Below are 121896 nucleotides of genomic sequence, written 5' to 3'. Positions count from 1 at the left end.
ATGTCATATATCCTCGGAAATAAGAAGCACAAGCTAATAAACGCCGAAACTGTACCCGATGTCCATTATAGGTGAAGGGTCCACTATAAGTTAACTTACCGTAGTTCTTTTTGTGATTAAAGGAGATAACCGAGCACTTGCGCGTAGGCGAATGTCCCCGGTTATGAAACAGGTTTTGTTTTTTGGCCATAGCGTTTGATCAGATCATCCAATTTTAAATCCTTTTGATGCATTGGAAAGTTTAAACGTAGGATACCTATCTTTTTGCCAAAGGAAGTATATGGGTTTTGTTTAAAACACAAAAGTTATAGCGAAATTTCAAAACATGGTTTTTTGTGGCTAAAAAAAGTGTCCCCGATTGTGAAACACCTCGCAAAATCGTTAGAAAAGAAAAGAAAATATAGAAATATCGTAGGAAAATCAAAAATTAAAATCATTTATTCATGTAAAATACCAAAAAGACAAAATCAATGACCAATTTCTTCGTTTAATCGTCTAAATCTGAATCGCAATAAATATATAAAAAAGCAACCAGTCATATTGGCACATTTGAAATGCGCTGGCCTGATACATGTGTTACAAGGAATTGAGTTTTTGCTAAACCTAAATGAATCCTGTTGCCTTAAAGACTCATAATGCCCCAATTGAAGTTATGTATGTTCATATGAAGTATAAAATAATTGATTTTCTAGATGTTGCACAACCGGAGAGCTTAACTGCTTCATAACCGGCGTAGAGGCCATATTGCAAAAAAAATTATATAATAATTTTTGAATCTATTATTTTACCTAAAATTTGTCTCTGTGCTGAAATAGAGGTCCAAAACTAAACTTATATGATTTTACCTGACCTTTTTTATTCCATTTGGTACACAGAATAATCAATTGCAAAACACGCGAAAAATTTTTTTTGGGTGTTTTTTCAAACACGTTTCCTACAAAGCTTTGTAAATATTGAAGTTTGATGGTTGTTTGCTCAAAAGTTATATTACTGTGAGACTAGACGTTGGTAGTAATTTGACAGCACTAGGATAATAAAATAAAAAAAACTATGGGTGTTTCACAACAGGAGACAATCCCCAACAGGAGAGTTCATTCCGTCGACACCAGTCCCCAATGATATCGCAGAGCTCTTGCGATTTACGGCAATCTTCAAACGTTTCAACAAGTACGAAAATATTCAGTGTAGAGCAATCTGCATGCTGTGGGAAGCACAACGTCCAAATATGTAAAATAGTAGAGGTCCAAGATGGCTTCCTTGTGGCACGACAGATTGATTGCAAAATTCACTAGAAGATGCGGTAGAGATTAACCAACTATGAATTCAGCCAGCTCACCACGCTTAGCACTACCCAAGTAACCGCTATGCTCTGAATTAAGCTTGAAAGCTGCTCTATATTTGCAGGTTACATGCTGCCAGATATAATTCAGCATTGTCAATGCATAGCAGCTTTAAAATAGCATTCTCAATGCTGAATTAAAATTTACTTGAAGCACTTCGAAAAGCTGATTAGGTGCTCTAAGCAAGCTTTATTGTCGTTACCGTCATCATAAGAGATTTTGAACACTGCTCACACTTGCAGGAAGTCTCCTAGCGAACGTACGTGTGATAAAAGAACAAATGCTTCCCGAGCTGCAAAATGCAAATGCTAAAAAACCGCGTTAATTCGATAAATGTCGACCAACATTTGAAAGGGGCGGATAAGCCAACTGTCAAACAGAACGAGTGAGAGTTCATTTTCCTATGCTGCTCCCAAAGTAAATTGATATATACCAGGTATATGACAATGCGAGCTGTCATATACACTTTGCACTAACACATCTACACTAATTCTGAGATTTCGAGCATTTTGTATGGAAAATTAGTTAATTTTTTAAAAAAATCGTTGGATACGCAAGATTTGTCTTTTTTTTTCTTACAGCTTTTATGTTTATGCTTAAAACATTATTTCTAGTATGTATTTTCATGAATACAATGAAGTACAACATTCCAAATTGCAAGCGGAAATTTTTTCGTCAAAGCGGTATCAAGATATCTCAAAGAAATGTCCTTATATCGCTTTCCTACAAGTAGTAAAACAAAAAAGAACTTCTTTAAAATGCTCGGACATGATTGTTCAATAAGCAGCATGAGCAACATTGTAATCCGCCCGCGATATTTTTCGTCTGATTTCTGGTAAGCTTTTAAAGTGTTAATTATCATCTAAGACTGTTTTGTAGCAATCTAAGATTGCTTTTTATGGTTTTCTACGTAGTGTTGAGACAAGAGCATATATATCAAACAACGTGAGCGGGCAAATTTATGATAAAAAGGTATCATCTTGGAATAGTGACTTCAACTTAAGGATTTTCAAGCAGTAGCACAAGCATCTATTCGAATAAAACTATTTTTTAAAAGAAGACATCAGAGGCAGATATTCAAGAGCATCATGCAAGCAAAATGTTGGACGGAACGTGTTTTAATTTAAGCAACCGTATACCGTATTGATCGTGAAGTATTAAAAACATTAATTCATTTTTCAATTGTACATCGAAATAGTTAGTCACCCATGTTCTCAAATTTTTTACGCATAATTAAAGAAGGCTACAAGTGCAAATGACTTAAAAATATATTCCTTACATTTCATTGTAAATATTCAAATATTTCTCTGGAATAATATAGCTGCATTCATTAATTACAATTAATTTAGTTTTAATTTTCATGCAAGTTCCACCATATTTCAGAACTATTTCTTCTTCTTTCTACACACACTAATGCAACCCTCGATGGTCACATACCTGGTATATATCAATTTACTTTGTGCTGCTCCAGCAAAAAATAACTCTCGCTCGGTCTGTTTGACAGTTGGCTTATCCGCCCCTTTCAAATGTTGGTCGACAAATGTTGTAAAAAACCGTGTTAATTCAACAATCGTCATAAAAAACCATTTTAATTCAAAAATCGTCATAAAAAAAGCGCGGTAATTCAGAAATCGTAAAAATAAACCGTGTAAAAAAGGTTTGAGTGTATCTACATTTAAATGTAGTAAAATCGCAAATTACATTACAACTATAGCAGCTTTCCTTCCACTGTGCTTTGCGCCTTGTCTGACGCGCTGCCTGTCTCAATGGAAATTTCTCCCTACTGCTAAATTACGCATAATGCAGCACATCCATCGCTAGCGTAACAACCGGTCCGGTGGTGACCCGACGGCTGAAGCCCCTCGGTAGTTATCGCTTCTCGGCCTAAAGGCTAAGATCAAAGTGTAGTATCTGTTCTTATCAGCTTAACATCTGATAGATCTCCCATAGGGAGACAACAAATGTTAAACTGATTTTTGGAAAAGGGTGGAACGGTTAGGGGCTTGCTCCACTTCCTCCACGGGTTGGCCCGGTATTGCAGTACCGCCGGGATCGGCCCACATTATCACATCAAAAAACAAAAAAATAAAAGGAGGAGGAAAGTTGAGCGTGAGAGAACTCCCCTCATATCCTAGCGATTGAGTTGAGGGAGGAGATGTTTAGTTCAGCTTTTTGTCCTTCCCTTCTTAACGTTCTGCGGCTGAGGTCCTGAGGTACCCTAATGCTGATGTGGTGGTCTGCTGGACGATACCTAAACTTAACCTAATATTTATTACTGAATTATGTATATTCAGGTTTTAATTATTTTAGAATTGAGAACATATACAGTCAGTCCACAATTAAGGGTCACACACAATTGTGGGTCATTTTAGCTTTATCTACTGATTTCCGTTTAAATATCACCTAATGATTGATCAAATTGTTAATGCTACTTATAACTAACAATTTTATCAATCAATCAGTATAATATACATACTAATATTTATTCACACACTAATTGGCAGAACAAGCTAAAATGACAGGAATTTTTGCGTAACTCAAAAACTAATCGAACTCGAGAAATTTTAGACTCTTTCATAAAACATTAGTCAATAACAAGACCACAAGAAACTATCAATAGTAACATTAGATGATTCAGGGCGAGACGGACACAGGCCGCAGGTGTTGCCGGCGACCTGCCGTCGGAAGCGCCGACCACTGCGGGGAGGGCAGCCCCCCGTAGAGATCACGTCTATCTAGGTTTATTTATTTTCCTAGATGGTCCTAGCGTTATGGTCAACCGAGAATTGGTGTTCCGCAAAATGGTATTCGGCGAAATGGTTTGTAATGATGGCGAATATTTAAATGCTATCCGCTTTATTTTAACAAGCCAAGCAATGGGGGGAGTTGTTTTCTATTTTACTGTGACAAAAATTTGTATATTAAAACACCCATGAACTGCTCAGAAACTTGCAAAACTCGAGATTGTGATAAAGGTCATCCGAGATTCATTTATGTACAACGCAGTTTAATTTGTGGCAATACGAAGTTTGTCGGGTCAGCTAGTTTACATATATATGTATTTTGATGATATCTGAAAAAAGGTAATGTTAAAATGGCTTGGCTCTGCTGCAGGTTGAGAAATCTAAATTTTGCAAGCCGACAATTTTTTTATGCATCACTTTATTCATTTTCATGATCGAAAACTACCTACTGTATAAGTTGAAGTTGTTTGCAAAATGTTTTGTACCTTACTGCCTTATATTGAATTGACAGTCAAATAAACATTGGCATCATTAAGAATCCCTCCTGCTTTGTCTTGTCCATCATTTTCGAAAGTAATTAATCTGAATGTAATAGTTGACTATTGAAAATCTGTAAAAAATTGCAGGCAACTAACGACGCAAAGCAGCAAATTAAATTATTCAAAACTATTCTCGGATAAGAGAGTCGCTGATTTTCCTCGCTTTAACAATTGCTGCGGTACGTCACATGCACAAATATCTCTTCAGCCCTGTTTCCGGGTAAAACAACAGTTCCGAATAAATTCTTGCAGTACAGTCAACTTTCGTTCATTAGGCTATCTTTAAGTGGGCTACGTTCTAATCGGGCTTCCGTTAATTGGGCTATAGCCCATCTAAAACGAAATCAATCGTCATTTCTGACAATGTATTTTTTCTTCCGTGGGGCTCTTGAATGCATTATTTCAAATGCAGAAAATCATTTATTTAGAAAATATTATAATTAATTAAATGGAACACAGTTGCATCATATCGTTATCTGATAACTTTTAAGCTTGACCGTGCCAATCATTAGCGAAACAGTTAAAAATGCCAATATATGTTAACATTGTCGTATGAAATTCTACTTTTTACTTGTAAAACAATCTAGAAATAAATTTCTACAACGAAAAGATTAAGTTTAATTTTGATTCCATGTTTAAGAAGGGTATATATTTTTTAAAACCTTTCTGCGACGATTTCGACAAAAACAATCGATGTAGCCCTCGGTTTCGACAGCTCAGCCCAATTAACGAAAGTCTTTCACTAAGTGGGCTAAGAGTTTAGTGCAATTAGCGAAAGTTGACTGTACCTATATGGATACAATCTGGCAAAAGGGCAAGATTACTTTTCTATGACGTTTCACTTTCAGAACTTCAATTTGAACTAGATTCAATGTTTAAAGATAAACTTGGTTGAAGCAAAGGGGTGGTTTTATATTTTAACAAAATTGTTTACTTTCAGAACATCAAATAGGGCTAGGTCAAATGTTCAAACGATTACATCGGTTGAAGAAGAGGGCTGGGATTTTCCTTCCCAAGTACAGATATCAAATTTCATCAAATTATAGTTTAAAACTTCATAAAGAATCTTCGACCTGTTGGGACGGGAAATTTTTGTCACCTTTTTTGCGAAAAACACGTTCACACTTTGATGACGTCTTTTCCAACCAATCAGGATGTGCAAGGATTTCCAGTTGAACAATGCTTCATTATTTTCAGTTTTTCAATAGTGTACACTTACGAATTAATAACATTCTTCATTTGAGGCAACGCGTAGAAAATGTTCCGATCGATTGGTGCAAAAATATTGAAAATCGGTCGGGAAACCGCTTAGCTAGCTTAGCTTAGCGTTCAATATCTGCCCACTTTTCGAGAAAGATTTTTTGGAATGACACCCTATCCGGCCAAACCTTGTCGTAAGACGTAGTCCTGCGTCAAAAGATGGGCAAACTAATCAGAGCAGAACCAGTTCATTCGTGACTCATGTTGACGGTTGACTTTGACGCCTTGATGGCATTAAACGATATCTTGCGCACGAATGTTGTTTGATCATCGAATGATTAACGGACATCTCTACTTTCAACTATTGTCGAAAAAATTGACGAGAGCGAATGATTGATTATTATTTTCTGTTTAACTAAAAGTTGTGCATCCAATGTAATACTCTATCGAGTAGCCAAGCTAGAAGGTGCGATGCTGCGTGGTTCCCAGATGCCTGATCTCAAAACTGAGATTTTGAGCAGACGGCTGAACCACAAGTACTTATTTGTCGGAAGATTTGACCACTGCAACCATTATTTTGATCTATTGTGGTAACCACAAGGACTTGGTAGCAGGTAAGCCTAATATGTTATTTTAATTATTTGTTTCGATTTAGCTCATCAAGCACCTCCTACTGTACAGTGAGAACTTTGGCCGTAACAAGTTTGAATAATACACACAAATATCAGAAGGAAAAATAAAAATAATAAAAATTTGAACAAGCAACTTTGCATACTTCGTTTTTCCCAAATTGATCTAGACTAACTTTTTTTCTTCTGAATACATGAAATCTGCAGAGCAAATAGTTTTCGAGAGATTGATTTTTGTCTTGAATTTTTGCTTTTTCGACCATAATGCAATCGCTGGCTGACTGGTACCTACCGTTGTTAAAGGCTAAATTTATGATAGCTGCTTTTTACCGAAAAGCAATGTAATAACAATACTTTCTTAGCTTGGGTTACACCAACTTCCTTACTTTTACTCAAATAAACTAAGAGTCGTACTATTTATGTTAATCATTTTGAAAAAATACCATCCAATTCGAAACAGCGATCAGCCCTTGTATATTAAGATCACTCTTTTTCCACGCTGGTCAGATGTGTTCGGTGACGTCGAGACACCATAAACGCTGAAATCTTTAATCGATAGAAGCGACGCTGCGCATGTCGGTGAAACTTGTTCGCTGCCGGCGCTTGTTTTTGGCGGAAATAAAAAAATCCTTCTAGTCCGGGGTATGTACCATGTACGCGAAAGCCTGTACCATTTGTAATTCCTCTCCGGTGGTAGTAACAGATGAAAAGCAGCATGCAAGAGTCGCGCTATATACTTTTCCACCCCCTGCTCAGCGCTTGTTACAGCTTCATGTCGGCCAGTAGATTTCCTGTTCGTTCCGGCATGAGTTTGCCTGCTTCCACGTGATACCACGGACAGATCGGATGAGGATAATGGAGGAATCGTCTGTTTATGCTGGCGCACGTGTTTGTATTTTTATGACTGCTATAGTTCCATTGTCAGCGATTTTGTTTGCCTCTGCCAAAGCATAGAACTATTTGACGTATTATTTATGGAGCATACAACAATGGTCTACGGATGTATATAGAAGCTTTCAGGCTTTCAACTACTATTTCCTGCTCGTGAGTGGGACTCAGCTTCTATAGAGACCTATTTTTAGACACTTTCTTCTCCGCGAATTTAGCCGTGAAGGTTTCAACGAGCGTTAAAATTCATCTCATTCGTTTGTCCTCATTTTATACGTGGAACATTACTTTGCTTGCCAAAAGCCATCTGCCTTGGGGTCTGCTGGAATGTCCTTTGTAATGTATGTATGTAAATGTGTCTGTGTTCCTAACAGGGATGGCTTTTAATGGGCTAATTAAGAAAACAAGTGAGTTATACAATTGATGGAGCAGTACGCAGCAGTGCTTTGTTTCGTTTTACAATAGCCAAAGTTCCTGAAGTACAAACAATTGTACATTCATTGGAACATACTTATTTGAATTGCAGAAAATATAATTTCTAATATCGACTTAAACTGCATCAACTCTTTAATGCATGAATAATTCTTTTACGGAAAATTTACTATAAAAATTCACACGTCAATTCAGTATCTTTTAGTTTCAAACTCCGGACACTTCAGCATGAAGTGCTCGTTAACACCGCGAAGCTCCTTATAGAGAATCAGTAGGTGCCAGATGCTAGAAAAAAGTGAAAACTCAGATTTTCACTTGATTTGCTTACTCTTAAAGTTTTTCGTAAAAGTTGTAAGAGCACTTTTTGCTACCAACAGGGTAGTATCCCCATAGCGTCGTAAATACAAAAGATAAAACTGTGCTTACTTCAACAATATTGTATTGTAATAATTAACTCTACAATTGCCTTTTACACTACGGAATTCTGTTTCGCTAAGGCGCTGTAGTCAAATGAGGATCTACTGAGCAAAAAACCGAAAATGAAGTCTACACATAAGTACGGATAATAAGCATTTCATTTGCTCAATATGATGATACTGCAGAGAATAACGATTTGGAGGATATAGACAAAGAGACTCTACTCCGCGTTTTTGTCTTGACGTATAATAAAGCCAATAATTTGTAAAGTGCCAGTCTTTCTAATTGATGAAAAGAATAGTCGAAGAAAGTAGTGAAACAAACTTGTTTTATACGGATCTGGTACCGATTCAGGCGATTTGTGTTTTGGTCATTCGTAGGTAATCAATTTTTTTAGGTTAACTGACTAGTAAGAGTAATCGCTCATACCCAACTTTTGAGCAGCTCGAAGGCCACGATTTTCTATAACATTCGGCCATTCGTGATTTGGCCATTTAAGTTTCGGCCTTTCGTAGGTAGTCCGTTTTATAGATATAAAGGGAAGAAGAGCGTAAAATTAAATAAGGGAGGGTCTTAGAAGCGGCACTTACTAGGTTCGTAGTCAGCTGTTTTTTACCAAACTGAGAGATATGTGAATTGAACCAAGTTATAATGCGTGTCAATTACGAGGTTTGTTCAGGAAGTATCGTGAATTTCATGGTTTTTCAAGAATCATTTATTTATTCATGAATATCAATTTTGTCCCCTTCAAAGTCATCCCCATCAGACATTATACATCTGTGATAACGTTTTTTCCAATTCTCGAAGCATTTTGAAAAATCATTTTTTGTGATCTTGTTCAGCTTCTCCTTCGATGCTGTGTTTATTTCCTCAATCGTGGCGTAGCGTCATCCTTTCATGGGCCGCTTCAGTTTCGGGAACAAGTAAAAGTCGCAGAGGGCCAAGGTGGGAAATAAGGTGGGTGAGGCATTATTGAAGTGTTGTTTTTGGCCAAAAAGTCGCGCACAAGATGCATGAGCAGCGGTGTTACAATGGTGCAAAAGCCAATTTTTGTCACATCTTTTTGACCCTCTGAGAACATTTTGTACCACCGATAAACGTTGCTTCTGTCCAAGGTAGTCCAATGAGGGTAATGAGTATCAACCTAACGCCACAAAAAGATCAAAAATCAAACATACGTAGCCCGCGAAAACTCAAAATTCGCGATACTTTTTTGAACAATCCTCGTATAATCGGATTCGAATCCAACTTTCCTCCCAGGACCAGGACCCCATGCTTCGCCTATATTGCGTAAGGGGAAGATATCCTCGAACTCTTTAGGTTTTAAGATAAAACTCAGTAAATACCGTATATATTACATCTATTTTTCATTTAATGTGGAGACAACAAATATTATAATAAAAAAATATGCCTGGTAAACGGCTGGGTAATGCGTACCATCGGTGCCATCGGTGCTGGGCATAAAATAGACCCCACAGTGGCCCACAACCTCTTAACCAGTAACTCCTACCCCTACCTCCTCGTGGCACTAGCCGGGATACGAGCAACCTCGGTGGAGATCGAGTGACCAACCCCGGTGGAAACCAAGGTCGTATTCTGACAGGGGACGAGGGTTCCTTCGCGCTACGTTGGCCGTCCGGCGATATTGTGGGGTTGGTTGCGGGCTTTGTAAGCCTGAATCACTAAAAAAATCAAAGCAATGGACTCCGTAAGTAATAATAACTCTAGTCGGAACAATCGACAAAGACCCAGGCGACGAAAACGGACTAACGATCGGAAATTAGGAACATGGAACGGTCGGTGTCTATATTTCCTCGGAAGTACCCACATGTTTTCTATAGAAGTGAAGAACCGCAAGTTCGACATCGTAGCGCTACAGGTATGCTGGAAAGGAACGATGCTACGGACGTATAGAGGTAGTCATACCATCTACTAGAGCTGCGGCAATACACACGAGCTGGATACCGTATTTATAGTGATGGGCGAGATGCAGAAGCGGGTAGTCGGGTGGTGGCCGATCACCCCCGAATGTGCAGATTAAGAGTCAAGTCAAATCGACCACGTTCCGAAAGATGGTAGGCACTTTTCAGACATTATCGACGTCAGAACCTATCCGTAGCTATTGTTCCACTCTTTCTGAATAATTTTATCAATGTTTGCTTTTGCGAAACCTTAGTGTCCGAACTTGGAGGCGGTCCCTCTAGCTCTATAACCACAAAGAAGTAGTTGGAGTGAATGGAAAAATAATCGGTAACAAGTTTCAACAAAAATTACAAAAACTACTTTTTTAGATTGTACGAACTTGTATTAGATACTTTTTGTCATTTTTGCGGTGGATTTTCTGGTTAAAAACAAACTAGATACCTAGTTTTTGCAATCATCTTTTGAAATTTATTTTTTAATTACCAAAAAAGTGTTAGTGAGATAAATGGTTATCGGATGATGTAAAATCATATGTTTATGTTGTCCAACCCAAACTTCCTCAATCATTGACGCGTCATCGAATATGTGTGTATCAGTCTGGCATTGTTCTAATGGAAGGCTAAAACTTTTCTGCTGATCAAATCTGGACATTTTTTCCAGCTACTTACTTCAATTGTAGTATTTTTTCGAATAATATAAAATTGACCGGTGAATGGAAGTTCACTTGATAGCACTTGATAGCAGATTGTTGAAAACTAATTTACCTAAACCGACATTCGTAAAATAAAATTCCCAGAGTTATCATAAGCTTAATGAAACGGCGAAATGTTACCACACCCTCTTCATGCCAAATGTCTTGTTTTAAGCTATCCAAATAATCTTTTAGTAATCACCCCATTAATATACCCGAACTGAAATTCACCTGTTCAATAACTTTATGCTTCATATTAAGATTATCTCTACAATGAAAATCAGAGTAAATTCCAGCTTTTAAACTATATTACTCTTGCTCAGATTCCAACAATTTAGACCGGCTTGCATTTCGCCACATAGCAAAGAGCACATACTGTCCTAACAAAACCAAAAAAAGCAATTTCAATAGCCGTACTATCCTATTTTGCCTCAACTGCAAGTCGCTTTGTTCTGTAGAATACATCTCGTTACTCCTTTCTCTGTTCCGCCACGCATACTACTGCTATGACAAGAGGGAAATCCGTACCCCGGGATGGGAAGCAAACAGCAGCCAGCATCCTCGACCGGTGCCCGGTGGTGGTGGGTCCTGATTCAACAGCATACAGAACAAAGCTGCTCGGTTTTTGTTTAATGAGACATAGATCCTTCGTCGACTGACGTCATTGGATTTCTCACCTCCCGCCTTTTTTCTCATTGCCAAGTGCCGACCACGTCGGCCGACCATAAAAAGCTCATGCTGCCACCGCCAGAGAGAGCGGTTTCACCCCACAGCGGTAGCTTCGGTTTGCCACTCGGAGGAAAATCGAGTTCCTCTCTTCAAAAACCAGTTTATTTTTTTGGGCACTTGAAATCAGCTCTCCGCGGGTTTCTCTCTCATCAAACTGCGTACCATGTGCTTTTCCACCCTTTCGCGACTAGTGACGGCATCACTTACTGCAGGGCGGTGGGTAGTACTAGAATTGTCTAGTGTTGTGCAAAATAAAGCAAAATTTTGATTGGTAAACTTTTTTTTTATTTTTTTATATTAAATATTTTTTTATAAATTTTAAAAAGATCAACTTTTCCTAACAGCTAAAGTTTTAACAACTGTTTTTGATTTGCCTTTTTACGTTCATTGCTATCGACCATCAGCTGCTAATGCAAATATGATAATAATATTTAGATGTAAACATAATAGGCTAAGCCTAAAATACGAAAGAAAACGAATAAACTAATCGCCCTAGAAGCTCATTTCTCACACTCACACCAACAATTCCCCATTCACTAGAACACATTGACAATAGACAATTCTACTTGCGTCTTTAGATCAAACTTGAACGTGAACAGTGTTGATAACATCTTTTTTACCTAACCATTATCTTCGCATTAATTTATTCACCATTTTTGGCTCCAAACCGGAATGACCAAACAAATCACTATCCTTGCTATAATTCCTGTAGTATATAGAAGCTTCTCACACTCTATATAGGCTTCGTTCTAACACAACCAATTCGATCATTTGCTGGTTAAATTAAATTAAAAGGACCACACTTTCCACCCATCTGATTTTACGCGTGATCAATATTAGAAATTGTTAAGCAAAAACCATAGCAGCATCCTGCGTGGCGCCTATGTTTATGGGTTTGATTAAAAAAGGTTGCCACCGTTCGAAGCAGTAACTGGTAACTTAAAGCGGCGGTTGTCGCAGGGAGGGGGGTGGGAATCGGGGGTGATAAGGTCTTGTGCTGATCCCGGCAACGCCGCAGTGTTTGAGCAAGGTGTTGTTACAGTAGCACTTAGGATTCCAGATTCTCGATACCGCGATCGATTTCCTCGATTGCGCTGTCCTCCGTTCCCGAACCGGTCAGATCGGACAGTTCGTCCAAGCACTTCTGCCGTTTACGTACGTTCCAGTGGAGACACTCGGCCAATGAATCGAACCAATCGGCGATCTGATCCTGAGCGCATATACTTGGCACTGGGTAAATTGAAGTGGTCACGTGCAGGCTGTAACGGAAACAAAAATGATTGTTTAGATTAACGACGGTGGTCAAACGGAGGTATTAATTTTATTCAATATGAATTTGGGAGAAATGAAAATTTATATTCTAAAACGTGATCCAATTATCCAGAGGAATTGATAACAGAAAGTATAGGGGTCACGCTAAAAATGATTGAGAAAAAGTTCTAACGTGTAATCAACCTTCACAGATTTGAACCAAGTTTTGCTAGGTTATTCGTTTTTGGTGCCGGTTGGACCTCCCTCGATTAATGGGACTACTCCATTTTTAAAGAAGATAACCTGATGAGCAAAGTTTCTTCAATTTATTCGGTGGTGGGCTACCGCGTTTCAATTCCTTGGACACCGTGTACTCTCCGCAAAATTTCGCTCCATCTGGAAGTTCTTCAATAAAATCATCATCAACGTGCACAGGCCTTACCTCAGAACTACACCGATGATAACAAGGAGGAATTCTACACGCAGTTCGAGCGTAAATACGACCGCTGCCCAAAACATGATATTACGATCGTCATCGAGTATTTCAATGCTCCGACCGCCTCGGTTAACCTTTACGTCCCCGACATCAAAAATGTAGGTACTTTCAGTTACACTTTTGGCTCTATCTTCACTGATTTTCAATCTATTTTTATGCAACTAGTCTTAAAAGAACCACATTAGATTAGCCTTTAAGGAAAAAATATGCTAGTAAATTATGGTTCCATTTTACCGGAGATATTCCAGATCGTGGTGGGATTTTTTTTGACGTCATAAGTAACAGATGAAATAAAATTAGAAATTGGTGTGATACGAGCTGTCGTTCAGATCGGTCGCATATTTTACTAGCTCCTGGTTTACCCAGGGTTTAAAATTATTTCTTTTGCGGTGCCTGTTGGTTAGGTTACCTATAAATTCACCACGTGTGTAATCAGTCTTTCTAAAGGCTACCGAAAGGCTAAAGATTTTTAGTGTATCCATTTTTGAAAAACTATTTTATTTCTTCTAAATGTCAGGTCGAAGTAAGAAAGCTCGCCTCGGGAAGAGAAAGAGGGATATACCCTCTCTAAATTCTAGCGTTGCTAGTGAAAATCAATTTTCCGTTCTCTCCGAGCAAGAAGCCGGAGATACTAATATTATTAATGAAAAAACTATCGTTAACAAAAGGGGTAAAATTCCACCTATTGTGGTATATGTTACCGAATTTCAAAATTTTCGGAAGGAACTTTCTTTGCGAGTTCCTACCGCTAAGGTCAATTATCAAATCGGCCGTAGAGGCGAGTGTCGCGTGCTGGCCGAAACGGAAGACTCATTTAATTTGCTTATTCAGTATTTAACTGAAAAGTTGTATAAGTTTTATACATTCGACAGCCGGAATGAAAGACCATTCAAGGCTGTTTTAAAAGGTCTCTCAACCGATCAATCCGTTGATGAGGTCAAATTTGAATTAACGGAATTACTTGGCGTTTCCCCTATCCAAGTAATTCAAATGAAGAAAAAACGTCAAATTCGGGAAACCGGGGGCATTTCACAGCAATTTTACCTGGTTCATTTTAACCGAAATCAGGTAAATAGTTTAAATATTTTAGAAAAGGCACGTGTTTTATTTCACGTGCGTGTAAAGTGGGAACTATACAAAAAGTTTGGAGGAAATATTCCTCATTTAACTCAGTGTCGCTCATGTCAAAAATATGGTCACGGCACAAAAAATTGTCACTTGGACTCCAAGTGCATGATTTGCAGCAGTCCTTCACACAAAAAGGACGATTGTCCAGTGAAGGAGCAAAACCAATTTAAATGCGCAAATTGTGGTAATAATCATAAAAGTAATTCTTTTGATTGCCCTGTTAGAATCGCTATTTTACAGCGAAGAAATCAGGGTAAACAAAATCCTAAGCGTGAGCAAATTCCACCGGTAGTTAGTGCAGAACCTGTGAATTACCTACCCGTACAAGCTAGGTCAGGTAAATCATATGCTTCGGTCTTAGCCGGAAACTTGGACATACCTGTTATTCCAGGCAGTTCCAAAACAACCATTAATCCTGGGCCACCTAGGGACGATGCCATTAATGACGACCTAGGTATGATTACCCAGGATAAACTTTTATTTTTGCAACAAGCAATGTCTACTCTAATGACTTCTTTGTTGCAAGCAAGTTCCATGACCGAAGCTATTCGAATTGGAACAAATTATACATATGAAATTGTAATGAAGTTGAAGTTCAGCAATGACTTTAAATAATTCTATAAAATTTCTAAATTGGAACGCTCGTTCATTAAAAGCGAACGAAGATGAGTTTTACAATTTTTTAACTGTCAATAGAGTGCACATTGCAGTTATTACCGAAACTTTTTTAAAGCCAAATATCAAACTAAAATATAACCCCAACTACGTGGTACATAGGTTCGATAGAATTCAAAGTTCTGGCGGTGGAGTTGCTATTGTTATCCACCGTCAAATTAAACATCGCACTCTTCCTCATCTTGAAACAAAAGTTATTGAAGCTTTGGGGATTGAAGTTCAAACGGAACTTGGAATATTATTCGTTGCGGCTGCGTATCTCCCTTACCAGTGTACAAACGAACAAATAAATTTTCTGAAAGGCGACTTGCAAAAACTTACAAGGAATCGCTCAAAATTTCTAATTATCGGTGACTTTAATGCTAAACACCGATCATGGAATAATGCTCAATGTAATTCTAACGGAAAAATTATTTTTAATGATTGCTCATCTGGATACTATTCCATTTTATGTCCAAATGGGCCTACATGTTTTTCTTCTACAAGAAATCCTTCTACAATTGATTTGGTTCTAACCGACCAAAGTCATGCGTGCAGCGAGTTAATTACTCATGCTGATTTTGATTCGGATCATCTCCCAATCACTTTTTGTTTATCACATGAGACAATTTTAAACCCTATTAAATCTGTGTTTAATTATCACAAGGCCAATTGGGAAAGATACAGGTCTCATATTGAGAATCATTTGAATCATGAAGTAAGTTTGCAAAGTAAAACCAATATTGATTCAGCTTTGGAAGCTTTGAGAAGTGCTATTATTGAAGCCAGGGACAATTCTGTTCCAAAGGTCCAAATGAAATTAGATACTCCAATTGTTGATGACAATCTTCAATTGCTTATTAGGCTGAAAAATGTACGTAGGCGTCAATATCAACGAACTCGAGACCCTGCTATGAAAATTATTTATAAAGAATTACAAAAAGAGATAAAACAAAAATTTACTGCTTTGAGGAATGAACAGTTTGCGAATAAGATTGAGCAGTTGAAGCCTTATTCAAAACCTTTCTGGAAATTGTCAAAAATTCTGAAGAAACCATCAAAACCTATTCCAGCAATTAAAGATGGCGATCATATTCTATTAACAAATGAACAAAAGGCTCAAAGACTTGCTCAGCAGTTTGAAAATGTTCATAATTTAAATTTGAACGTGGTGAGCTCAGTTGAAAACGATGTCTCTCAAAAATATGATCAAATTTCTACTTATAACGTCTCACCTAATGAAGTATTTGAAACTGACTTGGATGAGGTTCGTTCAATTATCAAGAAATTCAAGAATATGAAAGCTCCTGGTGACGATGGGATATTTTACATTTTAATTAAAAAACTCCCTGAAATCGCTCATCAACTTTTGGTTAAAATATTTAATAACTGTTTTAAATTAGCATATTTTCCTAACTTATGGAAAACTGCTAAGATTACACCTATTTTGAAACCAGATAAAAATCCAGCGGAGGCTTCAAGCTATAGGCCAATTAGTTTACTTCCATCCATAAGTAAATTATTTGAGAGAATAATTCTTAACCGAATGATGTCACATATTACTGAACATTCCATTTTTGCAGATGAACAATTTGGTTTTCGACATGGGCATTCCACTACTCATCAATTGCTCAGAGTTACTAATATGATACGAGCTAATAAAGCCGACGGCTATTCTACTGGAGTTGCTCTTCTAGACATAGAAAAAGCATTCGACAGTGTGTGGCATAAAGGTTTAATCACGAAATTGCTAAATTTTAACTTTCCAATTTACATTGTAAAAATTTTACAAAATTATTTAACTGATCGATTTTTACAGGTTGTCTATCAGAATTCTAAATCTGATAAATTTCCTGTTAAAGCAGGTGTGCCTCAAGGCTCGATCTTGGGCCCAATCCTGTATAACATATACACATCTGATCTTCCTGAATTACCGGCTGGCTGCACAAAGTCGTTATTCTGCGACGATACAAGCATTTCCGTAAAAGGAAAAAGTCTTCGTGTCTTATGTAGTCGACTGCAGAAAAGCTTGGATATTTTCTCCAAATACTTGCAAAAGTGGAAAATTTCTCCCAATGCTTGTAAAACTCAATTAATTATTTTTCCTCATAAGCCTAGAGCTTCTTCCCTTAAGCCAAATAGCAATCACATTATCAAGATGAATGGAGTTGCTTTGAGTTGGTCTGACCAAGTTAAATATTTGGGATTAATTTATGATAAAAAACTTACTTTTAAAGACCACATCGAAAGTATTCAAACAAAATGTAATAAATATATGAAATGTTTATATCCTCTTATTAACAGAAATTCTAGACTTTGTCTAAAAAATAAACTATTGATTTACAAACAAATTTTTAGACCGGCGATGTTATATGCCGTTCCGATTTGGTCAAGTTGTTGTATTACAAGGAAGAAGAGTCTTCAGAGGATTCAAAATAAAATTTTGAAAATGATTTTGAAGCGTCCTCCTTGGTTTAGTACATTAGAATTACATAGACTTACTGGTGTTGAAACCCTAGAAACTATGTCAAACAAAATTATTTCAAATTTCCGTCAAAAATCGTTGCAATCCTCTATTGCTATGATTAGGTCTCTTTATAGATCATAAGTTAGCTAGGTTAGATATTAGGTTAAGATTTATATTTTTTTCCCTTACATTTAGGTTGTAATCCCTACTGCTAAATAATCTTAAGTGTCGTAACAAATCATAAGAAATCAGAATAATAGTATATATTGCAATTCTAATAGTGTTGAAAAGTCACCACTTGTGATTGAACACACAATATGATATAGGATAGTTACTCTTAAGTATTTTATGTAATCGAATATTTGCCCCAATAAAAAAAAAAAAAAAAAAAAAAAAAAAAAATTAGAAATCTGTTTAATTGAAAGCGCAAAAGTTATCCATTTTATTTGTAGTCACTAATAATGACTTTTACACTATCCCGTAGAGCGCTGGCTTACGCCTCACTCTCCGAAACATTCGTTGTCGGTTCAACCGGAACTCAAAAGTGGTCATTTAGTATTCTCTTCGAAAATATGGCAAATAACAGGATTTTTTAACACGAGCTCTGTAGTGCATATTTGGAAGTATTTTGAGTCGATCTGGACATTCCGGAACATCCGGCATCGGTTCTACCGGGCCTCAAAAGTGGTCATTTGGAATTCTCTTCAAAAACTGCAAATTATAATTTTGCTTTGTATTGTTTTATGCGCCTCGTGAAATTTTATTTTTCATCAATTTACAAATTTAACGAATTGAACCTGCCAAATTGAGAAGTCGTTTACGATGCAATATGCTGTGTAGAATTGAACTGTATACTGTGTAATTACATGATATTTTAGTAAATGGGATAGCATCCTGATGAATTTTCATATAATTATTGTTAAAGGAAAAATGCCTCTTCGTTGCGCAATGTCCGAATGAGATGTAACGTTTATTGTACTAGTTTGGAGGCATATAATTCAAAAATATCTCTTAAACAACATGATGCAACATCATGTGTCATTATTGTTTACCAATAACATAATAATAACACGATGTTGCGATAAAGTTTCATGTTACTAGATACACACTAATATTTAGGATGTGCCTACGAGTAACTAAAAAGCAACGTATCAATAACATAAAGTTGCTCATTTGTTTTGTATTTCAATATTGCAGCAGGCGAAGTTTTTGCAAATTAAAGATGATTTTATTGCAACTTAGAAGATGTTACAAGTGCTGCTTGGGTTGTTTATCAATGACTTTATAATCAGAGCTGCCATAAATACAGATATTTGTGCATGCATAAATTTGGGACCCTGCCGTGTTCTCCGGAGTACTTTATTTTCTCGGTCAAATCTTTCTCGGTCAAATAACATAAACAGTTTATGGAGTACTTCAAAATCCAGGAACATTAGTAGAGTAAATCACTGCAACTAAAATAATTGTTGGGTCTCAAATTTATGCATCCACAAATATTTGTATTTATGGCAGTTCTATTTATAATAACACAATGTTGCGATGAAGTTTCATGTTACTAGATATGCACTTCTATATTGGTGGCACCCAGGATAGGTGTTGGATAATCTGAACCCACCGTTTTATTAATAACATAAATTTACTCATTTGTTATGTATTTCAATACTATAACCGGCGAAGTTTTTTTTGCAATTTAAAGAAGATTCAATAGCAACATGCAAGATATTGCAAGTGCTGCTTGGGCTAAGAAGCTAATCAAAGTGATTCAATTTATGATACACAGTGCAGTCGATTAAGGTTCAAACACGAATCGCTGATTTCTAAGATGTCAATATTTTGCCAAAATTCCAATTTGCATTTTATTTGCCATGTTTGCTCTCTATCTCTCTCTCTCTCTCTCTCTCTCTCTCTCTCTCTCTCTCTCTCTCTCTCTCTCTCTCTCTCTCTCTCTCTCTCTCTCTCTCTCTCTCTCTCTCTCTCTCTCTCTCTCTCTCTCTATCTCTCTCTCTCTCTCTATCTCTCTCTCTCTCTCTATCTCTCTCTCTCTCTCTCTCTCTCTATCTCTCTCTCTCTCCCTCCCTCTTTCGCTCTCTCTCCCTCACTCTCTCTATCTCTCTCTCTCCCTCTCTCGCTCACTCTCTCCCTCTCTCGCTCTCTCTCCCTTCCTCTCTCTCTCCCTCTCTCGTCTTTCACTCACTATCTCTCTGCTTAATCTTTCCCATTCACTAGCAATAGGACACCGAGAAAAACAAAGCTCTTTTTACTTATTTGTACCTTACCCTCGCCCTCTGTTTTTGTCAACGTTTTGTTATTTTAATGGCTGGCAAAGGGTGAACATGAGCATTCCATAACCTCTGTTCATTAACTGCTATTCCTACCTCCACGAGGTGCCGGCTGGAGTACGCAAATTCGGTTATCGTATGCTAACAGAAAAGGGGGCACAGTGGCTCCCGCCCACATTAAGATGGCAGCCCCATCAGCGGGATAAGAACCTTAGGTTAACAGCCTACTGTACCGGAACACAAAAAAGTTACCGAAAATGAAAGAAGAAATCTCTCTGGATTACTGGCAACGACCTTCAGCATGAAAACACGGACACGAATAGGAACATGGAATATACTGACCCTTGCCCAGCAGGGCAAGCTGGCTCAAATTGCAAGGGAAGCTAGTCGCCTGAAGCTTGAAATCCCAGGGCTGAGCGAGGTCCGCTGGCCGGGTACTGGCCAACACAGGACATCATCCGGGCAAGTCTTGCTCTACTCTGACATACGAGGTGAAAATGCTACTCGAGAAAGAGGAGTTGGATTCCTCCTGAGCCCAGGGGCACATGCGGCCCTGATAAAGTGGGAACCGATAAATGAGCGAATAATCGTTGCCAGATTCAGAACACGGGTTAGGAACCTTACAGCAATCCAGTGCTATGCGCTAACGGATGCTGCCGACCTGCAGGAGAAAGAGAGTTCTTACAGCCAGCTGAACAGCGTAGTTAAGAAAATCCCGAAGGGGGATATCCAAATCCACATGGGCGACTTCAACGCGAAGATTGACTCAAACAACGCGGACCTTGAAAGCGTCATGGGACGCCATGGCCTAGGAGAGATGAGCGAAAACGGGGAGCTGTTTACAGAATTCTGTGGTAATAACAACATGGTCATTGGTGGATCGCTTTTCCCCCATAGACCAGTACATAAAGTCACGTGTCAAATCGACCACATCTGCATCAGCCGGAAATGGGGAAGGAGCCTTCTTAATGTACGCAACAAACGCAGCGCTGATATTACATCCGACCATCATCTTGTTATCGCTGAGATACGTCTGCGCGTCGCACGTGTCCAACGACGGGAGGAGAAAGTTGGGTGCCGCTACGACGTCCGCCGATTGGAGAATCCTGAGGTAAAAAGGGCCTTTGTCGAAAAACTTGAATCTCGAGCCTCGGAGCTGCCACCTGGTGGAAGTCAAGAACGCCTTCATCACGGCCAGTGATGAAACCCTCGGCAAAGCGCGCAGCGGGCGGAGGGAGTGAATTTCGGATGAAACTTGGAGGAAGATCGACGAGCGGAGAGAGGCGAAAGCCGGCATTGAGCGAGCGCGGACCAGATCGGCTAAGACAGCTGCCCGTCAACGATACGCCGAACTGGAGAGGGCTGTTAAACGTGCTTGCAGGCGGGACAAGAGAGCCTGGACCAACTCCCTAGCCGAACAAGGAGAAACCGCCGCCGCCAATGGTGATATCCGTTTGTTGTACGATATTTCTCGCCGCCTTAGAGGTGCCAGGATGAATACAAAGATGTCGCAAAAAACGGAGCTGATCAGCTATTGACTGACCGTACAGAACCGCTTAAGCGATGGACTAAACATTTTGAACAACTCTTCCGAGTTTCAAATGTCAGAAACCAACAAAACCAGCAGCGTGTGACGCCTACAGTTCGTCGAATCAATCGCGTGAACTCGGAGGCGTCATCGCTGGATGAAAGTGTAACAGCCATCAAGAGCAGGGCTTGAAAAGGGATCGCAAGTTGAATGTGACTGCCGTGAATGCGAACTTTCCGCATTCAAACTCCGCTTTTTGAACGATCATTTGACTGTTTTTTTGAATTCAGTCAAGCTGCCGCTTGCGCTGCTGCCGTCTTACAATTCATGCGGCATCTCTGCAAAAGCAAACAGTCGATCTCCCGTTTTGCTTTGCGCTTTGAGAATATAAACTGCAAACTGACTGGAAGCATACGGTGACGTATTTTTTCGTTTCTCTTTTTGTCTCCAAATCGGCTGCTCACAGTAATAGTTTGTCACCCGGACGTCGGTCCGACGCAAGCAAAATATTCGTTTGTATTGGACGGAGTCCGACCGACTTCTTCCATGCACATGTAGTGGTTGTTTTTTTTGTAGTATTGAATCATACGATTGTGCGGTTGCTTTTCGTAAGCGTGGTGACTGCCAGTCATTTGACTGTTTTGCAGTCATTCGCTGCTCCAAACGGTAAAGGCAACTTGATCGAAACGAAAATGTTAAAAAGCTTTAGAATCCGTTCATACTAGGTACTGCGTGCCATCGGCGTTTGACTGAGCAAACTGCCAGTTGTGTTATGCATAGCGTTCGTATTCCATCACTAAACGGACGGTGTGAACTTGAATGCGCGTTGGTGGGACTGCGGTAGAAAAAAAGGATCGGTCGAAGCCCTGATCAAGAGTATGACGTTGCTCTGTATTACTCTCAAAGTACTCTGTAAGGTAATCCTCAACCGGATCCAGGAGTAGATCGACGCTACTCTCCGGCGGCAGTAAGCTGGATTCCGTGCTGGCCGATCATGTGTAGACCATATCACAACGCTCCGCATTATATTGAAGCAGATCAACGAATTCCAGGACGCTCTTCTGCTGGTGTTCGTTGACTTCGAAAAGGCGTTCGATCGACTCAACCTCGAAAACATCTGGGGCGCACTTAGGCGTAGAGGAGTTCCAGATAAGCTAGTCCATCTCATCGAGGCTCAGTACGAGGCACGTCGACGTCTTGTCCGACCCCATAAGGGTTACTGCTGGCGTGAGACAGGGCTGCATTTAATCACCGCTTTTGTTTCTCATCGTTATGGATGAGATATTAGTTGGAGCAATTGACAGTAGACCAAATCGAGGATTGCCTTGGAATCCTCTGACGATGGAGCAGCTAAATGACCTCGACCTAACCGACGACATTATCTTGCTCGCACAATGCCGAAACGATACGCAGAGCAAATTAGATGACCTCTCCGAGAGCTCCCAGGCAGCAGGTCTCAAAGTCAATGTAGCGAAAACTAAGTCTATGGTGAACACTGACAATTCCACCAACTTCACAGTAGCGGGACAACAAGTTGAACAGATAGGCGCCTTTCAATATCTTGGTAGCCAGAAAACGCCCGATGGTGGTACCAAGACTGATATAGCGACACGGATCAGGAAGGTCTGCGAAACATTTGGCGCTCAAACCAGATCACTCTACGTAGGAAAACCCGAATCTTTAATACAAACGTTAAATCTGTACTGCTGTATGCCTGAGAAACGTGGTGCGTCTCAGCGGAGACAACGCAAAAACTGCAGGTATTCATTAACCGTTGCCTGCGAAACATCATTCGTGCCTGGTGGCCTGATAATTGGATATCCAATGAGGAACTCCATCGTCGGTGTCATCAACGGCCGATAGCCACAAAAATTCGTGAACGTATGTGGAAGTGGATCGGACACACCTTGAGGAAAGGAGCGAACGAGGTTTGCAGAGAAGCACTCGACTGGAATCCACAAGGACAACGTAGAAGAGGCAGACCCAGAGGCTCATGGCGACGGAGTTTAGCCAACGACATCCGGGCTGTAGACGAGAACCTGTCCTGGCGACAAGTAAAAGCCATGGCGGGTAACCGTCAGCAGTGGAGATCTCTGATTTCATCCCTTTGTTCTGCCGGACTGGCGGACATGGACACATAAGTAAGTAAGTAAGTAAGTAAGTAAGTAAGTAATGCATAAATGCTAATTTATCCTAAAGTTAAATAAAGTTATATGCATTATTTAGCAGTAAATCTAAAAATAGTAGGGAATTAAGAAATTAAACTGCACAGTTTAAAATGACATGTTTGGTCACCTGATGTCATGTAAACCGCATAGTTAAAGCGAAGTAAATTTGATAACTTTTTTCTCCTTTTGCTTCAAAAGAAAAAAAAACAAATTTCTTATGAGGCTTTGATGCTTTACAAGCGGTAAAGGTTTAAAATTAGGCAGTGGAATGAAATTCCTGCGTGCACCTAATACAGTAAACCTCAAATGGACTTTATCCCATTTTTATATTTCATAAGGACTTACAATAGTGCGACATGATTCAAAATCAAAAATTAAACTTTTAAATCTTAAAGGCAAAACTTAAAGGCGATCGCCAAATTTAATTATGAGATTGAACCCAAAATCGAGAATTGAGATGTACAAATTAACTATTAATTTGAAAAACATTATTGCGTTATTACAGCATTTAAAATTTGAAGGTCAAATTCTGAAAACGGAATGTTGCCTCTAGGCTTCACTAGTTTAGACTTCTTGAATCGGCGAAAGTTAACTGTCCAGATCTAACACAAGCTATGCGATAGTTTGCAATTTTGCATATTTCATGATGATTTCTAATAGAATATTTGTCAATTAAGAAGATTATCTATTGTATCACAACTAGGCTCAAAACAACCGAACATATCGTGACATATGCTTACAATAACATAAGCCGAGGTTAACCAAGTGGAATTATAAAAATATCTCACCTGTCACCATGCAGCAATTCTTGACGGTTCCTGCCGTCAAACGATACCCACGAACTGTTCCGACTGTCCGGCGAAAGGGCGATCTAAAAATCAAACACGGTTAAGTTTTTTTTGCTCGAAAACACATACATTCCAAATCACATGCCTTCAGTTCCACACCAGCCGGTAATACGATCGGTCGAAAACTGAGCGAATGGGGACAAATAGGCGTCACCAGTATGGCCGGCACCGAGGGATGAATCATGGAAGCTCCTGCAGCTGCCGAATAGGCCGTACTTCCGGTCGGGGTGGAAACAATCAGCCCATCGCCCTGCACTGAGGTAATGTGCTTTCCATCCAAAAACAGGTCAATATTGCTCAGGTACGATGAAAGACCGCGATCAATCACCACTTCGTTGAGAACCTAGTGGATAAAGCAAACGATTATTAATTTTAAAGCTTAATTTGGTACAATGAATGGAAATTACCAAAATGTTAGTCGTCGGGTCCTGCGACGATCTGAAGGTCGATATCTCTTGTTCGGTCTTGTCTTTCCGAACGATAATACACCTCAACCGGCTGCGCAACGTAAGAGCGGCATGACCTTCGAGCACATTGGTGACCTGTTCCTGAAAATTATCGAACTGGAACGGTGTCAGAAAACCCAACGAACCCAAATGGAATGCCATCACCGGTGGAACCGACTTCTGAAACAGCAATGACGCATACAGTAACGTTCCATCTCCGCCAAGACAGATAATGAAATCAATCTTGTCCGTTAGATCGTCGCGGCCGTCCCTGTGATAAACAATCAAAAGAATTAATATCAAAAGCTAAGAAAAAATGTTTCGAACTCACTTAAAAGTAATCAATTTATCCTGGATCTTGGTGAAACGTTTGTCCCCCGTCAGCAGCGGGTCGTCCAAAATGGCACCCTCCACCCAAACGACCATGTGCTTCTCCTGGATGAGCCACTCGACCAGCTCGACGAACGGTTGCAGCACCTTCGAGTCACGAACCTTTTTTATCACCAGCACCGCCAGTGGAGGCTTGTACCAGGTCAGCCGTTGGCTGGCGGGATCCTGAATTTGCCTGTAAGCGATCACAAATGGGATAGAGTGTAACACTATTGGGTTCCGTCATCCGGGAGACGCAGTTTATGTCTACTTACATCACCATGGCAGAGTTTTTCATAATCCGACCACATGGTCCAAACTGTTGGAATGGCGACGGTGCGTTCAAACTTCGCGTTCGCCTGGAAGGGAGAAAAGAATGGATTGATTAGACATGATGAAAATAGAGGAAATTACGAAATTATCTTGATTTTATAATAATATATAATATGACCGTCATTATAGCAAAATTTTGCGTTAGGTTTATTATGATTGGGCATACAGTTTTTTGGTTTCTAAATTTGTAATTGACCAATTTACATTTCGACAAACTTATTAGTCCGACATGTTTTAGCATTGAATTCATAGTGTGACTTTAGAGTTTTTGTAAGGCAATTATCAATCATATTACTAACAAATTTTAGTCGGCGTTGTTAACAAATATTTTAATGTTCAGTATCCAAGTTATTTTAATGTCACTGCTGGTTCGAAGTTGTGTCCATGACCATACCTATTAGTCATACGCAATTAACGTACTATCGCGTGTTTCAAGTTGAACAACTCTTGGCGTGTCATCTTTTCTATGTCAACATCGGTACCGATGTTTAACTTGTTTATGGGTAATGTGGAGCAGTAGTAGTTTAATCTATAATCGATAACATGATACACATGTGACTAAAAAGTACTTTAATATATACAATTGAAATTTATAAAGCCATAACATACCCGGATTCTTATGGTATAATTTCGCATGAACTTAGTGAAAAATGCACGCTAAATGTTTTTAAATTAAATTCCCAAAACATAGTTTTACTTGTCATTAATCAGTGATTAATGCATTATAAAATTATGAATTTTGTTGTTATAGTTTCGTTAAAAAAATAAAAATATTCGGCTCAATTACACTACGTATTATATAGAGAAATGAGGACTAAAGTATTGAAGAAGTAGAGAATTGATGTTGCAGTCTGTTTGACTAATTTCAATTATGTCTAAACGAATTGTGTTACGTGGAGGGAACACTAGTTGCGTGACAGTGTTACGGCAAGAAACACGATTCAAACTGGACGTCGTCAAACTGTTATCCGTAATATGACATGCGAGCGTAAATTGTATAGCTGTATTAATTACCTTTAGTGGCAATTAATCAATCAATCGTTTTGAAAGACATTTATTGATTGTAAATAGTTGTAAATAACGACAATAACTTTCCTGGTCATTCACTCAATAAATACCTATTAAAGAGACATAAACATCACAAAAATGTAAAATGAAAAATGAGCCATTACTAAATTGAACACATTCCTTTATCGAATAATTACCGCCCACCTCTGCTCCCAGAAAGGGCACAGCAGGTGATACAAAAATTATTATTAAATTGTGCAAAAATACATTGTACCTATGCGTTAACTATAAATATTTCAGTTGAATTGTGAGAGTTCGGCAATTCCTGTCTCTCACGAATTCGGAGGGATCAATATGACGAAGTACATGCTCATGAGCAAATAACATAACGTATACGCATTTACAATTATCAGAAAATAAATTGTGCGTGGATCATACAACCCCTTCTACCGTATGTTCTTGATATGTTGAAGCGAATATAATATGCTAAAGTGCCTGAAACGCACAACTGAGAAAACTGAAAATCCCATCTGCTGCAATAAGCGTATCTTCAAACATTGACAACATGAGACAACATTGTTCATTTTTTAATAGTTTGTAAAATAAGAATTCTAAGTAACAGTTTGTATAATAAGAATTGATGAAAAGACCATCCACAATTATACATGCTGCTTGCATATAGGGTAGATGATCCATTAGTTGCGCCACTAGGCACAATATACCTTCATTTTGCTTGTTTATTGAGGTATATGCTTCAATTAATGCCTGTGGGATATAAATTTATCAAATACAAGGTATTTGTCAAAAGGCAAGACAATTGCTTTCGTTGTACGAGAAGCTTTATAAAGAAAAAATGAATTTTCCGATTCAATTATATTGTACCAACAGTTGCGCTAATGTTTCCTTAATTAAGTTTGATGTTCCTTTAATTGTGTTATTCCATATACATTGCTAGGTTGCTAAGTGAAAAAACATCGTAGCAAAACTATAAATGAGCGCCTATAGTTGTGCGCTCCAACTGCGCGTTAGATTTTGGAAAATTGGCATTTTAGCAAATAATGCTTTAATTTTAAATGGTGTAGTCTAACTACCAATACTTCTAAAAACCTATTTTATATAATGAATGTAATTGTTTTATCTAAAATGCTACGGTGACGAAAATATGCATTAATAATGAATAGTAGCGCAACTATTGGTACTACCACAACTACTGGATCAACTACCCTATTAATTTTCAAATCCTAATAAAGATTCAAAGCTAGCGAAAAATTAAAACGATTCGAAATTGAGAGTAGAAAAGAATTGTTGCATTAGTAGAATAAACTTATTTTCCAGACTCCGTCAAGCTACTTCTCATTCATTCAGACAATTTAATAACAACGTTTGACATTCACTTATCTTATATGTACCTAACAGAACAGCACGGTAACGATTTACAAGCCCATGCAAGCAGCAACAAGCCGGCCAAATCGACAAGCCGTTATTAGGTGGAGTTATAATTGTGGAAAAAATGGAAAGGATCCGAAACTAGCATTTATCGCCGTTCCGCAATTTGACAAGGTTTCACTAGACCTTTTCCTTTGAATTTTGCACGTATACAATACTTCCTTGTTGTTAGCAAATATAGTATGTACTCCTATTGCAAACTGTTAGGACTTGCATAGTGAAGCAGAAGTCAACTTTTGCGCTATTTGTTCTGATTAAAAAGAGAAAATAATTGTTCACAATTCAATCGTTTGCTTTGGGAACCCCACAAGTCTATCAAATGAATAACAACAAATTTGACAAAAATTTAAGGCAAATGCTTATATTTTTGGTATGATGCTCTATAACAATATCAAAAATATTTCTATATTTTGATCAAAACAATGATTCAAGCTCAAAATACAATGCTTTAAGTTGATGGACAAATTTCATAAAAATGGTGTTTGTGGGTGTAAATAGAAGGAGAAAGATCGTTAATTGAATGAAAAGATTATATTAATCCTAAAACATTCAGATGTCAAATTGTACGGAGTTTAATCTTATTTTATAACAATTCTGATAAACACTCAATGACTGATTTATCAAATAGCTCTTTGAACTTCAAATTCAGCATCATTGTCAAGCAAACTGCACACAGTAAGGTGATTCATTTATTTTGAACGGGGGTACTTTACACTTTCATTTGGACACTTTCATTTTATTTTGCCGTAAATGTCCAAAATAGAGTATGCGTAACGCCTGTTCAAAATATGTACTACCGCTACTCGCATAACAATCTCATTTATATAGGAAACTCCTTAGAAAATGGGACTGTTATGCGAGTAGCAGCAGTGTAGATAAATAACCTTCGAGATTTACTCTGTTCTGAAAACACAATTTTACATAAACTTTGCTCCCTTATTGTACATAAACAACTGCCAACTTTCCAAGATATTGGTTTCAGATGCATTTCCCATTGATCGGTCGGTGTTAAGTCAGTCCGAACCCAGTGACAAAACTCTGATTTCGAGAAAAACGCGTTCAAAGTTTGCTGTTCTGTATGCTGTTTATGGCTAACAATCGTTCGAAATCATCTCTTAACGCTGGTTGTTTGCAATATTTATGAAGTCTGATTAGATTAGAGTAGAAGGTAGCTTAGAAAATTCTTGATCGTTTGCTGGCTCAAGGAAAATGATTGGAGAACTCTCATCTGCGATTCCAGCGGGCTCAGCATTATTTGAGTCAGGTACTGCTACTTTAGAATTTTAGAACTTGCAAGGCTTGACCTTAAGCGCTCATTCTTCAGTTTTCATCGGATGCTGTAACCGAATATTTTCAGTTCAGTAGCTATTTGGTTGGCACATCGTCGTGGATTTCCCTCAAGTCACTTCTTCACTTTTCGAATCATCTCAGATGACGTTGCAGTCCTTTTATGACCACTATGGCATATTGCGATGCTACCAGTATCATTATAATGAGTTTTTATACAATAAACAAAAACTCTATTTACAACGAGGTATTTGAGCTCATGTACAATCGCTGGTTCTGATTTTCGAGCTAAACATGAAGCAATCACACTTATCACATTTCAATTGCTTATAACTTTTTTCACGTTCACTTTAAGCAAAATGCTTTTACACGCTCGTAAACCATACTTAGAACTGTAATTTAGCCAATGTGCACAGGTTCGAGTACCGCTGCGGTAAAATGAATATGAAAAGGTAGACCAGTGTTTACTTAAAACCGTGTAGGAGCACCGATAAACCACAGTCCGATGGATTACAGCACAGCTAAGAAGTCTAGCTGCCTGAGCAAACTAACTTTGATTGATGAAACGGAGATTATTCGAATGGATGTCCGAAATGCACGTGCAGAGTCCCTTTAACCATCACTTCCCTCTAAATCTACCAGCAGTTAGCAGAATAGTTAATGCATACATCGACCCACGTTTTCACGAACAATGTGGTTATGGGGTATCAGAGGTGGTCAGATTTGGGTATGAAATTCTGGAAAATCTTGGTTCAAGTCTAGGTCGGGTTTGGGTTTGGGAGCTCTAAAGGGCCACTTGGTTTTACTTGAGTTTTATACAGATTTTATTGCGCTATCAATCATTACCTCTGGTTTTATTATGGTATTATTGTAAAAGTATAGTTAAACAGAAAGGAATCTCCAAAGATCTTTAGAGACTGCACATCCTTATGTCAGCTAGCCGAATTCTGTAGTCTGTGTGTAAAGTTATCGCGCGGTCTACTACTACTATCTACTACCTTTGTACGAGGAGCGTGATTGAAAAAGGTCGGGACTCGGCTACTTGGCGATTGTTACTCTGGACGAGAATTCAACAGTAGTGACATTATTTTATTTTATTTTATTTACACTGCCTTCGATAAAAAATCGTACAGACTGAATATGCTTATAAACTATGTTTTACTGTGTAATTTCACTGATTCGTTTATGCAATACCAAGACGATGTGAGTCAAAACAACTAATTGCTAACTATAAGACCGTAAAAGAACTGTTAATAAGGCAAATTTATTGTAGTTGCTAATATTACTGCGATAAAACCAGTTGGTTGCAGCCTGAGAGAGGAGTCAGCTAGGGTTGTTTTTAAATACCGACTTTATTTAAATGGTACTAATGAATTTTGCGCATCAAAAATAAGAAGAAGAAGAAGAAGAAAACGAAAACAATCAATCTTGCACTGAGCTGGCTTCTCCCTCTCAGGTTACACCACGTATCTTATAAACTTACCATACGAGTAGCGTAGTAATAAAATATGGCGTACCAATCAAAATGAATCTTATTACGATTGCTTTTCAAACCACGATCAATCTGTTAGTTTTTTGAGCTATTAAAACAACAGATTTATTGCTGCTATTATGAAGAATATTAGAATTCAACACCGAAATCATGTTTTTATGCGAGACCATATTGTCATATTCTAGTTTTTTTTTTGCACGCAATGATTCGATTTTCCTTTCACAGGAAGCAACTAAAATGATTTCGCAAGAAATTGATATTGACTAAGTGAATATATTTATTTTGTTAATTTTAACAACCAGGTTTCAAAAATGGCGATGGCGCGTTGATTTTATACGCCTATCATATCAATATGCCTACCAGTTGGCTTCGAGGTATGACGCTGGCCTAATAAGCCAGTCGTCGTATGTACGAATCTCGACTGGGAGAGGCTGTTAGAGTCAATAGGATCATAGCAACTGGCCCTGCAATTATCCTAGCATGTAGCACATAGGCTGTGCTTTGCTTTTACTATTATCATATCAATATGCGCGATAAAATTTAATGCGCATATGCTGCAAACTAACGGAGACTGCTGAAAATGTATTAATTATTCTATGAAATATGAAATATGGAGTATGCAGAAGTGGGCAAAATTGCGCTAATCCGCTAACAGCTAATTACCTAAGCTAACATTTTGGTTAGCGGTTAGCGTTTTCGCTAATTTTTATAACCGTTAGCGTTTTTGTTAGCGTTTATGTACCGCTAAATAAAGCGCTAACTTTTTTTGCAGAAGGAGACTTTTTGAGAAATATTGCACAGGTTTAGGTCGAAGGATTTCAGATTCCAAAGCAAAACATTACGTGGACTCAATTAAATCGATATTTAAAAAAATTGAGGCTTCCTACATTCACAGAAAATATCAAGAGAGATTTTTCGATTTTCTCGGACATCACTTGTTTTATAAATTCAAGTGTTGGGCCAAGTACGTAACAATGCAATAAAGTTTTCTCAATAACCAAGGAACATTATTATCCGAAAACAGTTTTTCCAATGTGTATTGGCAGACGGTAAATCCATGAGAACAGTGTCGATTGTCGCAAGGAATGATAGAAATGGCAATACGCCGTTTCATAGGCCAACGTGACGTTATATGCTAGTTGAGTTTCTATCGTATAACGGAGTAGATATTTGGAGCTGAGAGTACTTATTAGTGATATCAATTTCAACTGCACTTAACGCTGATGACACGTTCAGCGTTACGGGACTCCATCCCTACTATTCAAATCAGTTTCTTTTTCATCAAATCCCTGACATTCAAGTGAAAAATAATGTCCTCGTTAATCAACTATTTTACAAGGTATTTGCCAAAACAAATGGTGAAACAGGATGCAGTACACACAGTAAAAATGGGTGCTAATTGTGTCCCGTAACGCTGGAATGTATCTGATGCTTACACGAACGCAAGAACGCTCTCACTATGATGCTCCATTTGGGAGGCGTATGGGAGCGCATGGCCCACTCATTCAAGGAAGCTTTGAAAGCGCTGGACGCTGGTAAGTAGCTAAAATTATTACCATTTACAGACTACGAATTGCCTATCAAGAAGAAAATGTCTTTGAAAATTTTATGAGATAGAACATAATTTTCAACAGACTTTGCTGCATCAAGTATAGGGTTAGTACTACGGTCCTATTATTCCTATATATTGTTTACGTTTTCATGAAAATCATAATTTTCAGGAAACTCGATTTTATTCGGACATAATTCAGGAATGGAAAAAACGCAACCGTGATATGTACTTTTATCACAATAAGACTAGGAATTGACCAACAAGAAAAAGTCTTTTGGAAAATATTTTGTGAAGTAGAACAGTCAGAAAAACCACGTTCAAATTCTCAGAAAATTTTCAAAAAAATTTTTTGCTGTGAAATTTGATTTGAAATTTACTCATTTTAAAAACTCATATCTCAGGAACGAAGCTTCGCAGAATGAATATTCTTGCATAAAAATATAAGCAAATTTTTTAAGCTATCCAGAAAAAATATTATCTGGAAAAAGTTTGCCGCAACATTTTCAACGGTTGTGGAAAACTCAAAAGAAAAGTTGGAAAAACTGTGATCTATTGCTTGGAAGTTTTATAAAAATATTTCTTTCTTATCATACTATGCACTTGCACATAGTTTTTAGTGACAAAAATTCAACGATAGCGTTATTTTGTATTCCTGAGTTATGACAGGAAAATTGACGATTAACGAAAGCATGGTACCGATTGTTAGATTTTAATTTTGAAAAATGTCCTAATCTCACTTAATTTTATTTCATCTGTTTGAATTTTTAATTATGTTCAAGTTTTTTTGGGTCGTGTCAGGTATTTCTTAAAATTATTTCAAATTGGTTAAAATTATTAACGTTGTCAAGTTTGAAAGTGATACAAATTTAGTCTAAAATTTGCCGATTGAAAACAGATGAGAAAAGTGTCACTAAGCAACGCAGTAGACGCTTGTTTTCAGCAGGTTAAAGTTCCTGTTAAAGTAGAGCAATTCACAGCGAGATCAACAAAGTTATGCTATGCATGGAAATTCAGGGCGACGCGACGGAAGGCTGACTCATGATCTAGCACAACTTAGCATAAACAGTATGTAAACATGGCACTTTTTCCTCACAGGCGACACCAGCCTGCCTTCAGTTAATAGTGCGCGTGGGTAGCCCGCCACATGCCCCGCCTGTAAGAATGATCAGACACATAGGCTATATCAGGACTGGGCCAACGACGGATCAGACAACCTTTACCTCTGCATACTTGCAGGTGAGATGCAACGGCGAGCGCGAAAAACTTGCAAATCTCGTTTCATTTTGCATCTTTTGCTGCATGCTAACGATTCAGACGAAGCGACGGACAGTGGTACAGAATTACACTTCTGTGGACAAACAAAGACGCTGAAACGCTGTACAACAATGCCGCACTACATTATTTTATTGGATCGTAATTAGTAGATTCTCATAACCTTCCAAACGGTTGAGCAACAAAATAATTAACCAAATACTGACTCTGTGACATAGCCTTGCCCAGTGTGTCACGAACCAGACTCACTGTGCAATGTTGCGCTGCTCGGGAAGCCCACAACCAACATCCAGTTAGTTATAAGTTATCGTGCAAACTCCTTCCCATATTTTAATAAGCGGCTAATTTTTCAACCGCACATCAGAACCCATCCCGCAACAAACCTTCTAGCTCTCCACAGCAGCATCTCGTCCTCATCGGCCAGGATATCGCCGTCTCCGCTGCTAGACGCTGAGTTGTTGTGACCGCTGTCGCTGCTGTTGCTGCTACCGCCAGCACCTGCACCATTGCCTCCGTAATACTGGTTGACATTGCCCCCGCGGTGACCGTGATGATACAGTGGATGATACTGATGATGGTGATGCTGGAAATGATGCGATCCCATACCACCTCCAACGAAGCCGGGGCTGTTAAAGTTCACCAGATCACTCATGAAGTCATCCTTTTCACCGGATTCCGTCATCCTCGAAACACTTGCTTTGTTCAAGACTGACTTTTTGTTAAAGAACAAAGACACTGGTTTTTATTTGGTCGATTGTATAGAACTCCAACAGACAGGGCAGATTTAGTTGTTTTTGCTCTACACCACTGTGTCTACGGTTCATTAACTATTTGATCGTTGATATTTGTTCTGTTTAATTTAAACTAATACCATCCGTCGTCATTCAGCTAACGAACTGTTATACCAAGATCGAGCACACGCAATCACATCCAACGGCTGAACCGAACTGATCCCAAAAACGAATTGCCTGCCTGACACGACTGTAGGCTAGAATGGCCCATGCGTTGGCCGAGAATAGCGATCTAGATTCCAGTAGCCTACAGACGAAAATGACCTGCCGATAAGTACACACACTTGAACACACACACCCCATCCGGCAATTACTTAACGATCGTAGCAACGATGACACTTTAGTAAACACCAAACGAGACTTTCATTAGTAAAACAAAACATACGACGGGTGCACACAATATAGCAAAGTTTCCGACTATCCAGAAGAACTCAACGAACCGGAATGACCAAATAGAGTTGTGTTGTCGATAAAAAAATACAAAATATACGTCTCATGATCGCTGAGCTGTGACGTCAGCGACTGGAAGAACGTTCGAACGTTGATTTTCTTCATCTCTGTTGCTTGTTTTTGGTGTTGTTGCTGTTCTTGCTAGGATGTTGGCGGGCAGGGAAAAGATCGACGTTGCCACAGTGCTATATTGGCACATGGGTTTCATTTCAATATGCTTATTATTATAATTTTATAACAGATGCTTCCTGTTTACATGAATAGTTTTTATGAAGTAGCAGTTATCTTGCGTTTCAAATATTATCATCTTGAATTTTTATGGCTGATACTCAGTTCCAAAAATTGCATTCACAAAATCATCGGTATTTTGAAGACATCTAAAACTTTTCCTTCAAAACTGGATTTGTTTGTGAGTGTGTTGTTTAAAATATAGCTACAATCACCCACGTCTTGAAGGGGGAAATTGTGTACTATTTATTAATAAAACTTATTCATTTGGCCATGAAAATTTTGACAAAAAGCCATATGCGCATTCAAGCAAAGCTATGGAGGCTATTTAACGGTACGCTATTCCTCACAAAACCGTATAAAGCTTGCTTCATTTAGAATTGTAACAAACTTTTGCTCATATTACGACGCTGTTGGTGGACGGATTTGGAGGTTCTTGGCACCCACGTGTCGGAAATTTTGTTTTGTATTTTGGACATTCCGCAAAATGACTGTATTTTGTTAACAAACAACATGGAAACCGAAAGAAGGGAAAAAATTGTGCACAGTTATTTGGAAAATTCATTGTGGTCTGCAACTAGGCTAGCTAAACAACTGGAATTTCCCAGAAATACCGTATGGCGCGTTACCAAACGGTATAAGGAAACATTGATGATGATTTGGAAGCCTCAAGCTAATCATCGGAGTGGAACTGTCGACCGGAAACTACGTGGTAAGATTTTGAAGACCATCAAGAGGAATCCCAATCTGTCGGACCGTGATTTGGCAAGAAAATTCGGTTTACTTGGCAACGGAGAGGAGACGCAAAGAGAATCTCTCATTGGCACATAGGTCTTTTTAAAAAATTATCCAAGATTTGATGGCGTAAAAGGATAAGTGGTGGAAAATCAGACGAAAAAAAACTGCGCAAAATCGTGATAAAAATTAAAATGGTAATTTTCTCAAAATATCCTCTTCTATTTGCCTTATTACCTTTGTTATAGTATATAACAAAGGTTTAGAAATTGGTCGAAAAACACGAAATTGATCCAAGGCCCGGAGGGCTGAGTCACATGTACCAATCGATAGGGTTCGACGAACTGAGCAATGTCTGTGTGTGTGTGTATGTATGTGTGTATGTGTGTATGTGTGTATGTGTGTATGTGTGTTCGCTCCGAATTTTCTATCGCCTATTACTCGGAGACGGCTGAACCGATTCGACCGCTATTACTTTTGTTTGAAAGGTATTATTGCCTAGTATATCACTATTAAATGGTTTCGTGGGCTGACTTTTCGTTTGAAAGTTATAAGTAAAAATGTGAAAACTACGTGACACGGTTTTCTCCGGAATCACGCAACCAATTTTAACGATATTAGTACCAAACGAAAGCTCTTACTATTACTAAACATTTTGCTAAGTTTTATTGAAAACGGAAAGTTTAAAAGTTATCCTTGAAAAACCTGTTTTGACTAGGTACAAATGAACGCCTGTTTCTCAGAGATGGCCAAACCGATTTACGCGCTATTAGTGTCATTTGGCAGGTAATATAGCCGGATAGATCACTATTGAATGGTTTTTTGATTGGACGTTTAATTTGAAAGTTATGAGAAATCTAATTCACCACACCAAAATTAACAACAATTTATAATGATTTTAACCAAGATAATTTACCTAATTTTAATTATTTCAATATCAAACGAGAGGTTTTCACACTACGAATATATATGCAAAATTAAACAAGAATTGGTTTTACCGGTCAAAAGATATTAACCCTCGAACACTCGCGCCAACTTTTATAACACGGTTACTTGCGCGCACAATAGCCCAAAACCAAAGAAAACGTGCGCACTAGAGCTTTGACTAGGAAAACTTGGTTTTAGATTTATCAAACCTTTGGAAGAGTTTCTTAAAATTGAAAGCTCTATCGTCTTGTAGAATTTGAATTTTGATTAATCCCCCTAAAATTCAAATAAAAAAATTATTTTCAGTTTCAATACAACACATTGATGTGTTCTGCAAACTTTAAGAGCATATTATTACAAGAAATTTTGCTGAAAACAGTAACCTTCTATCTCTTCAGTGAAGGTAGAAAAATCTTATTTATTGTATATGAATTTGTAAAATCAGTTTTTCTATTCTAACTCTTCTTGTAATTGTTGTATGACTTTTTCATGTATTACAAAGTTGTACAAATAATAAAAATACACAACTTTGCTGAATTTAGTATAGGGTAGACGCACCATTAGTGGTGGTAGTACCAGTAGTGGTGGAAACTTGAATTATTCCTTTATTTTTGCAGATTTTGGTACAAGTTTGATAAGTATGGAACCACCAGTAACAGTATTATTTGATAAAAATCAAACTTGTTCCAAAACTTGCAAAAATAATGGAATAATTCGAGTTTCCACCACTACTGGTACTACCACCACTAATGGTGCGTTTACCCTACCTCTATGCTTGCTTGTTTAGGAACTGTAGAACTTTAATTGTAAAAAATAACCTGATTTTGACCCCGAATTACTCGATTACCAACAGACGGATACATTTTAAACATTTTACATTTGCTGGTAATTTTGCTGCATACAGACACCATTTTTACATATGAAGAAACGAGAGAAAATTCCAGTTGGGGTCAATTGCGGTACACCTCACATGCTACTTGCTTCGTTTCTGTGATGTCGGTTTATGCTAATCTTGTTTCCTAACAATTTAAAGTATTAATGCATTGAATAATTCTGACATTTTGCTTATAACAAGTTTACTGAAGAATATACGTTAGTATATACGTAACATACGATTTGTAACTTTATAACAATATGGCATTCAAAAACCTACATATGTTGTACAAAATACAACAGCGTGAGTAACCGAAGGTTAATAAAAATTGATGAAATTTATTCAAGAAAACTTTATTTTTGTGAATCAAATAGAATGGCATTACAAGAAATTAGGCATAGTTTAAAAACTTATAAACTAGACCTTTACTACGCAATGTATATGTTAAAGAATAATATTTCATCTTACAACTTACTTTTACTAGCACTTACCCTCATTAGTAACAACTTACTCAGCAATTTCATGAGAAAAGGAACTATCAAAATTTATAAGTGCTTCTATTTGGTTCAAATTTTGTAAACTTATTCAATTTCCAAAAATTTCATGTAAACCAAACGTGTCGATTTCTATCTCAAATAGCAAGTAGGACCGTATAACAAAGGTTCCTTTCACCACTAGGTGGATTAAATCAGGTTTTTTTTAAGATAGCTTTAGGTATGCTTTTCTATTAAACTAGCAAAATCAAATTCTATACTCATCATTTTGAACTAAATTCTCATATAAACTATTTCTAAGGCCCAGCCGTTCTCAAGTTATTACAAATGAGAAATTTAAAAATTATGTATTAGGGTCAATTCATGCAAAGTATCCGATAATCGTGTAATCGACCTTCGCGAATTAGAACTAAATTTTGTTTTTGTTGTAAGAATTGATTTTAAAGTGGTTTTGTTAAGCAAATCATTGATATTCTCAACCAGGATAGATAGTTACTATATGCAGCAAAGTTGCTTATTTTAGTGTTTTACAATTTTTCTGAATAAACTATATTTTTTGGGCGCATTTAAAAAAACAAAAATTTGTGTCACCTTATTAGGCGGACCCCTAAAAGTGTAAGAAAATGTGATGTATTTTATTAGTAAACTACTCTAAAGAAACAACCGTTGAAAAATTACACATTTTTACGATAGAGTGAATTATCGGGTTTTTGAGGTTTGGTCCCGCGGATTCATATCAGTAAAATTTTCATGAATAAATTTCATCAATCATTTTTAAATATCTTTTGACTGGTAAAACCAATTCTTGTGAAATTTTGCAGATGTATTTGCCATGTCAAAACCTCTCGTTTGATACTAAAATAATTGTATTTAGATAAATTATCTTAGGTAAAATCATTATAAATTATTGCTGATTTTAATGTGTTGTACACGATTGCTCATAACTTTCAAATTAAACGTCCAATCAAAAAATCATTCAATAGTGATCTATCCGGCTATATTACTCGCCAAATTAAACGAATAGCGCATAAATCGGTTTGGCCATCTCTGAGAAACAGGCGTTCATTTGAACCTTGTCAAAACAGGTTTTTAAAGCTAACTTTTCAACTAATTGTTTGTTTTCAATAAAATTTGGTAAAAAGTTTAGCAATAGCAAGAGCTTTTATTTGGTACTAAGGACGTTGAAATCGATTGTGTGGTTCCGTAGAAAATCGTGTCTCGTAATTTTCACATTTTAGCTTATAACTTTTAAACGAAAAGTCGAACCACGAAACAATTTAATAGTGATATACTAGGCAATAATACCTTTCAAATAAAAGTAAAAGCGAACGAATCGGTTCAGCCATCTCCGAAAAATAGGCGATAGAAAATCCAAGTATCACACACACACATTGTTACGCCGTATGGAAATCATTGATGGATAAATTTGGTCTAATTAGAGGAAAGTTAAACCCATAGTGCGAATTGCGTGAACGCACCCTCAGGAAAAAGCAAAACGCAATCAAAAAGCTTGCTCTCACTACAAGATACATTGATCTCGCTCATAAAATTGTACACGTCATCTCAGTTAAGATCATTTTCCGGTCGTCCATCCAGTGGGAAAGTCGAACGTGTTCGCTCTAGTCTATGGTGCCTCCAAAGCACCAAAGTGCCTTAATTCTTGCCTGGTTGTGTGATTCAAAGTCCAATCCGTCAGCATAAAACCGCTGTACGGATTTCGACTAAGTGACAATAGAAACCCGCAAAACACCCTTCAAAACCTCCCCTGTCATCATCAGCGCGAAGATACAGCTGCGAGAGGTAATTGTGTTCTAAAGCTCATCATTTATGGATTAAATCCTATCGAATCGGTTTCTAGGATTCGGGCAACCCAACAGGCTTAAGGCCAAGTGGCAGCACCCAGCAGAAAAGGCAAAACTCTACAGGTAAATTTGTTGAGCACATGTGAGCGTGGAAACTAACCTAAAATTTTGAGGCAGAACAAAGGGCATTTGACGTTCACCCACGAAGTATTACCGGGAACAAGGCATTCGATCGCAAAATTAAAGGTAATCACATACGTCATATCTGACCGGCGATAATTGTTGAGAATTGCCCAATTTCGGATGAATTACCCTCGACAGCGGTTACGTGTAGTAAACAGCTTCAAAACTGTAATTTTATTTAAGCTAATTAGTTTTCTTCCACGTTTTTATAATCGGCTCACAACTTACTTTATAGTAATTCTTTTAAGGTATCCAACATGGCAATCTCGTACAAATAGTTAATTTTAGTGTAGTGAATTGAGTTAAATTTGCTAACTATGCATTAATTAGGTTGGGAATTTATATTCTGGTGCAAATTATAACCTTTAAATGTTTGGTCCGGTTTGAGTTTATCAAAAGCCGCACTATTTATCAACGAATCAGCTTTCGTAAGGTCCAGCAGAATATTTGGCCTTCATCTAATTTCTTCTACAACACGATGCCGGAAAATTCTTTATTCATTCGTAACATTTAGCTAATATTTGGTAGTAAATACCCACTATTCACCTTCAGTATCAGATGGTGCCGCGCTTTATTCCCGCTTCTTTTGCTGATGTTCCTTCTGACATACCAGCCGATGTCTCTTCAGCCCTACCACAGTTCATTGTATACAGCCTATCGTTACCAATAGGAGAAAGATACCCGGTACTGACACAACCATCTCCAGTGCTGGCAGTTCTATCGCTATCGTTTTTAACAATAATGTTATAACGATCCGTGCACACACAGATTCCTTCGTCCGTAAAGGGGACAGAGTCCATCAAAACCACAACCTCATTCAAGTAAACGCTGGGACAAAAGGCCCTCAAGAGAGGTATGAATAGTATTTGTGTAAAATGAGGCACAAAGCTGATGATCGTTTTTTCAGGGCTTTTTATGGGACTTCGCCCTAGTCTACAGTACAATACAGTGGCCAATCGTGCTCCAAGCCTGGCCGATTTAGTACGTGGCGATCAAGCGAGAACGTTGGCGTGACGGAGAATAGTTTGGTGTAGGCTGCGGTCGATACCGAGTCATCGTATCCACGCGGGCCGAAGGTGATATTGTGTCGGGGCAGTGCAGTAGTGACGGGCATACCGGAGCTTGAAACGAGCGAGGACGTGGGTCGCACTTAAGTACAGTGCAATTGAACTGTGGTGCACTCGAATTGTGCACATTCGAGTCGGCACTCAACGAATAGCATCCTGCAGCAGTGATATGAATTGGCCGTCGTGTAGAGGAGAGTCAAGAAGAATCCTTGAAGAGGATGAAGATTAAGTGAAACAGAGAAGAAGGTGGAAGAACAATAATAGCAGAGAAGAATATGGAAGAAGAATAGCAGAGAAGAAGAAGAAAATCAAAGAGAAGACGGGAAGCAAGTGGAAGATATAGAAGGAGACAATTGATTAGGAAGAAGATCAAGAAAGATAGTAGGCGAAAAATGAATAAAATGTGAAAGAGAAAGGTGACGAGAAGAATTGATGTAACGGTGGTCCAATATAGTAATGAGTGAAAAATTATCGTTATTTATGCTTCGTGAATAAGCCAGAAGAACAACATTTCCCTCAGCAACCAATTTATCGGCTGCGCGTTCACTTCATTAAATTTGCGTGCGCTAGCCGGCAAGAAATAAGAGTCTCTCTCAGTGCAACAAGTGGCGTCTCACCCGATGATAGCGGTTGTGAAGCAACCTTAAGAAATTATTCTGATTATATTATTATTGTTACTGTAGAAGAAAAGTGAAATAGTAATAACATACAAACATACATACACACACAGACATAGCTCAGTTCGTCGAACCTGATCGATTGGTATATGTGGCTCGGCCCTCCGGGCCTCGGATCAACTTCGTGTTTTTCGACCAATTCCTAAACCTTTGTTATATAGTATAACAAAGGTAAAACCGTGTAAAATACCTTTTTTTTGCATAGCAACTCTGCACCCATTGCATTGATTGCACACTAAAATAACTTTCAAATCTTTTTATTCCACACCTCACCAATTGTTGCACAGCTGTGGTTTGACTTTTCCTCGTTATTACATTGGCATTATTGCTACGTTGTTTTATTTCTGGACAAAGCCACTTACATATACAAACTTTAGGACTACCTTAGCCTTAGTCCATTACGGACCTGGAAATCTCGCAATAAACGGTGGTAAACAGGAAAACTCGCGATACAAAAAACTACGGCTTCCACCACTTGCGTTGATAAACAAAACACCGCAGAGAAGTGAACTGTCAAATGTGCGTTGCAGAAAAACAGGGGTTAGGACAAGAAAAACAGGTATGCAATAAAGCTGGAAGGAGTGTCGTACGTTGTTCCAATTATTGAACTTATTCCATACACAAGATTATAACCGGATGGCGGGTGTTGTGTGTTCGAATCCGGTTATAATCTCAGATTATAGCTTGGTTCGACCCGTGCACCTTCCAACATTGGACAAAAGGTAGGAGTCATAATGACTACTTGTCAAGCGTAGCTACCTACAACCCCCCCCCCTTTCCTTTCCGCTCTTCCCCTCCTTCGTCAAAAATTTTCATTTCTTTCCCCTACCGTCCCTTCATCATTTGTAGAACCATCGTTTCAAAAAATATTACTAAAATAATTTAAATCGGTTGAGCGATTCCGAAAAAAATCGTGTCACGTAATTTTCACAATTTTACTAATAACTTTTAAATGGAAAATGGGATCGCAAACAATTCGATAGTAATCTACAAGTTAATAACACCTTTCAAATAAGAGTAATAGTGAACGAATTGGTCCAGCCATCTCCGAGAAGAAATTGCTCACTGCTGCCAAGCGCTCACTGCTAATCAATCTATGTTTTGCACTTAACACAATATAGATAAGAAACAATATGCTTTTCTCAAACTTCTCTGGAAATTCACATAATTTTCCAGCAGGGCTCGTCCATTAGGTACAAAACCAAGCTAAATCACCTACTTGACCGGAATCGCACTTACCGCTCAGATCGCCATTTCCTGATGGCGCGCACGTTCGATCCGATTGCAAGTTCTAACTACTCTTTGAAAACATTCACTAAAACGCCGATAAATTAAGATACGATCCGGCCGAGATTATATAGATTATTATAAACAGCTGTGAAACTTCCGAATGCGGCAGCAACTCTAACTCTGTACAGTACGCTAAGTGTATTCTTCACTTCAACAATATCATCTACAACTCGCCGCTGCGCTGCGCTGCGCTGGCAGTCGGCGGAACAACACTCGGGCTCGGAACCTCCTGAAAGCCTCTTCAGGTGTTTACTGCCTGTAAAGCGATGCTAATCAAACCGAACGCGATTGATTAACATTTTGGCCTGCCGGCGAGTAATCGCTGCACGTAAGTACTGTATTAAAATCGACCGACTTGGTTATTCCATTGCATGTGCTGATTAAATTAATAGGGTAGGTGAAGCTGCTTACAGTGGAATTCCACTGTACTTGAACCCATACGCAGTGGAATAGACTCTATTTCTATACAAAGGGCTAGTCAAATAGAATAATTTTGTTCATTCCGGGGGTCATGTTAATTCCGGTGCGAGTCACAGTGCGCTGGTGTAGCGCTTATGGCCGCTTGAAGTTAGCAATATTTGTAAAACTACGTAAAGCTTGTTGTAATGGTATTCGTAATCCTGATCCTGACAGCATTGCGTGATAGTCTTATAGTCATTAATAATTTGTCAATAGATATTCATGTTCCTTTCTTTTCTTTTATACTGACTCTATAGCAGTAAAGCTTAATTTTTCTTTCTTGGGTAATAGTAGATGTTTCTGGAAAATGAATAAAAATTCAAGATTATAATCTTTTGTATCCTTGTTGGCTCCCAGTTGGCTTTGAGCTACGATACTGGTCTAACAAGCCAGTCGTTGTTTGTTCGAATCTCGGCTGAGAGAGGCTGTTAGAGTCAGGCATTAGCCCTGAAATTGTCCTGTACTCTAACAACTGGCTACAAAGTCTATTGAACAAAACTAGAAGGTCAAGTTTCGAAACCGGAATGTAGAACCTAGGCTTTGTTTTTTACACTTGAAATATCGAAGATCTCTGTTAAAAATTGAATTTTATGCAAATAATAGTTCGAAACGTTATAAAAGCGCTTTTTTGAGTAAAATATTCATGACTTTGCTTAAACCTAGGAAGCTAAGATTTTATCTACATACACTTAACTCAACTTGATATTTTTTTATTGGATCGCGTAATATAATTTTTGTGCAAAAAATCGGACATACGTTACGTTACATATTCTGTGACAGTGAGGTAAATTTCACACATAAAGCCTAGAAAACTACGCGTAAAAAATTGCGTTAAAACTGGGTTTAAATTTTTTAGTCTTATAAAAGAATAAAGAAACGCAGGCGTTATCAGCGTTACTAGAATCATAAGCAACTAACACGAATGTCTAACGAACGTAACTGATTGGTTGGTTGTTAATTGGTCGATTGTCAGACCTTGAACAGTAGAAAACAACTACCTATCATTTTATTTCAAAAACTCTCCACGAAGTATCAGAATGTTATCAAATAGATTGAAGGCTTATAAAATCTATGTTTACGAGAAGAAAAAATAAACAAAATTTATAGGCTGACAAAATCGAGAATAGACAGAATCGGAAGCTGAAAAAATCGGAGCATTACTGTATATTCTCCTATGCCAACATACTCTATTCTATTCTATCATTCAGAGTTAAGCCGATGTGGCTTATTTATGGCCATTTTATTTAATTTCATTCCATTTTTAATTTGAGTGATTTATTTGTTCTCTTTCTTTATTTTGATGATTTTCCTTCATTTTATTTTATTTTGTTTTGTTTTATTTTTATTTAGGGTACGGGTGGGTATTTCCAGCCCATTTAGCGGTAGCCTGAACAATATTCAGGAACTACGTTGAAACTATATTTATTCTAGACAAGATTTTTATACCAGTTGATAGAATAATATTTACTGAATATCGGCGTGTATTTTGGTCTTACTAAAACGCTACTGAATTTGAGTTATAGTCGCGAGAAATGATGAAGTCGCTGCGACTAAATAGAGCCCATTTTCTATAGTTGTGTCTGTGTTTTTTAAATCCGACAGGCCGAAATAGCTAGCACAGCCATTAAATGCTTTTCAAAAACAGATCAAAAGAGACAAGAAAAGAGAGACTGATGGATAACGCTATTGCCTACATTCCGGGCTCATTGAAGATAATAAGTTTTGCAGTGACAACAGCTTGCTGCTGGCGCTAGTGTATCACTGAATCGTTCATATACACTAGCGCCAGTTGTCACTCAAATGCCAGATATGTCAGCACATATATCGTGGAACCCCGTTCGTTTGACCGTTTTTAATCTGAACACTTTTTAATTTGAACCCCGTTGGTTTGCACAACGTGCAAATTAAAAATGGTTCAAATGTCATTCTCAATATGACATCATTTGCTTATGCAGACAATGCACATAAACACGATTTGTTTGTACTGATCTAGCGTGTTTAATCTGTTTCAAAATGCGTTTTCCCAACGATTATGGTAGAAATCTGATCGGAGAATGAAATATTCGGTGCTTGCAACTGCCAACTGAATCAAACCACCGAAACAATAACAAAGAACAGGGTAGCCAGCTCACACAAGCTCAAGCATGTTTAGGGTTACCAGTTGTTCAAATTAAAAGCTAACCCCGTTAGTTTGCATGAGGAATCGTTCAAACGAACGGGGGTCCACTGTATTAGTAGTAGTGTAAATAACGCACCATATGCTGCAATTAAAAACAAAATGGTGCTAATGGCTAGTGAATGAAAATTGATTTATATTTTCATATCAGAGGGGAATTTTTGTGTTCTTCCGTGATAAAAAGAAGTAGAATTGTTCTGTGATAGCATATTCACAGCTGTTTAGTTTCTAGAATAAGTAAACGTGATCACAATTGTGTGTTTTCCAAACCATCATCAAGAGCGGATACGCGTAAGCGATTGCTGCTAGTTTTTTGAGCCTGGTTACGTGCTAGTGGGAAAACAGTGGTTTTGATGTTTATTGAATAAAATTAAGCAAACTACTTACATTTTTATGAAAATAGTTATAACACATTAAAGCCTATGAGTGCTACGTTCGTTTCAGTATTGTTATATAGCGCAAAAGTTTTTATTTGGGAAAATGTAGCCAAAAAAGGTAATGTATGCCGAAATTAGCAGCGTGATGGGAATACAAGAAGAGTGAAAAACATTTCAATTGTCATTACTCACAATCGGACGAGCAAAGCAAAAAGGGAAGAAAAGTAACAAGCGCCGAAAATTATAGGGGAACTGTGGGTAAAATGAACAGGGGGGGTAAAATGAACAGGTAGCCAAATTGCCAGTAAACCGCTTAAAATCTGTACCAGATCAATAGGTATCTTCTCCTAGAAGTATTTCAAGCTATTTGAGACAATACGTGGTGAGCATAAGTTTTCTAATGTGAAAAAAATTGAAAAAGTAAAAAATATTTGTTGAAATCTGACGCTGATGGTAATTTCCACTAATAGTATATAAGCTTTTTTGGCGAAACAAATTAAATTTCGACTATTGGTATCATTTAGTGTTGTTTGCTTATCACTGTCCTGCGGATCTGTCGAAAATTCCAAATATTTTTATCAACTGTTTGTTTATAATAAACACTAGAAAACAATTGGTGTTTTGGGGGCAAAATGAACACTTCACTATGGGGGCAAAATGAACTATGTGTACAATGATGTTTTATTTTCCATATATCAGCAGCCAGAACCTAATTACAATTCAATCAATAAAAATGATCGAGTCTCTCGAAAAATAACGCAAAATGACCGATGAAGCGAGTTGAAAGTCAAGCATTATATGAACGTGGCGAAGATACATTATGTTAACTTTGTGGAGTCCTATTTTAATTTTAGCAGCCTTGTTGAATATCTACAGCTTATGTAGAACAATGATAAGGTAAAATAATGTTTAATTTATCCAAACTGCATGTTAACTTTAGTTTTCTATGACATGTTCATTTTGCCCTCACTGCATGTTCATTTTACCCACACGAAAAAAATCAGGCTCGAATGTGACACTTTCGAAAATAAGGAATTTTTCATGACAAATCGTCCTTTTTCAAACATCTTTATATTTTGCTACGTGGAATATGAATCCAGCTTTCAATTCATGTAGTGCGTTCAGCATTTGGTTGGTTCCTGGGGAAGCAAATGGCGACATTGCTAAGGGTGTTCATTTTCCCCCCAGTTCCCCTAATCATATTTTCCATCCATCAAGCATGTTCATAGCGCTGCTTTTGTTTGTTTGATCTCATCGTTTCCTAAAACATCATCGTATAAACGATGCGATCAAGCTAATGACTATTTCTTCATTAAAGTTTATTCAAAAGAAGCTCAAGTTTTGATTTTCATGCAAAAATAATTAACTGAAAGAGCGCCAACTAAGAAAAAGTCCAATTTCTCTTTTTCGTTTTTCATATCTAATGCTCTACTCAGTTTTTTTTTTCAAATTCAGATATTCTTTTTGGATAAGGATTTCGAAAAATAAGGAACGGATATTTAAAAATATAGTCAAGCTAATTATAGATGTTCCTGAAAAATTAAAAAATAATTATTGCGGCTGTAGAAAGGCTAGGTCACACCGCTAGGTGCATTAATTCGGGTTTTTGTTAAATATTTCACTAGCTGCTTTTGAAAACAATATACTGAACTGAAGCAAACTATAGTTAGGTTTTAGAAATCATAAGTTGCATGTATTAATCAGCTAGTTGGCTTTAAAAATCGGGTGGCAAAAAAAATGTTAACCTGAATAAAAAAAATATGTATAAAATCAATTGTCTGTGGGATTTTTAGCCTAAGGAACTCGAAAAATTAGTGTACGGAGTGTTAACGCTTCTGACACGAAGCAGAAGAAGAAATTCAAACAATGACATTTCTGAAAATCAGGAAAAATATTATTTCGATTTTTCTGTTTGGTTGGTTTTTGCATAACTACGCATGCATAAAATAACTACGTATATGTGAAAAATAAGAATTGATTAATTTTTGACGATTAATCTTTATTTACGTGATTTCAAAAATTTCACTGGGATGAACTTTATACCCTTTAGTTCTGGAATAGTTCAAAACATAGACATTAGTTTTATCACGCGTATGGTGATTACGAATACTGCAACTACCATTCAAGTTTATCAAGTGGTTTTAATACTGGTAGTGCTGTAATTCCAAATGCAGCTTAGTTGAGATATTTGGGAGTTGCACGTACAAAAATTTTACACCTATCTGTAATTGCTCACTATCGAGAGAATTTGCACTAATTTAGATTTTAAATAAAACGTAGAACTAAAAAAGCTGAATAACACCATAACCATAACCAAGAGAGTGTTGTTTTCAAAATCATTTCATCAATGATAGTTAATTAAATTCCATTCCTAATAATACGAAATATTTGTGATTTCACTGATACATTAAGAAAGCAATGTTCGCCTAAAACAATTTTACGTTTTGCCCTTAGCGAGTTGACAGTGGTTTAACTTCAAGGTAAAGTAATGAGCAAAATATTTCAACTTACGGCCAAGTGCCGGATCTCCGGCGGCGCGTCTCGGACGAAAAGTAGCCGTCATCGTTGAGATAGTCGTCATCGCTCCACTCGACGTGTTTGAAGTTGCTGCCGACTGTACCAGTGCTGCTGCTGGCACTGGTACCGGTACTGGAACAGCTATTGCTATTCCGGTTACGGCGCTTTATCACATGTACATTCGATTGGTGCCTGCCGGCGCCAGGCCGATAACTTGACGTCACTCTACGAGCCTCTTCTAGCTGAGCTGAAGTGTTGTTAATATCGCAGGTACTGGCAAAGTTCTTCTGCTGCCGATCAACTCGCCTGGTGGGTACAAGCTGATTATTGTTTATTATGTCATCCATAGCAGCGGTGGAGGAGAACGAAGAGTCACCGGATCGACGGGCACTTATTGCTATCGATGGAGTTCTAATTGGCCTTCTCTGGTCCAACTGCAAGTTGCTGCTGGAATTGTCAACTGTAGCAGATCTATTCCAGGACGACAATTTGTAATGGACGCGTTCCTCCAGTCGGGATCTATGCAACGTTGCGAGGTCAACATCCGACAAATAAGCCATATGTTCTAGATGTTACACACTCGTGCAGAAAAACCACTTTGTGGAGGGTTGCCTAACCACAGACAAAGTTACACTTCTTTACGATAATTTCACAGCTGAGCACCGAAGATTGATGCACTTTTAATTATTCACTAAATTCATTCCATAATGTTGAGATTAATAGCAAACACTAATGCCTGTTTACTCCGAATAATACTTGCAGAACTCACTGATTCCGTACGTTACGATTTACCATCTGAGAAGTAAATGATTTCTTTTAGCTGATACCCCTCTTAACTATGAAAAGCAGCCGGTTTTCATTATCAATCATTAGGATCGCATCAACGCTGCCACCTGTCGTTCGCTTACTCAAACAACTCGATCACGTCAATAATGGAATATGAAATCTTGTTTCTGGATCATTTAGCTCCAGCACAACTTAACCAGTCAGTAGTAAATTAACGACTACTGGACACAGGCATTATGCCGCATACAATATATAAACATACAATAAAAAAACTACTTTGTTTACATTTTCTCTATCAAACCGTCCGTCGGCCTATCAGCAAGCGGCACTTCGCCAAAAGCAATCGTCTGCGTCGTTGATAGACAAGGGAAAAAGATGGTCCACGTCCTTATCACGTCTTACCAATGATACTGATAGACATAGTTGAAAACTAGCAGGAAAGAGTGACCTTCTGTCGTGTCAAGTCGTGCAAAAACACAAAGCCTTGCGGCAATTGCTGGTCGGGGTTAGATTATTCCGGAATTTATGACGTATTGATTTGCGATGATTAGAAACCTCCCGTTTGGCAGGCAGGTGATAGGTAGGTATGGGTTTAATGCTATGGGAAAGCGTTGTTTAGAAAGTAAACTAAAATTCGAAGGGCACGATAAGGTGATACATTACTTTAGCCGTAATACCAGTGTTGGGCACTGCTAATTCACTAATTCGCTAATTCGGTTAGGCTGAGTATAAATGATAAAGTATAACTAGCATTTCTCGATTGGTCGGTAAGCGAAATAGCGAATTAGCGGTGCCCAACACTGCGTAATACATACGTAATTCGACGTGATCAGTTATGAAAATTGTAGAAAATATTGCAATATACAGGTGAAAAACTTAGGACGTACAAAAGTTTCTGTCATTAAATATCACTTGATATGTCCCGTTTTAGTGATGTCATTACTAACAGCCTATGACTTGTCGTAATGCAATCATAACTGTTATTTTAGTGATATATTCTACATATTTGGTAAAAAAATTATTTCTAAAAAAAACGATGCAATAATACACCTGAGTTGAAGAGTTAATTGTTTGCCTCTATCGATTCTGGCCCCATGAGATGACGGTGCATTTTTGCTATCATGTTTTGCAAGCAGTGTATTATCTTTTTTTCCCGCTGAGTCACCATGATAACTTTTTTGTTGATGTGATAAATTTTTGTTGTGGTGATTTGCAAGTGAGAAGAAATCACAGGGCACATTATTTCAGCACAATAATAATTATTACTATTTCTTTCACCAGATGTAATATTATGCAGCATTCATTCATATGTAGATGCTCTCCTAGGTAAATGGCTCCAGTCTTGCACACTAACAGCTAACTGTAGAGTTTATCGAATAAAAGTAAATGATCAAGTTCCAGAAGCGAAATTTAGCGCCTAGACTTTGAAAAATGTAGCAAAAGTTATACGAAATTTTGAAAAAAAGTGACAATAATAAATTGCAACATTTTATGGTGTAGCAATTATGACATATTATTGCATATTCTATTTCATATACCATACCAGTACTTTGATCAAAACAGTGCAGCTGTTGTGACAAACGTTTTCTGTAGTGCGCACTTCATTTTCTTTGCAAAAAATAATTAGAAATTAAGACGGAAAGAAAATGATGGTCAAAGAATTGCTCAGAAATGGATTATGATTATAAAATTTGTATCTATTGCGTTGAGCGTCAGATGAGTTAGCGCATTTCAAATCAATAAAAATAAAATTAAATTAAAACATATGTGCTTAAAAAATTCGTTCCTCTATGGATTTGAAAACTCAATTATTATGAAGTTGATTAAATGATATCGTTACAAATAAACAATACATTTATTTACACAGAACATGACTTATCAAAGGTCGTTCTACTACAACAAACTCGCTTTCTGCAACTGGAGGGTAATGAAAACTGCATGGAGACATCAGAATACGCATCTTCTGCGACGTCTCTTAAAATCTTCTGATCCGTCCGTTAATTTCTGAAATGCTACAAAAAACCAACACGAAATTCATTCCGATGATGTTTTGCAACTGTTGGTCAGACAAGATGATATGCATAGTAACAGATAGTGATGATGAAGTTTCAAATACACTTTTAAATATATACACCTTAAGTTGCTGTTAATAAAATTTCATACAAAAATGCATTTTGACACCCTTTTTCTGAATCTCTAGAAATAATTCATGTATTCATGAGTAATCCAAACCCTTTTAATAATTATTTCGGCGTAACACGACATTCGTACTACACCATATTGAGTTCAACCGAGTAACATTTTTTGACGTAGGACTACGTCTTACGGCAAGTTTTGAGATAGGGTGTCATTCCAAAAAATCGAAAAATGCAAGCGTCACGAAAAATGAAAGGTTTTGAGTGCTAATAGCTCAGCGGTTTTCCTATTGATTTTCAATATTCTTACACCAATCGATCGGAAAATCTTCTAAGAATTGACCCAAATGAAGAAAAGTATGGATTCTTGATGTTGAACTATTGAAAAATTGAAAATAATGAACCTATATTTTACCAGAATTCTCGCTTCGTGATTGGTTGAAAGATTCTTTACGAAGATCTAAACTTATACCAATTTGATATCTGTGCTTGGGAAGTAAGCCAAAACAAGTGACAAAGTTTCCTCATTTCAACAAGATTTCTTAACACCGCGGTTAAACCTAGACCATTTTGATGTCCTTGCTTGGGAAGTACGCCAGAGAGAGTGACAAAGCCCCCTCGTGCCAACAGATTTCTTACGAACGTGATTAAACCTAGTCCAATTTGATGTCTGTGTTAGGGAAGTGTGCCAGAAAAAATGTCACAAGTTCGTTGTCCCAACAAATTCTTTACTGCGAAACGATTAAACCTCGGCGAATTTGATATCTGTGTTGGAAAAATGTGCTACAGCTCTAGTGTTCGATTATAATACGACTCTGTATGAAGGTGAAATTAGTCATCATCGATTCTGCCAATTTCAAAAGCAGTTTTTTTGTTTGAAACAAAAATTCGGTTTATGAAAATATATTCGCTGTGTTCAGATTGGCAAGAAGAAGGCAGTATATACATTTTTATAAACACCATCCCGCCGAAAATTGGGCTTCCCGACGAAAAGTCAATGACTGCTAGTTTCCCGTGAATACGCATGCTTACCGTTTCATTAGAAGTGTATTGAAAAGATGTGCTGTTGATAAAATAGGATTGAATTGGTAAAATCCCTTCAACGTGGGGAACCATGTGTAATAAAAACAATCTTTAATTTCAGTAAGGTAGCAGGAAAGCAATAGTTTGTGTTCTTGGTTTTGTTAAATTGTTTTCAAATGCACAATCTTTTGAGAATTGAACGTATGCAATGTTACTACTTTGATAAATGTTACATACAACACATGTAGCATGTATATATGTTGCATATAGTATGTATACATGAAGAATCGAATGATTACAAGCATGAATACATGCCACAATCACTACAAAGAGACTTACGTAGTCCTGCGTCACCTATATATGCGGTCGTGTCTTGTACACAACCCCTCTGATTTTTATATTTTTTATTTACTTATATACCTATATGTTTTTTATTTACCATGTATAGGGTCAGGACGTAAACTATTTTGGAAAGGGAAGTAGTATCTGATTAATTGGATTGGATGATTAGTTGGATGAACTGGAAAATTTCGATATAGACGTTCTTTCGGTTGGTACCCGAATGTTTTACCAACTAAACTACCGTCGCCCGTTAAAGTAGGTAGTTTAACATCTAATTTTGTTTTATTCTCCCAATTCTATTATCTCTTAAAAATAAATTTTCTAACTTACTTTTGGGGAGATTAATTAAAAAATCGTCCATACAATAAGAAAGAGTTTTTTTACACTAAGAAACTTCTCTGAACATTCATAACCAGTATAATCAACCGCGCGTGTTTTGATACCTTCGGGACCACTATGCAGTGTAGAGAAACTCTAAATGCTTACTTCACTCAAAAAAATCGACACGTCTCTTCTACGTGAAAAATCACGTAAACTTATGTAAACTGTATAGCAACATGGACTTCAGTGCCTAGTTAATGGTAAAGTTGATGAAATTTACTGGGAATGCACGTAAACGGATTCGGATCAGTGCGAGCTACCAAGAATTCATGTGACCGTTACATGAAAAGAGCGATGGATGAGAATCACGTATATTTTCACGTAAGTTAAACGTACCGTTTCTTTTGACTGTTATTTTGTTTTCGTTTGCAGTTTGCACATATGTCTATGTGTAGCTTCATGCTTCAAATCCTCTTTATCTGTTTGCACAGATTTCAACGAGAATGAAGTAAGGTAACGAACCTATTTTGGACCTCATGTGCGGCTGTACATAATTTGGACACTTATGTTTGATTTTGCTGTAGATGTTAAAATTGTAAGCAATTGCAAATGAGAGGGTAGATCAACTTAACTTTGTTCCCAAGTAGCACACGTTGTCACAATTGAGTCGCAGCGGCTGATATGCGACAAATTTAAATGTAAAACTTCGGTTACAGTAACCTAAAATATAACAGTTGTGTAACCGAAATAGCGCAACTTATGTAACTAAATCTGGTTGCATTAACAGTTACTCAATAACCAATATGTAACATGTATAGTTACAAAATGGTTACTATTGAAGTTACACATAAACTGTAAATTGACTTTCAATTGGTGGCAAATTAGTTATCTTGTAACTTTTATTGCATAGCGAAAATGTAGCAGGTTTATTATTTCAATCTATGGCTGTCAACGTCAAGCAGTAAATTTAACTGTTGAATATAGAAGAGTGTATAAATTATTATTTCAACACAAATTTTAATGCAGTTTCAAATTTATGGTGAAATGCATGATTCTAGCTTTGAAAAATTCACGCGCTCTTATTTAATAAAGCTTTTCGCTACTTACTTCTTTGAAAAATTGATGTTTTGTAAATCAAATATAAAAATTTAAATTTTAATTTTTTGATTTTTTAAATTTATTCTTAGCAATAATGAATTAGTGGAGCATTCACCTAGAAACCATTAAAAATCAAGTTGTTTTCGCTATCACTTCTATCACAGTAAAATTCATAGCCATTTTGCCTTTGGTTCTAACTACTACACCATCGTCCTTGAAGTTTTGTATCGTTTTCGGCATATTGCATGAAATGATTTTAAGCAGCCATTGTTCATTGTTCACATTGTTGATATCGGGAAAAGGTATTTTTTAGTGATTGTTGTGAAAAGAAAGTGTTAATTTAATATCAAAGAATAGTTTCAGTTTGAATAAAACAGTTACCACCAGTGTTAATCATAGAAGGTTACATTTCAGTTACATTCTAGTTGTACGTAACCTTAGCCTTCGACCTGGTTACGGTATCGGTTATACGGTAACCAATATTAAATCTGTTGTAGTCACTTATTTCTTATGTCGTCATTTCTAAGTTACACTGTAACCTATTTTCATTGCCGGTTTCGTTTCGATGTAACTTGATCGTTTTGACGTTTGAGAATAATCATCATTTGTTTACTTAATACCAATGTCTGGGCGGAGAAGATTCCAAGTACCATCAATTAAGTAAATAAACGCATTTACAAGAGCATTTACGACCCGTGTACCAATTGTTTATCTTTACCATTAGTAAAATTCTTGAGATCTAGTTTTTGCTTAATCCGTTGTGTTTACAAGGAACAGTGAACAAATTGTTGCGAGAATGTTACTAGCCGACTTTTTTTGACTTCGTAACTGCTCGTAACGGAAAATTAACTGTTTTGCGACCAGCAAGTTGTTGACAGTTCGAAAAAAAGGTTTCAATTTGGTCATTTGGTAACTGCCTGGTAACTTTTTGAGATTTTTGTCACTAGAAAACTAAAAAGTAACTATTTTTAATTTTATGTAACCTAACTCGTTACAAGTATCCTAAATGTAACTGCTGTGCAACCTTTTTGTATTTTTTTATTTTTATGATTAGTTACAAGTGCTACTTGGGTTGCAATAAGTATTTAGGAAGATGATATTGTTGGTCTATACCAATATTTTTTCAAACAGCCGTGAGTAAAATAATAGTTTCTAAATAGTATATTAGAAGATGTGCTGTAAACAACACTCGTTTATCCAAAAATATGCTAGTCTACGCGTGTTGCATAAAGATTATTTCAATGTTCTCAGTACGATTTATTCGCCGAGATCTCGCAAAACATATTGTGTGCAGTCAATGCAGCTCACTAATTTAGTCATGATTCTCGGAAATAGTGTCCTTATGCCTAGTGAGATATGGTCTGCTCCAGTAAGAACTTGTCGCACGACGTCGAACGGATGTCGTCCGTCCCAAGCGAAACTTTTGCTTGCATTGTTGCAACAACGGACAACACATTCTTACTGGAGCTAAACCGAAAAAGGTAATGAAATTGACTAAAGTTTATGAAGCGTCTTAGTAGAATACGAAACCTGGAAATTAAATAAAAAGAAAACTTGTCCAATTTTAGACATAGGTAGTAGAATTAAAATGGAAAAGTTTTCTTTTTATTTAATTTCCAGGTAACGAAGTTTATTAAGGAAGTCATAACCGAATCGCTCTTTGTGACAAGAGATAATGTTGGAACTAATGCTCGAACAAATTGACAGCCCTGTATGAAGCGAATATAAGACAAAGACACATTCAGCACATACATGTAGTGAATAGCATTGGCGAGGCAGAATGTAATCAAATTAATGGCACTCATAGGTCATAGCATATATGAATTGTTATTCTTGCTTAGCTATGAACTTGAATATCAGTTGAAAACAACACTTTTATATTTTAGCACTGCCCAAATACTAACTATACTAACTAAACTAGACGTTATGTTTGGCATCCTTGTATAGAATTCCTTCGCGTGTGCGCAACGTTTCCCGAAAGGTCGAGTAACATGAGGAAAATGAGATATGTCATTCTGTGTGCTACTTTCGAGAACAACAGACGTGAGGTTTGGATACGACAATACAGTTTTACCCCTGGTAGTATATTTTTAACTGTCAGCCCATGAACATGACTACTGAACTCTTGACAGTATTTGCCTTTCTCAGTTTTCTCCTCTTCAGAACAACTCATTCATAAGTTGTAGTGCTGAATGATTGCTCGACTGACTGTCAGTCAATTTTCTTGCTGATATCTTAGATCTCAAAGTTTAGTTTTTTAAACTGCTTGCTTTTTAAAATCAATCAAAACCTGGCTGAAGGAAATTAATTCAAACTTCGGAGCAATGCTTATGTCTATTGTAATTTCGTTTACGTGTTCAATATGAATGTATGATTCACATTTGATTTCATTCACTATTGTCAAGAATTAATGAATGTAGAGAACAGCACGAACATGAACACAAGTAATTCGCTCGAATCATTGGTTTCAGGTTGGCAATGCTGAGTTTATTTCATCTGTACTAGACACAGCAAAGAATGAGCAGTATATTGCATCAATTCGGGCGTATTGCATAAATAGAATATAGGATTTCTAAGGACTGATTGGAACATTGAGTGCTTAGCGTATGCGAATTACAGCCTTAATCGAGGAAGATGAAATCGAAATGGTAGACGAGTCGGTATATTTGTGTTTAACCGATAGTTACACCACTAGAAAAGTACAAAAACACATTATGGCAAAAAATTCCATTTATTTGACCCAGTACTTTGTAGATGGTCCGGAAGGTCCGGATATAAGACCGGATATATCATAGAACGTAGAAAAAATTAACAAACCATGAATTGAACCAGCCCATTCCGTGAGAATCAGCCAACTAAAGTGGGCTAGATACATCGTAAAGAAAATTGGACGACATCCCATTGAAAATGGTTCCCTACAACGACCCGATACAAATGAGGCGAAGCGACGCGCAGTAGTCAAGAAGGATCGACCAACCCGAAACCACCTGCGGACGCTAGGCGGACTGCAAAGCTGGCAACTATCAGCCATGAAACGAGTAGAAAAGAGACGACTTCTGTGTACAGTGTACGGCCAGCAGAAAGAGTCATAGCCTCTGTATTTTGCAACACCCATGAAATGTGCTCATCGACTTGTTAACGGAGGAGTTCATATTACGTTCCGCATTGGGTCGAACCTATGGTCCAATCTAGTAGAAAAATCACTCCGGGCTAAGCGAAAACCACTAATTCTTCTGGACAATACAGATCGATGAAAACTACGGTGAATCTAACCGACTTGCGACTTGAAATATTTCGACACCCTCCATATTCACCAGATCTGCTCCAAAACGACGTCTACCTAATCAAAGACAAACCTTTCTATAAGATAGCTATTAAAAGGATAGAATAATTGTATCGCCTCGAAAAATGCCTGACATGAATCAAGTCAAATTTTGCTACAAAAATATTTTTTATGGGTTAAGTCTAGCATGCATGGTCAATGTTAAACACGCACACATAAATCGCACACTTTGTTACTATTTTGTTTCAACAGCGTTATGTACATACATGGCATACATACAATTTTACAGACGGTCTTGAATTTTTGTACTTGTACGTCTTTATAAACTTGCTTGATTTCGTGCTGCATTTAGTTTAAGTATGCTTTAACAAGCTGTTGCGTTGTGTATGAAAATGAAGAAAGAAAACATGGTATACTTCGGTTCGGCCGACCGGCTCATGCTACCGCGCTGATGAAAAACAGGATGTTACGTAGCAAGATCCGTTTCACACATCAGGAAATATACCTTCTGTCCAATTTTGGCAAGTTACCAATAAATAGGTAATAGGGAATTGGATGGTATTTTCTGCATACTTCTGATTATTGGGCCCTGTTTGTTTTGTTACCGTTTCACATCTTTACCCTATACCCATAGGTACGGTTGCAGAAAAACGCAACTAGATAGCAGTATACTGGAGTTCGGTATGAATTGAATTATATAATTATAGAGGTAGGTTGGGTATGCGTTTAATTTGTTAATAAAATAATATTGTCATACATTAAAAATAAATATAAATAAAATTAAAATCCTAGAGACTAATTAAAATAGGGAACGATTAAAGCTACATTGAAATTACTCCGAGATATCAAAATAGAATAGGTTAAAAAAATTAGGGGTTAGGCAAGCTCACTGTGCTTAACGAAAGTCCCGTAGAATTCCACAAAACAAAATAGAGGGCGATGCAAAACGCAAAATTGAAGTTCAGTGACTAAAAGAGCCTGGACTTAGAACGAAGAGGATCCGGTTTGTCTACGACAAGTGAGACTCGATCACTTTAAATCAAGTTGCCAATCGAACGAGGTGTCAAACTCGTTGCTTAATATATTTTATAAATCGAAGATTTCCAGTACCAAATACTGAAGTGGAAGTAAAAGTGTGATCTATACCGCCAAAGGAATTAAATAAGAGTTATATCCCAGTCAGGTATGAACATTGGGAAAGTTTCCGGGCGAGCGACACCCTAACCTCACGATGTCACGCTAAAAGAACTTTCTCTTTTGTGATAGGACCCATTAGTATTGTTTGCAGAATCTGGTCGGAACCGGATCACCAGGATTGATACTTGTAGCCTTGCCCGACGGCAAGTGATTGAATAATAAAATCCCCGCAACCTCGAACGAACCCCGCCTGTGAGGTCACCTGCGCTCGTGTCAGAGGCTGTGACGGGCCCGGGTAAGACCGAAGCAGAGTTCCAGTATTGGCGACATACCTACCCAACCCCAACCCCAGTAGTTCAACCCCGCCTTCGAGGTCACGTGTGCTCTAACCTGAGACCGTGACGGGCCTGGGCACAAGCTGGAGCCGCTACCGGATACCACCCAACATTTAGCAGTTCGCCGAAACCGCGTAGCTGAGAGTTTGTCATCGTGTATTGAATTGGTCGGCCGACCACGTAGGAAGCAGAGAAACAGTGAGTTTATAAATTAGGGAATAAAAGTTAGTTTTGTGTTAATTGAGTGTTTGATTCCTTGATCGAAAAGTAGACCCGGAGCCGACTCTGAGAGCCTTCGTGCTCCTCACAGCCGAGCTAGCCAGAGAAGAGGCCGTGAGAGCCCAGCCCCTACACGGTTCCCAGTGGTTCGACCAGGAACCTGGGGTGGACTCAGCTGAGGCCCCTCTGGCCTCAGCAATAACAATTGGCGCCCAACATATTCGTCGAAAGTAGATCAAGGTTTCAAAAACGTAGTTTTTGAATACTCGGAGTGTAGGAGGAATTGTAAAATCATATAATTTTCCAAAGTCTCTAAGAACGCAAAGGGTTAGTGAGTAACGGTAATGCGAAACATAACTTTCCACTACAACTGAACTTATTACAATCGATGACTTACAAGTGCGCGTACGCTTATTAAAGCTACATTTCGAGATTGTGAGTGGACTAAATAGTTGTCCGCGTAGCAAATTTAGTTTAATTTCGAGAGAGTTTAAAATTGATTGATGGGTCTTGACTGAGTAACATTGAAAAATAATACATTCCTTAGTAGTATTTCGGATTAACATAAGTTAGAATTTTGTGATCAATATTTATTTCGCTTTTCCTTAAATAATATACATAAGTGCATACAATGGATTTGCAAAGTTTATATATGAAAATGGATGTGTCTCACCTCACAGTTGATGAGGTAGAGCACGAGCTTTTGATTCGAAACCTTTTATTCAGAAAAGAGGATCACGAGAGCGTCAAGCGCCGTAAGCTAAAAGATAGAATGCAAGAGGAAAGGGCGATGGGACATGTTTCCACCGCATTTGCTCGTACATGGCGCTCAGCCGCCGAAGAAATTGCTTTAATGAATTCCACTCTCACACAGATTAGTGAGACGCTGGATCACCCGAAGGTTAATCCTAGACAAATCGAAAAATTGAAAACAAGAATGGTCCACTATCGGGTCAGAATCGCTCATTTATCTGTAGCTTTAGACGCGAGAAAATATTCGTCGCAGGTCAGGGCAATCGAGAAACAAATTGCTCAGATTTTCGAAAAGCATTTCCCATTTCCGTCCGCTCCCAGAGCCGAAACACTGTTGAGAGAAGAGCCAGTCGAGAGGGGAATCGAAAAAGCTTTAGAGGAAGTTAGAACTGAAATTAATTTTCTGAATGAGACAGTAGTGGCCCTAGAGGATGACGAAAGCGCATTAGAGGGTGCTGTCGGAGGGCAGAAATCTATCGAATCGAAACAACAACAATTAGAATCTTCAATGAAAAGATCCGATGAAATTTTAGACAAGTTAAGTGAATACGAGCAGGGAAAAATTGAAAATGTTGAACCTTTAATAAAGGCTTTCAAGGATTTTGTCATACAAATATCCGACCAAGAAAGAGCGAGAAGAGAACAAGAAATTCAAGCGGAAAAAGATAGAAAACTTGAAACCGAGGAAAACATTAAAAGAAAAAAGAAATTAGAAAAACTGCTAGTAGAGTTAAATGAAAAAGTGAAACCTCAGATTGCGCAGAGCAGTACCTCTGCGAATATTTCGAATGATGGAATAGCACCATCAGCCCTTCCAGAAGGGAAGAACGATAAAGCGAATAAAAGGAAAAAACTGAAATGGAAAGAATTAGATGCTACATCTACTACAGATGTTTCCGAGCCAGAGACGAAAACATCTACAGAACCAACCCAAAGCTCAGATAGTTCGGATAGTGACAAGAAAAGGACGAAGAAAAGTAAGAACCATAATAATGAAAAACGTAGAAAATCAGTAATGGGAAGATCATATACTTCCACGGAAAGCTCTTCGACTGAATCGGGGGATAGTTCCCAATCATCGTCTTCGACGACGTCGGATAATTCTTCCGATACAGAAGAGTTGCGAAACCAAAGGAATAAATGTCGAAAACATAGAAAATCGAAGCGAAATAAAGAACCTTTGAAACGAATTCCTATCTCGGAATGGCGATTAAAATATGATGGCAGAGATAATGGGATTAAATTAGCTGAATTTCTAAAGGAAATAAAAATGCGAAGCAGATCGGAAAATATTAGCGATCGCGAATTATTCCGATCCGCATTACATTTGTTCACTGGACGAGCCAGGGATTGGTATGTGGAGGGAGTGGAGAGTAAAGATTTTCGAAACTGGAAAGAATTAAAAAGGCAGTTGAAACGTGAATTTCTTCCGCCTGATTTAGATTTCCAGTTAGAAACCCAAGCAACCAATCGCCTGCATGCGAAAGGTGAAAAATTTGTGGATTACTTCCATGAAATTCAAAAATTTTTCCAGTCGATGACAAAAGCTGTGTCGGAACGGCGTAAATTTAAAATAATTTGGCGGAATTTACGCCCTGATTACAAGAATGCTCTCACGAGCAAACATATCAAGTCACTCAGTAAGCTGAGAAAGTATGGCAGAAGGGTCGATGAGAACTATAGCCATCGGTATCAAAGATCACCAGGGAATACCACTCAGCATCGAACTGCGCAAGTCAGTGAAATAATGAGTCCCGTAAACTCGAAAGCTATAAACCAGTCGAATAAAACAGGTACCACTCCACGTGTCTCTACAAACAATAATCGAGATCAAAAGTTCACTAAGAGCGCTGAGCAAGCAGTGCGAAATCAAAAAAGTACGACTGATAAAGTGGAAGTGACGCAGGGCAGAGAGAGTCATCCCTTAGAAGGGTCAAGTAAAAGCACTCTTGAGACGCTGGCTCAGCAGTACGTTCGTCCACCAATCGGAACGTGTTATAATTGCCGAAAACCTGGACATCATTACATAGAATGTCCGAGTGAAAGGCAAAAATTTTGTCGACTATGTGGATTTGGGAACGTGTACACTAGTATGTGTCCGTTTTGCCGAAAAAACTCCCAAGGTTCAGCTTAAGGGAGGCAGCTGAAACAAAAACTAAAATCCCTCCCGACATTGATAACACTAAATTTGAGTTATTGACTTGTGGCTTTCAACCCACTGTCAATAATGATTACCATACCGAGCCAGAAGTAGAAGAATGTTTTGTGATGCTACAAGATGACGACAGACCGTTTGTAAGAGTGTCCCTCATGGGTACCGAAGTCGTTGGACTTTTAGATAGTGGGGCGCAGCGTTCTGTATTGGGTTTAGAGGCAGAAACGTTAATTAGATCTTTAAAACTGAAAATATTTCCTTCCCAGACTACCATAACGACAGCTGGTGGCAAAAATATACCCGTCAAAGGCTATGTTAATTTGCCTATCACTTTTAACAATCAAACTAAAATATTGCCTGTTTTAGTTGCACCCGCACTATGCAGAAGATTAATATTGGGATACGGGGATTTCTGGCGTGCTTTTCATATTAAGCCGATAGTAAGCAGAGAGGACGTAATGTGTTGCGACGAGACAACCGTAGAACGGGAAAATGATATAGTTTTGAGCCCAGAACAAGTGATCGAGCTAGAAGAGATAAAAAAATTATTTAAAGTAGCCATAGATGGCGAGAAGTTAGACGTCACTCCATTAATTTTTCACAATATCGAGCTAAAAGAAGAGTTTCACAATGCACCCCCTATTCGCATGAACCCGTACCCCACGTCTCCAGAGATGCAGAGAAGGATCAACCAAGAGGTTGATAAACTGTTAACACAAAATGTAATTGAAAAAAGTCACAGCGAGTGGTCTTTAAGCACTGTCCCAGTCGTTAAACCAACTGGCGAAGTGCGATTATGCCTAGACGCGCGACGTTTGAATGAGCGAACTCGAAGGGACGCTTACCCCCTTCCCCATCAGGATCGCATCCTGAGTCGATTAGGAGCTAGTCGATACCTGTCGACGATAGACTTAACCAAAGCGTTTCTACAAATTCCACTAAATCCAACCTCGCGAAAATACACCGCCTTTGCTATACTGGGAAGAGGATTATTTCACTTTACCAGGTTGCCCTTTGGACTGGTGAATAGTCCGGCTAGCTTAGCGCGACTGATGGACGAAGTCCTCGGCTATGGGGAGTTAGAACCGAATGTGTTCGTATACCTCGACGACATCGTCGTGGTGAGTGACACATTCGAGGCTCACATGAACAGCTTGCGAGAGGTAGCTAGACGGTTGAAAACGGCTAATCTGTCGATTAATCTCGACAAATCAAAATTCTGTGTCCCAGAGCTTCCTTACTTAGGATATATTCTCTCGGCTAAGGGTTTGAAACCAAATCCAGAGAGAATAGAGCCGATAGTAAACTACGAGAGGCCTACCTCAATTCGGGCATTACGCCGTTTTTTAGGTATGACCAACTACTACCGGCGTTTTATTCCCATGTTCAGCGAGATAAGTGCCCCTCTTACGAACCTGTTACGTAAGAAGCCAAAATCCATTGTTTGGAATGATGAGGCTGAAATTTCCTTCAGGCGACTTAAAGAAAGCTTGATTGCTGCCCCAGTTCTGTGCAATCCAAACTTTAGCTTACCTTTCCAAATCCAAACGGATGCCAGCGACAGTGCGATTGCAGCGGTACTGACTCAGCTACAAACCGACGGAGAAAAAATTATAGCTTTTTTCTCACAAAAGCTTACGCCAGCGCAGCAGGCTTACTCGGCAACAGAGAAGGAGGGTTTGGCAGTTTTATCTGCTATAGACAAGTTTCGTCCTTATGTGGAGGGCGCACATTTCATCGTGATAACCGATGCGTCGGCTCTTACTCACATAATGCAAGGAAAGTGGCGGACTTCTTCCCGTCTGAGTCGATGGAGTATTGCCCTGCAGAGCTATGATCTCGAGATAAAGCATCGACGCGGGAAAGATAATATTGTCCCGGACGCTTTATCCCGAGCCGTCGAAATGATTGAAATTGGGGAAATAACGAATGATTGGTATACGGGCCTATTTGAGAGAGTGCAGACCTCTCCTGATAGTAACTTAGATTACAAAATTGAGGATGGTAAACTGCTCAAATTTGTCCCCTCACAGACCGAGGTGTTGGACTACCGCTATGAGTGGAAGCTGTGCGTTCCAGAGAATCTCCGGAAGGAGATTCTCCAGAAAGAGCACGACCAATGCTTCCACATCGGCTATGAGAAATTGTTACCAAAAATCAGGCAGTGCTATTTCTGGCCGAACATGGCAAGCGCTATTAAGAAATACGTCCAACATTGCTCGGCCTGTAAAGAATATAAACCGTCTAACACTTCGCAGCACCCGGAGCCGGGTAGAGCTAGGTTGACTACAAAGCCATTTCAGATACTATCTATAGACTTTATTCAGTCTCTTCCAAGGAGCAAAGCAGGCCATATGCATCTGCTGGTATTACTGGATATTTTTTCCAAATGGACCATGTTAATTCCGGTCAGGAAAATATCCACTAACATTGTGATGAAGGCTTTAGAGGAACAAAGGTTCCGTCGCTATTTCGTGCCTGAAATACTCATCAGCGATAATGCCAGCTGTTTTCTCAGCAAAGATTTTAAAAATTTCTTGGACAAATATAAAGTCCAACATTGGACTAACGCGCGGCATCACTCGCAGGCAAACCCTGTCGAGAGGCTCAACCGCAGTATCAATGCGTGTATCCGAACGTATGTGAAATCGGATCACCGTCTTTGGGATACTCGCATTTCTGAGGTTGAGTTTACTATCAACAATACTCAGCATTCGTCCACTGGATTTACCCCGTTCCGAATCATTTACGGGCATGAGATTGTTGCTAGCGGCGAAGATCACAAGATAGAGCCTGATAAGGAAGATTTCTCTGAAAAGGAAAGAGTAGAACGTAAATTGAGGGTTGATCGCACAATATTTAATCTAGTGTCTAAAAATCTTGAGAAGGCCTATGAAAAGAGCAGTCGGAATTATAGTTCGCGATTCCGAAAAGCTGCTCCGGTCTATCAAGTAGGGGAAAAAGTGTATAAACGAAATTTTACCCTTTCGTCAGCAGGCAATGCTTACAATGCTAAGCTAGCTCCTCCATATATACTTTGCACGGTAATAGCCAGGCGAGGGACGAGTTCCTATGAGCTGTGCGACGAAGCCGGCAAGAATATTGGCATTTTCTCCTCGGCAGATTTGAAGCCGGGAAATCCAGAGCAATAAATATTTCAGAAGCTTGGTGAATTGAGCGCTGATTCACTATAGCTTGTCTATGCAGTTTTGTTTTACTAGGTGGCCTTGTCCACTATCCAGTAAGATAAGAGTATCTCCGGCGAATCCGATAGCAATTAGTAGGCGTCACTTATCCAATGCTGCAAGTCCTTCCCGTTCATACAAAGTAGTTACAGGTGCTTGCTTTCTGATAATGAAACAAAAAGCGCATGGGAAAAAAAATTCCACAGGCCAAAAGAACCGATAAATGTAAATTCCTATGCTCTGAAGTTTTAATACCGGTTTAACTTCAGTATGTTATCAGGAAGTGAAATAAATCTCATCACAAAATTCCGAACTTTCCTACTATACTTTTTTCCTAATCTCGAACAACTTTTACTTTCCTATCGATAATGACGCGGCTTGGTAAAGTGATCATACACCTCGAATGTAACATTGTTCGGAATCCATTCGTCCTATGTTCTAAAGAGAGCAATAGATCGGTTTCCTCTCAATTAATAAATTGAGATGATTGGGAGTGTCAAGATTGATTAATCGATTATAAAGAGCAACAGCGCCAGTAAATGGAATTTGGTATAAAGTTGTCCAAATTATCTATTTGAGAAACTGCACGCTTGAAGGTAGCTATTTTAAAAGTCGAGCTTTGCGCAACGGCAAAACTCAGTCCTGGGTTATTGATAATTATAAGAAAGTTTGTTTAAATAAATTAATTATTTTATAATTAATTTATTTAGGGGGAGTGTGAGGTAGTGTTACCGTTTCACATCTTTACCCTATACCCATAGGTACGGTTGCAGAAAAACGCAACTAGATAGCAGTATACTGGAGTTCGGTATGAATTGAATTATATAATTATAGAGGTAGGTTGGGTATGCGTTTAATTTGTTAATAAAATAATATTGTCATACATTAAAAATAAATATAAATAAAATTAAAATCCTAGAGACTAATTAAAATAGGGAACGATTAAAGCTACATTGAAATTACTCCGAGATATCAAAATAGAATAGGTTAAAAAAATTAGGGGTTAGGCAAGCTCACTGTGCTTAACGAAAGTCCCGTAGAATTCCACAAAACAAAATAGAGGGCGATGCAAAACGCAAAATTGAAGTTCAGTGACTAAAAGAGCCTGGACTTAGAACGAAGAGGATCCGGTTTGTCTACGACAAGTGAGACTCGATCACTTTAAATCAAGTTGCCAATCGAACGAGGTGTCAAACTCGTTGCTTAATATATTTTATAAATCGAAGATTTCCAGTACCAAATACTGAAGTGGAAGTAAAAGTGTGATCTATACCGCCAAAGGAATTAAATAAGAGTTATATCCCAGTCAGGTATGAACATTGGGAAAGTTTCCGGGCGAGCGACACCCTAACCTCACGATGTCACGCTAAAAGAACTTTCTCTTTTGTGATAGGACCCATTAGTATTGTTTGCAGAATCTGGTCGGAACCGGATCACCAGGATTGATACTTGTAGCCTTGCCCGACGGCAAGTGATTGAATAATAAAATCCCCGCAACCTCGAACGAACCCCGCCTGTGAGGTCACCTGCGCTCGTGTCAGAGGCTGTGACGGGCCCGGGTAAGACCGAAGCAGAGTTCCAGTATTGGCGACATACCTACCCAACCCCAACCCCAGTAGTTCAACCCCGCCTTCGAGGTCACGTGTGCTCTAACCTGAGACCGTGACGGGCCTGGGCACAAGCTGGAGCCGCTACCGGATACCACCCAACATTTAGCAGTTCGCCGAAACCGCGTAGCTGAGAGTTTGTCATCGTGTATTGAATTGGTCGGCCGACCACGTAGGAAGCAGAGAAACAGTGAGTTTATAAATTAGGGAATAAAAGTTAGTTTTGTGTTAATTGAGTGTTTGATTCCTTGATCGAAAAGTAGACCCGGAGCCGACTCTGAGAGCCTTCGTGCTCCTCACAGCCGAGCTAGCCAGAGAAGAGGCCGTGAGAGCCCAGCCCCTACACGGTTCCCAGTGGTTCGACCAGGAACCTGGGGTGGACTCAGCTGAGGCCCCTCTGGCCTCAGCAATAACAGTTTTCGTATTATCTGAACCTGAAGAACCAATTTTTGATTAACGGTAGTTTTCCCTTCAGCATGTTGAGAACCGAGAGTATGCCCAAAATAGAAGTATGCTGAAGAACTAGTGCCGTACCCTAGTTGAAAAGAAACTTCAAAGAAACAAGTACGAGTTCACAGTAGCGGAATTCATTCAATAGCTTTTTGTTCAAGTCAATTATGGAGAGTATCATGTATGTGAATACTCAACAGGATGTAAAAAATCACCATTCATTCTATTTGTTTCCGAAAGAAACGCGGCGATAGTAGTTATATTAAAGGCAAATATTACCGCTGAACAAATGTTTCGGCATTTCGGTTGGTATGTCATAAATGTGTCAAATATATAGCCAAGTTCAACCCGTTGCTGACAGCCCGCGGCGGGCTAAACGAATGTGCAAACTTGACCTTCGTCATGCCTTATCGCGATACCCGTTAATATTTTCTTCATCGTTTTGCGGTCATTTCGTATCCACTTTTGATTGCCGTGTGCGTAGCAGGTAGGTAACTTAACACTGTGTACCAAGCAACCGAGCAAAATTGCGCCTTACTCAACTTCAGGATGGCCCTGATTCAGATCGCCGACGGTTCGTGAAAAGTAGAGCCAGTGACTTCTTCAGGGTCGCGTTACCGGTTGGTTGATGGTTTTCGAATATTCCAGTAGAAGTGATCGTGGCAGTCAGTGGCGGTTTAAAGCGTACTTTAATATATGGTTATATACATTACGCATCGCATACCATAAACCATACTAGTGCAATGCGGCTAAAGGTACCACTACAGGTCTACAGAAGCCAATGTGTTTAATTAAACCGCACATACCGTCAGTTGGGGCTATATTTGACACATATGTGACATTTTTCTAAAAGAAAAACACAGTATATGTATTAGTCCGAGACTAATTTGGAAAAATCAAAAATAATTTTAAATAATGTAAATTTTGTTATATGACGTGATCCTGTAATTCAAACGTATCCCCACTCGACCACATGCCAACCATGCGCTTGTAACTTAGCGTTTGACCTTATTCTTCTGCTTTGGAAGCCACATTTTTAAGCCGATGACGGTCGCTTTCAAGCTGAAGTTTACGTGGGTATCGACAACAAAGCGATACTGTAGAGGTCAACCAGAAATAAAATACCACCAGAGCTCTCTGTTATGTTAAAGTGTAAAGTGTAAAGGTTCTGGCGCATATAATTTGCATAGATCAAGTTAAGAAGTTCTTTCCCCGAGAGGTAGAAATTTGTAAACCCTTTTTAACTGAAACAATTCTCGTAACAAAATCTGCAGCTAAGTAGAGTCGAACTTCTTGTTGTTGTTCAACAAAATGGGAAAACTAAGATCGGTTGAAGTTTCACACCTAATGAAAAATACTTTTTTTGTCTAGGAAAGTATTGCGTCTAAAATCAATCAAAATAAATTATAAACGCGCAAAGGCACGCTTCATAGTTCACATACAGCAGACTAATGAAAACCTAACACAACAGCTGCATCATTCGGCTAGAATGTCGAGTCAGATTTCCCTTTTAGTCAGATGGAATTTCCCATTTCCACAGTGTGCTGCTATTTGCCTTGCCTTGTGTGTTCTTATTTTTGCTACGAACAGTGTTTGACTTTGGCAGGGCGCAGTGAAAACAACACAGTGGAATGTGGGTCAATGTTTGTGTTACGAAGATCGAACCGTTTCACTTTCGATGCGCTATCAAAGTTTAAATTTTATTGTTGACATATATATGAGTAAAATTCAGATGTTCAGTAGATAATAATTTACGAAGAGCCACATATTCATCCCCAATGTAAGTTTGGGAACTATCCACACGGAAAATATTCAAAAAAAAATCGTATAAGAGTGTTTGGTAAGAGATTTAGTGAACACAGCAAATAAATTTAAAATTCAACCACACTCTTCAAGCACGAACTTTAAAAAACTCTCAACTATCTCTGGCATAAAAAAACACAAATATTGATAAGCATATTTCCAAACGTTATCATAATTTGCACCTTACGATTTTTTTTTTAATTTTTTTACACAAGAGCCTCTCATTCACCATCAATTCTATAAATTACATGAATAGATTTATACCACCAAACGGTAAGCCGTAGCCGGTATCTAATATTCCGATTTGAAATTCACGAATAAACAGCCGAACGTCACCAACGAGTAAGATTTGAAAGAAGAATGCATAGGCTAAATATATGTAAGAAAAGAACACTTTCACTCTCAACCATATGTTCCGCACTGTTCGAACACGCGAGTTTAACCTCAAGTCAGGAATCACGTGCTCTCCACTACTCTACTGCAGTAGACTCCACACACAAACACGTAAAACTACGCTCTGCACGGGTCGAACTTGTATGAGACGAACTTTGAATGTCCCATTTTAAACAGTTCGTTGAACTGAACTTGTTTATATGCAAAATATCAATAACACATTAATAACAACCGGTCAACAATATCCAACGAACGAAAATAAATCGATGAAAAAAATTACTCGATTGTTTTACGAGTAACGCCAAAAAGCGATAACCCTTCTCGCAAATTTGACAAAATAAAAAATCTCTATTTTTTAAACCTGCGGTAATAGCCTCATATTATTCAACGCTGTACAGGACTCAGCAGTGCCAATGAACTCTCTTTTTAAGCTGAACAATTCGTTGACGTCATCCATCCCGAAAGTGTCCATATTCGTGTAACTCGTGTTCTGAGCCGGATTTAACGGCCACTCGCTCGAAATTACTGCCCAAAGCCAAGCGATGAACCGCGTGCTCCAGAGCGAATGAAATATGAATAATTTAGGGCTGCCCCATTTGAGATCGATATTCTCGTGCACGTGCACGACGAGGTGGAAGTTTCGCTTGATTTTTCAGAAACCACCCTAAGAAAACAATGCATACTACACGGATGGAGTTACCCTCCCTCTCCCCTCCTCGTTAAACAATATTCTGCGTATTGAATATTTATTAGATCGACAAATAAGACGTAATGAGCACTGGCGGAACTAAAATTGAATAAACTGAGGTCTATCTTTCATTCAAAATATGATGTCATGCACTTCACAGTTTTGAAATTGTTGTTTTGCTGTTTCAAATTAGCTAATGGGTATTAACTCGTTGCATACAGAAAGTCCTTTACTCTCCGTACGCTCAAGTCAAAATTTAAACAGAATTTTATTTCAATGTCTAGATTAATAAAGCGTAAAAAATTGGAAGACAGCATTAACTTTATATACGTAATATCCACAGCTTGAGCATTGAGCCTTAGTAAAACTAAAAATTAAATTGAATTAAGACAGTAGTATTAAATGAATTTAAGACCAAACTAGAATAAAAATATGGTGATGAAGGAAATAATTTAATTTAAAACAAAATATAGTATGTTTCGTTTAATATTTTTGCTCATTTTTGTTTATTTTTGAATTTTGCCCTATCTATCTGTCTATCTATGATCTATCTATCTCTCTCAGCTATTCTTTTAGTTGTATTTCGATTCTCTACTTCTGTTTTTCTTTGGGTTTTTTTACCTACTCTAGTCTAAAGGCGATAATTATACAATTTCTGATCTGTTTTGTTCCTATTTGATCTCAATGTAGCGCTATGGTGCCTGATTATTGTCATTATAATTACATGTGATGAATTTTGATTGGTTTTTTGTTTTTGTTTTAATTTAGAAAGGTTTTGCATAAATGAACATCAATTTCGCCAAGCTTTTAAACGGTTTTGTGTAAAATTTTATAGTATTTCTTAAACCCGTCTCCTTTTTTTGTTTTCTTCTCATTCATTTCACAATTGCGTCTCAATTAACGGGTGGCAACTAAAATTTTCGATTTTTTTCTAGGCCCCTATGCACAACAACAAACGAGAGTGTATATGTGTTAGCTTTCTCTCTTTTCTCTCTCTCTCTCTCTCTCTCTCTCTCTCTCTCTCTCTCTCTCTCTCTCTCTCTCTCTCTCTCTCTCTCTCTCCTCTTTCTGCCAGTATTTTTTGTTTTACATTGTTCAAAATGGCGTCAAAACAACACGCATTTCGTGAGCACGTTGTACTCTTCTACAAATTGCACAAAAATGTTGACAAAAAGTGAATAGTACAACATTTTAAAAGCGAAAATGTTGCGGCTACGACTATTTACCATATCCTAAGATCCCCAACAACTACTCGCAAGCAAGGTAATGGAAGACCGGTCAAAATTATGGACGCAGAAGGACATTGTTCTCTATCTCGTGCCTCCAACAACAAGGATTCCGTGGGCCAACGATACGCCGCAAAAGAGTTCAACTGTTTTCACCAGTACATCTGCAAAACTTTGGAAAGAGTCGAAATAAAGTGTCGAAAGACGACGAAGCTCAGGAACACAATGAGGGACCGATTTCGAAGCTGAAATCCCAATGGCGTTGGTTGATAAAAAAATATTCCGGAAAATGCTTTCTTTTGGACGACGAAAGTTACTTCCCTCTTTTAAAGACGCACATTCCCGGAAATGATCGATACTATTCCATGGATAGTTCTAAACCCCAATCTTTCCTGAATACCCATTCGATCTCAGTATCGCCCAAACGTAAATTTCTTCGGGATTTTCAGCTCCTTGGTATACAAAAATAACTGGAGAGACACGAATTGCAAACAGTTGATTGGTAGAATTCAGAGATGCATTCGTAAAGTTAACATGACGACCGTACAACGCTCCTGTGCCGAAATCAAACAGAAGCTTCGCCGAACAGCCGATTACAGACCGTTTTCAAATGTTCACTTTTTTTAGCAATGGACATTGTATCTTTAATTTCAGTAAATCCAATCTTCTTCAAGTATCTCTGTCTCTTTTTGACAGCTTGAGAAGTAAATTACAAAATTTTAGTCGCCACCCGTTATATTTAAATTCCTCGCTATATTGTGGTAATTCGGTTTTATTTAACTATGTTTTGAATATACTTGTCTGAATTTTCCGCTTTATTTCAGATTGATATTGTTTTTAATATGTTATCATAGCACCTAATTGTTGTTGCTTTACTATTTTTCAAATTATAAAGGCTAGGTCAAAAGATGCTCAAACCGTAACAATAATCTTTGGATAAAATATAGTGGGGTAAACAAAATAAATTTAACTATTACAATGAAAATTATTGGAACTCTCACAAAAAATCAACAGAGTTCAGATGAGTTCAATTCAAAATTAAAATGAAATTGTAACTGTTGAATATGCACAAAGTATACTCGACAATATAAAAAATAAAAAAATTTCGACAAAAATAAAAAATGTCGAAAATAAAGTGAGAGAAAAAAATATAAAACAGAACAAAAAAATGAGTCCCCGACGTTAGGCCTACGGACATTGTGCATAATGGACGTTAGGCAAAACGGATGATAGGTATAATGGATGGTAGGCATAATGGATGGTAAGCATAATGGACGATAGGCATAATCGACGGTAGGTGGGGCAGTCACCCGCAGAAATCACATCGAAGACTACAGAAGCCCAGACTGGGCATACCAAATGGCTTTCATATACATAGCAAAGGACGATACTATTGCTTAAATGTGTTACTATTACTTAAATGTGTTAGTTATCGCAACCATCTGAATGAATGTATGCGTATGATGTTAATATATGATATCATCCAATGATGTCAATGTGGTAGTGATGTTAAACTGATGACACATACACAAACTAACAGTTGCCGTCGTCGTCCGTGGAGAGCGCTATAGAAACTTATTTGGTGAATATTTCAGCAGTACTGCAAAAATTAGCACGGGGTCGAAAAACTAGATCCCTTACCCTATCTGAATTTGGTATTGACGAGCTTGACATAAGAGGTAAAATAGCTCAAATAATAGCTAAAAATGTTCTACAAGCACTTAAATAATAACTGGTTTTGTTTTTGCAATATCTACATAATACCAAATGTTTTTGTTACACGGAACGTCAATTGAGGTATTATACCTAAACGAGGCATTTACAAGTCATTCTTTGTAGCTTCAGAGCTGATTCAGTAATTCATTTGGATATTGCACAAAATGTAAAATAACTTATTAATAGCATATTGAGGTATCATATCTCATCGAGATATTCATAAATTATTATTTATAAAAATACGATAACTAATGAATATCAAATTTAGATAGGGTAGATGCTCCATTAGTCACGCCACTAAGCACAATATAACTTCATTTTTCTTGTTTATTGAGGTATATGCTTCAATTAATGCTTGTAGGATATAAATTTATCAAATACAAGTTATTTGTCACAAGGCAAGACAATTGCTTTCGTTGTACGAGAAGCTTTATAAAAAAAAATGAATTTTCCGATTCAATTATATTGTACCAACAGTTGCGCTAATGTTTCCTTAATTAAGTTTGGCGTTCCTTTAATTGTGTTATTCTATATACATTGCTAGGTTGCTAAGTGAAAAAACATCGTAGCAAAACTATAGATGAGCGCCTATAGTTGCGCGCTCCAACTGCACGTATAGTTGCGTTAGATTTTGGAAAATTAGCATTTTAGCAAATAATGCTTTAATTTTAAATGGTGTAGTCTAACTACCAATACTTCTAAGAACCTGTTTTATATAATGAACGTAATTGTTTTATCTAAAAAGCTACGGTGACGAAAATATGCATTAATAATGAATAGTAGCGCAGCTATTGGTACTACCACAATTATTGGATCAACTACCCTATATGTATATAATTGCTGAGTTTGATATTCATTAAGTGTTGCTGAGGTATTAGACCGTATGAATAAAACAGTTTACTTTGCTTTTCCCGTGTAAATCTTATGGGAGAGTTTGCTCTAACTCTTTTATTCATACGGCCTACTGGCTCCTGCTCGGTAACCCTGTCCATAGAGAAGTCAGTTTTGCTGTCAGATCATCCTGATCGATTTCGTTCATAATGACCATAATAAAATATTCGATAGAATATTTATTAGTTTTCACAGTTGTGCAGCATATGCGCATTAAATTTAATCTTGCATATTGGTATGATAAGTGAGTAAAATCAACGCGCCATGAAAATTTTACAATTTTTAAACACTAGGTAGTTCTTTTAACAAAATAACCAATTGATAATAATTTTCTTTCTGCAACTCACGCTTTGCTTTGATAATTTTTTGCCTGCGGGTTAAAAAAGTACTAGCATATGGCAATTTGTCTATATGATTAGTCAATCTTAAAATCTCAGTTTCTAGAAAAATCATTGTAACTTCCTTTCTGCAACTTACAGTTTGTTTTGATGAATTGTTGTTTGGCTAGAAAAAGGCAATATGGCCTTAAATAAAAAATAAAAAATAATAAATAATAAATCTGGCCAGGGGGTTAACAACACAGTTTTATTGCAAGTAACAGTTAGCTAACAATTTTATTGTAATTTGACAAGTAACCGCAATAAGACCAAATTTGATTGGTACGTATTGTATTGCTATACCGCACTTATAGTAAGTTTATAAGAGATGTGGCGCAGCCAATTAGTTTTACCTTAGTAATATAAACAAACACAATTAATTTGCTTTATTAACAGTTTTATTATGCTTTTGCGTAATGTCGTAATAAAACCAGAGATAATGCCTAATACCGCAATAAAACCTTCATAAAATTGAAGTAATACCAAGCGGCTTCAGAATTGTTACTTGAGAAGGCAAAGAAGGGCTAGAAGGATTGGCCTAAAAGTTGATTTCGTAAAACTACCGTTTTAGGATCAGTTCTTAGCCAATTTTTTATCTATTTTTTTGTATTAGGTTTGTAAAGCCTGTGTTCAAATGAGCCTTCTTTTAGTTTTTTGATATTTCGATATTGGAAAAAGGGGGCAAAAGATCTCAAATATATTTGATTTGACAAAATTATAAAATTGCACCATTCAGGTGAACCCAGTCCAAACTCAGAAACTCCGACTGTTAGAAAACAGACACTGAGGAAGCCTGCAAGTCGTAGGCGAAATACGTATCTGTCGTGAATAAAATACACATAGTAAAATAAAATTGGATAAGTTTTCTTATTTTTTGTTTTTAGGTTTCGTATTCTACTAAGACGCTCCAAAAACTTCAGTCAATAATTTCGATTATTATTAAAATTATTCCTTATGCAAATCAATACAGTGGTTTACCGATTTTATCTACCCATCCGAAAATTTTTGGTAGACATATTTGGAAAGTAGACAAATTTGGGGAAAAATAAATTGCTCCAAAATAATTTAAATGAACAAAAAATATTGTCATTATTAATCATTTTTTTCAATTATGTAATAATTCAGCGTAATTTTCCGCATGGGGCTCATTTTATTCATACCAACCATTAGCCACAATGCATGTAAACTCAGCAATATTATGTAAAAAGACATATCGAATTTCAAAATTGCTCCGAATTCATTCAAATTTTGTGTAGTTATTCCTTTGCAGTAAATTTTAGATCCGTATTTTTATTTGGTACTTAGGGTTCTCTTGTCTGAGTCAGTGTGGTCCCAAAAACAACCATTTTTTCCACCTTTCTTTCTTTAAAAATTCATAACTTTTGATCCATTGAACCGATTTAAATGATGTTAATACCAAATGGAACGTATTTTAATGAGCTTTTCAGAACAAAATGTTGTACTGAAGCCCAAATTTTTGTTTTATTATCGCAAAAACATTGAAAACATTCACTTTTTATGTTTTCATGGTGTGTAGACCAAAGAAACTCTAAGTTTTTAAAGTGTCGGGAATATAATGGAGATGCATGGTTTTATTTTTACTTGTAATAAAAAAGGTTTTTGACAAAGAAATGCGTCTCTAAATTAAAACGCCATGCGAGTCCATTGCATGGACGCATCTTTATTTCTTAAAAAAAGAGTATCTCAAAAAGTGAAAATGTCACAGATCTGTTTTTTGATATCGTATGTAAACAACTAGCTTGCCATTGAAAGTATAATGAAAAAATAAAAAACGAACATATTGAATGTTTTAAGTAATTGTGAGAGCCTCCTACAAAAAATGTTTTTTCAATCATACAAAACTTCGAACGTAAAATTATTGTTTTTTTTCTGAAAAGCTCATTAAAATACCTTTTATTTGGTAATAAAATTATTAAAATCGGTTCAATGGTTCAAGAGGTTAGAATTTTTAAGGAAACAAAGGTGACAATCATAGTTCCTAGCGGAGACGGGTTGTGCCCGTTAGCGTTACGCTATAGAAAAATCTCACAAAGGATCATTATGAAATGTTAAAAATATGCGTTACAAAATAAATGGAAGTTACTTTTCGTATTTGACTTCAGTATTATTATACCTATTCTGTATATAATAACATACCACAGATGCCATATAGTAAACTATAAAATACAAAAAAATATTCTCTGTTATGCATAAATGCATGAAATCTTCCAAAATTTCATGCCGCATGGTTGAAATGGCAATTTAAAAAAAAGGTAGATAAAACCGGGTCAAAATGGTAGACAAAATCGGGGGTACCTAAAATCGGGTGTAGATTAAACCAGGTGTAGATATAATCGGAATACCACTGTATTCAAAATAATCAAAATTTGCATTTGCGGTCTACGGCATACATCAGTAAAGCACTCCTTTATGGCTGCATTACTTGCCATAAACAAGGTCACACATTATATGCGACACTTTCACAAAAGTCACTCGACGGCTGCATTTCCGACCGTGTGCCTCCACCGAATTGGCGGTCATCACCGGTACGTTTTATTGTTTTTGTCTTTATTTTCGCAAGAAATCAAAGCACGGCCGATTTACAACTTCTACATAGTAAGCAAGTTTGTCCAGTTATCTGTACTACATGCGTTCGCTAATTAGTATCAACCACCCAACACGAAAGGGTAGTTGTACAGTACTGCCGACTCGCGATAATAATCGCGAGGTTCTTTTTATTATATGTATGTGTGGCTAAATGTTGATGTCTTTACAAATCCATCATCAGTCATCACATCATCTTCATCATTATAATGATCATCATGAGCACAAGCGAAGGCATTAGCGCGATTAACACCTGGTTGGACGGCCATCAACGTCAAGCGTCATCCATCCAGCAGCGGTACATTATATGTAAAACCATTCGATTTGATTGCCCCTCCGAAATAGAATAATCGAGACGAGGAATTGATGCACCAAAACCCAATTAAAAGTTTGCGAATACCACTATATGCTTCGTTACTTGTTCGAGTGTGAGCGGTTTTCGTTTAGCTTAGCTCAGCTGACGCCTAGCTAGCGAAGCGAGAAGGGGCAGCGCCGACTTTAATTGAAATGTCATAAATCCAGCGACTGATAGTTGTATATCAAAATGCACTTGTTTCGTTTCTTGGAAGCTCAGACTGCGCGATTTTTGCCGCATGTTCGCATGGTTCACTAATATTAAATTCATCAGAGCGAAACATGACACCGCGCGCCTCCACGACGAACACGTATAGAACCCTCCGGTCCGCGGTACACACAACGCTTGAAAGCGCAATCACTATGTATGAAAATCAAGCTAGGAGCGGCGACGACGGGTGGCAGTTTCAGCAGTGCAGAAGCCAATTATATGTTATATTGCTCACAACTACCTTCGTCTGCCTCCGTCTTGCCCAATACACTGGGCAAATTTTTTTAGTTTCGTTATTAGATCGGTCTCAGACGGATGCCGCAACCATGTGGACACTTTCATTAGAGTTAACACCGAGTAGCAACCACACAGCTCTCAGCAGACGCGCTTAGACTTAACCCAAGTCCGAGGAATTTAAGCCAAATCCAGCGTGCACAAACGAGACAACTATGTACGCGACGCTTGCACGACCTCTGAAGTTTCACGACAAACAACGGTAGCGACCTGCCACGCCGCCGCTAAAATCGTACCGTAGAACGTAGACGTGAGACTTCACAGTTCACCATCGGATGTGTGGTCTCCGCTGACAAACCGAACGTACGACCGCGTGTACTAATGACGCCCGTTCAGGGACAGCCGCGAATACCTACAAACTAAACCGTCCAGAGAGCGTACCCGCACCGCCACCTTAGTCGATGGCCAGTCTCGCGATCACTACTCGGCGGTACAGCGAGCATTTGAAAGCGCTATAGACAGAGGAACCCTCTCCCAAACGTCCATCCACCAGCCAGCCACCGGTGCCGATAATCCGATGATTGAGAATCACGCAGTCAGCCTCAGGCGCGGAAGAGAGAAGGAGCAAGTGTGATTTTGATCCATGCACTGCATCGGGCTCTCCTGTTCTCTCTCAACGAACGACCGTACCGGTGTCGACTCTCGCTTGACCGCGCACCGTCCTCCGGCCCTAGCCTGATCGCCCCTGTTGGCCAGCGTTGCCACGGTCAGCAACGCTCCAGGCTAGGCGGTGACATATAAAAAATGCCGCACAGGTGTTGCGGGTTTCGGGGTAAGTCAGTAAGTGCGAGTGGAGGGATTTACGATTCAATGGCCTCACTAAAAGCGACAGCGCAATGTATCGTGCCATACACAGACAGAGTACTATGCCATGTTGACAAGTCGTACATCGTGAGCGACACCTTGACGAACGAATAACTAATGTGTGATATATGGCTGGCAGTAAATGTCTGCAACTGCAAATCGTAAGCTAGTATTTGATAGGTGTCGCTAGTTTGATTGAATATATGCTAAAGTGAGTAGAACCAAACGATATAAGTTTAGGGGTAAGTTTATAATCACGGGAATTTTCACAATGATAGAAGCTTTAGATTATTTGTAACAAAATATATGACTTTGACTTTGAAAATATGAATCATCAGACTAAAAAGTAATATCATGAAAATCAAGTTTTTTTACTAACTTTGTTTGTACAATAAATTTGCTTAACGTTGAGCTCATTTATTACCATAAATATTTTTTTCTCAGAATAATAAAAAGTTGTATAATTTCCTGACACAGATTATTTTTTAGTATCTACTGATCCAGCATCACAGGTATACTTAGATTAGTCCATGATTTTATTATCCAAAGAATTATATCGGCAGCTGCTTGGCAAAGCAATGTCAAATGAGTGAGTCATACATAAGAAATACTCTTCTTTAACATTTTCACTTTGCAGAAAAATCCCACTTTTAACATATTTATTCAATATGCAAAATATAAAAAGCAGTCATAAAGCGCGAAATAGATTCAAGCCTCGAAAAGCCAAGTCACGTATGTACCACTTGAAGCAGTTTCGAAAAGTGACTGCTGCACTATACAGTACTAATATACAGTCAACTTTCGTTCGTTGCACTAAGCCTATAGCCTATCAAGTGAAAGGCTTTCGTTAATTCGGCTGAGCTGTCAAAAACTTGATTAAGAAATATGAGCGGTTTCACAGAAATAGGAGAATGACAAAATTTGAAGCCTTCAAATTTGGCTTAAGGGGTTATATACAGTTATAATTTTCGAAAAATCGATTTTCTGGTTTTATCATGATCATAATGTACATATATTTATTTATTGTCAAGATATATGGGCTCTGCCCGTCATCTAATATAGGATACAAATATAAAATATACTAACAAATACAAAATAATATAAAATGCAGAGGATTTAGTGTACATGTAATTGACCTCTCAGAAATAGCCTAAGTTTTTCCTTAATAGTATCAGTCGACATATTTAAATTTAGTACATTTCTAAAATTGTTCATTAGCTGCATAAAGCGATAGGCTGGTTCATTGCGCGCGTAGTTAGCTCGACGGTGTTCTAGAGTGAATGGCCTTGGTCTCCTCAGAACTACTGTACTCTGGTTAGCAGTTATCCTGGATTTCAAATAATCGCTGTCGTATCGTCCTCTCTGCAAATTGAGAAAAAAGCCAACGTCCACAATCTGGTATCTATTTTCCAGAGTATCCATATCTAGCAGACAGCACAAATCTTTGTATTCCGGAAGATTTCCTCTCCATCCCAAATTTCTCACGGCAAATTTAACGAATTTTTTCTGTACCGCTTCCAATTTGTTCATGTATGTTGCATACATTGGCCTCCACACCACACTTGCGAATTCTAATTTTGATCGTACCAGGCTCACATATATAGATTTGATCGTATACGGGTCATCCAGTTCTGTTGCGAATCGTCTTACTACAGCGAATAGTGCAAGACACTCGGAAACCAGCGTATTCACGTGATCGTTGAAAGTCAACCCTGCATCTAGGTTGACTCCTAAGTCCTTAATCCTGCTCACTCGTTTGATTGTTTTTCCATCCAAGCTGTAGTCGAATATTAACGGATTTGAGCAGCGTGTAAACGTTATGGTAGCACATTTTTCGTTGTTGATTTGCAACTTGCATGCTGAACAGAAACGCCCAAAAGTTTGCACATCTCTTTGAAGCTTTAAGCAATCTTCCTGCTTTTTCACTGGATAAAAGAGCTTCACATCATCAGCGTAAATTAATACGAGGGCATTATCAATTGCGGTAGGCAGTTCATTCATCAGTAGGATGAACAGAAGTGGTCCCAAATGACTGCCTTGCGGAACTCCTGATGTTACATTGTAAAGTTCTGAGTTTGCACCATCTACAGTAACGTATTGCTTTCTTCCGGTCAAATATCCATGAATCCATGTTATCAAGGAGCCACCAATACCGGCACGAGCCGCGGCACGCAACACCTCTAGAATTCCCACAACGTCGAAGGCTTTCGTCATATCTGTGTACACACAATCAACTTGATACCCCACTTTCATCCATTCTATGACACGCGTTGTGAACTCACACAAGTTTGTTACCACTGACCGGCGCTTGAAGAATCCATGCTGTGCCGATGATATCCAATTTTCAACTGCTGAATATAATTTGTTATAAACTAGCGCTTCAAACATCTTCGGGATTGCGGATAATATAGCTACTCCTCTATAATTTTCTGCTTTTATTTTGGACCCCTTTTTATGAATTGGTTTTAGTCGTGAGATTTTCCACGAGTTAGGAAAGTATCCAATCCCTAGAGAAGCATTGAAAATTTTGGTCAACGGATTAGCCAACGAATCACAGCAGGTCTTTAATAGCTTGTTTGGAATTTCATCCGGCCCAGGTGCTTTGGTTGCATCAAGTGCATACAAGCCACGCGCGATTTCCTCTTCGGAGAACGTTATAGATTCCATCGTCGGATTTTCCTGGTATATAATTATGTATTCACATAGAAAATTTCATGCCAATCCGTCAAATATTAACGAAGCTATATGCATATTTGTAACGACGGGTCAGAGCGATTGACGAAGGAACGCGAAACTTTAAATGCATGTTTTTCAAAACCGTGTGTTCAAAGTCGGTGAGCAGGATTTCTTGAAAACGGCTGGACCGAATTACTTCAAATGTTGACACAAGTATTCTAAGGCTAAATTTTAGAGATTTATCGAAGGTTTTTCCTCACCGATTAATATTTCTCATTTTATGGACAATTTAGGAGCAAGATTTATACCAAAAACCGACTTTTTTATGTTTAAGAACTTGCCATTTCGTCAAAAATGATATTGCTAATTACTTCGATCATTCTATAGATCATATATTTTATCACCGATTCCTTTTTGATTTTTCGATTTCCGACGCTTTAGTCCATAGATATCGTGCTCACCACAAGACGCCATATTTTAGAAGAGTTCCGGGAGATTAACTATAGCAGCTATTTCAATAACTTTTTTCTAAAGAAAATATGTTAAAATACAGCCAAAATCTACCATCACATGTACACAAATTTTCACTTTAATCAGTTAAAGGATTTTCTCTAGAAAATTTCTAGAAAAATCGACTTTTTTTAAGCCTTCTAACTGTATATAACCCCTTACGGTAAGTAACGTTGTAAGCGTTTAATAGGAAGAAATATGCACCTAATAAGAAGAAACATGCACAGATATTGGTACCATTTTGATTAAAGCAAAAAAAGCAAAGCTTTGGTGCTACAATCTGCTATCGAAACTTGACCTTCTGTTTTTATACGACAGACTTCACAGCCAGCTGTTAGAGTACAGGATAATTGCAAGGCTAGTTGCTACGACCCTATTGACTCTAAAAGCTTCTTCCAGCCGAGATTCGAACATACGACGACTGGCTTATTAGGCCAGAGTCATACCTCGAGGCCAACTAGTAGGCATTTTGATTCAAGACTCATTTTTAAATAGGGCGCCCTGTGTGATGCCAAATTTAGTTAGACAAAAGAAACCGTCAGTCCTAGGTATATAGTATCTTTGGAGAAAATTGGTTATTTCGACTTCCGCATTTTTGGCGTATATGACATTAGGGTGACCATCATAGTAAGCGAGTCCAAAACATAAACTTTTTTATGGCTTAAGTTAGCTGAATAAAATTTATGGCTTAAGTTAGCTGAATAAAGGCAAAGTTAAACAACGTTAAATTTTGAGTAACTTGGCCGAAGAAATGGAAATCCTATCTCTTGCCGTTGATAGGCTGAAGCAATTTAAAGTTTTCTTACAACTTATTCGTGTATGATTAATAATGGTAAAACTTTTCTGGGCAATTCACGTTGCTTGCAAACTGGAACACCTACATTTTTTTATTTTAGCTGATCTGAGTACTATAGCATCATACTCATTAACCCTCAATTGATCAACCGGATACACATGTACCCCTTTCATAATTTAAGTCTCGATTTTGGTATGTTTTGATCTAGGAAAATAAATAAACCTAGATAGAGGTTGGGGGGCTGCCCTCTCCGCAGTGGCCGGCGCTTCCGACGGCAGGTCGCCGGCAACACTCGCGGCCTGTGGCCGTCTCGCGATGAATCATCTAATGTTTTTTTCATGTATGGACTCATTACTGCGACCAGTATAGTTGATCTATTGTAATATCGCCCGGGTGTTTGCTGTATGACCTGCACTGCATTTCTTTTTGCTATAGTCGCTATTGAGTGAGCGATATGCTTATTTAAAATTGTATGCGTGCTTGCGTGTATTGGGGTTTACCCTTCCTTCAAAGCTTGATCTACTTTACCCACTTATTCCTCGCTGCAAGCACTATCCCATATTGTAGCCGTCCCTGGCGAGAACTCATTCGTACCTCTGACCAGTACACTTAACTATAGGAGGGACATTTGCACTGTCAAGAGGCCTCAGAGGGTAAATATAGAATTCAGCACGAAGGAAGGGTAAAAGGAGGGGCCTGAGAATAAACCCATGCTAAAGTCACTTGACATCGATTGGCTTGATTCTACTAAGATTGGAACCCACGACCACTCGCTTGCCAAAGCAGACTTGGTAACCTTGTGGCTACGAAGCCCCCCATCATCTAATGTTACTATTGATAGTTTTTGGTGGTCTTTTTATTGACTAATGTTTCATGAAAGAATCTAAAATTTCTCGAGTTCGATTAGTTTTTGAGTTACGCAAAAAATTCTGTTTTATTTGTATGAGAGTCCTTATCCCCCTACCACAGGGGTGAGGGGTCTCAAACCATCATAAAAAGATTCCTGCCCCCAAAATTGCTAAATTTGGTTCCATTTGCTTGATTAGTTCTCTAGTTATGAGGATAATTGTATTTCATTTGTATAGAGCCCCCCCCCCCACTATTGAAGGGGGAGAAGATATAATTCCCCTCCTAAAGAGGAGAGGGGTCTCAATTCATCATAGAAAAAAAACTGCCTATAAAAACACTTACATACTGAATTTGGTTCCATTTGCTTGATTAGTTCTGGAGCTATGAGGAAATTTGTATTTCATTTGTATGGAAGCCCCCCTCTTAAAGGGGAGAGGGGTCATAATTCCCCTCTTAAAGGGGAGGGGTCTCAATACACCATAGAAAAAATTCTTGTCTCCAAAAACACCCACATGTCAAATGTGTTTGAATTTCTACTTCCATTTCTTTTCTGTCATCAAAGTCTAATACCCCGGTTTTGATCAACCGGATACAGATGTACCCACTTAGCATTTCTATGAAAAAATGTTCTCCGATTTTGTTTAAACTTTGCATATTTGTTCCTTTTCTGAAAATATTAGATCTCAATTTTTTTTTTGCGCTTAGAGGTCCCTCCAGTTAGGGTGATTCTAACCATAAGCGAAACCATTTTTTAAAAAATTATATCTCCAAAACATGAAAATGAACGCTTCTAACTTTTTGATATTTTATGTAAAAAATTTCCGGTATTTAAAAAAAAATGTAAAAAGGTGACCTTTCTGGACAACAACTTAAGAAAATACCAAAATTCAATTTTTTTGCAATAATGCAGACATTTGGGTTTCAATCCAATATTTTTCAATAAAGCTCATTAAGGTTAGAATGTAAATTTTTAATTAGAAGCTCATTAACATACCTTCCATTTGCTATGAAAATTATTACAATCGGTCGAGTGATTCAAACGTTATGAATTGTTAAAAACAGGTCTCATGGTACAAATAAAAATAATTCGAACCACCCTAAGTCAGAAGGCGGCACTCTAAGCGCCAAATAAAAACTACATGTATACCTTGTATACTGCCCTAAGGGTTGTACGGCAGCCGAGACGGGGTGCGATATTGCCATTATCGCGGATCCCTACCGGGTCCCCCGTGGAGGCGCTAACTGGGTTATCGATAAGGGTCGGATGGCAGCGATCGCCGTGATGGGTAGATACCCGATCCAGGAGGTGGTGTCGTCCGACCAAGAGGGGTTCGTGATCGCGGTGGTCGATGGCGTCTGCATCTGTAGCTGCTACGCTCCACCTAGGTGGTCGCCGGAGCAGTTTGACCGGATGCTAGACGTGCTCACCGACGAACTCACGGGCCGCAAGCCCGTTGTCATTGGAGGAGACTTCAATGCTTGGGCTGTCGAATGGGGTAGCAGGTGCACTACTCCGAGGGGACAAAGCTTGCTGGAAGCTCTGTCCAAGCTAGATGTAAGTCTGGCTAACGTGGGATCCGTCAGTACCTTTTGTAGGGGGGTACAACAATCGATCATCGACATCACCTTCTGCAGCCCAACGTTGCTTGACAACATGGGCTGGAGGGTGTCAGATGAGTACACGCATAGTGACCACCAAGCTATACGGTACACGATTGAACGACGGGCGCTACGGCCACGCGGGGCGAAGTCGACAGGGAGGAGGTGGAAAGTGAAGGCCTTCGACAAAGACCTGTTCGTTGAAGCACTCAGTGCAGAGAGCACCCGCTCGAACCTGAGTGCTCGTGAGCTGACCAACGTCCTAGTACGGGCATGTGATACCACTATGCCTAGGACGGGGCAGCCAATGAACGGTCGTCGCTCGGTATACTGGTGGAGTGATACCATTGCCCAGCTCCGTTCCAGGTGCCACAGAGCGAGAAGGCTAGCGCAGAGGGCCCGGACCGATGCAGATGCTGAAGCTCGGGGAGTTGATCTTAGAGCGGCAAGGTCGGCGCTTAAGAAAGAGGTTAGGCGTAGCAAGAAATCCTGTTTCCAGGAGCTATGTCGCGATGCGGATTCAAACCCCTGGGGTGGTGCATACCAGGTGGTAATGAAAAAGATGAAGGGTACATCTGCGCCGCAGGAAACCTGCCCCCAAAAGCTGAAAGTCATCGTGGAAGGGCTCTTTCCGCAACACGATCCAGTTTGGTGGCCTCCGACCCCGTACGGTCAATCGAATGATGTCCTCACTCCGGTCACGAATGAGGAACTCATCGTAATTGCCAGGGGTTTGAAATCGAAGAAAGCGCCCGGTCCTGACGGGATTCCGAACGAGGCACTCAAAGCGGCGATCCAAGCGTATCCCAATATGTTTAGAGAGACGCTTCAGAGTTGCCTAGAGGTATGCGAATTTCCAGACAAATGGAAAGTCCAAAGATTGGTACTGCTGCCAAAGCCGGGGAAACCGCCTGGTGATCCCTCGTCGTACAGGCCAATTTGCCTATTGGACACGCTAGGCAAATTGCTAGAGCGGGTAATCCTAAACAGGCTGACGCCTGTAGTGGAAAGTGATGTCGGACTGGCAAACACGCAGTTTGGCCGTAAGGGGAAGTCCACTGTAGATGCCATAAAGTCCGTAGTGGAGAGGGACGAGAAGCCTATGAAACGGAAAAGGCGTGGCGACAGGTATTGTGCCATAGTCACAATCGATGTCAAAAACGCCTTTAACAGCGCTAACTGGGGTGCAAGCGCTGCATAGGATGAGGGTACCGGATCATCTATGCAGGTTGCTTAAGAGTTACTTCGAGAACCGGACGCTAGTGTACGACACGGCGGACGGGGCGAAGAGGTACAAAGTGACAGCGGGTGTTCCACAGGGTTCGATTCTCGGCCCCACGCTTTGGAATGCCATGTACGATGGGGTGCTGAGGCTCGAACTACCCACTGGGGTCGATATCACTGGTTTCGCCGATGATATCGTCCTTACAGTGGTAGGCGAGTTTCTGGAGGAAGTGGAAATGCTGGCATCAGACGCCATAAGCATAATAGAGGGTTGGATGGCGGGCGTCAATCTGCGATTGGCCCACCATAAGACGGAAGCTGTGATGGTCAGCAACCGAAAGTCGGCCATAGAGGCAAAAATATTCGTGGGGGGACAGGTGATTGTCTCCAAACGAAGTGTGAAGTACCTGGGTGTCATGACAGACAACAGGCTGAACTTCACCAGTCATGTGGATTATGCTTGTGGTAAAGCGTCAACGGCGGTCACTGCTCTGTCTAAGATCATGCCGAACGGCTACGGTCCTAGCAGCAGTAAGAGACGCCTGATGGCCAGCGTTGCCATGTCGGTGCTACGATACGGTGCACCGGCGTGGGCCCCGGCTTTGGAGAGTAAGCGCAATCAGGCATGCCTGAACAAGGTGTTCAGGCTGTTAGCATTGCGCGTTGCGTGCGGCTACCGTACCATATCGTTGGATGCGATTGGGGTTATTGCAGCCATGATTCCAATATGCATACTCCTAGGTGAGGATATCGAGTGCCATAGGCAGAGGAACGTCAGGGGCGCTAGGGACAGAGTTAGGCTGGACTCTATTAGGCGTTGGCAGGCGGAATGGGATCGCACCGACCATGGTAGGTGGACCCATAGGCTGATCCAGAACATATCGTCCTGGATCGGCAGAGGTCATGGTGAGGTAAACTTTTTCCTTACCCAGTTTCTGTCGGGTCATGGATGCTTTAAGAAGTATCTACATACGCGCGGGCGGGCAGATTCACCCTTTTGCCCCGTTTGCACGGTAGCCGAGGAAACGGCGGAGCATGTGATTTTTCACTGCCCGCGGTTTACGTCCACTCGGCAGGTGATGCTTGTGGTCGTTGGAGAAGACACCAACGCCGACAACATCGTGCAGAGAATGTGCGCTGAGCAGCGTGCATGGGGTGCCGTCGATAGGGCGGCAACCGCGGTGATAACGGAGTTGCAACGGCTAGAACGTTTGCAACGACAGGGCCGACATAGCTTGCTAGGGTCAGTAACGGGCTGATTGGGCAGCCCAGGCCCTAGGTGAAGGGTAGTGGCGGTATGAAATGGCAAGGGTGTTGTGTGGACCCACACACGCAACGGACAAGTCGGAGTGCTTCGGCACGTCCTCCCTCCTGAAGTAAAACCTAACGGTAGTTCCGGGAGGGGTTCAGGAACGGGCAGCAGGAGAGTTTTTAGTAGGTAGGCGCATGTTGGCACCATGTGAATCCTATTCGGCACCGCGAAGGTGCTGTCTATGAAGATTTTCTCCCTGCATAAACAATACAAAAAAAAAAAAAAGGGTTGTACGAAAGGGTGACGTAGGACTATATAGATCAAAGACTAATGTAAACTGCATTTGTGGCATATATATGTTTATAAGAATCTGTGAGTGCCATTGTTTAAGAGAAAAAGCGAAATATTCAGATTCAATTCTTCATTGAATGCAATGGTGGCTTTGAAAATACGTGGACGGGGGTTCAGAAGTACAACGCCTGCAACCATTGAGATATAGAGATTTCTTGCATCATAAAGATTGAAATAGTAATGAATAACCAGCCCACAGATTATTGTATTAAATATGATTATGCGCAGCTTGGCATGTTTCAATATTCTTACTTTAACTCCTTTAAAAGAGCCATTGGTTACAAATAATATTAAAGCACAAGCACGTTCATCGCAAATATGACGTGCCATTCGAATGTCCTTCTCTTTTGACATGAATAGCAACAGGCACGTAAGTTAGCGGCATCGAGTCACTGTCTTTTGAAGGTTTTACTAGTTTACTTTCACACATTACCGCTTGTTACATAGCAGAAAATATGGCACATACGTAAAAATGTCTGTTTTATTTGTATGAGAGTCCTTATCCTCCTACCACAGGGGTGAGGGGTCTCAAACCATCACAAAATAAATTCATGCCTCCAAAAACCCTCACATGCCAAATTTGGTTCCTTTTGCTAGATTAATAATCGAGTTATGAGGAAATTTGTATATTATTTGTATGGGAGCCCCCCTCCCCCTCCTATAGAGGGGAGGGGTCATAATTCATCATAGAAAAAATTCTTGCCTTCTGAAACCTCCACATGCCAAATTTGGTTCCATTTGCTTGATTAGTTCTAGAGTTATGATAAAATTTGTATTTCATTAGTATGGGAGCCCCCCCTCTTAAAAGGGGAAGGGGTCTCAGTACACCATAGAAAAAAATCCTGCCTTCTGAAACCCCCACTTGCCAAATTTGGTTCCATTTGCTTGATTAGTTCACGAGTTATAAAGAAATTTGTGTTTCATTTGTAAAGGAGCACCCCCCCCCCCCTCTTACGCTCTCTTTAAAATTGCTCTCTTATCCCCCCATAAAATTGCTGGTCATTTTATCTATCCAACGACATATAAATTGTTCAGTTTCATTCAGTAGTTCAGTAGTTATTAGCATTTGAAATCTTTCATTCAAACGTTACACTTCTATTTTCGTTTTCAAAAAGTGCTACCCAGTCTCAGTATAATAAACCAAGACGTAGTCCTACGTCAAAAAACAGGCCTGAAATTATCAGATTCCACCAAGTATACAAAGTTTGAAGAAAATCGGAGCACTTTTGATCATGGAATTACAGATCAGATGGTCGCCAAAAATTTTTTACTCCATTTGAAAGCCCTATTCTTTTTCTTTACAGAGCCGAATCATTTGTTAGTTGTTTCATTAAAAATTAAGGAAATATTAAGGTTTGCTAAAAACTCAGCTTGTTTTGAAATTGTCGATGATGATGATGATGATGATGATGATGACGATGATGATGATGATGATGATGGCCCCACGTCCCACCTCATACCCCTATAACGGTTTGAGCTGGACGATTTATGTAAGTAAGATATTTATGATATAACAATGTAGCCAGGTGATAAAGGCAAATAACGAGCTGGCTTCTAATACAGACATATCAAACTTTCAAGTGAATATCAAAATTTCAAAAAATGTTCACGGCTAGTCCAAAACGTTCCCAACCCGAAAATTATATGACCTCATATGACATATTCAACAAACAACAAATTTATTTTTGGGGCTGATATAATCACAAAAAAGCTGATATATTCGGGGTTAGATATTGCCCCTTTTATGACTATTTAGACTACAGTGATAATCATTTAATGCAACGTACCGCATTTTGCACTGTTAATCTGACACTAGAGTGGCTTTTAGTTTGATCTACTAATGAGTTTGACTTCTTTTTCCTTCTTCCCCTTCTTTTTCATTTAATTTTCTTTGAGCGAAATCGTGTGCGAGATTCGACTGTGATAATCGTGTAAATCGGGGTAGTCTAAATAGGGGCAAATGTCGCAATATAAGCGAGAGCTGATATAATCGGAACCATATGGTCAGTGTTAAGTCATACCGAACCAAGTGACAAAAATCTGATTTCGAGAAAAACGAAGTCAAAGTTTGCTGCTGCTGGGTAGTTCAAAGCTATCAATCTTTCGAAATCATTTCATATCTCTGGTTGTTTGCAACATTTATGTAATCTGATAATCAATGAAATGTAGCTTAGGAAATTCTTAATCGTTTGCTGTCATTAACTTATTTTGTTAAATTTTGCGACTTGGTCAGATCTGATTTAACACTGCCCATATACCTATACTGTATTGATAGCATTTTTGAGCATCATATGCATCACGCTATGTCTGAAGACACTTATTATTGAACTTTCATGACCTCAAATTTCTCTTCACAGGATGTTAGTATTGGTTCCAACAATGAATTTACAAAATGACTTATAATATTCTATCACAGACTAACAGACGTAACACTTCGAACAAATTTTCTAACAAAACATCGTTTCAATGACACCCCTAAAACTTGGAAAAAACACTAGCATCACCTGGTGCAGTCTTCGCGCAACGCAGAGTAGGTTGCTATAAATTTAGCAATGCTATAAATTTACTTGTATATTATATGACAACAGCGCCGGCACAGGCAAACGACGTTCTCGCGCAGTGACTGTTGTTTGAGTCTTGGCTTAAGCGAAAATTTGAAATGACCGTTTTCACTGACGATGGAATGGGGCTTCAGTGTTACGTCTGTTAGTCTGTGATTCTATTTTGAGATTTTTACAAAATCTTATTCTAAAGGTTATAGATGTCACTCACTCTCAAGTGATCATACCGGGTGTAGTCGACCATCTCCGATTTCAGCCAAATTTGGTATAATTGTTCATTCTGACCCCACATTCAATTTTCCAAAATTTCAAACGGGTTTATCAATCCCCCTTGCAGTGACGTTTCTATATTTTTCTCAGATTTTCCTAAAAATCATTTTTGACGATCAAATATACCTAAAGCATAAGCAAATTGCAATAGAGTTATACCTAAACATTTTTTTATAGATTTATGAACACGCAATCGAGTTATCAGTTTTGTTTAATTTTTGTTTATTTTGTATGTTAAAATAAAAAATAGAATATTCGTATTTGATTATTTGATGTTATTTGAGTATTTGATTTGATGATTTAATCAATGTATTTCTACTAATTCAACTTTAAAGCAATTTACTCAATCTCCGTTAACCGTGCAGCAGTGACTCGCCACACAAATTGCAAAGTGTTGCAGCAGTCAGTGGTACGCAACAATGGTGCTACGCACCGTGTCGATGATAACTTACAAGCAAGCAGCAACAGCATGGTTGCAGTAGCTTGTAGCACTACACCACCACCCTGTCGCATGACGTTTCTCGCTCGTCTGCTCGGTTAATGTTTACATTCAGATTCCCTCGGACGAAAGACGAAACTATGCGCTAAGTTCCACTTACCATTCGTGCAATTCTTCCTTGCTAGCCGAGAGACGGTTCGACGGGGTAGCTGGGGTAGCTGGTTCCAAATCACCGTTGATTTGTAACATTTTTTCTGCCGGCAGTAAACAATGAACACACAAGCACTAAATTGTAGGCTGTTGTTAGGATGTTTCAGTGCCAAACGGTGGTGGAAGAGCGATTTTAGCAAATGTACCTTTTTTACCTAATCTAAATATTGACGATTGTCGATATCTAATCACACATACGTACACAAGATAATAGCTGAATGAGTGAAACGTTGTTTCAATAGTTTGGCTGATAATGATGAACAAAATGACGAGTAACTTTTGTTTGTTGTTGATAGAATTCACAATGTTTACTAAGATGAGTATTATATTTACTAGTAACTATTGTCTCTAGCATTTGTAATTGAAGCTTGAATCCACACCACATCCGAACGAAAGGAGAGACATTTAGACACACACCACGCGGGCCCGGAATATCACCAAAAATGCAATTTTGCAAGATGCCGTGTGGATGATAAACCGCTATTGTCGAGCTCACACACACGTACGGTTTCTATCTCACGTTGTCCAGATATGTTAGAAAGTTAAGCCATTATAATACTACTTCAAACGATGTATGTAGCAATCCATACGTAAGAAGATCGAACTTTCCCTAGCACTTCTTAGACATCAAATGATTTTGATTATGCACTTTCAACCATCTGCTGAGCATTATTCACCGAAGATGTAATCGTCAATCAATTAGTGCGTGCAACATGCAGGAAGCTGCATAAGGTAGTACCTTCCAAACACAACGTAGAGTTGCATTCCTGAAGAAAATTAAACGGAACTTACTACAAACACTACACTATAATGCTTGCAAAATATTTCACTTTAGTCTGACAGTAGAACATGTCAAACGTTGGCAAAGAAAACAAAACAAGAAACGTATCGCATACATTAAGATTAGCTTGAAGCGAGAGGAGGCAATTTTTGGGTGGATATGTTACGCATGCGCTTCGTCGAATGTCCAAGTATGTGTATGCTGGCACGCGGTGGGCCTGTAGGGCCGGTATAGTCGAAAATAAAGTAACATTAATGTCAGACATATATTTCAAAGGTTGGTGCTTGGAAAATATGATAATAATGGTTTACTTTGCAAAAATTCCACGGATCCCTCCAGGATTATTTAATGTGACAGGAATATCTAATATTACTTTTTTTAAAATGACTGACAAAAATGGTAGTTTCGGCTGTAATGCTCCGCTGAAGGAGTGGAGGAGTTGCATGCCAGTGTTTTTTTTCCAAGTGGGTATTTCTTGTAAAATTGGCTTTACCCAAGTGTGAATATTTTTTGTTGAAAATGTAATCATTAAATTTTGTCAAATTTAACATTTTAACCCATTTCCTCCCAGCGTGCGAAAACGCAACGCACCCTTCTCTCCTACTTGGACCCTGAGAAACAAAGAAAGATTGGGAAAAAATCTAATCGACCTGTTTTTGCTCAAAGCTTAGATGCTAGGGTGCTGGATGGGTTCGCCTACGACGGGTCTTCGTCTACTTTCCAGACATATGGACAAGAAACCAGCATTATAACCAATTTTGATGCGAATTACAGTCAAACTAACCTGGTATTAATATTTATGGATTGTCTCTTCGCTATCGAGGAAAAGATTATGTTAGAAAATTACTAGTTTTCACTATTTGTTCAAATAATAGCAGTCATCTTGATTTTTCTACCAATTTTGAGTATGACGAAGAGAAGTTTGAGTATGACGAAGAGTATCTACTTGAAATTTCGAGCTGTGATATAAACTATTTCCACTTTTTTATTAGTAGTTGGGTAGATCTTGCGCACGGCTCAAAGAACGTGCATAGATTTTTGTAAATAATTGGTGTCTGTCCAGGATAAACGAAAGAAATCTTATTGTTTATGGCGAAGTGAATTTTCGTATGACGAACTTCCGCTGGAGCATTAAAAATTTTTGCACTGAGAAATGTAAGTTCCGAAATATTATTACGAGCTAAATAGGTATACATGTACAGGCAAGATGTGTCAGATTTATCTGGTAAAAAAACTTTAGTACTTGCGGATTATTTCTTATAAAAACTCTCAGTTATATATGGATCGTGTTAACGTATGGCGAAGAGGATCCGTAACCCTACATATATATAACAAAATTACAGCCGTGTAAACATAAAAGGTCTTGCTAAATTTCAGTCAGCTCCAACTAGTAACTTTGCCATAGGATGGAAAAGGCGAAACCGGTGTAAACAGGAACGTCAATGACAGTATTTCTGGGTTTGAATCTAATGTTCTAACCTATCCGTGATGACAAAGCTATGTTAAACCTGCATACCACCACTCCACCCCCTGTAAGTCCAAGCTATTGCATTTTTTTAAGCATAGCGTTGCGGGACATAGCGACAAATTTAAAAATACATTTCTGCGGTTTTTCCTTAGTTGATCTAAAATAAAACTTTCCTGAAAGTTTCTGCTTTTTATCTCTGCTGGAAAAAGTGTGGGGCTTAATGGGTTAAAACGAACAGTTTGTTATGAAAGAATGTTTCCTTTCATGCCCTTGCAACCGTGAACTCTACGCGAAAACTAACAAATAATAAATTTTTATTGGAAAAACAAAAAAAAACCGAACCTTGTAAGATTTTGTGACAGCTCAAATACGCCGACACGAGAGGTTTGTCTTTCGCACCATAAAATATAAGGAAGCGGGTAACACGGGGGTAACGTTCATTGGAACGTTATTAAAAAAAGAAAATAATCCTACATCTCTAAGTAACTTAAGAATTTGTCCAACGATTGTTTTTTTAAATTTGGCTTAGAGATGTAGGATTGTAATACAAACCACTTGGCATTTACCGTTTTAATGTTTTTTTTTTTTCATAACGGTCATTGGACCACCGTGAATAAAACAACATAGGAGTGCACATTAGGTGAGTAGTGACACCAGCAACCGATTTGTGCAAAGCTGATGTTTTAAAGTGCATTTGCATCGCCGTGGCAACCGAAAGAGAAAAGGCACAAAGAGAATCCCTCATTGTTACTTAGGTCCTTTTGAAAAGTTATGCGAGAATTGGGTAAAAAATGCGTAATTTTTCAAGGGTGGTGTCTTCGAAGAAGTTTAATATATAGCAATTATTGCTTCTGCCATTTTGGGTTGCATTTGGCCGAAACTATAAGGAACAAACAGGTACAGTAAACAAACAACAAATTATTGGAATGTATATGAAAATAGCCCAGCGTAATCTAGAGATATTTACTTTTATATCATTAAAATTACGGTATCATATCGAGAAAAGTAGGTAAAATGACCTTCTTTTGGTCAAAACTGCTAGAAAGAGACGTATGCTTAGCAACATTTTGAGATATAGAGATAAGACTTCTTTTTAGAAAAATTCTCGCTGAGCAACATATGGGGAAATAAGACTCTTTTGTGAATAATTGCAACAATAAATAAATAAATTATTCAAGATTTGGTCACATAATTGCACCAATTCGACATTATTACATCCAAAACTACATAGCAATAAGTTCACTGTGCGGAACGACAAATTTCATCATATTTATAATTAACCCATTCTTTGACTTGCCAAATATGAACCATAATTGGCCCCTTTGTAACAAGTTATTTATCTCTGCCCAATTCCTTGAAATAAACTTAACAGTATTTCATAAAACAATAGCCTAGTTCAGGGTTACAATGGCGCGCAACAGGAATAGAACAAAAGGTTGTGCTTAACTACTTGCTTGACCTTCCCAGCATAATCCATATTCAAACGACTTAATATAATTCAATTAACCATCCTATTTCCCGTCGTAAGTTAACAACTTCGACACTTTAGTGCCAGATCATTCTGCGTCCGACTATCCGGCTATCGGAGCGCGCGCGTTAGTGGGTGACTCGTGCAAAAGGTGACTTAACTATGTCCCTAGCACGAGACAAAAACGAGTTCAACCGATTATAACTTAATTGGCAGTCCGTGCTGGAACAAACAGACTCATGTCAACGCCAGACAGCGACATGGCGGAAGATAATGATCGAAATGATTTATGCTAGAGAACAACGCATATTACAGCGGGCTTACGCAGTATGTAAGCAGTCGGATCAAGTAAACGGTTTTACACAACATTTTATTAATCCACGTGGCTCCACTATTCTGACTATTCTACAGCGAAAAAATGCGGTAAAACGCAGGTCTTGCAGTTACAAAAATATTTTTTTTTAATTTAAATTTAAATCAATAGAGAGGGATTTACCGTACTTGTTCTTAAAATCTTAAACTAAAAATGAAATTTTGTGTAGAAAGTGCGTTTTATTCGTTAGCTGTATTTCTCAACATTGGCAATATTAACTCACATTTCATTTTCTTTAGTCACTATTACTATGATTGCAATGGTGAAATGATTTAGTATATATAATACTTTTAGACTAACGGAGTTCAGAAAACAAAATACATAAATATGCGTTCGAAACAAAATACAAATTAAATAGCAGTAATCCATAGGGATACAAAACTAAGTATTCGATTTACTGTTCCATTATTGGCGAAGTTTAAACAATTACAGCTTCTCATAACCTTGTAAACTAATTTTCCGTTGTTCTATCTAGACTAAGGTCACTCGGATTGTATTGTACACTCTTAAATGATTCTACCCGTAAATAAGTCGGATTTCGCTAAAGCTAGGTAGAAACTACTCAAAATGCCCTTAAAGTGTACAAACTCAGATTTTGAGTGGTTTTTCAACCAAAAAATTGGTAGTAGGAACTTAAAAGTGCGTTATTTGTCACAGAGAATAATTCAATTATCGGTGGCAAGCAGCCAAAGTTGGTTGAATTTTTTACCCAAAATTTGAGTTTGTACACTTTAAGGGCATTTTGAGTAGTTTCAACCTAGCTTTAGCTAAATCCGACCTATTTACGGATAGAATCATTTAAGAGTGTACATGTACATATCATTTCAAAATGCTGCTAATTCCACGAGACGCTCATCTGGATCTTTTGTTTATGGAACTGATTTTGGGCAGGCATGTAGGTGGCATAAATCGCAACGGCCTAGAAGAAGTGAACTCAATGGAAATCTACTCATAACAAATTGACAACAAATACAATGAGGATTTGTGATTTGTGCGAGTTTTATGCGAATGCGTATGTTTTATGCGATCGTCGAAAGAATTCAGATTGGCGTATTGTTGACGTGAACAGCGTGATATGGTGCCCAAACTTGCACTCCATATTCGAGAACACTGTTAGGGAAGTACTCCGTGAACGCTAAAAATTTTCCAAGATATGCGACGGATGCGTCGATTTGATGAAATTGTTTCGTTTTAAAAGGGTGTTATCACCCATCGGCCAGGCTGTTTCATCATTAATTTATGCAAATCATAATGAAGACATTGGTGGCTTGAATCTCCGAAGAAACGTCACCGAGATTAACGCTTGAGATTTACGGTGCTGCTACTTGCTGATACGAGGCCATCGACTTCTGAAGCCGAAATAACCCTTCCCCCTGCGAAGGAATTATTCTGAGTGTACCTGTTCAGAACCCACCCTAGCATGTTTGCAGTATGACCATCCGTTAAAGGCCATTTCCATGAGCAAAAAGGATAGATATAAAATAACGGAACTCCGCTCTGAATACCGGAACTTGGCCACAAGGTGTTTTCTTTAGAGAATTTGATGGTATCGGCTCAAAATAATCACCCAACTCCCTCTCAACTCCATTCACTCCACGGATCACATCAATTCATGCAATGACCTCGGCTGTCTTAGTAGCTCTATGATCTTCGGGAATTTAGTTGTAGTTTAGTAGTTTGACTCTCCGAGCACTCCGTCGTCGGCCGAACAGATGCTAGGATGTAGCGGTTATAGCAGCATGGAGGCTTCTATTCCCACAATACAGTCGAGCTCTTCCTGCCAGCGCACAGGACACAGTGTGCGGTAGGACGGAAAGAACGCCCCAAAAAAGGTAAACCTTGGCAAGTAAGTAAAGCAAAGCCTAGTTGCTGCATTCCGGTTTCGGAGCTTGATCTTCTGTTTTTTTTACGACGCACTTCGCAGCCAACTGTTAGAGTACAGGACAATAACGGAGCTAGTGCTACGATCCAATTGACTCTCACAGCCTCTCATAGTCAAAACTCATGCGAAGTCAAACATACCTGGTTTGTTAGACCAGTGTCGTACCTCGAGACCAACTGTGAGGTTGTAGCAAGCAGGTTGATTAGATTGGCCCTTTGCTGTATCTTCGTTAAGTTAACAAATAAAGCATGGTATACTAGAAATTATGGTTAGTTGGTTACGCGTATGTATTAGTTCCTTGCATACAAGTTAGCCGTTTCCAATTTTACTCTTTCTTAGAGCCTCTCATTCGCGATTCGCTAGATGGAATCTCTAAGCACGAAGGTTGCCGGCAGATTCTTCTTCTAGAAGAGTTCAATAAACTCTAGGGATGAAATGGTTAGATGCATGCAACTAAAGATAAAAAGAGATGTTTGATCGGATTTGTATGATCGCAGAAATTCGCTATAGAATATTCATTTTCCAACCAAATCTCGTTTGTTCTGAGGAGTTTCCCAATTTCGCTTCGATCATTTTAAACTGATCAGTGAACGAAAACCATAACGAAGTAGACAAACTTCCCTTTTCGGTATAAGTAATGTTAGTTTGGTACTAACTTAGTTCTGTAAGACTCGATGTAGTTGTACCAAACTAACATTACTTATACCGAAAAGGGAAGTTTGTCTACTTCGTTATGGTTTTCGTTCACTGATCAGTTTAAAATGATCGAAGCGAAATTGGGAAACTCCTCAGAACAAACGAGATTTGGTTGGAAAACGAATATTCTATAGCGAATTTCTGCGATCATACAAATCCGATCAAACATCTCTTTTTATCTTTAGTTGCATGCATCTAACCATTTCATCCCTAGAGTTTATTGAACTCTTCTAGAAGAAGAATCTGCCGGCAACCTTCGTGCTTAGAGATTCCATCTAGCGAATCGCGAATGAGAGGCTCTAAGAAAGAGTAAAATTGGAAACGGCTAACTTGTATGCAAGGAACTAATACATACGCGTAACCAACTAACCATAATTTCTAGTATACCATGCTTTATTTGTTAGCTTAACGAAGATACAGCAAAGGGCCAATTGCCAAAAACCTTGGCAAGTATCCGTATGATTATCTCCTCACTACCGCTGATACGCTCAATGCTTCCAGTGATCCAAGCGTCACCTCACAAGCTGGTCACTCCACCAATCCACACCCGTTTGCATGTTACTCAAGGGAATAGTTCACCGTATATCTACCGACATTAGCCACCTAGTTAGCTTTGAGGTACGATGCTGGTCTAACAAACCAGTCGTTGTATGTTCGAATCTCGGCTAGGCGGTGCTTGCTAGATAGAGTCAGTAGAATCGTTGCACTGGTCCCGTAATTTTCCTGTACACTAACAGCCGGCTGCGAAGTCTGTCGATAAAGAAGGGTAATGTCTAAAGACGGTATAAGCCCAACGGTTTGCTTTTATATCTACCGACATCTGAGGCTATTCCGAGATGCAATGATTTCGGTATTTCGATATTATGGTAGCCCTTGATCTACCCAGCGCAGTCGACGCAGAAGCCTGCGTGTGAGTATGCGGAACGAGACACCCATAATTCTAAACTAGGCAAGTGCCGTGATACCTATACCAATTTTGCCGATGACGCGGTCCCCATTTCTAGCTTTGTGTTTGATCCACAGGTGAACTCCTCCAATCCGCAGCTGATTTACTATCAGAACCAGGGATGCCAGGTGATTTTTTGAAAAGTCTTCACGAATCAAGAAAAAATGACTTCATTTGTCTTCTTCCGGCTTTCCAGAATTTTTTGCCCATTTGAATTGCATGGTGAAGACATGTCTTCAAGTGAAGACATTTCAAAATAAAAGTCTTCTTTGTAACAAAAATGTCTTCAAAATGAAGACATGTCTTCATATCTGGCATCTCTGATCAGAACGTACTTGAATTTCGGACCAAAGTTAATGATTTTGTTTATCACTGTAACAGAGACGAACTTCGATATAATCGTTTTAAGGGGGCATAGTACTTTTTACACCATATTTTTTGCCTTATTTCAAATATTTTTTTCTCGATAACGCGAAAAGCGAATCGATTCGGGTTTATTGCTTGCTAAACATTGCACTTTATACTAATATTTGCAGTTTTGTTTGCATATGTGAACCTCTTCCCCTCTCCCCTACGGCTCCTTGAACATGATCATTCGAAAAAAACATGATTTGCGGTACCATGGATTGGCGCTGGAGGGCTTATCCGAATTGAAAAATTCCAAAACGACATGAAAGAATATTAAATTATCTCGTGTTTGACCCATTCTTTTTTTAAAATTCGAACGCATAACAAAATGGCAGACATTCAAACATAAAAGTAAGGTTTTCAGTCGAAAAAATTAACTTTAAACATTTCTAAAAAATACAAAAATTGTAATATCGAAAAAAGGATGGGTCAAACACTAGATAATTTTGTTGGCTTTGAAACAAAAAAAGAATCATGAGAATTGCTTCAGCCGTTCTTGAGATATTTATGGTACCGACTTTCAAAACCTGGTTTCGAGAAAAACGACGTTGAAGTTTTTATTCGCTGTGTAATCGCTCCAGACATGCGCGGTACAAATAGCTGTAACTTTGTCAATTTTTGGAATTCATCGAAATGACTTGAAACACATATGGTCAAAATATTAATCTTTCGAAATAATCAACAAAAAAAAATTCGATTTTTTTAAATTGCAAAAGTACTATGCCCCCTTAACGGACACCTCTGGCTTGACGAGAAGATTCATTCGCAAAAGCTATTCGGGAGCGCATTGTCTGTCCTATCCGTGATCTTGGTATTATTCTTGATAGCTCAGTAATCTTCTATGCACTATAACGATATTACCTCCAGGGGTAATAACTAACTAGAGTTTATTTTTCCCTGACCCGAAAAGTTTTCGGTTAATTTACTATCAACTGGTACGGTCTATTTTGGAATTCGGTGCCATGATCTGGTGTCCTCATCAACCAATTTGGATCGCATGACCTGAAGAACTACAGACAAAAAAACTTATGCTATACTCTGCGCAGTCTTCCATTATGTGATCCCGGAAATCTGCGGCCGTATTCAGTGCCGTAGCGTGCGGTTGGCCAGACTGGTCCGCCAGCCAAGGGCACCAGCTCTAAGGAGCGCAAAAAACAGCCTGAACCTCAGTAAGACACTCTCGAGTGTAGCGAAGTACTGGATATACAGAGTTGTACAAATCATGTATGACAAACTAATTCTAAAGATAAACTTCGAAGTAACCGTGATTTAAGAAACGAGGGGGGTGCCAAATCGGGGCTTCGACAAGACCGCCACAGTGTCACACTACGCGTCTGGAATCAGGTCTAGAATCTGGGTTCAAAATCTGATCCAAAATTTGATAAAAATTGTTGTCTAAAACATAGTCTACTATCTGGTCCAAATCTTTTGAAAAATCTGGAGCAAAATATGATAAAAAGTGTGGTCTATATCGTGGACCAAAATATGGCCCAGGTCTAGAAACTGATTCAAAATCTAATCCAAAATCTGGTTGGTGATTTAAAATCTGATCAAAAATTTGGCCCAAAATCTGGTTTATATTCTGGTCCAGTTTCAGAATCTAAAGCCAAATATGATTTAAAATCTGATATGATAATCATTGTGGTCTAGAATCGGGGCAAGGTCCACAATCTGATCCAGGTCCAGATGGTAGTTCAAAATGTGAGCAAAAACATGGCTCAAAATATTATCTAATATCTGATAAAAAAATAAGATCCAAATCTGGTCTAGAATCTGATGCAGGTCCATAATGTGGTCCAGACCAAATCTAGAGTCCGGGTCCAAAATCTAATCTAAAATCTGATTAAAAATCTGATATGTAGTTCACAACATGGTCCACAATCTAAAATGGATCTGTTCGAAAATCTAGACCAAAATCTCATGAAAAAGCCCAAAATCTAGTGTTGGTCCAGAATGTGGTTCAAAATCTGGTTCCACATCTGCTTAGAAATCTGGTCAAAAAGGTGGTCCAAACCATCCAAAATCGGCTCCAAATTTGATAAAAATTTGGTCTAAAATCTGGTTATAACTCTGGTCCAGAATCTAATTCAAATTTGTTCCAAAATTTGCAATAAAATCCGTAACAAAATTTGATAAAAATTGTGGTTCCCATGTTTGCAATCTAGTCCACGTTCAAACCAGATCAGGGTTTGAACCCTGATCCAAAATCTTGTTGTTGGTTTAAGATCTGATCAAAAATGTGGCACAAAATATGGGGTCAGCTCCAGAATCTAGACCCAAACTTGATTCAAAATCTGGTCCAAAATTTGAGGGCCAAAATGTGGTTCTAAATCTGCTCCAGAATCTGATGCAGGTGCAGACGAGGCCTAGAATCTAGGTCCAAAATTTGATCCAAAATCTGGTCAAAACTCTAATCAAAAATTTGGTCCAGAATGAGGGCCAAATTTGTTCAATAATCTGAAACAAATGTTGATAGAAAATGTGGTCCGCGATGGTCTAAAATATAATAATAATAATAATAATTTTACTTTTTTATTATTAACAATAATTTTCTTTATTAACGAGACTTTCAGCCATAGGCTGGTTCGTCTCAACGTCTAAAATATGGTCTAGCTCCGGTAACCTGATTCAAAATCTGGTTTGAACAAAAACTGTGGCCCAAAATCTGCTCTGTGTCCAAAATCTGGCCAAAAATATCTGACCAAAAATACCAAAAAATGGCTCCAGAATCTGGTCCAAAATTTGATCCAAAATCTAGTTCGAAATCTGATAAAAAAAATATGGACCAAAATGTGGTCCAGGTCCAAAATCTGGTTTTGGTCTAGAATGTCCGATATCTGGTCCTAAATCTGATCCAAAATCTGGCCCAAAATCTGATTAAAAAGGAATTTAGACTGGCGATTATCTCATGTCTCTCAGATGCCATATGGTCGATTTCAGGTCCCACACTGATTTTATCACAGTCGATGATTTGTTCGAAAAAATCAACAAATTTATAAAACTTGACAATATTTTTTACAAAAGTCATGTCGCGATCCTCCAAGGAACACCAGAATAACTCCGGGACCATGCGACATATGGCCAAAATCCAAAATTCGGTAAAACATGTAAAAAGATAAAAAAAACTTTGGTGAATCTGCGATGAGAAAAATTATACCTATAATGTATATCTTAAAGGGATTAATAATACCCCATTTGAGTTTTACAACACTCTTATTTCAGCACTTTTGATAAATTTTGGTCTAATCTCAAGTTTTTAGTCTTGACCTTGAAATGCGGTCATACATATATATTAATATTTTTTGAAACGATGGTTCTACAATTGATGAAGGGAAGGCCCTGGCGGGTGTTGTGGGTTCGAATCCGGTTGTAATCTCAGATTACAGCTTGGTTCGACTCATGCACCTTCCATTATTGGACAAAAGGTAGGAGTCAAAATGACTACTTGTCAAGCATAGCTACCAATACCCCCCCCCCCCCCCCTTCCTTTCCGCTCTTCCCCACCTTCACCAAAAATTTTCATTTCTTTCGCTACCGTCCCTTCATCAATTGTAGAACCATCGTTTCAAAAAATATTAAATTTTGGTCGCCAAAATAGATATAAGTGTGCAATACATCCCAAATTACTAATCGAAATGACACGTTAATCTCAACAATCGCTATTTGACGTCCACTTGTTGTCTGAAATGAGCTAAACGCTAACGTCAATATTCGAAAAATACTGAGTGTAATCCAACAAACTGAAAAAAAAACAATATAGGGTAGATGCTCCAGTAATGGAGGGATTATGTCGGGAGATAGTGTGTAAGGACAATTTGAACGCTCAACTTATCAGTTTCCAATTGAACTACATGATAATATGGTGCACCATAGTGTTGGCTTTAAATACGTGCCAAAATTATACCATTCTGCTGGTTAATTTATCTAAAATATTGCTTTTCCTGACATTAGTATGTGCTCCTAAAGTAGTGGTAATGTTCCTATAATAGTGGAAAATTTGCCTATAATAGTGGAATGTTGTTTACCGCCTTAGCAACGCTTGCAATGAGCATGGCAGCAGGTGGATAACAACGTAGGCTTGTTAAAATGCTATGGATTGCTACAAATTTCTTAAGCAATTGCACTCTATTGGACTGCTGAAAATGAATTTGTAATTTTTGCACCAACATCTTGAATTTTAACTGTGAATCTTAGATAAAACTGTTAACAAATATATATTTAACAATAGAAAACGGAAATTATCTCGAAATCCGCCAAAATTATGATATATTTCGAGTTTCCACCACTACTGGTACTACCACAACTACTGGAGCGTCTACCCTATTTGAATACATTATGCATTTGGACGGGAGAAACATGTATTCATGCACTGCAAACGTCAATACCAGAATGCTACCGAGACCGTAATGGGCCAGCGGTCAAAAATGCGTGTATTATTTGTGGTCATATACAATAATTCCAATTTCACATTCAATTTTACAGAGAAAACTTACCGAAACTGTTTCGTCCTTTCCTGTAGATTGGTAACGAGCGTCTTGCGCAACGGAGCCGGCGATGCGCCTGGCGATTCGGATGCGGCTTGCTGTTGCTGCTGTGCCACCATGGCTCTAGCCAAAACCAAATCCTCTTCCCGCATGATTTTTGTTTTGTACCGCTCCTCCTGGTCAATCTGGTAAATCTCAAAAATATGGGTGTCCCTGCACGTAATTGCACTACGTCGGACAAAAAATAAACACAACACTACCAACACGCATGTACTTTCTTCCACCGCAATGATGATTTTTAAAATTATGCAAACAGTATTTACAAGATTATTTTTAGATCACTGCAAGAATTCGGCCAATATCACAAACACAACCTATACAAGCTAGTATGATTTTGGTTCCAAAAATTGACCGACTTCAAATTCTTTCCAGCAGATCGCGATTTTCGTCACAGAGCGACAATGAAGATGTAAAATTGCTCACATTTCGATTGGCACTCCAAGGAACAAAAAAGCGTGCGATTATGCGCAAACCGTTTAGCAAGCCGAAGGACAACCGAACTTCATCTCCATCGAAAGCACCAACCAACACCAGCCTAAGTAGCCAGAGCGTCAAAACCCGTTCCGTTTTTTTTTTGTTTCTTGATTCCAGCGTGTCACCTAGTTGACTCTAGTCCATTGTAATACTACTAAATGTAGACTTAACCTTCCAACCGGTGGGTATTGAGCCCTGTCATCGATCACGGCAGACGGAAGCAGACTGATGCTTGGGGTGCAGAATATTTAACTTTTCAGCACAATGTTTACTCTCGATAGTTTGTCTTTTTTTTTCATTCCCGCTGTATACCCGCAATCTGTACACTCATTGATGTCGATTTTTTTTCGGAGTAGCCTCTTAGTGAGCGCACGGCTACTACACATTGTACGCTGACACCTTTCCATTGGATATCACGAGCTTATAGTCGTGGAAGCACTACGCGCGCTCTGTGTGCTCGTAAACCCGTTGACCGATGTTGGGAATAAACGACTAAGGGGTGTTACTACGTGATCTTGTCCCTTTCACAACCGGGTGATCTGTCTTACTTTCGGCTGCTAGGTTATTCATTGGAAAAAAGTTATAGTACTTATGCAGATATTTATTAGATCATTTTTTAAGAAACTTCTATATACGAGAGAATTAAACTTTAACAATCTCACAAAAAATATTACTTACAAACTAAATAATTAGTGCCATATTTCTGTCAACAATTGTAAATAATCCAGAAACAAAAATAATATCACTAAAACAGGCGGTATAATCAATCAATCAATTGAAAATTTAAAGATGTTACCGCGATTTATATAACAGCCGGCAGCGGTCTCAATCAAACAATAAGACGCGAAATTTTGGTATAATTCTCTGACACATTTTGCCACTCATATCATGATAAATTAAAAAACAAACTCTCAAATTTCGATCTGCCGACCAAAGTTCTATGACTAATAAATTGTAAAATAAGTTATCATGGTATCTTAAAATTGATAAGAAAACTTGATGAAACTTTGTATGAATTAAATGACAACATAAACTAAATAACAAAACACAGAGGATTGAGAGCTTATAAGTTACAAACTCTGTTATCATGGATAATATAATGGTTGCAAAACATGAAAAAGACCTACGACTATATATAACAAAGGTAGTTATCATTCGGCTGAGTAATTCTCGTTGAAACAGGGCCGCTACTGACACGAGGCCTACAAATATTGGAACTTTTGTACTTGATTGGTCGAAAAAGGTTAAAAAATGAGAACTTTTTACGCAATTGTTCCGGTTAGTAAACAAGTTAAATTAATCTTCTCGTTCAGTGGCTTAACTACAATGGCTGCGGAGGAAGGGCACAGTCTGTGTTTAAAATAACTCAACCCGCCAGGATCCTACCGAACGGGACCAGACGTGAAGCTGAAAATTAGGTAAGGGAGGGTCATTGAAGCAACGCACAATGGGCAAAAACGAGCTCGTAATCCCAAGTAGGGTATTGTCGTAGGGCCACTGTTATGGTCGGGCCGTCACGATTTTACAGTTTTAGCAACTCATGATATCTATGCTACAACCATTGTTAAACTTCTTACTGTGATAGCTAACTTTTCACAATATTGTGAGTTTCAATCGTGTATTCAAAACACTCGTACTGAATTCAGTGACTAAATCTTACAAAAAAAGTTTTCCAGGCGCAATGAACTTTTCTTCAAGAAATGGTTCATGAAATGCAATTATCGAGATAAATTTTGAAAATGTATGAAGGGTGTTGCGCTGCACACGAAGACTATAGAAAAATCCCCTTCAGTAAGGTGTTTGGGAAGGCTAAGGTGAAATACTAAAGAAGCGCTATTCGTAAAGGTCGGGCCACTTGAGTAGTCATGGTTGGGCCACCATAATTTTAATCGCAGAAGCGCAATAATCGTTAGACAATGTCAGTCACGTAAAATGTGATGAAATAAAGCAGAATTAATACGATAAAAACCTAGATTTTTGTTGTTTTTTTTTTTTCATTGTAGTTGCACACTTCAGAAAAAGCGATTGTAGCAATATTGATTTTACAAGATCGCCGAAATTTCGCAAAAATGCAATTAAAAGTAGGGTAGTTGTACCTGCATGAGCATTTGTTCACGGAATGCATTCTTTTCATGTCTCTATATAGAATTTCAATATGTCTTGGTATGTCTTAGATTTTCTGCGGTGGCCCAACCTCTTCAACATGGTCCGACTATGACAACATTTTTTGTCTTCACGTAAATGCCTATAACTTTTTTATTTTTCAAGCAATCAGTTAAAAACTTTCCGGAAATATACTTTATTTTTAAACTTTTGCAACGATGTATTCAGATTTCCAAAATTCCTTTTGAAACGAATGTTATGGGCGAATTCCGAAACGTGGCCCAACCACGACGACACTCCCCTACTAGAAGCCGCTGGTTTGAAATCTGACAAGATACCTATTCTTATGTAAAAAAATGCAGGTAATCGATTGGTGATGGTTTCATCCTGCGCAGACTTCGGAAAGTGGTTACCCAAAAATCATGATAAAAGCTAATTCAACAGTATAAAAACTTGTATGCCGCCCGTGAAACGAACTCAAATAGCTTCCAAATTTTGTCAAAACATCAGAAGAATCAAATTTCATCCATTCCATACTGTGCGAAATGCAAGAATAGTCCATTTTCCCAATTCACCCCCATATACATAGATAACTTAATTAAAGCAAATAAAACTAACTCAAAGGCGAAAACAATCTTCAAAAAAATGTGTATATTATCATACTAAATAACTTCGGAGAACAGTTGAAAGCAATAAATTAATTGGATGCGGAATTATTGTACAGAATTCATTTTTAAGTGTACTTATTAAATAAATCATTATATTTCGCAACTAGCAAAAAATAGATAGTTACTATATTCAGCAAAGTTGCTTATTTTAGTGTGTTCTGTAATTTTTCTGAAAAAAAAAATTTTTTTGGACGAATTCAAAAAAAAAAGTTTGTATCACCCTGATAGATGAATATGAGATTACCTTGATAGTTTGAAAAGATGCGCTATATTATATTGATAAACTTCTCCAAAGATACCATCGTTGAAAAATTACGATTTTTTACGCAACAGCAAAAGAACGTGTTTTTGTAGATCTAGGAGAGAATCAGGCAAAACGGACCGATTGAGAATTCATCACGGTACTAAATCGATGACAAACAACTCTCCTGATGCCTTTCGAGTAAACTGGTACTATTTGAGTTTATCCCCCTGTCTTTGAATTAGTTTTAATCGCTCTAATTGGGGTTTACTATGTATTTAGCGGTGAAATGGGCAAAATGGATCACTTCCCGAAGTCTGCGTAGGATGAAACCGTCACCAATCGGTTTCCCGTATTGTTTTTACATAAGAATAGGTAACTTGTCAGATTCCAAACCAGCGGCTTCTAATACTTGGGATTACGAGCTCATTTTTGCCCATTGTGCAACGCTTAAGAATCTGTGTAGTGTACCCTTTTATCCATGCTGGTGGATCTGCAGATCGAACCTAGCTATAATTGAAGCCAATTATGGATTGAATCTGCGAATTCAAACCAGCTAACTTCTACCCCAGGCCACGTGAATCGCAGATATTGGTGATGGTGAACATTTAAATCATAGCTGACTCGATAAAAGGGAAACTGTACAACCCCCTTATTAAGCGTGTGACGTAAACTGCACCAACACTGGCTGGCGGGCTGAGTCATTTTTAGATACAAATTGTGCCTCTTTTCCCGTCTAGCCTTCGATATTCAGCCGCACCATCTCCTTCAACGATCGCTTCGAGTAGTGGGTCGACGCCAGATTCGGCCAGAACACCGCGTATTCGCCCTTATGGTATTTCTTGATGAACGACGCAACTTCCGACGACAACGACGGCACTTCGTACAATAAATTTCCCCGTTCACGGCCAGTCCGGAGCGAAAAAAGAGCGGCTTTGACATCCCCTTCTCACTGATTGTCAGCTACAGCAGCACGTTCTTGGGAAACTTGGTGTGTGAAATGAACTTCACCTCGGAGCTCACTTCCTTTGTGGAGGAAGTAAAATACGAAGTGCTCTGCCAGTCGTTGCCATCCAGGGTGAGATAGGTCTGGTCGTCCATCACCACCGCCACGTCACGATTTGCCGGGAAAATCATCTTAAATATCTAGTTCAGCCACTGCGGCTGCGTCATTGCCTGCAGCTCCGAGACCAGTGCACGGGACTGCCGCTTCCTGACATGTATGCCCATGTTCCCCAGGTACTTTTTCGATGTTTGGCCGGTTGCACCGACCTCCCGGCCAAGTGCACGCAGCGATGTATAAGGTATCAGCATTTATGGTTCGAACAGCACGTTCTTCACAATCGTGTGGAAGATTTGTACGCTGCGATGTAGCCACTTTTGCCTCGGTCTTCTTCTTCAGCATTCTTTTGTGCTTCTTGTCGCTAAGGGTCATCGGCGGTCCGGAACTGGGCTTTCTTTCGATGCTCTAATTGTTGTCCAATAGGGCCATGAAGTTGTAGATGCCAGAACGGGCGTGTCCGGCGTCCACACTGTGTCGCACGATGTCCGTTTACGACGCGGCGGGATACCGTTCTTTGAACGTGTACTCCTGATTGGAGTAGTTTCACTATTTTCGCCATCACGATTAGAGTTCGACTGATAGAGCTGTAGTATTTTTTACAAGTAAGCTAATGTAATTGCCTTCCATGAGAAATTTATCAATCTCAATCAGCAATTTTAGTAATATTTATCACCATCCGAAACAAGTCCATTTTTTAATGCATACGTTAGGGTCGGACAAGACGTTCTGTGCAAAATCTTGCACGGGAACTCCTCGTACTGAGCCTCTATGAGATGGACTAGCTTATCTGGAACTCTTCTACGCCTAAGTGCGCCCCAGATGTGGTTGTTGAACGCCTTTTGGAAGTCAACGAATACCAGCAGACCTGGAATTCGTCAATCTGCTCCAATATAATTCTGAGCGTTATGATATGGTCTACACATGATCGGCTAGCACGGAATATGCCGGAGAGTAGCGTCGATCTTCTCCTGGATCCGGTTAAGGATTACCTTACAGAGTACTTTAAGAGCAATACAGAGCGATGTGACGCCACACCAGTTACCGCTTTCAGTTAAGTCTCCTTTTCTAGGCACTTTGACCAATATGCCCTGCATCCAGTGCACCGGAAAAGTTGCGGTTTTTCATATATTGCTGTAAAGCTGATGCATCATCTAGACTGACAAAGACGGGTCAGCTTTAAGCATCTCGGCTGAAATACAGTCTATCCCTGGCGCTCTATTGGATTCCCTACTAAGGCCGCGAGAAATAACTAACGGATATCACCATTGGCGGCGACCGTTTCTCCTTATTCGGCTAGGGAGTTAGATCAGGTCAAAGGTTCCACACTCAAGTAACAATTTGGGTTTTATTACACTCTTATGATATCATGAAAACCACCATAAGAGTACAATAAAACTCACATTGTTGCTTGGGCATGATTGTGAGGAACGTGCTGCTCGAGCCAAAGATTCTGATACCTGATAGACCAGGCTCACTTGTCCCGCACTAGTCAATGCCGGCCTTCACCTCTCTCCGTTCGTCGTTCTTCCTCCAAGTTTCGTCCAAAATCCACTTTCTCCAACCGCTGCGCGCTTTGCCGAGAGTTTCGTCACTGGTCGTGATGCAGGTGTTCTTGATACCGGTCCATTGCTTTTCGACGATTCTACCAGGTAGAAACTTCGAAGCTCGGACTTCAAGGTGTTCGACAAAGGCCCTTGTCACCTCAGGATTCTCCAATCGGTGGACGTCGTAACGGCATCCAACTTTCTCCACGTTGGACACGTGCGACGCGCAAACGTATCTCAGCAATAACAAAATGATGGTCGAATGCAACACCAGCGCTGCGTTTGTTGCGTACAGGGCTTGAAAAGGGATCGCAAGTTGAATGTGACTGCCGTGAAAGCGAACTTTCCGCATTCAAACTCCGCTTTTTGAACGATCATTTGACTGTTTTTTGAATTCAGTCAATCTGCCGCTTGCGCTGCTGCCGTCTTACAATTCATGCGGCATCTCTGCAAAAGCAAACAGTCGATCTCCCGTTTTGCTTTGCGCTTTGAGAATATAAACTGCAAACTGACTGGAAGCATACGGTGACGTATTTTTTCGTTTTTCTTTTTGTCTCCAAATCGGCTGCTCACAGTAATAGTTTGTCATCCGAACGCAAGCAAAATATTCGTTTGTATTGGACGGAGTCCGACCGACTTCTTCCACTTTTTTGTAGTATTGAATCATACGATTGTGCGGTTGCTTTTCGTAGGCGTGGTGACTGCCAGTCATTTGACTGTTTTGCAGTCATTCGCTGCTCCAAACGGTAAAGGCAACTTGATCGAAACGAAAATGTTAAAAAGCTTTAGAATGCGTTCATACTACTGCATGCCATCGGCGTTTGACTGAGCAAACTGCCAGTTGTGTTATGCATAGCGTTCGTATTCCATCACTAAACGGACGGTGTGAACTTGAATGCGCGTTGGTGGGACTGCGGTAGAAAAAAAAGGATCGGTCGAAGCCCTGGTTGCGTACATCAAGAAGGCTCCTTCGCCATTGTAGGTTGTTGCAGATGTGGTTGATTTGATTTTATCTGCTGTTCCATGGGGAAAGAGCAATCCACCAATGATCATGTTATTATTACCACAAAATTCTGTAAACAGCTCCCCGTTTTCGCATATCTCTTCAAGATCCGCGTTATTTAAGCACTTCGGATTTTTTTCAACCACGCCTTTCAGCTGGTTGTAGAAACTCTCTTGCTCCTGCAGGTCGGCAGCATCTGTATGCACTTGATAGCAGTAAGGATTCTAAGCCGTATCTGGTAACGATTATTCTTCCGTTTAACGGTTCCCACTTCATCAGGGTCGCATGTGCCGCTGGGCTCAGTAGGAGTTCAACTCCTCTTTCTCGGGTAACATTTTCACCTCGTATGCCAGAGTAGAGCAAGACTTACCCGGATGATGTCTTGTGTTCGCCAGTACCCGGCCAGCGGATCTCACTCAGCCCCAGGATTTCAAGCTTCAGGCGGTCAGCTTCCCTTGCAAATTGAGCCAGCTTGCACTGCTGGGTAAAGGTCAATATATTCCATGTTCCGATTCGTGTCCGTGTTTTCATACTAAAGGTCGTTGCCAATAATCCAGAATGATTTCTTTTTCCATTTTCACTAACTTTTTGTTTTCCGGTACAATAGGTTATTAACCTAAGGTCCTTATCCCGCTGACGGAGCAGCCATCCTAAGGTGGCCGGGAGCATCTGTGCCCTCTTCCCAGTTAGCGTACAACAATCGAGATTGTGTACCTCAGCCGGCACCGCATGGAAGTAGGGATAGGAGTTGGTGAACAAGGGTTGTGAAATGCACATGTTTACCCTTTCCCAGGCCATCTACGCCAGACTAAAAATGAAGACTAGGAGGATTGGGTTACAAATCAATGCGTCGAAAACCAAATATAAGGCAGGAAAAGGCTCCATAGAAAATAACGTCGCCTCCCACGGACAGCGACTATTGACGGCGATGAGCTGGAAGTGGTTGATGGGTTCTTATATTTGGGATCTCTGGTCACCGCCAACAATAATACGGGTAAAGAGATTCAAGGGTGCATTCAAGCTGCAAGTCGGCTCTACGATTCCCTTCGCAAGACATTTCGAACATACACCGCCGCCCAAAGCTTAGCAAACTAAAACTGCGTTTTGTTTGGACTAAATGACTATCACTACCAGATTTCTTTATTTTCGATTTTGAACTCCAACAGCTTTTCGAATTCAGAACGGATTTTGACGCCTCGCATACCATTCGATTGATAACATTTGATGAAAAAATTGTTTTACTATCGCTAGAGAGTAAAAATAAACAAAAACTTCGAAGGTCAAATTTCCCCATAAATTTTTCGTGTGAAAGCCCCGCTTCCCAGGCACGGACTTAGGTGGCACGGCACGGAAAACAGATAAGAAAGAACCGGTTTGGACTCCACGGAACAGAATTAAATGGCATCTGAACGACAATCTAGCTTTTTGAGAATTTTCAGTTCAGACAAAGGTATGTTTAAGGTAGAATTATTTGAATTTTGGTAAAACCAGATCAAGTAACTCCGATTTTGGCACATTAATTTAAATCAGTAAATAATGTAAAGTTCTCCTATTTAGGATACTACAATAAATATGTGTGATGTATCGTATTCTAAAAAGGGTAACTTTACAGAAGCCGAAATAGATTGAATCGCAACAAAACCACCAAGATCGAAAGGGCCATTTCAGGTGCTGTGCTCAGCTCATTATCGAAGTGGACCTACCGCAAGACCTTTTCGCTAACTCGTATCAGGCAGCGGCTTAGCCGCTAAGGCACAGCACAGTCAAGCATCATGTGTGGTTTTCGGTTTAAGTCTCCGTAGGGACCAACTCACGTTGCTTAGAACTCGCTCACTCAACTGGGATTAAGAGTAGGTAAATGTACCTGTATCGGACCCATACCTAAATCCTTTAGACGAACTTTTAATTTTAATTGAAATTTGAAAATGGTTGCAAAAACATGACTACTTTTTTATTTTTAACAAAATTTTTATTTCCAAAGCAAATATTGCAGTCAATATTACCTTGCGACAAATAATTGCCGAATCGCCCTTGCCGTGATACAGCAAACACAAAAAGGGCGGCTGGCTTCGTGCACTGAATCAACTCACGAACTCTCCGGAGAGCCGTGCGGTGCCTTTTCCTTGCCAGTCTGATGATACGATGACCCATGTCAACGTGAGATGTAAACGCGGCGGACCATGTAATATAGAGAGCTTCCATCACTTCCCTGTAATTATGTATGAGGTGCTACTGTTGTAGACTACCATGGCACGTTTAGGCTATCACTTCATTCGAACGCTGTTTATTGATTCAGTAGCTCTACTGAAGACCTATAACATTAATAGTTTAATTTGAAAACCTTGTACGTGTCGTGAGGGCTTTAATTATTTTCGTCAGATTATTTTAAAAAGCACAGCTTGACAACTTTTGAATTCAACTTACCTTACATTAGACTAAAATACAACGTCTACCACTTAACTAATTGATTTGAAAAACGACATGAAACATTGGGGGTTTTAAACCCTAATGAAAATAAGGCACTCAAGACGGTCATTTGATTTCAATTTGAAGGATTCATATTATCAGATCAAAAGAGCGACTAGACTGCCGTTCTACGCAACATGTCGCAGCATTTTCATTGTTGATTGGTCGGCAAAGAAATATGTTTGTCTGAGGGTTTGTTTTTTATAAATTAGTAAAAAGTTTTCAAAATGATTCATATGATTCGCAATTTAAAAACTAACTACCAATGTCACGCTATTTTTCCGACATCTAAACGAGGTTTTCCTCTTAATTAAGCTTTTTATTATGATATGACGGAATCATGCACATATAAAAATAAGGCGTGTTGCCCAGCCCAGTTAGGACTTGAAATTATTTAATTACTTTTGTTAATAACTATTGGCAGCTGGCTGCAGTATTTACTACGTGCTGCGTATGTCAACCTGCGACACGATAAATCTCTGCTTAAAATCTTGAAGTTGAATACAACCAAAGATTAATGTGTCAATTAAACTGTACTCATGTGGCAGGGCCCTCGATTTACCTTATGAAAGGAGTCAGTTGTTGGAAATGCGACGATTTTAATTGAAAATAATTTGCTTGATTGAAACTGTAATATTTTATCTCTATTCTATATTTCATCACAATTGCTATTTCCATTTCTGATGGAGGAATTTTAAATAATTAATTCACCCATGAGAAGCTAGTTGCCCGAGTTCCTCTGATTTAAATCGTTTCTCACCGGAATGCAGAATAGAAGGGTATGTCTTACAAGTAATAAATGCCAACTTAAGGATAATTTACATTATCCGATTAGTCGTCCTGTATGGGACTGGTAGGCAGCATGTTTTCGTTGACTACATACAAGTATTTGCGCTATTGAAACAGCATATCACCGCCAAGTTTTACTCTGTATAACTAATATACTGGTACTGGTAATGATTTGCAAATATAATACCCGTACTGGCAAAGAGATGCTATCTATACAGTGCTCCACCGCTGATCCGACGACTCGGTAATTCAAAAATTTTCAAATTTAAAGGCATTGTAATTAGCAACTTTCAATCAAACACTGCCTCCGTTGGGTAGCTCCATTTGAGCCAAGATGTCACTCCTTTCTTAATGGAAATAGTTAATTGTACTTCTTCTAACTACGATGAATTTTATCGGGATCCCCATTTTTTCATAACTCTTCTCAATACACTGATACGCTTGCTTATTTCGAAGCTGACCAAAAATTTATAAGCATTTTATTAATTAAATTGAGCATTACTGAGTATAAAACAAACTTACTACGTATTTATGTCAAATCTTGGATTTTGATCTATACAAAATTGGATGCAAAGAAGACCAAATTTTAAAACCATACTGACATTAGTTTGACTGGCGGATTATAGAGTCAAAATTTGATAATCCAGTCATGCATTTGTTGGATTAGCGGAGTGATGCTGTATTGTCAAACACGTTGAGTAGGCCTGCCTCCCGTCGGTCTGACTTCGAGCGTTATTCGTTCATTTATTTAATTAATTCAGATTATATCTCATTTGTTAATTATGCTATCGGCTAAGGTCAGATCGACAAATTAGATGATCTAAGCCAACCTGTAAACGAAGCATGTGTTATATTTAGTTGAGAAGCTAGAGATGTGTCGCACAGCGCAATTGCACAAATTATTATATGATGGTATAAATTATATGATGGACGAGCCATCGGAACGTTAGGTCCCTCTGCTCCTGGTGCCGGTGGGGTCTTCAAGAGGACGGATTACACTGCACAGTCGTCCGGCATCCTTGCGACGTCACCGGTCCACCGTCGTCTCCCAACTTTCGTCAGGGGTACGATGGGAATCTCTCCAAGTAGTGCCTGCAACTTGTGATTCATACGCCTACTTAACTTTTCGCTTTCCGTTTGTACGCCGCCAAAAATAGTCGGCAACACCTTTCGTTCAAAAACGGCAAGTGCACTTATGTCCTTCGTAAGCAAGGTTAGGCATGGTGTCTCAAGTCGGTCTGATTAGCGTTTTGCACGTCATTAGCTTTGTGCGGCGACGTATGCTCCTTGATCGAAGCGTGTTGCGGAGAGAAAAACAGGCTCGCTTTCCAGCTAGAATGCGTCGTTGAGCCTCCTTACTCGTATTATTGTCGACGGTGACGAGAGATCCCAAATATACGAATTCATCACCCACTTCCAGTTCATCGCCGTCAATAGTCACTGTTCGTGGGAGCCAAACGCTGCTTTCTCTGGAGCCTCTTCTTACCATATATTTGGTTTTCGACGCATTGATTTGTAACCCTATCCTCCGAGCCTTTTCCTAGCCCAGTTTTTAGTCTGGCGTAGATTGCCTGCGCCGTCCCAATGCTTCTATTAATGTGGTCGAGATCGTCTGTGAAGGCTAGGAGTTGGTTACTCTTGCTGAAGATCGTACCTTCCATTTCGATGCTCGCCGCCGGATCACACCTTCAATAGCGATTGTTCGGATAGAACGGTAAACTTTTTTTGTAGCAGTATTTTGTTGTACAGGTCAAACTGAAATTTGGAAGTTTATTAATGTTACTAATTATTTCTTTTCCCAACTTTTCACAACTCACAATAAATAGTTTTCGCCTATGTTTTTCCACCCGTGCACTCAAGATTTCCTCTACCAATCTTTAATCATCCGAAAATTCTTATCTCTGCTCACTGTTTTTGCCTGTTTTCTGAATCCTATTTTACGGTTCACTAATTAATCACTGGTTATTCTATTAATCTGATCAATTTACTTACGATTATTTTTATGTTTACTAATCTTTTCTTCACAGGTTGCGTACAACAGGAGCCACGGTTGCTGTAGGTAAGTATCATGAATATTGCTATTAATATTGATTTATATTTTCTCTTTTCAGCTACTTACAAATAAATAATCACTAACTACCACCAAGCTTTCCTTCGAAACCACTGTTTTTTAAATAGGTATAACAATTTCGACTCAAATCTTCTCTAATCTTGTAACTAATCATCCGAAAGTGTACAAATTTTCTCACTCACTATCGTAATGGTTCCTTTTTGTTTTCATTCCTTCCCGCTGTCAAGTCGCCGCCAGTTGAAAGGGTTCATACTGTTTCACCGTCGGCGCTTACACCGTCGCGTCGGTGCACGGTGGGCTCAACAGCGATATTACAATAACATACAGAACAGTCCATCCCCTTGCCGCAACCCTTTGCGCGATTCGAAAGGAGTCGAGAGTGTCCCCGAAACGCGCACGATGCACGTCACTCGCTCCAGAGAAGCTTGATTAGCCGCGTCATTTCGTCCGCAAAATCGTTCTCATGCATATGCATAGCTGTTCGCATTGAACTGTATCGTATGCTGCTTTGAAATTCACGAAAATAGGATGCGTGGGTACGTTGTATTGTCGACATTTCTGTAGGATTAGGATCGAGAGTAAAAAGTTGATCCGAAGTAGCATGGGCCTCCTTTAAGCCCGCCTGATACTGCCCTACGAATTCTCTTACTATTGGGAATACACGACGTAGCAAAATCTGAGACCTTGTAGGCGGCGTTGACTAGCGTAATGCCGCGGTAGTTACAGAAACCTAGCCCGTCGCCCTTTTTGTAGATCAGACAGACTACACCTTCCATCAATTTCTCCGATAGTTTCTCCTCCTCCCAAATCCTTGGTATTATCCAGTGAGTGCCGTTGCAAGCGGTTCTTGGCCATTTTTGTAGAGTTCTGCCGTGAGACGGTCCTTTCTGGCTACTCTATTATTCTTCAGCTGACCGATTACTCGCTGGATCTTTGTGAGATCGGGAGCCAGCACCCCGTTGTCGTTTGTAGGCACTCCTAGGTTAACTTCCGTCGCGTTTCCTTCTGCTATATCACCGTTGAGATGCTCATCGAATTCGACTACCTCGCCCTTGTTTGTGATTCGATACCCTTCCTCTTCTCTGCACATGCCAGAGTTAGGAGTGTATCTCTTACGAGTTTGATTCACTTTCTCGTAAAACTTGCGCATGTTATTAACCGGGAATAGTTGTTCCAGCTCTTCATGATCTCTGCCCTTCTTCTGGCGCTTTTCCCTCCTCAGGATCGTGGTCAACTCATTCCGCACTCATCGATACTTGGCCAAATCCTCCCGCGTGGATATGCTCAGATAATTTTTCCAAGCTATTTTTTTCCTCTCCATCGCTTGTTGGCATTCCCCGTCAAACCAATAATTTCGTGCGCTCGAGGTTTCCTCACCTAGCACCGCATTTGCGGCCTCGTTGACGGCCGAACCTATCATACTCCATCCATTTTCAAGGGTCGAAGCATCTAGCTCCACAGAGTTAGGCAGTGCTTCATCCAGCAAGCGCGCGTAGTTTTCGGCAACTGGCGGGTTTTTTAGCTGCCGAATGTTTAACCGAGGAGGGCGGCTTTGTCGCGAGGTATAAACCGTCGATAGTTTTAAGCGCACATGTACTGCTGCTAGGTAATGGTCGGAGTCGACATCCGCACCTCGTAGGAAGCGTACGTTGGTGATGTTCGAGGAAAACTGGCCCTCGATGAGAATAAGGTTGGTTTGGTTCGAGGTTCGTTGGTCGGGTGATCTCCACATACTTAAAAATAAGCACCGAGTTCGGCAAAATTTTGCCGAAATTTTAACAGCCGAACGTTCAGTAAAAATGTCGATGGTGTATATCATGGCTGCAGTGTGAGACCTGTAGCGTCACAGTCACAGTGTAGCAAAAACTAAGTCTATGGTAGTGAACACTGACAATTCTACCAACTTCACAGTAGCGGGACAACAAGTTGAGCAGGTAGACGCCCGTTGGTGGTACCAAGACTGATATAGCCACACGGATCAGAAGGGCCAGGGGTGCCTTTGCAGGTCTGTGAAACATTTGGCGCTCAAACCAGATCACTCTACGTACGAAAACCCAAATCTTTAATTCAAACGTTAAATCCGTACTGCTGTATGCCTGCGAAACGTGGTGCGTCTCAGCGGAGACAACGCAAAAACTGCAGGCATTCATTAACTGGTGCCTGCGATATATCATTCGTGCCTGGTGGCCTGATAACTGGATATCCAATGAACTCCATCGCCGGTGTCATCAACGGCCGATAGCCATAGAAATTCGTGAACGTACGTGGAAGTGGATCGGACACACCTTGAGGAAAGGAGCGAACGAGGTTTGCAGAGAAGCACTCGACTGGAATACACAAGGACAACATAGGAGAGCCAGACCCAGAGGTTCCTGGCGACGCAGCCTAGCCAACGACATCCGGGCTGTAGACGGGAAGCTGTCCTGGCGACATGTAAAAGCCATGGCGGGTAACCGTCAGCAGTGGAGATCTCTGATTTCATCCCTTTGTTCTGCCGGACCGGCGAACATGGAAACATAAGTAATTAACTAACGAAATTTAGCGATTTACACTTCCAGGTATCAAGTTTCCATTTCATGTTCTTAATTCGTCGCCTTTGTCCATGCCGAAAGTTCCGAGTAGACTTTTCCTAACTCTTACTAGTGCTTTGGATTTAGATAGGTAGCCATACTAGGAGCCTACGCTATCGAGTCTCGTGATTAGGCTGCCATCTTACAGTGTCCAGATCTTACTGTGCGTCCTTCCCTGTTGGTATACGACCGTAACGTTGGTTAGTTTCCACCGTGGTTGATTATCCGATCTAAGGTTGCTCGTATTCCAGCTGGTACTCCTTGTGGTAGGAGTAGGAGTTGCTGGATAAGAGACTAAGGACCATTATGGGGTCTGTTTTACGCATTATCTAACTATTTATCAACCGTCTTCACGTCTGCCTTTACGTAATATACTGGTTTTCCTTTTACATCCTTGATGATGCGAACTTCAGGGTTCATCTTCTTTGGACGATATGAGGGAGTTAGGTGATGTTTGAGACATCTCTTCCAAAAAACGGTGTGTAAAGTGGCTGTGGCTTTTTTGAGCTCGATGAATTTGTTTGACTCGGATGACTTCGTTACCATGATTGACTACTTACCTATTACCTCCGATATAACAGTAAATTTGCTATGGTTTAATTTATTCGAAAAATTGTCTTTAAACTACTTCAAATGATTCGATCAGAAAAGGGTCAAAATATATTGGAGCATTTCGGACATACGAAAACGGCACACTTATTCAAATATCAATTGTTTCATTTCTCAGTTAAAAATTATTGTAAATGTACAAGAACCTTCTTTCAACACACATTTAAATTGTATGGACATTACCTCTCTGGTGTCGCTCGAAAAAAGACGGTAGAAAATTATATCGACAATTTGATAAGAGATATGAAACAAACAATTCAATAAAACAAACGAGCGGTACAGCTGTGGCAAAACAAAATAGCAAAATAGAAAGTAATCGCTGCTTTTTATACCTAAACAATTGAAATTTTGTAACAATTTCTATATCTGCCTTTCATTTAGCTTGGCTATCGAAGATAATTTTTGGCAATAGTAAATACAAATATGTGCAATTTTGTTAAAGCATACGCTTTCATTTCCTGGTTCGACACTTTTCCTTTCAGCCACTGGAAAGAATCCAAGTCTGCTGCCCCGGCTTCAATGATGACATACAAAGGTTAAACAGAAAAATGCAGTACCAAATCTTAGTAGGACTTCTTAGTAGGACTCACATTCCGTTGGCTGCTAGAGGATGGTGCGCTTCATGACCCACCTTTCAATCGATTTCGTCTCCGGTACTGTCACTGCCTATCTACACCCCTTTATAACAATAAGAAGTCTTCCAGATCGGAGGTCGTAGTCCAGGAAGAGGCGTCTTCCTCATCCGCTTCGTCATCGTTGTTGTTGCCACCATCGTCGTCTTCGGCATCATCGTTTTCGTCATCGCCGCCATCCCCGGCACCGTCATCGTCGTCTTCATTATCGTCGTCATCGTCGTCGTCCTCACTGGACGAGGAAGAACCTGGTTGGAAAATATCATCTTCATCATCGAGTACATTGATACGCATTCCCCGTCTCCGCCGACGACGCTGACCACCGTTTTCTCCGCGAGCGCCGTGAAATACTGGAATGGGCAGAATGAGGGGGAATTTTGTGCACCGATAAAGAAAAGCGAGCCGTTCAAACGGTTTCAACCAACTACCATCACACAAACGGCTACAAACCGAAACATACCTAGGTAGGGTTTACTGATTCAAACTACTGGACAGTACAGATTTTAAATTTGGAAAAATATGGGACCAACAAATCTAACAATTTTATGACAAACTTCACCCATGCGTTCCGTCAAATCTCATTCACTCATGGACGATGATGAAAAAGCTACTCACCGACCGACTCCGTCTCCGACATCGAATTATCCTCGGAGTTTTCCATTTCCTCTTCCTCCTCTTCGGCATCGTCTTCGGTGTTCTTTTTGCGGCCCACGCTGTAGATTCGCACCACCGACTCCTGTACCGAATTGTACCCACCCTGGTTCTCAACAATCGCGATCTGGCTACCGTACAGATTGATTGCCAAATCGTAAATGTTCCGCTTAACATCTACCGTCGAAATGCTCGAATAATCATACCCATCCAGTACCTTGAAGCTGGATTCGAAGAACACGTTATCGGAATTCGGTTCCGATTCCAGTTCAGGACAGATACCGTATATCACATTCTGCGGAGAGAATTTCACGTAGCACTGGTCCAACGCTGGAACCGTTCGCAAAAGGTGGAATGTTCGCAGGTCCCACACCTCGGTATTGGAAACGATTTCCAGCCCGTTCGGATGGAACACTCCCGATATCGTTTGGTTCAGCTTGTCGAATTTGTGGATTTCCTTGCCGGACGAAACGTCCCACAAAACACCGTCCGACAAAATAAGTTCGTCCGTTGGACAGAATGTGGCCCGGTTTTTCGAGTACTGATTGTAGATGTTCGGCACCAGTGATAAGATCTTCTGTCCCGTGTTAATATCGTAAATTGTGGCCACCTGCGAAAACGGAAATTAGTACTCAAAAGCAGATATGTGGGCAGAGTCCACTGCTTACCTCTCCCGTCGTCGCAAGAACTTTATCCTGCATTATGTTCGGGAACTCCAAATACTCTTCCTCGTCCCATTGCAATTTGTGCGAGAAGCGATTGTTTTCAATATTCCACAGTACGGACATCGGTGATCGCCAGGCGCAGGAGGTCAACAGCAGACGGCCATCCTTGCTGCATTTGATCGAATTCAGGTATGACTCGTGGCACGAGTAGCTGAATTCCTCGTTGCTATCGCTCAGGTTGAAAATCTTCA

The 121896-nt window shown here is 39.0% G+C and overlaps 2 protein-coding genes and 1 non-coding gene across 12 annotated transcripts in view; 1 reads left to right on the top strand and 2 right to left on the bottom strand.

The window, feature by feature from the left end:
* Positions 1-3211: 3211 nt before the first annotated feature.
* Positions 3212-3406, top strand: LOC128738997 (U2 spliceosomal RNA). Its single transcript, XR_008412142.1, has one exon. It is a non-coding gene; the product is annotated as a U2 spliceosomal RNA (small nuclear RNA).
* An 8434-nt stretch (positions 3407-11840) lies between these two features.
* Positions 11841-92331, bottom strand: LOC128738800 (NAD kinase-like). 7 transcript variants are annotated; one of them, XM_053834197.1, is made up of 8 exons: positions 78346-78408; positions 48598-49398; positions 25442-25525; positions 25129-25362; positions 24759-25068; positions 24437-24694; positions 24292-24374; positions 11841-12791 (listed from the first exon to the last, which is right to left on the bottom strand). In XM_053834197.1, exons 2-8 carry the CDS (start codon positions 49161-49163, stop codon positions 12581-12583), a joined length of 1746 nt encoding a protein of 581 aa, XP_053690172.1. In that variant the 5' UTR covers positions 49164-49398; positions 78346-78408; the 3' UTR covers positions 11841-12580. The 7 variants fall into 7 exon arrangements, with proteins under 7 accessions (XP_053690172.1, XP_053690171.1, XP_053690170.1 ...); XM_053834196.1 differs by lacking the exon at positions 78346-78408 and adding an exon at positions 78226-78335; XM_053834195.1 differs by lacking the exon at positions 78346-78408 and adding an exon at positions 77937-78047.
* Positions 92332-119807: 27476 nt separating this feature from the next.
* The window catches only part of LOC128738798 (protein mahjong), a 6675-nt gene continuing 4586 nt past the window's right edge, over positions 119808-121896 (bottom strand). For 3 of the 4 annotated variants that reach the window (XM_053834189.1, XM_053834190.1, XM_053834191.1), the window contains exons 5-7: positions 121649-121896; positions 120945-121590; positions 119808-120679 (exon numbers count right to left, since the gene is read on the bottom strand). The exon at positions 121649-121896 is cut by the window's right edge and continues 43 nt beyond it. In XM_053834189.1, the coding sequence (XP_053690164.1) occupies positions 120378-120679; positions 120945-121590; positions 121649-121896 (1196 nt within the window). In that variant the 3' untranslated portion in view covers positions 119808-120377. The remainder of the gene's footprint in view (positions 120680-120944; positions 121591-121648) is intronic. The other variant, XM_053834192.1, reaches the window with a different exon arrangement.

The sequence above is a fragment of the Sabethes cyaneus genome, chromosome 2 (genome assembly GCF_943734655.1).
Source record: "Sabethes cyaneus chromosome 2, idSabCyanKW18_F2, whole genome shotgun sequence".
NCBI classification, from domain to species: Eukaryota; Metazoa; Arthropoda; class Insecta; order Diptera; family Culicidae; genus Sabethes; species Sabethes cyaneus.
This window is presented reverse-complemented; position numbering and strand designations above follow the sequence as displayed.

Coding starts and splice junctions, on each gene's coding strand:
- LOC128738800 (XM_053834197.1), bottom strand. CDS start 49,163: ATGGCTTATTTGTCGGATGTTGACCTCGCAACGTTGCATAGATCCCGA. Junction 25,363..25,441: donor AAAAACTCTGCCATGGTGAT/GTAAGTAGACAT, acceptor GATCGCTTACAG/GCAAATTCAGGATCCCGCCA. Junction 25,069..25,128: donor GATAAATTGATTACTTTTAA/GTGAGTTCGAAA, acceptor TGTTTATCACAG/GGACGGCCGCGACGATCTAA.